Source organism: Musca vetustissima, unplaced genomic scaffold (assembly GCF_032173495.1).
Source record: "Musca vetustissima isolate MV318-11 ecotype Yass unplaced genomic scaffold, APGP_CSIRO_Mvet_v1 utg1843, whole genome shotgun sequence".
Lineage (NCBI taxonomy): Eukaryota > Metazoa > Arthropoda > Insecta > Diptera > Muscidae > Musca > Musca vetustissima.
The window spans coordinates 198,166-342,344 of NW_026882325.1; the positions used below are offsets into that span (position 1 = coordinate 198,166).

General features: G+C 33.9%; 14 protein-coding genes across 14 annotated transcripts in view; 6 read left to right on the forward strand and 8 right to left on the reverse strand.

The window, feature by feature from the left end:
• Positions 1–1,405, reverse strand: part of LOC133328650 (leucine-rich repeat flightless-interacting protein 2) — a 10,577-nt gene extending 9,172 nt beyond the window's left edge. Inside the window, exon 1 of the mRNA XM_061537193.1 lies at positions 1,287–1,405. Within this exon, the coding sequence (XP_061393177.1) occupies positions 1,287–1,373 (87 nt within the window). The 5' untranslated portion in view covers positions 1,374–1,405. The remainder of the gene's footprint in view (positions 1–1,286) is intronic.
• A 3,874-nt stretch (positions 1,406–5,279) lies between these two features.
• Positions 5,280–9,354, forward strand: LOC133328667 (ras-related protein Rab-10). The gene is made up of 4 exons (XM_061537209.1): positions 5,280–5,447; positions 6,486–6,685; positions 6,770–6,859; positions 9,144–9,354. The coding sequence occupies exons 1-4, from the start codon at positions 5,321–5,323 to the stop codon at positions 9,339–9,341; spliced, it is 615 nt and encodes a 204-aa protein (XP_061393193.1). The 5' UTR covers positions 5,280–5,320; the 3' UTR covers positions 9,342–9,354.
• Positions 9,355–10,210: 856 nt separating this feature from the next.
• LOC133328658 (dolichyl-diphosphooligosaccharide--protein glycosyltransferase 48 kDa subunit) lies at positions 10,211–11,676 on the reverse strand. The gene is made up of 2 exons (XM_061537201.1): positions 11,538–11,676; positions 10,211–11,436 (listed from the first exon to the last, which is right to left on the reverse strand). The coding sequence occupies exons 1-2, from the start codon at positions 11,674–11,676 to the stop codon at positions 10,211–10,213; spliced, it is 1,365 nt and encodes a 454-aa protein (XP_061393185.1).
• Positions 11,677–14,547: 2,871 nt separating this feature from the next.
• On the reverse strand, positions 14,548–23,318 carry LOC133328670 (intraflagellar transport protein 140 homolog). Its single transcript, XM_061537213.1, has 9 exons — positions 23,172–23,318; positions 22,511–23,106; positions 22,280–22,440; positions 20,531–21,006; positions 19,491–20,474; positions 18,818–19,423; positions 18,633–18,755; positions 16,969–18,085; positions 14,548–14,831 (listed from the first exon to the last, which is right to left on the reverse strand). Exons 1-9 carry the CDS (start codon positions 23,316–23,318, stop codon positions 14,548–14,550), a joined length of 4,494 nt encoding a protein of 1,497 aa, XP_061393197.1.
• A 536-nt stretch (positions 23,319–23,854) lies between these two features.
• Positions 23,855–24,451, forward strand: LOC133328671 (translocator protein). The gene is made up of 2 exons (XM_061537214.1): positions 23,855–24,178; positions 24,248–24,451. The coding sequence occupies exons 1-2, from the start codon at positions 23,855–23,857 to the stop codon at positions 24,449–24,451; spliced, it is 528 nt and encodes a 175-aa protein (XP_061393198.1).
• An 804-nt stretch (positions 24,452–25,255) lies between these two features.
• On the reverse strand, positions 25,256–29,770 carry LOC133328659 (proteoglycan 4). The gene is made up of 2 exons (XM_061537202.1): positions 26,669–29,770; positions 25,256–25,468 (listed from the first exon to the last, which is right to left on the reverse strand). Exons 1-2 carry the CDS (start codon positions 29,768–29,770, stop codon positions 25,256–25,258), a joined length of 3,315 nt encoding a protein of 1,104 aa, XP_061393186.1.
• Positions 29,771–32,150: 2,380 nt separating this feature from the next.
• On the forward strand, positions 32,151–33,346 carry LOC133328660 (cathepsin B). The gene is made up of 2 exons (XM_061537203.1): positions 32,151–32,534; positions 32,699–33,346. The coding sequence occupies exons 1-2, from the start codon at positions 32,151–32,153 to the stop codon at positions 33,341–33,343; spliced, it is 1,029 nt and encodes a 342-aa protein (XP_061393187.1). The 3' UTR covers positions 33,344–33,346.
• A 722-nt stretch (positions 33,347–34,068) lies between these two features.
• On the reverse strand, positions 34,069–34,689 carry LOC133328661 (TM2 domain-containing protein CG11103). The gene has a single exon (XM_061537204.1). It carries the CDS (start codon positions 34,687–34,689, stop codon positions 34,081–34,083), a length of 609 nt encoding a protein of 202 aa, XP_061393188.1. The 3' UTR covers positions 34,069–34,080.
• A 1,440-nt stretch (positions 34,690–36,129) lies between these two features.
• On the reverse strand, positions 36,130–37,548 carry LOC133328662 (protein-serine O-palmitoleoyltransferase porcupine). Its single transcript, XM_061537205.1, has one exon. It carries the CDS (start codon positions 37,546–37,548, stop codon positions 36,130–36,132), a length of 1,419 nt encoding a protein of 472 aa, XP_061393189.1.
• Positions 37,549–38,539: 991 nt separating this feature from the next.
• Positions 38,540–47,764, forward strand: LOC133328663 (ran-binding protein 16). The gene is made up of 19 exons (XM_061537206.1): positions 38,540–38,560; positions 40,779–41,008; positions 41,080–41,245; positions 41,316–41,554; positions 41,626–41,842; positions 42,897–42,995; positions 43,054–43,200; positions 43,261–43,940; positions 44,016–44,160; positions 44,258–44,405; positions 45,380–45,533; positions 45,606–46,011; positions 46,102–46,240; positions 46,367–46,444; positions 46,600–46,661; positions 46,732–46,871; positions 46,956–47,075; positions 47,152–47,222; positions 47,707–47,764. The coding sequence occupies exons 1-19, from the start codon at positions 38,540–38,542 to the stop codon at positions 47,754–47,756; spliced, it is 3,312 nt and encodes a 1,103-aa protein (XP_061393190.1). The 3' UTR covers positions 47,757–47,764.
• On the forward strand, positions 41,103–53,261 carry LOC133328674 (guanine nucleotide-binding protein subunit beta-1). Its single transcript, XM_061537217.1, has 2 exons — positions 41,103–41,116; positions 52,170–53,261. The coding sequence occupies exon 2, from the start codon at positions 52,215–52,217 to the stop codon at positions 53,235–53,237; it is 1,023 nt and encodes a 340-aa protein (XP_061393201.1). The 5' UTR covers positions 41,103–41,116; positions 52,170–52,214; the 3' UTR covers positions 53,238–53,261.
• Positions 53,262–69,116: 15,855 nt separating this feature from the next.
• LOC133328665 (chromatin assembly factor 1 subunit A) lies at positions 69,117–73,288 on the forward strand. The gene is made up of 4 exons (XM_061537207.1): positions 69,117–69,964; positions 70,432–71,593; positions 71,654–71,829; positions 71,894–73,288. Exons 1-4 carry the CDS (start codon positions 69,134–69,136, stop codon positions 73,286–73,288), a joined length of 3,564 nt encoding a protein of 1,187 aa, XP_061393191.1. The 5' UTR covers positions 69,117–69,133.
• A 481-nt stretch (positions 73,289–73,769) lies between these two features.
• On the reverse strand, positions 73,770–74,381 carry LOC133328666 (uncharacterized). The gene has a single exon (XM_061537208.1). It carries the CDS (start codon positions 74,379–74,381, stop codon positions 73,770–73,772), a length of 612 nt encoding a protein of 203 aa, XP_061393192.1.
• A 3,218-nt stretch (positions 74,382–77,599) lies between these two features.
• Positions 77,600–88,546, reverse strand: LOC133328672 (DENN domain-containing protein Crag). The gene is made up of 16 exons (XM_061537215.1): positions 88,234–88,546; positions 87,608–88,154; positions 87,370–87,520; positions 86,861–86,962; positions 86,618–86,787; positions 86,344–86,557; positions 86,125–86,280; positions 85,898–86,062; positions 85,594–85,831; positions 84,340–85,525; positions 83,970–84,269; positions 82,403–82,489; positions 81,580–81,961; positions 81,093–81,512; positions 80,777–80,955; positions 77,600–77,971 (listed from the first exon to the last, which is right to left on the reverse strand). The coding sequence occupies exons 1-16, from the start codon at positions 88,532–88,534 to the stop codon at positions 77,653–77,655; spliced, it is 4,917 nt and encodes a 1,638-aa protein (XP_061393199.1). The 5' UTR covers positions 88,535–88,546; the 3' UTR covers positions 77,600–77,652.
• Between the last annotated feature and the right edge of the window lie 55,633 nt (positions 88,547–144,179).

Sequence of the window (144,179 nt, forward strand, 5' to 3'; positions counted from 1 at the left end):
TTTGCAAAGCTTAAATATTTTGCAAAGCACACAAAATGGTCAAAATTGTGCAAATTTATTTTATAATATCATGCGAACGGTCGGTCTATCCGCTTTGAACCAAATTTTTTATAACCTATTATCATTACCAAGCCTTGATAAAGTCCGAAAATGGGACCCATCGGTCCACTCTTTCTGATACCTCCTGTGACAGATTATTATATATTTTTTACAAGCATACAAAAGCCTTTTGGTGAGAATTCTCCAGAAAAAAATTATTCGTGATGGCTGGAAAACCACGTACCATCGCTCGTTACCATGATACAGGTAGCGTAGACGTCAAGGAATTGGACGGAAGAAAACAGCAACATCTGCAGAAATGGTTCGAAAATAATAAATAAATAAATAAAAGTAAATAAACTACTTGATCGAAATCCGCGTTGCAGTGGCCGAAAAATGGCCCGTGAGCTGAACAATGAGGTAAGCCATTGAAATTCCAAAAAGAGCAAGAGAAAGAAAATAGACTCAAAATTGGCAAAGAGTTGCTTCGCTTGGCCGAAAGAGCTCAACTGCCGAATTTGGATTTCTCTGATGAGGAAAAATCGTTGTCCAGCAGTTTGTAAAGAAACAAAATGATCGTGTTTACTTGCCAAAGAGATCAGCTGCAGATGTGGACATCCGGTTGGCCACCAGAATTCAAGCGCCGACCATGGTGTAGGCCGCCATAACAACCGATGGTCGCTCTCCGTTCGTATTAATTAACCGTGGCATCAGAATAAAGGCCGAATATTATCGTGAACAAATTTCGGGGGGTGTATTAAAGCCTTGGGCATGCAAATATTTTGGCTGCAGACCTTGGACATTCCAACAGGACTCAGCACCTTTGCACTCAGCACGCGCCACCCAAGAATGGTTACAAAATGAGGTTCCTCACTTCATTTCCAGCGCACAATGGCCACCAAAATCTCTGGATACCAATCCGTTGGACTATTGTGTCTGGAGTATTTTGGAAAGCAAGGTTGGCACTAAAAATAGCAAAGTGTCGATCACCTTAAGCAAGCGCTTCGCCGGGAATAGGTCAAAATAGGGCAGAGCAACATTCGTGCAGCGTGTGACGGTTTCATTGGCCATAATTCGTGCCAAAGGTGACCAATTCGAACAAATCTAAACTTATTCTAAAGTTTGATGCTATTTCCGACATTTTTGATTTCATTCAATAAAATTTAAAATAAAATTTAAAAATTTTGGCGTTTGACTTTGTTGCGCGGTTTTTTTATCTCACCCTGTATGTAAACAAATTTACTTACCTCTTTAGCAATTTGATCCAATGCCTGATCCTCTGCATTTACACGAGAATTAACACGGCGCCGTCCAACGGCACTCGAGCTATCCATTGTATTGGAAATTTTGATTGTTTATTGTTCAATATAAATGAGCTATGCGGCGCTCTTCGTTACACTGGTTGTTTGGCTGTAATTTTTTTCGTAAGCTGCAGTCAAAATTTAAAATTCTACTATTTTGGAATCGCTGTTCAAATACCCGGTTGAAGGATCAATCACACAACATACATACATAGAAACAAATGAATGAATGAACACACAAAAATATACACAGCAGTTTGAGTTTTGCTTTGTTGTTGTTGTTGGAGAAATCGACAATAGCGTTTTTGTTCTATTGGCTCTGTTTTTTTATTTATTTGTAAATATGTATGTTTGTATGATAAAAATTATTTATTGGCTGATTGGAGACTTTTGCACAATTTTACACTTGCACATATTATTGGTTTTGTTGTTGTATTATTAGTTATAGACAAATACTGGGGAAAACCTTATTTGGATGTTTTTTTTCAACTGGCTGCAATGTGCAATTGTGTGTTGACCGACCGACCAGTAGCGACAGCAGCCAATATGATATCAGTTTCTATGGAACATACAAATTATAAAATATGGAATATATCATAGAGAGTTCTAATGATGACGATGATGACTTATTTCATGTCCATACATGCGACGACGACAATGACAACAACAAATGCCGTATAGTATATTTATGCGCAGCAAAGTAGGAAGACCTTTTGGAAGTTACTGCTGCGGCTTATTTTGTCATTTGCATACTTTTTTCCACACTCTTGTGTCAATCGATTCCCACAAAGAAGGCACACATGTTCATGTTCATTAGTGTTTTGTTGTTATTCGTTCGTTTCTTATTTTCTTTTCTTCTAAATTTGAGAATTAAGTTACTACTACTAACTACTTGTTCTTGGCAAGCTTTTTCTTGTTTTGTTTTCGTTGTTTGTTTGTCTGTCGGCCGTCGTACATTTATACATTTGCTGCACTATATATTTTTTCGTTCTTGCATTCTCTTCTTCTTTTTTGCTTTGCAAGGGTGGGTTCAATAGATTTAAGATTTTGTGACAGCCAGTCGAATCGAAATCAACACCTTCGCTTTTTTCTTTCTATGCTTGCTTCTCCCGTCGTCGTCCTCCTCCCTCAGATGGTTGGTTGGCTGGTTGTCAGTCAACCAGGTTTCTTTTCGATATATTTTTGTTTTTTTTTTTCTTTTACATTACGGACCACGTCCTGTTAATTTGTTATTGTTTTTGCTATTAACAATTTTAATACACACTCATCAGTAGTTATAGCACACACATCGCATTCTTAAATTTCATTCGTAAAAAAATCATGTCAATTCTTTTTTTTTTTCTTTTCTTCTTTCGTTTTGGTTTTTTTTTTGCACTCTCTCTCACATATAATAGATGATGATGATTTTTCTTCTCTGTATGTAAAAAAAGTTATCAACGGGAGGAATGTGGGATTTTATTCAAGATATTTAATGTCGCAAGCATTGAAAATGACGTTATGCATTAATAAAATAGCGTATTACAAAATTTATATGCCAAATGTTTTACAGAATTTAATTTATTTATTGCATTAATTATTCTTTTCTCCTTTCTCTGTTCACTAAATAAAAAATTCACGCTCTTGTTAGAGATTATAATAAAAACGATAGCACACACAATGGCTGTGAAATCGATAGCCTGTAAAGCGATATGTTTAGTTGGGTATTATCGATATTTTGTTGTATGTTTATACACTGTAAGAATATGAAAGGGAATATTAGAAAACAATGAAGAAAGATATGGATACTTCGTTAAGCGGTGTACACACTAGCACACTCTTGCACAATTTTGTTACTGTTTATCAGGCAAACACAAAAATATGCAAAAATATATAAGTTGCCACTGAAAAGTGGTAGTGAAATCTAGTAGATTCTTGCAGTACGGGAACAACTAGTTTTATCTTAATATTTGGATAGTACACGTACAGCAACAATCTACTATTTGTATACCGATCACCACACTGCGGTACAGGGTATTATTTCATCGTGCATATGTTTGTAAAAGGCAAAAGGAATGGTTCCATTTGAGTCGATTTATGCATGTCTGTCTGTACCATATATAGTTTCGTCCGATTTTATGTAAATGGAGCACCAACGAGTCAAATTTAAGCCGATTGGCACAAACAACAACAACATAGCGTACTGAATTAGGTTCAAATTTATGTATGCGAAGTTTAGTTGAAATCGGTTCAGATTTAGATTTAGCTCCCATATATATTTTCGTCTGATTTTATGTAAAAGGGGAACCATTCTGCCAAAGTTGGTCCGATTGAGACAGCATTTTGCACAGTGTACTGAATTAGGTTTTGATTGAAGTATGCGAAGTTTTGTAGGAATAGGTTCAGATTTTGATATAGCTCCCATATATCGTTTCCTCCCATATATATTTTGATTTTGTGTATATGAAGCACCATACTGTCAATATTTGTCCGATTAAGATAACATTTTGCACATCTTACTGAATTAGAATTGATGTATGTATTGGTCTGTTCCCGTACAGCAAGAATCTACTAGATTTTACTATTTTCTTCGATATCATAAAGGAAAAATTGTTATCGTAGTAAAAAAAAAAATTTACATTCTTGCAGTTTCTGGAACAGACCATATGTAAGTTTTTGGTATGTTCAGATTTAGATATAGCTCCCATATATATTTTCGGCCGACTTTATGTAAATGGATCATCGTATTGGATTGAAGGCGTTTCCATATATATTTTCATCCGATTTCATCAAAATGATGTACCAAACAACTAAAGTTTGTACGCTTAGGACGAATTAGTGCACAACGTACCAAATCGAACGTAGAATAACGTGTATTGGATTTTGTGTCGATATAAGTTTTGGATAGCGCACTGTGTTGCAACTTACCAACTGGTGGATGCCTTGGTAGCTCAAATACGTCCATTTATAAATAGATCTTACACATAAAGTAGTGTTGGCGGGTTATTTGGGATACCATTTGTATTTTGTTTTAGCAAAATAGTCAGGCTTAATCCCAGTTTGTTGTTTTTATAAAAAACAAATATTTATTAGTGGGGAATGCATGGCATTGTCCGCCGAGGGGTAAGGCAGGGAAGACTATAGTTTCGTATCTCGCCAGTGATCCTCATCAGTTCCCTTAGTTTTTTGTTGGGATATTCTTCCCAGAAGCTATTAATAGCTTCTTTACAAAATACTTTGCTCGATGATCGACATTCAATTTTTCATGACTTGCAGATTGGTATGTATATGGGTTGTTTTAACATAGTTCAAATATCTATTAACTTCACGCAGTTAATTTCGTCCGATTCCATTTCAATGATCCTCCGAAGATGCTATGTCTATTCTATCTATAGGATATGGTACATATGAGCATCTCTTGTATGTACCCAAAGTAGTGAAGGGTATCATATAGTCAGGCCCGTCCGACTTTTGAACTTTCCTTACTGGTTTACACTTTTTTCCCTTATGACATCGAAAAAATTGTAGATCTTTGCAGTATGGGAACAGACCAATTGTTTCATGGTTTCAACTTTAAAAAAGCTAATGGAAAGGGTAATATTACAAAAAATACATTATCCTTTCCATTAGGGTTGGTGGTTTAATTGACATACCATTTGTACCAAAAAGCATTTTTCTTTTCTTTTTAAATTTCAAAATGTTGACACAAAAAATATTAATGTGTAGCCATGATACCTAATACAATGACAAACATCCGATTTTGATATGTAACCTGCTAAATAATCGATATACTGCTATTATCGCACGAAAACGGCATGACAGAACCCTATTGAGAGAAAAGAAAAAAACAAACCTATAGAAAATCAACTCCAAAAAATAACGTAGCATAATAAAGAAACATCGCAAAATAAGAATTTAACCTCTTCCCCCAAAAAAATAAATAAATAAAGAGAATCGATACTATTTAGGAAAATAGCACATCTATTGCAAAAAACTACTTAACAATGGCCAAGAAAACCTACGATCTTTTGTTTAAACTGTTGCTAATCGGCGACTCAGGTGTTGGAAAAACTTGTATACTGTTCCGATTCTCTGACGATGCGTTCACCTCCACATTTATATCGACCATTGGTAAGTGTTGTTGTTGTGATGCAGTCATGATTTAACCGGCTTAAGTCCAAGTTCCAATGTTGATGAGGTTCATTAATTGTAGAGGTTCAACCGGTGTTCTTTAAAAAAAGGCATCTATCTGTGCCTACTCAAAAGGGCGTGGTGTTGTTGGTATTGGCAAAAGGAAGCATAGATTTTATTGTGTATTGTGGAAGAAAAATTGCTAAGTTATTAATGTCTATATGGGTGTCACATTCTTCGTTCTTTGCTTTTTTCCACTCTTCTCTACTCCCTTTGTCCTGTTACATTTTTTGACATTTATTTGTCATCCTATATATAAATACACACAAAATATATATATGACATTGTATATACCTACATGCATATGATGACGACGGTGTTGATGATGATGATTGAGTTGGTGGAAAACACCACACATACCCCACTTGTTTTCCTTCCGTCCGTCCGTCTTTTTTTCCTTTTGCACGCATTGTTGTTCTATTTTTGTTCATTGTCTCATGGGATGTGCAGAGGCAGGAGGAGAAGTAAATGGTCGAGTGGACATTGCTCTTCAAGTCGAATGGTGGATCAACATCGTAGTTAATTAATTACATAAAATAAAAAAAAGAAATGACGCATTCGATGTTTTAATAAACCCCTATCTAGAAAATGGGGTTGCCAGGTTGCTGTGCAATATCTTTCCTTATTTATTTTAATAGTGTAAATATTTTAATTAAACAATATCGTGCAGCTGATTGTTAATGTTGTTGTATAAACATTGGCGTTGATCTACATACATACCCACACAAACATACAGGGTACCTAACGAAAATAATGTGAGGTATAACAAGTGTATATTGCACAGAATACACGAACAAGAAGAAGAATAGTTTTTAATGAAAACCATGAGTTTTAAATTAACTAGAAAATGGATAAATTAAATATTGGAAAATAACAAATTGGGAATCAGATTCTGTGCACCACTGAATATGCTATAATTATTATTATATATATTGCATATAAATAAATTTGTCTTATCATCAATTTTTCTTTTTGCAGGAATTGATTTTAAAATAAAAACCGTTGAACTCAGGGGCAAAAAAATCAAATTGCAAATATGGGATACTGCGGGACAGGAGCGTTTCCATACAATCACCACATCATATTATCGTGGCGCAATGGGTATAATGCTTGTCTATGATATAACAAATGAAAAGAGTTTCGAGAACATAGTCAAATGGCTAAGAAATATAGACGAGGTAAGCAAAACACACGGTTTCGTATTTCAATATTAAAAAGCAAAAACGCATTTCATTCCTTTTTCTTTTCTATATTTTTAATAGCATGCAAATGAGGACGTGGAAAAAATGATATTGGGCAATAAATGCGATATGACAGATAAGCGTGTTGTTAGTAAAGAACGTGGTGAGGCGGTAAGTTGTTATGATTAGTAAACGTTGATATAAAAAATGTATCATATTTTTTTAGTCATCAATTTAAAAAATGGCAAACACACGAATGCGAGGCAAGCAATATTCCTTATCAATATTTCTTTTTTTGGTAAATTCTATTATTTGCCGACATTACGTCTAAGCATGGTATAATCTTGAACAAAAATGTTGGAGGAGAACTTTGTAGAAATTGTGTTTATGTATTGTTCTTGTAAGCATTAAGGGTTCCATACACTATAAATCCAATCCCCCGGATACCGGATTGATCCGATTCATTTCGTCCAGCGGCTGCCACTCCAGTTATATATGTTTGTATTGCTTTTCTGTTTTGTGAAGCAACATATCCCAGAATGCTTGCTACGGGTTCTCTTGGTCCGTGCCGGGATCGTTCGAAAACCCGGACCGTGGTTTGCCAGAACATTATTCACCACAGGTCAGTGTTGGGTTGGCCCGGTTGCGAGACTACAACGAAAGGGATTACGTTGCAATCTCCAGTGTGTCTTCGTCTACGACGTCATTTTCTTTGTCGGAGTACGGAACTCTAACGCCGCCTCCTCAATAGCAACCAAATATGCAGCATTTAACACCGTACGTTGCTGTTCCCAGCCCTCATAGGGCATCGTTTCTGCAATTTAATTGCAACGGCCTTCGAGCGAAAATAGACGAGATAGTGGACTTCATGAATCGGAAGAATATTTTGTGTCGCAAGCCAAATGAAAATTTTAGCATACGGCGTTGTGATAGTTACAACGTTCTGAGGAACGATCGCACCAGAAGTAAAGGTGGGGGCCTAGCATTCCTTATGCACCACTCTGTTCAATACAGGCCTAACTCGCTTGAGCTTGACTCTAGTGTCCCACATATGGAATGTATGTGGGGATAGCAGTTATGTGTGGTATTGCCGAGGTAGAGGTGCTTAACGGGTACATTTCGCCGATTAATAGGTGTGAACCGCGTTATTTGCCCAACATTGATTTTATATTGGAGGGCAATAATCGTCTGGTGCTAGGGGATTTCAATGCCCACCATGAGTTGTGGCGTTCTGTCCTTGGTAATGACCAGAGCAAATTGATAGCTCCACGTTTTGCACGGTAAATGAGGATGCCCCCACCAAAATATGGGGAGAGTGCCACAGTTCGCAAGACATAACCATTGGGTCACCATTAGGCCTATTCTGTAACTTTTTAAAAACTTCCGACATTGTTTCTTTTACAGCAATTTAATTATTTATTGTGTTTACAAACACAAAAGAAAATAAAACAATATCGAATGTTTTTAAAAGTTACAGAATAGGCCTACAGGTCTGATAAATGACGTCAACTGGCAGCCCGTCTCCATTAGCCGCACTTTTCTTAACCAATAGGAAAGTCATCTGGCAAGGATTCAGAGAGTTCGCTAACTAGCGCTTAATAGATTTATACCTTCTGGTCGAATACCCGAAATGAGACCTAATTTCCCAACAGAAGCAGTTGGTCGTTATGAGCTCCATCGATCTAACCCAGCCGATCCCATGGTCAGGGAACTTACGTTGGAGGTCAGCAGATTAGTCGCGGAGCATAAGAGGAATAAATGGTTGGTGCACTTGAAGAGTTGCAACATTGGTACCGGAGTAAGTAAACTGTGGGCAACGGTTAAGTTGCTCTCGAACTCTGATAAGAAGGATGATAGGACCTCAGTCACATTTAACGACGAAATTGACTGATCCGAAGATATGTGCAAGTTATTTGAACCGACATATGATATTTTCCAGCCAAGGCGGTACCACCACAGTTCACGATGAGTGAAAGCCGAAAGCGTTGGTCCCTAACGGAATATCCATGTATATGCTGAAGCAGCTCGACGAGCCAGGAGTCGAGTACTTGACCAACGTGCTCAACTGGTCGATAGCCTCCCAGGGCAGGGTGGTCTCGCTAATGAAAAAATCTTTTATTTTAGAATTTTTACAAATTGGATTTTTTAAAAATTATTTTTTTTTTAGAGTAAGTGGAAAGCGTGAATTTTTTAAAAATTATTTTTTTCTAGAATAAGTGGAAGGGGTGGATTTTTTAAAAATTAGTTTTTAAACAATTTTTTGCTAGAATATTGGTGAATGTGTAAGCGGTAATGTTAGATTTTTTAAATACATGCTGCATTTTTTAGCGTGGATTTGTTGGAATATTGTTTGTAATACGCTATCCTTCTACTTTTGGTAACCTCAACCAAAATTTTTTTATTTCATGTTTTTTCTTGCTGTATATACTTTATACCTTTTTCTCTTCTTTTTAAGATTGCCCGCGAACATGGCATCCGCTTCAAGGAAACCTCAGCCAAATCAAATATCAACATTGAAAATGCATTCTGCGAATTAGCTGAAGCAATTTTGGATAAAACCGCCGGACGAGAATCTGCCGAAAATCCTGAAAGAGTGGTCATCGATCGCAGGAATAACGAAAAAGCCCCAGCCTATAAAAGCTGTTGTTCTTAAAAACCCAACAAACTTTACTTTCGTTTGTACGTTCGTTTGCTCTACAACTGTGACTGTCGAAACTTAAAAAAAACTAACTTAGCCAATGCTGCACTGCTGTGACATTGTTAATCCTCCGTGTGTATGTGCGCGTCTATATGTATTTAAGTGTGTGCGTGCGTGTCCAATGGCTGGCAATTGGCGCACAGTTGTAACAAACCAAATAAAGACACTGTTCTTGCTAACCAATAACAACAACTTTTTACTAACAACCAATCAACCAACCAACAAACCAAGTATTTGATAAGCGACGATGATGAAAATGATCTGCAAACAACAACAAATCACTGCTACGATATGGCACATTCAACATTAATAACAAAAAATGAACCACAAGAAATCAACCAACAAATCATACGTCATACATACTTAACACTATCCCTACGAACATTAAAAACAAAACAAAAAACCAATTAATTAAGAGAAATATGCATAATTTATATACACCAATTTTTAGTTAAAATACAAAATTGCTTTTATAAGATGAACAAAAAACAGAATGTATTTTTTATATGTGGTAATGTTTTATATATATATATATATATGGGGCCAATTCGATCAAATCCAGCCCGTATGGACAATTCTAAGCAACGCTGGTGAAGAAACCATAGGTCTATCTCGATTTTCGATTCTCCCACTTTTTGCTTTTTTCCCTATATCATTTTGAATCAAAATTCGATTTTGACTATTTACATTTAAAAATGAATCCCAACAAACATGTTATCTTCTACAAAAACTTTATTTGAAATGCATATTCATTACTTCAACTTCACAAATAAAAGTGATTTATGCTTTAAATTACTTGAAATTAGTATTCTTCGTATGCATACTTATTGACTCTTCTTGCTTTCACCCTTTTTGGTTGCAGCACCGCCACCTGCTACGGGTGTGCTCTCATCTTTAAAGTGTAAAAATACAAAGGAGAACAGAAATACTCCCACCATCATTGAGAATGCACTGCAGTAATAGGGGAAAGCGCTCGGAATAAACCGCTCGTATTGGGTATGTTCCAATGGACGCACTGACACCTGAGTTGTATCATACAACTGGGTGTAGCCAATGCGATCATAGTTCACCTTGAACTGATACACACCATAGACATCGGGTATTTTGAATTTAGCTTGATATGTACCGCCGCCAATATGCTTCAATGTGGTGCGTACAAATGGATCGATGCGCACAAATTCCAATTGTACATCGTTGGCATTGAATGGCTGCCATTTGTCTTCAATCAATTCTTCGATTGTTATGGAATAAACAACGGGATCGGTAATGGTATATGCTTCTGCTGGTGGCTGGGTCTCACCTTCACGATGATGTTTAACGGCGGCCACGCGTAGAGCACCAGTTTCTCCAAACACCCACTTGCTAATAGCATTGGCCACATCGCGGTTGCCAGATTGTTTAAAGCTCTCACCCGATTGGGCATAGGTTACAGAATTGGTAAAGGCATCGTCGGAGAAGAAGTACAAAGAACCGGAGAAAACCACTCGGGCATTATTTCTAGCCTGCAATGCGGCAATCAACAAAGTATTGCGACCAACAGCATGTGGATAATCTTTAATGGCTTGTTCGGGGTTGTAACTGTATGCCGTACTTTCGGCAGTCAACAATTGTAAAACCAAGGAGTTTTCCTTGTCCGCCAATAGACCGGTACCCTTGTACACCAATGGTCGCTTGACATCATCACGACTGTTACCAACAATGGTACGCGAATTTATTAAATTCTTTGAAGCTGTGAGGATGGTCGTATGGTCACCCTTATCCGAGATGTCGTAATGCAAATGATCCATAACCGAAGCACCTTCTTCGTCTATTTCAAAACCACATTCCGAGGCAAATTCTCTCAAAGCATCTCCAGATTGTTCACTACCGGCCACAAGAACATTGCCGCCATCATCAACAAATTGAGCCAATTTTTCAACGCTAATTTCGCCACCAAACTCTTCAACGCTAGGTGCAAAAATGATCAAGTTTTTGTACAAATATTCGCCATAACGTGACAACAGCAATCCGGAATCATCAGCCAATTTGTATGTCAATTTAAATCCTCGATCTAAATTGGTGATAAGAAGAAGAAGAAGAGGAGATATGTATATTTCAAAATATTACCACGTCACTGTTGCAGTAAACCATTTTCGACACCACCACACCTACCTTGAAGGGATTTAAAGAACATGGAATGTGTTTCGCGTATTGCCAAATTGTCTAGTAAAACTAGTGTATCAGCATTTGATTGTAGAACTGAATTGCCATTATGAACTAATAGGCAAATTAATATTAAAAACTTCCACATATCGGAGCAATTTCTGTATGACTTCGAGTGAAAACGAGATGTCAGTCGTGTGCCGGTATCACAATGAAGATTAAAAGTAGGGATCAGTAAATCGTCTTTCGACTAATCGACTTTTTGTATAAATTTAAACAATAATCGATTATTGTTTATATTACGGAGATGGGAGTGTTGAACCAAACACACCATAAGATGGCGATATATTTTATGGTCTGTTCCCGTACTGCAAGAATCTACTATTTTTTACTACCATAACGAATTTTCCTTTATGATATCGAAGAAAATCGAGTAGATTATTGCAGTACGGGAATATACCATAAATATACCCCGCAGACCATATAACCATTCTGTTGAAATTACGATAAATACTCAGAAACCGAATTATTTAAAATTAAAATTCGACCACTTCGCTAAGCCTAACCTTCACAAAAATAAAAATGTTAACATAATTTTTTATTTAAACGTACAATAATTGGTTTGTCCCCGTACTGCAAGAATCTACTACTTTTTACTACGATAACGAATTTTCCCTTATGCTATCGAAGAAAATAGTTAAATCTAGTAGATTCTTCCAGTACGGGAACAGACCAAATATATGTTTAAATTTTATCGATATTGGTCGGTAACAGCAAAAACTGTTACAGAATCGCACTACTGTTTTAAATATTTTCAAAATTATAAAGGAGAGATAGCGTGGTTTTATATTTGTCGGGATCGGGATCGGTGTTGAGAGTTTCTCTCTCTTGAGAGTGTAATTAGAGTTGCGCTATTTTTAATTTTGTAACAAGCGTACTTTTTGTTCACAAAAGGTACGAATTGACATAAACGTACCAAAACAAAAATTAGATTTTTTATTATTCGTGAATACATTTACGCTTAAATTATAACATATATTATTTATGCAAATAAATGGTATAAATATTGGCCAATATTTCTCGATAATTATGATTTATTATCATTTGAAGTAGAATTTTAGGTACCTTTTCGTACTTTTTTGTTCCTACCTGTGGTAATGTTTTCCAACACAATTCACAATTTACCACTAATGCCATGTCCAGACGAGCGTTGTTCGCTCTCTCATTCGTTGTTCGACCCTTAATTATTAAGGAATTACTTAGTTCCCCATACAAAATTGTCTGAGCGAACACCGACTTTTGTACGTTGTTCAATTCGAATCACTCTCTGAATAACCAATAAATTTGTCCCATCCCTAACAATTGAGAGTATTTATCGAAAATAAATTAATTTTGACAGTTTGAAAATATTTATGAAATTTTCAAACTTTTTCAGTAAAATTGAAAATCATGAATGAAAAGTAAAAAATTGTATAGTTTTTATATATGCAGCAGGATGTAAATTTTGTTTTCTACGTAATGCAATATGCATTTCTTTTCCCTTGGTTCTAATTAGCGTACAAAAAAAGAAACAAATGTGGGGCAACTCAAACAAAAAATTCTCCAAAATTTTATTTGTGACAGTATGTGACATTTGAATTGAGAAAATATAAAAATGTATTAAAAACAACAACATTTTCAGAAAAAATGGAAAACATGAATGAAAAGTAAATAGATATGGGTTCATACTATAGTCAGGAGAAAGAGAATTATTTTTTCTATTTAGATCCCTATGTAATTCACTAAAATATGTTACATATTGGTGTAAAACAAGAAACAAAAAGTTTGAAATAAAAAACTCTGATGATATGAATTATGAATAGTGTTGTATGAACGGGTTAATTCATGTACGTAATTCTGAGAGCGAACTACGTTGTTCGGATGCCCGTCAGAACATGGCATAAGAGAGAGAAACTCTCAACACCGATCCCGATCCCGACAAATATAAAACCACGCATAGAAAGAATTTTCAGTTTCTGGATCCGAAAATGTGTGTTTACGGGAATATCGATTACTTGTATTAATCGTTTAGTATTGGCAAAAACCAAACATTCGGTTAATAGACCATTTCAATACTTCGACGAATATTTCATTACGATTCATGAACGGTTTTGTTTGCTAACAAATTTGGTCAGTTCATCTGAGTTTTTTTTAGCGGAATGTTAAATTTTATTAAATGAGGCGTAAAATCAAGTTGCAATACAAGTTCTGCCGCACATTCTTATAAACGGGATACATGTTTTACTTCGTTATTATTTATTTATTTCGTTATTGCCATTGACGAGTTGAATATTGGGTAAGTAATTTTTATTTAATATTAAATTTTTCCTGCAAGAACTACAAGGATACCTTGGAGTTCTGATTTCAATGTTATGATATTTAAATAAAATGAGATTACGTCGCATCACTCAATGGCTTAAGTTGAATTTAGGGGCTCATCTCGGATTTGCCTGAAAATTTAACACGACCAAGCAGACGAGCAGATGAATCTCGGAATTTCAGAGGTCTATATATCGGAACTTACCCCATGAAAGTCATATATTATCGACCTCAGGTTGCCGAAACTTATATGTGTTAAAATTTTCAGAAAAATTCGTCAAAATCCACCCCAAATTTTGACGTCAAAGGTTGAGGAAGAAGTTAAAATATCACAAATTTTGAAATACCACACATGAAGTCCCAAGGGCCTTATTTGTAATGGGACAGAGCATTTTTTTGAGAAAGTAGATATTTTACACTCTTAAAATATGTATGACTGGAAAAGTTCACAGACAGGACACACATACACCTGAATACAGGAACACTTTACCCATTTCCCTCATTTTATTAAAAACGCGAACAATGAATCCTAACTGAATCTCGTTTTCTTCATAATAATCGGTTTGAGAATATGTTTAATGACCTGTAAGTTTGTTTTATATTAAGAAGCCATACTATTTACATTAAACGAGAAATTTATATATACTATACATTTAATGGTCTATCGTAAAACTTCCTGTATCTCATCTTGATCACTATCGGAATCATTGTCCATTGCGCGCGATTGATTTGGTTTCCATATCAAATCAAAATCCAAATTACATTCCTTTGCAATTCTCTGTACGAGCGATTTTTCTAGAATTCCCGACGAACACCAACCAGGATCTCGTATGGATAGCTCTTTTAAAGCCTTGGCAGCTTCATTATATTGTTTGGTATTTGTTAAAGCGCGCACCAACAAAGCAATTATGTCCGCTTGGCGTATTGGTGGCATTTCTGGTTTAACTAAAATAAAAGGAATGAAATTAGTAATACTCAAATATATGGGAAATTACAAAAATCTTTTAAATTCCTTGAAGCTGAGGTTTGCAAGGTTATAACTCGCGAAATATGAACATATTCCATATAATTTAAATTTATTTCTATAAAATGAAGTGTTCTCAAAATCTTAAAATATTGGTAATAAATAATATCGTGATCACGTTTCCAACTATGTTACGGAGTTCCTTGGAGTGCCTTTTCAATCTTTTGTAAATGCACGAGTTATGGTATGTTTTTATAAAATAGTAAAAACTGGGATTCCAGAGATGGTTCACACAAAGTTCACATTTTCTCGATCTACACGAAATCCGCAAGTTCTCCTTCCTCGATTTGGGCCATTAATCTATGATAGATCGTTTGTCGTTCGAGTAGCTAGGTTGTGGAATAACCTACCAAATAGTTTGCGCAATTTTGCCAGTTCGTCTTATACATTTAAGCAACATTATTTATTGTACCTTCGTCAATAAAGTTAATTTGATTCATTAGTATGGGTGTAATTATCAACAAATTATGGGTATTTCCTCAAATTTTCCTATTTTCTTTGGCTGGGGAGCCAAGTTTAATTTATATCATATATATCTTTGTTAAATTGTAATAAAATTTTTTTCTTGCTTGGTCATGTATATATGCTAAAAACTTGTACTTAAAATGATGTCGACTTTGGTCTAAAAGACTTATTGGCATTAGAATGTATGAAAAATAAAAATAAAATAAATAATAAGTTGCGTCGAAGCTGTGATGGTGGTAATGTAAAAAAATGGGTGAAAATGTGTTGAAGCCAAAGAGTTTTTTTGTGTTCCTTCCTGATTTGTGGCTAAACTACACAACGCACGCACATGTGATCAGTGACTAAGTTGCAGAATACCCCATGGTCAATATGGTTGTAATGTATGATTTTTCGATATAATCACTGCATCCACCCAAAAAGGATGCTGACATTTTGAAGCCGGATTTTCGGAGTTTTTTGAATTTGTCTTATAATTAGGATGCCTGGATGCGCATCCTAATATAATGGACTAAACTAATTATAGGATTGTAGAACTCGTGATTTTGCTTCGTTTAGTGTATATCTCATGAATGTGCTCACCGTAGCTTCTTTGCAATTGGGTTCCAAAGACGAAAATTTGGTGCGTAAATTTTTATAAAAAACATATTTTTTGAGTCTAAAATTAAGAAAGTCCTTTCAAATTCCGTGGAACCCCTCGTGATTTTAGTTTTTTTTTTAAGTGCCGGATCTAATGAGCCCATCAATTCCGCCCAATAAAACGGCGGATATAGGTACCTTGAATGTGGGAAAAACTGCAAAAACTTATTTTGACAAATTCGCCTATGAAATCGCGTTATTCTTTGAATTGATTTCACATACATTCATTCTTGTGTTATCATATTCTGTGTGAAAATAGGTCAAAAATATATCGATACGCGAATAATATGCGTATTTTAAGCAAAACCGATTGTGGAGGCACATCCGCGGTTCTTAGGTGTCCTTTTGTGTATTTTCATAGGGGATTACTGAAATCGGATGCGCATAAAAATCGTATATTTAGTCATTTTTACAGTCGAAACTGTCATAAGATGCATATACAGATATTTAACAATCATCTAAAAGAATTTGAAGAAAAAAGCGTCGCATATTTTAGAAGATTAAAGCAAAACCGTATTCCCTTAACCATACTAAAAAAATCGAAAATTCAAAAAAAAAACATTTCGATTTAATTAAAAATTAATTTATTTTATTTGCAGATATCTTCATGCTTTTATTTGTTTTTCGCGACAATTTAACCGTAATTCAATATGATTTGACAAGTATACAAAGAAAACAAATGTGTTTAACCATTTGTGAAGAAATTCGCGAATTACAACAAATATGAATTAATTTAATTTATATTTGAAATACAAGATTTAAAACCGCTATAACTTTTGTGCGCAGCATCCGAATTTGTGAACGCGTACATATTTCGAATCAGCATATTTTTCTTAACCTATGTACCAAAAATCATAAATGTGCTCGCAAAAAATGTTTTCAAATTTTTTTTATGGAATTTTAAAAGAATTTTGTAATTTCCCATATGTACATATAGAAAAATAATCGTGGACTTACTCAACATATTACGACAACCGGATATGGCCACTTGATTATCACCATTTTTGAGAGCATTTTGTATATCCAATATCGATTTGACATCGGCCATTGTCCTTTGTAAGTTGTTAATTGCCGCTTGACTATGCCCACCACATAATTTACCCAAACAGGTGTGGGCCTCCTGCATTGCTTTCAGGGCCTTTTCGTAGTTGTGATATTCGTCGATTTCAATTTGTGCACAAATTGCATAAAAATTCGCCAATGAATCATAGGCCTGACCCTTGGTATAAAATGTAACAATATGCTTCAATATATTATTATCGTCCTGCCAGTTAAGAGCTTGCAAATAATTTGCGGCCATTATATAGACTTCATGTTGCCGCGACATATTTGCAAAGAATATGATTTTCTCGGTATTCCCCGACTTCAGAAGACTTTTCATTGCCCGCACCTTATCTCCAGCTTGGGTGAATTTCTTTGTGGCGGTATGATAATCACCCTGTTGTTGTAATAACTCTCCCAACTGTGAAAGTATATATATGCGTGTATCTTCTTCCACCTCACCCTTGGCAGGTGTCAACATTTCTGCCAAGTCTTCGGTTATGGGAACGCCCTTTTCAACACATATTTGTATGGCCTTTTTCAATTGTTTTGTCTTGGCCAGAAGGTGTGCAGCTTTTTGATGTTGTTCCACACCCATAAAGAATTCAGCACAACGATGTATTAATTCGGGATCCGAATCAATTGTTAACTCCGAAGCAATAACTTCCAATATATCCGGTTGTTCCGATTCAAATGCCATATCGACGGCTTTGTGCAGCATTCCAGCTCTATGATATAGCTCGACGGCACGTTTGAAAGATCCAACTTCTTCGAAATAGGCTGCAGCAACAGCTTTGTCGCGATTACGTGATGAACTCGCCACCGTCCATAGTTCATCCTGAAAATCGTTTTCTTTGCAAATGCGTATGGCATTGCTGAAGGTTTGAGCACGTGTATAGAACATAATGGCATCTTGAAATTTGCCCACATTTTCATAATGACGGGCCAGGTGGTAGCATGCAGCACGATCTCCAGATTGCCGGGCAATGGCATCGGCTTTGGATATTTTACCCAAATAGCATAAGATTTTTACCTAAAATGTGAGGGGAAGTGGGAATATGTGGTAAGTCATATAGAGTATTAGAGTGTCCGGCAGTCTGTTGACATCGCCATCGATTTCGTAATTTCTGAAAATTTTCAAATAAATTATTATTACTCCTAGGATATATCGCTCCACATATTGCTATATGAGGATAAAAAAATATCACAAACCATATTCAATACATGTCCGCTATATAAATCTCCCGCTTCTGAAATCGCCATCGATCTCTTAAATTCTGACAATTTTCAAATAAATTATTATTATTCCTAGAATAAGTCGCTCCACATTTTGGTATATGAGGGTAAAAAATATCGCAAACAATGTTGAATACATGCCCTCTATATAAACTCCTTCACAGAAATCTTATAAAATTTCCATGATTCAGCATATTCCCACACTCCGCCCATTTTCATTTTTTTCATGGCTGCTATGTTGCATTTCGAAATTGTTTTAAATTAGTTCCATATTTCGATATGTAGAACTTAACAGAAATTGCACTTGTACTGGTAGTCCAACAAATACATAAATATATACTAACCTGAGAATACCAATCATCGGCTTTTTGATAAATCGCCAAAGCACCATCCATATCACCAGAACTTTCTACATATTGACCCCACCATTTCAGCATGTTTGGATCTGTGGTGTTCTGCATGTAACGCTGAAATATTGCAAACATAAGGATACAAATTTAAAATCAGAATAACAGATCCCCACACCCACCTTCAACGCTATGGGATTATCCAAAAGTAATCTTGTTATATTCTGTACCGGATTTTGAGTCTTTTCAAAATACTCCAACGCCCCCGAAATATCACCCTTATCCGCCAATTCCTTAGCCTTGTGATAGTAGGTATTTTTCAGATGTATACGATCATGTGTTTCAGCTATTTTCAAAGCTTCGTCAATTTTCCCAGTGGCCTGCAGGTGTTTATTCAATAGATCATATCTGCCGCATTTCTCCAATAGCTCTTCGGCTTTTTCGAGCATATTTAATTCGGTAGCAAGTACAGCAGTTTTTGCTTCTATTTCCAAATCATCATCTTCTAAGGCTTCGCGAATGGAGCGTACCGAGCGGGCTTGACCCAAATGACCCAGGCAAACTTTAGCCACATCCAGCCGTTGACTTTCTATACACATTTTCGCCAAATTGGACCAAACTGCTTTTGATTGTATCGATCGGATGCTGCGATAGGCTAAATCCATATTACCTTCCGCAACGTGCATGCTGAAATTCAAAACCATACGTCGGGTTGAGGTGTCACAATCCTTTAAATCACTAAAATCCCGCAATGGGGATTCTCTTATCACACTGATGTCCAATGTTATCTGTGGGAGAAGAAAATAAAGTTTTTGTTAGGTGTTTTTAAGTTCATAAAATATCGGATGATCCTACCACACAAGGAATACACATGTCCACAAGTTGTTCACCGGCAGCCAAATCCTTAGTTTCCAAGACATTTAATTTGTTATTATCCGAATAAAAGAAGAGCCAAACGGCGGCCTCGACATACCCATGTCGACTGGTGGCCGTGGTGTCATTCGGTTTTGTTCGATTTTTCTCATTATGTTGTTGTTTCATAGATTTGATTTCCATTGCCAACAGCCGAGGTTCTTCCGAATCCCACCACAATGATACTGGTATACATGAATTCAATTCTCCCGAATCCATCTCTCCTCCGCTACGCATATCAAATTCCATTAAAGTATTTCTTTCGAAATCCCAACAATATAGAATGGGTTGAGGAGCGAAACTACGATTGGCAATGATCATCGATAAGTGGGTGCCATCCGAATTGCATTTGAGTAAAATAACTTCGCCAAAATCTTCGAATAAATCATAGGCAGATTTGGCGGGAAATAACATTCTTGGATCGTGGCGTGACACATCATAACATTTGATATAGCCATTCATTGTAAAGATTGACAAATAGGTTGCCGTCAAATCCATGCCGATTATTTTCCCCTCCGTGGTGCTGGATATTATTTTATGCAATACTACTCCGCCTATGGAATAGATTGTTACATCATTGGTAGTCAGGCAAAATACATTTTGTTGGCGTAAGCCCAAAGCCAAACAATCTGCATTGAAGGTTTGCAACAATGTCACAACCAGTTGATTCGAATTTTTATCCGTCTTAAGGCTATCGCTAGATGATGATGTCTCCGTAGCATCCGTGACATCTTTGTCTATGAGATAAGTGGTAATACTTCGGCCATTACTCAAGGCCATATTGGCCACATCCAAGGCCAGTGATGTAACACAAAATTCTGCTTGCACAGTACAATTTCGTTTGTCATGATATGCAAGGAAAATAGTTCGGGCACTTTGTTGAATTGCCCACAATTCACGGCTATGAAAGGACAACAGTGGTTGTTCCTAAAAGTGGAAATTTATGAGTTAGTATTCAAGCCATCACTTCACATACATCATACCTTCAGGACATACACATTGGACACACAATTAACCAATAAACATGGCTTCGACAGCTCATTAAAACCCCACAGACATTGTTTTATAGAACCGCGTAAATATGAAATGTTCGTTAATTTCCACATATCTTCAGGTGCAGCAGATTTATAGCCCACATTACGTTTCCATGTATATAGATTACCCAAATTGGTGCCAGCATTTAAAGTTTGATTGTCGTTGATGTAAGTGATACAGGTGAAATATTCATTAGAATTATTGTGTGTGTTGCTGCTGCTCTTAAGATGTCGAATAGCACCGCTGGCATGATTCATCATGATGCCGTTTTCAATACCATTATCCTGATTGAAGAAATTTGATGCTGCTGCTGCCGTTGTTGATTGATACTCGCCAACGGTTGATGTCTTTGCACTGGGTAAGTCCATTTTTAGTACATAATTATCACTTTTCTCAATATCCCAAATGCGTACAGATAAATCGCCTGTAGGTAAAGGTTGGTTAGAAGGGTGGAGAAAATATACAAAAATACTAGTGATTATTTATTCAATTCATTCCTGTAATGGAAACCACCAAGGTCAAAACATTACACAGCTTATAACTCATCCGAGTAAAATCAACATGAATTAAAAATAATAATACAGAGATTGTGAATATAAACAAATATATCAATTTAAAAGGGTAACAATATACATATATATATATATATAACGTCATTCAAGTCTCAATTTGATACCTTGTGCAAAATTTCATGTTAATCGGACAAATATTAGTAGTTATATATGAATATATATGTGTATGTGGGAGCTATATCGAAATCTGAACCGATTTTTCCGAAACTTACCACACATCATTCTATACTCAATTCAGTACGCTATGCAAAATTTCGTGCAAATCGAAGGATATAAAGGGACTTTGGTGCACTATTTACCTTAAATCTGGCGAAATTATATAAGGGAGCTATATCTAAATCTGAACCGATTTTCACGAAATTTACACTCATCGTTCTACACTTAATTTAATACGCTATGGAAAATTATGTGATAATTCAAGGATATATAGGGACTTTGGTGCACCATTTACATTAAATCGGACGAATATATATATGGGAGCTATATCGAAATCTGAATCGATTTTCCACAATTTTAATAGGGTTCGTCCTTGAGCCAAATATATGAGCTGTGCCAAATTTCATCCAATTCGAATAAAAAATGCGACCTGTTCTTTGTTTACAATTTAACATGGACGGACGGACGGACATGCCTAAATCGACTCAGAAAGTGATTATTTGCATATTCTAAAAGGAACCATGTGTCTATCTCGTTTCTTTTTGACTGTTACAAACATATGCACAAAGACATAATAACCTGTACCACAGTGTGCTGAAGGGTATAAAACGCCCAAAAATAACACCCGGGTGTGGTTTAGTTTATAGAAATTGATAAGAAACCATGTTATATCTTACATTCAAAATTCCTTTGTTCAATTTAATACTTTTATCACATGTGTTAACTTATCTGTACTACAAATAAATGTATGAAGTGCATTGCCACGATAGATATGTATGTATGTATGACTATACATCTAAAGTATTGATGGAATTTCGATTGGACTGCTTGAAGGTAATCAATTAACAAATAATTATTTTTCTATGTTTGATGTTGTTTCGGTGAAGTTGTATATGTACGGATGATCCAAGCCAAGCTACAGATATGATACCCAACTTTATACTACCATTCTACCCAATACCAACCAACCTGTTATTATAGCCAATGTAGAACCAACCCATGTTATAGCTCCTTTCTTTCCCGTCAATTTACAGCTCAATTTAACACGATCCAATTCAGTTAAAATACCCGTTGATTCGACTAAGAACAATATAACGGACATATCCTCCGTTAGGCATATAACGGCATCTCTAAAAAAAAACAAAATAGTATTAATAAATTATTCCAAAATAACATTTATTCAAATATTTATGTACTTACTTTTTTTGGTGCCATAACATTTGTGTTATTGATACGGAATTATTATTAACCACCTCTGTGCACGTTCCCCCCTGATTAATATAATACATCTGCCCCACTTGAGTGCAAACGAAAAAACAATAATTATCCTTGATATCGGTGTGAGTAGCGGTTCGCACAGCTGTTCGTGGTCTCCAATTTGTCAGGGTATCCAAAGCATTTTCATCACCGGCCACAGCAGCTTTAGCCAAGTTAACCATTTCTTCACGCAGTTCACTGCATATGGTGCGACGAAATGTTATCAACGAAAGGACATCACGTAAATCATGTGAAAACATGGTAAGAAATTGATATTGACCGTCACAACGCCAACCAGTTAATAGACCCATTGTATCAGCAGTAACCATACGTCCACCTTGTTCACTGAATTCGACAAGGATTATAGCGGCTTTGTGTGGACCACTGACACTGGCGAATTCACGATGGCCATTGAACCATACATGTATGTCACCATTTTCCCAACAGCTTACTAAAAGTATACGCTCCGGGTGCCAGGCCATGGCGGTACATTGTGATGTTGGATGTACTGGATAAGTGACATCTCGTTGAGGTTCTCCCTAAAGTAAAAAACCGAGATTTTTTTTAGCAAAAATATAATTTTTGTGTAATCCTCTCTACATACCGTATCAGTGAAAACAGTTACCGAACCACCTCTTTCTTGACTGTATGATGCCACCGCAAATATTGGTTCGCGTGAATGCCATGATCCAATTGTGCCCACTGCATCTGCATCCAAAAATTCAACTTTAGTATCAAATAAAAGTGTCATTTTACGGCTAAATACAAAATTATTATGTATTATTATAATATCCTTTCAATGTCCTGAATATTGTATTTGATCCTTGGAAAATTGTTGCCATGGCTACATTTGTAACTACCCCTTCAAAGGGTCAATTCGTTTGACCTGTATTTGTATTCGAATAATAAAAGACACTAACAACGGACACACGGTGACTTTTTGTTTGTTTATGCTTGTTTGAATGTGCATGAACGTGCAAAGAGTTACTGAGCGAGAGAATTAGTAAACAATGAGTAATTATTGAATGGAAATGCATGGAAAGAGGCAAGAGACCCAACCATCTACGTTATGCATTCATCTCTGACGGGCTCTGGAAGTATTCACACAATCATTTTCAAGTAAAAAACGGCACGTACACTCAATTGTATTGCCAGTGCGAATTAGAACTTCAAAGCAACAATCTCTTCCAGTCAGTCAGCTGTTGTGTAAATTTCTTAATTTATATTTACTAAGAGTGATCCATTGTTTTGGTATATTCTGGAATATTAAAAAAAATACACACAAAAATGAGCAGTGAATATTGGAAAGTAGCCGGTGCCGTCATCCTACCCAATGTGGGAGGTATTATGGGTGGTTTTATTACCCGCAAAAATCTCGATCCATGGTATAAGAAATTAAATTTCCCCTCCTATCGTCCACCAAATTGGTTATTTGCTCCAATGTGGACTTCGATCTATTCATCGATGGGCTATGCCTCGTATTTGGTGTGGAGAGATTGTGGCGGTACGTTTACAGGTGATGCCAAATGGCCATTGATCACATATGGTACACAATTGGCATTAAATTGGGCATGGACTCCAATCTTCTTTGGCAATCACAATATTAAAGGGGTATGTCAGTCAGTCAAACCAGTCAGTTACTACGTCTTAATGCCTATTTCATTTATTTCGTCATTTCAGGGTCTAATAGACATTGCAGCTCTAACAACAACAGCCACTCTATGTGGTGTGCTTTTTTATCGTGTCAACAAAATTGCCGGTTTATTGTTTATACCCTACATTGCTTGGCTTAGCTTTGCCACAATGCTTAACTATTCCGTATATAAATTAAATCCCGAAGATAAACAAGCAACAAAAGCTGTAGAAGACACCAAAAAAGAATAAGCCAACAAGTTTTATATATTTCTTTTAAAATGCACATACATATGTATGTATATATATTTATGCCAGAATTTTATATTGTTTATTTTGTTGTATACCTTTATTCACCTTCGATGTTTGAAATATCGTATAATACATAAGAGAATATGCAATCACTTTGAGTAAATATTTGATAAAATATTAGAATAAATAAAAAAATAAAACAAATATACGAATAAATTTAATATTTGCAAAAAGATTTGTTTAAATTTATGTAAGCAATATATATTCACGATAACTCTCCATTAAAAAAAAATTCTCAGTAACTGATTTTGAGAGAGATTGTCATTTGAAAATATTCAAAAAAGTTCTCGAACCAATTGTGATCGCCAAAATCTGAAAGCTTATGATGGTAAAACCCTAGCTGGGTTTTGAATTATTAGATAAGGGTTTTGTTTGTAATTTGTCGATGATGAGTGGGTTTAGCAGGGCAGTTAAAGAGATGCAGCGTATCGTGAGGTCCAAATCCACATGCAGGGCATGTGTTTGGAACCGCGCTGTCAATTCGGGCCCAATACGAATTGAGGCGGCTGCACCATCCTGATCTTAGTTGGGCTAAAACCACTCTCGTTTGTCTAGGCAGCTCACGTTCTTCTGCTGCTATAGGTGGTGGGTGGACTCCAAGTACAGCGTTCACACGGTATTGGTCCATTGCCTGGGTCACTGCTTCCGTATGAATGTTAGTAATTCCTGCTCGATAAGCCTCACGATCTAGGGGTTCTCTTTTATACCGTTGGACCTCTCTCTCTAGATCATGTAGGTCTCTCCTTACGTGCCTGGGTGGGGAATTCTATCCATAAGATTATGGCATGGATGATTCCTGCGATAACACCCAAGCAGGTACTGCATCGACAACATCCTGTTGTGCCGATGTACGGGTAAGACCATTGCCTCCTCATGTAAATGGTCCACTGGCGTCATAAGGAGGCACCCTGTCGCAGTTCTCAGGGCGGCATTCTGGCAGGCTTGTATGTTCTTCCACTGCGTATCGCTTACATTCGCATACCACACTGGCGCCGCATAGCTTACCACCGACCGACCTATTGCTTTGTAAGAGGTCAACAAGGACTCTTTATCAGCACCCCAAGAGCTGCCGGCAAGCGACTTGAGGACCTTGTTCCTACTTCTCATCTTATCGCAAATAGCGGTGGCTTGCGCGGACGACTTAAATAAATCGAACGTTACTCCCAAAATTTTTGGGTAATTAGTGGTCGGAATTATTACACCATCGACCATGACGTTCAGAACATTTCAGCCGTCCATGTGGTGAACAGAGTGGCTGTGGATTTGGCGGCGGATATCTTCATATTCCTCAGATGGAAGAACTGTACTAAATCAGCTATGTAGACATTTAACCGTTCACAAATAAATGTAGAGATAAATGAGAGATAAATGTAGGGGGCTTTGGTGCTCCAATAACTTAAAATCGGACGAAAATAATATGGGAGCTACATCTAAATCTGAACCGATTTTCAGGAAACTTAAAACAAATCATTCTAGACTTAATTCAATACGCTATACCAAATTTCATACAAATCGAAAGATATATATGGGCTTTGGTGCACCATTTACATTAAATCGTACGAAAATATATATGGGAGCTATTCTAAATCTGAACCGATTTTCACCAATTTCAATAGGGTTCGTCCTTGGGCCAAGTAAATGAGCCGTGCCAAATTTCATCCAATTCGGATAAAAATAAACACCTCTTCTCAAAAGTCCGTTTGGAGTTATATTCCGTTCACATGGTTATATTCTCACGAAGTTAAAGTTTCGAAAATGAACCAATTGTTTATATGTATAAAGTAGTGGCCATATGTATGTCGTATATGAAATAAAACAAAATTAAATTTTTTGTTTCCGCCACAACCATTTATTGTAAAATCAATATTTTGATCTACAAAGTTCGGCATGGAGGTTGTTTTTTTTTTTTAAATAAATAACAAATAAAAAATATGTGTGTATTTATGTTGATGGGTTAGTATAGGTTTAAAAAAGAAAGATAAACGTGTGCAATTAAACAGTAATTAGTAATGAATAAAATGCGTGATAGAAAAAAATGCTTGCTTAGAAATATAATATTTAAGGATTGGATTTTGGAGCAGATGGTTGTTGTTGTTGTGGTGGTGGTGAAGAAGGAGTTGTTGTTGTTGGATTATTGGTCGGTTTTGGTGCTGTTACTGTTTTCGGATCAGTTTTTGGTGGCGATTTTGATTTTGCTTTCATCCCTCCAGTATTGGGAGCAGCTGGCATTGGTTTGGTTGATTTATTATCTTGTTGTCCAGGAGACTGTACTTTCTTGGCTGCTGTTGCGGGTGCGTTTGTTGTTGATGGTTGTTTACTTCCAGCCGTGACAGGCTTTGTCTGGCCGGGTTTAGCTGCCTGTCCGGGCTTTGGTCCGGCTTGGCTTTGGGGTTTCTTTTGGGCATCTGTGGTTTTAATCTCACTTGGTTTTACGGGAGATTCAATTGGTGTGGTTGGTGGTGATGTTACAGGCGATGAAGTTGCACTGGTCTTTTTTACTGGAGGAGATGTTGCCAATTTTTGTGGAGAGGCAGTAGTTTTGGTCACATTAGGTTTTTCTATGGCCTTTGGTGAACTTTGTTTGGTTGCTTGTTGTGCGGGTTTAGTTGGAGTTGCCTGTTTGGCATTTTTACCTTGTTGTGTTTGATTGGGCGACTTTTGGGCAGTGCCAGTATTGGATGTTTTTGCCTGTGATTCGTCTTTCTTGGCTGTTTCTTGTGGAACATTAGATCGTTTTGTGTCAGTTTTTTGTTGGACTGTATCTATTTTTTTCTCTGGATCTTTTGAGACTTGTGCCTTCGTTCCTCCCACATCTTTGTTGGCTTCAGCAGTAGTTACTTGAGCAATTTCAGATTTATTGTCCGGTAATGTTGGGCTCTTGATTTCTTCTTTAATAATATTAGCATTACTCGCAATAGTTTCGCTCTTTTTATCCTCCTTAATTTCCTTTACTTCTTCTTCTGTTTTTTTAGTGGAATCATTTGGGGTCTCTGGTTTTATTGGAGCTGCTTCTTCTTTTGCTACTTCGGTTTTGGGTTTTGCAGCTGCATCCTGCTTCTTCACATCTTTTGGTTGCGGAGATTTTGCTTTAGGCTGTGGGGAGGGACTTTTCGTTGTAGCACCCTGTGCATTTAGATTTTTTGCAGCCGCTTCCTGCATTGACTTTTCTCTGGGTTGTGGTGACTTTGATTTGGATTTACCTTGGGCCATGGGCTGAGGTGATGGACTCTTCGGAACCAAATGAGATTTATCATTTTTCGGTAATTCCATTTGCTTTACTTCCTTTGTTTCCGGTGTAATGGGCTGTGTTGAAGGGCTCTTGGGGACCTGTTGAGCTTTATCTTCTTTAGGTGAATCAATTTTCTTTGGTTCCTGCACTGCGGGCTGAGGCTGTGGCGATGGACTCTTTGGCACGTTATCATTAATTTTAATTGACTGTTGCACAGAGGGTTGTGGTGATAGAGATTTTGGAGTCTGATGCGCTCTATCATCCTTTGGCAATTCCATTTTCTTTGGTTGCTGCACAGTGGGCTGTGGTGAAGGACTCTTTGGGACAGCTTGATTATTTTGTGATAATTGTTGTTGCTGCTGCATTTGTTTCTCTTTGGGTTGTGGAGATTTTGATTTCGATTTACCTTGGGGTTGTGGTGAGGGGCTTTTTGGAGCTAATTGGACTTTTTCATCTTTTGACAATTCCATTTGTTTGCCCAAGTCTTTTGGCTCTTGCACCGTAGGCATTGGAGATGGACTTGGCCTTGCTGTAGTGCTTTCTTTTGGCAATTCTACTTTCTTCAGGTCTTTGGTTTCTTGTACAACAGGTTGTGGTTGTGGTGATGGACTCTTTGGCGGTTGGTTGCTTGCAGCCAATTGTTGTTTCTGAACACCGGGGGGTTGGGGTGATTTTGATTTAGATTTACCCTTTGCCATAGGCTGGGGTGATGGACTCTTTGGTGTTAGGTTTAGGTTTTCATCAATTTTCTGTACATTTGTGGGTTCTTGTACAGTTGGCTGAGGTGCTGCTGCAAGTTTTTGCTCACCAGCTTTTAGAGTTTCTGACAACTTTGAATCTTTATTTTCTTGGGTCGCCTTTGCAGCTTCTTGGGGTTTTACATCTTTTGCTTCCATTGGCGGCTTGGCAGTTGCTAGCTGAGTTTGCGCAACTTTTGTGTCAACAATTGCAGCCTCTTTAACTTCCTTCGTTTTGTCATTTTTCAATTTGTTGTCTAGATTGTGTTTTAAAGTGTCCTCTGCTGTTTTCGGAGTTTTTTCCTCTTTCATTTCAGATATTTTATTTTTATTATCTGCAGCATTTTTGCCTTTATCTTTCGATTCAACATCATTCTTCGATTGCACCTTGTCTCCCGCTTCTAGTTTCATAGATTTTCCACCTTGATTGGTATTGGTTGCTACATCTTTGGAGTCATTCGGTTGCTCGGCACTCTTCTCGTTTGGCACTGCAATTTTTACTTGTTTTTGGTTTGGTTTCTGTTGTTGTTTGTTGGTATCGGTCTTAGATGTTTCATTTTTATTTTTAGCTGCCCCATTGGCCGACTGTTTGTTTTGTTGTTTCTTTGATTTTTTGTCCGTTTTTTCCTCGTTCTTTGCAGCGGTGGACTCAAGTTTTGCCACATCGACTTTTTGTTCTACATCAGTTTGTTTTTGTTGTTGCTTGATTTCGCCATTTTCTTTATTCGCCGGCGGTGCAGAGTTTTGGGATGTCTTTTTTTCAATTTTTGGCTTTTCTTTGGCAGTTTTGTTCAACTTAGCCTCATCCATTTTGGCAATCTCCTCAAAATCATTTACCAACATTGGAACTTCATCATCCTCTTCAGCGACATTTTCTAATGTGCTGCCAATCTTACCTTTGGCTGCGGTCTTTGATGCGGCCTGATTGCCCGTCATGGTATTGGCAAACATACGCAACTGCATAACAGTGTCTTGACCCAACTGTGGTAAAATTTCGGGTAACATTTCGACAATCTTTTTGGTTTCTCCATGTCCTGTAACGGCAAAGGTATTTGCCGACAACGATGCCTGAGCTTTAGGGTTATTGAAGTGTATAACCGTTAGATCATCTTTGATGATGTTAACCTCTTCAATGCCGGGTATAGTACTAACGGACAACTTCTTTAGAGAGCTTTGCAATTTTTTGTCATCTGTAGCTGCGGACTGATGCATAACCTTCTTCTTGCGACGTGGGGTACCCTTACCACCTATCCGCACCTGGGACTGCAAACGGCGTAGTTTTTCAGCATTCATGGTTTAGCTAAAAAATAACAATAAAGTAAAATTAATCTGCAATTTTAAATTATGAAAAATACTGACTACAAAATCGCAATAAGTTATATAAAAGTTCACTACTAGGCAGGCACTCACTCACCTCTATGTATGTGTCTTTCGTCTGTGCAACTAAAAGCAATGCAAGCACATGCATGAAACTCCTCGTTTCAAAAAGAATGGTTCTTTTGCGAACCAAACCGACGAACGATCTGCTGCAATATGTATATATAGATCTGCAAAAAAGATCCCTTCTACAAACGAAAACAAAAAATCCAATTCAAATGTGGATGTACAAATATTAAACCGAACAACGGCAGAAATATGTGTAAAGTCGCCTCACACATGCATTTTTTGCCGTTTTTGTTTTTGGCTTTTAGGGGGGCATATAAATAAACCAGCAACAGCAGCAGCAGCGCCAGCAATGGCTATAGTCTTTTGTATTTTTTTGCACAAGACAAAAAATTCTAGACACAAAATAATAATTAAAAGTGTCGCCAATTGGACTGTTTGTTGGATATATTTTCCTTTCGCACACACCACCGAGTGAACACTGAGATTGATGGCTAAATCACAACTAACCGATGCCATACAATTAAGAGGCCCAAAGATGCCAAATAGCAATGTTCGCAATGTTTATGCTTTCCTTCGGATCACAAACACACTCGAATTATATGCAAATCAAAAAAAAAAAAAAAGTTATCTGAATTAGAGATAAAATTTGTCGTGCATATAGGAGGTGTGTTACAATTGAAAAAAAAACAACATATTTTTGTACAATTGCATTCTTTGTAAAAATGTATTATACTCTAGTGCTAAGAATTATGTAGATGAAATAAAAGACACACCTAATGATAATACAACCAACGTAGGGAACCTAAATCAATAGCATCACTTATTATAAAAATATTCTCACTTTGCATTTTAAAATAACGGCTAGAATTATTTGAAAAACACATATATAATTGATAAATTATTTCAATGCAACTCAAACTGTAACATATTTAAATAGCTTTTCAAACCACTATAATATTTCCTCTTTCATATTAAAGACAATGTAACGATTATTGTAGCTTGAGATAAAAAATTCATTAAACGTAAATAAAGGCAAATCAGTCGATACAGCATGTCACAAGGTGGTTGGATTCCTCGATATATAGATTGATCCTTTTATAACCTCAAACTGAAATCGATTCATCTGGCTGTCGTAAACGCAGAAATGTCATTGAAAAGACTTTCATACTAAAAATTGTCAGCAACAACGGTACACATAGTAATTTTGTAAAAATTGAACCAACATCGAACAAAGATAGTGGCTTAACCAGATGATATATAGTCGTACAAATAAATTATAACTTCTTACCAACAATATGAGACATTATACAGTGTGTACCCAACATAATGTCTTTGGGTTATATCGCCCAAAGACAGACCACTCAATGCTTGTAGCATTTTTTAAACTGAATTTCATTGGAACTAGTCAAGGACTATTGAACGTGATATACATTTTGGTATATTGGTGTTTCCATCAATGGTCTTTGGACAATGGTCATTAAAATGTAATCCCCTGAAGACAACAGCTATGAAGTTTGGTACTTTAACTCATGATAACCTAATTAATTTTGAAAGCTCTCATCAAATACTGGGTATTTTATGAGAGCTTACAAGGAGTAGAGGTCATATTTCCGGTTTTGTTAAAAACTTCTTGGAAGTTGACTTTCATGAGATTGTTTCCGGATTTTATAATTTTTATAAAAAAAGTGGTTTACCTTTTTTTTAAGAATATGTTCAGTTTTGTATTTCATCGAGTAACACTCAGTTTTGTATACCCAGAATTTATAATACCACGTTTGAACAAGGTCTTCACAATTTTTTATTATTAAACATTATTATGTTTAAGTGATAACTTTTTATAGATTAATTTTAAATCCTACTTAGGAATATATTTTGTTAACACTATTTATTGGCCTTGAAGGCTTTTGTGTTAAAGTATGAATTTAAATAATAAAAATATAAAAATATGCCAAAGAATTGTTTTATAAATGTTTTAAAATATGAAATAAGAAATACGTTATAATATTTTGCCGTACAAAAATCATAGGTACTCAATATCCGAATAATCGATTATGCGAAAGACTATCTACGCAACCCTAAATCATTATTGGCGGCAGCAGCAGCTTGCTTTGTTACTGCAAACTGGTGACTTATTAATTTAATACTACCATTTTACAAGTGCAACCAACTACGTAGAAGCTCGTCTCTCTAATCGTTCGTCGGATAGTTTCGTCTACTTTTGTGTTAAGTCATTGTTGTCTTTGTTTTATTAAAAAAAGGACAAATAATTGGAATTATTTTGGGAAAAATGCGTCTCCAGTTAATGATATTTGCCTTAGTTCTGACCCTATGTCAGGGTCTAGACAAAGTGGATAATATTTTGTCGGATCAATTTATTGAAATTGTTCGCAGTAAGGCCAAAACATGGACCGTTGGAAGGAACTTTCACGAATCCGTGTCAATGGCCCACATTCGCCGTTTAATGGGCGTTCATCCCGATGCCCACAAATTTGCTTTGCCTGATAAGAAGTTGGTATTGGGCGAGGAACAACATCTACAAGATGTCCAAATACCGGAAGAATTTGATGCCCGTACGCAATGGCCTCAGTGTCCAACTATTAAGGAGATCAGAGATCAAGGATCGTGTGGTTCATGTTGGGCATTCGGTGCTGTGGAAGCAATGTCTGATCGTGTAAGTAAACATTTTGAAAATTCAATACGCAAAATTCAATTTGCTGCTGTCTTATCAGTAGAATTGTGTTAAGCTTCTTTGTTTGATTGTCGATGTTTCAACTCAAATGAATCGCCGCCGCCGCCCCTTATCAATGTTGTTTTGTTTATTCGATTTGATTGTAGGTCTGTATTCATTCGAATGGTACGGTTCATTTCCATTTTTCTGCCGATGACTTGGTTTCCTGTTGCCATACTTGTGGATTCGGATGCAATGGCGGATTTCCCGGTGCTGCTTGGAGCTATTGGACACGCAAAGGTATTGTAAGTGGTGGTCCCTATGGTTCCAAACAAGGATGTCGTCCCTATGAAATCGCCCCCTGTGAACATCATGTCAATGGCACACGTCCCCCCTGTGATGGTGAACATGGCAAAACTCCCCGTTGCCAGCATCAATGCCAAGCTTCCTACAACATTGACTACAAGACGGATAAACACTACGGGTCAAAGGCTTACTCGGTTAGCAGAAATATTCAGGATATCCAAAAGGAAATAATGACAAATGGACCAGTGGAGGGTGCCTTCACCGTCTATGAAGATTTAATTCTCTACAAGGACGGAGTTTATCAACATGTTCATGGCAAAGAATTGGGCGGTCATGCTATTCGCATTTTGGGCTGGGGTGTTCAAAAACCGGAGAATACACCATACTGGTTGATTGCCAACTCCTGGAATACTGATTGGGGTAATAATGGATTCTTTAAAATTCTACGTGGTGAAGATCATTGCGGCATTGAGAGTTCCATTTCTGCTGGCTTGCCAAAGCTATAAATGTCTGGACATTTGAAAATAAATTCGAACATTTTCCAAAACATGTGTGTGTTAGTAGATATTTTATGAATGTATGATATTGATATTAATTAAATGTGAAAATTGTTTTTAAAATATGATATGTAGAAGAGATATAATAAACATTAATGCGATCTCTCTTTTCAAATAATAGTTGCAGTAAAAATTTTAAACCCTCGTATTTTTATTGTATGCATTTTTATATAAGTAGCATAAAATAAACCGTGTAACGTAGTGTAACAGTACAGACCAAATTATAAATAACATAGAATTTGGGGGGTTTTAGTACAGTACTTTGTGATTCATACAGAAAAATTCAATGAAGTTTATATAAACGTTCAACTGTTGTTGTGTGAATCAGCTACACCTATATAAAAATGGAGTGATTCAATAGGCAATGAGGCTACAGTCAGTTTTTACTACCGATATCTATGATTAAAACCGAAATATGACAGCAGCACCCGCAATTTTATATCCTGCCGCCATGAAATGTGAATTAAAAATATGTGATATTTGATAAATCCATGTTGAGTCCAAAAACTCAGCTACTACTCAAGTTAAAAAAAAAACATCGAATTGTATTTATTTAATATTAATTGAAAATATATTTATATATTAAATTTAAAAGTTACGGTACATGTATTTAAATTTATGAATATCACAATTTTTTAGCTCATCCACTAATTTCCATCTCGTTCCCGTTTCCAGAAGAACCTTTGCTAGACATATGGATTCCAATTGCTATCATCTTCAGGTGTTAAACGATTTGTAATCAATAATATAATATCGACAATCCACCAAACACCCACTCCACCCAGAGTCAGTAGTTTCCCCACGGCTGTTCCGGTTTGTCCCAAACAAAAACGATCCATACCCAAGAAGCCCAATAGCAAACTGTACAGTAGTGTCGTTAGAAAGTAATGTTCCGAATACCGTATACATGGTACACCATCTCGATGGAATGTTCGTGGGCCATGACAATCGATATCAATGAAGACGGTACATTGAACTTTGGTGTGTTCGACATCTTCATAATTTAGGCCACCAAACTTCAAACAACCATATCCTTTTTCTTCTTTGGCGGTTTTATTTTCCTTGTGATCAATGGGCTTATTGCATTCGAGGAAATCGTCGGGCAGCATGGAACACAACACTTTTGGGCCCCAAACACGGTAGTTGGTATTGTCGGCAGCAGCAGCAACACGGGCATTGTTTCCAATATCACTTGTAACTTGTTGTTCACGGTCGCTACGTGCCTGCACACAGATGGATAAATGGACACAGGACAGTAATGTTAACAGCATTAATGGTTTATAGTAGGGGTCCATTGTTATTGTATTTATTTTTAATTGCAATTACAAACAAATCAAAACAATTTGTTACACGACGAAAATAGGGATAAGTAAATCGACTTTCGACCCACCGATTAATCGACTTCTTGTATTAGGTCGTCCCAAGATCTATTAATAAGGTCAACAAGATAGCAATCGAAATCGGAAAACAGCTGTTTTTTCTCAAGTCCAATGTCAAAAATTTCGACTTTGTTTACGTTTTCATAATGGAAGTCAATTTAAATAATGCATTTTGACAGCAAACTTGAGAGGTATCGATTATCAGCTGGTCTCCCTGGGTGACCTTATTTATAGGCCATGGGTCGTTCAGGGAGACCAGCTGGCCTCTCAAGTTTGCTGTGAAAATTGTTGTGAATTGTCTTCCATAATGAAAACGTAAACAAAGGCCTAATTTTTGACAGTAGACTTGAGAAAAAACAGCTGACTTTCGCTAGCTGGGTTTCCATATGTTCGAATTAAAATATCTATGAATACGATTTACTTGACTTTTATCAATAATTTGTTACAACACAGTAGACGACATATCGATTATAGGGACGGCATCCAAAAGATTCGCAAAATGCCCCAGCCATGGCACAATAAATAGGTAGTCCATTTAGCTCAGCTGATGTCTTGATTAACTGTCAAAGTGCGTAATTTCTACTTGAATTCGATGTGCAATGTTGCCAACCGTGTAAAATATTATATGTAAATATATATGCCAATTATATTAATATATTATATGCCAATCAGAAGTAAACAGGAATGCCTACATCTGATTGGCTGTTATGTTGATTTTGAAGTATTGCCATCTAATTTTGACTTTTTTACTAGATTTGAGTTCTCGAACTTTTCAAATTATTTTGTACACTGAGAGCAATATTGAAAAAATTCCCTTTTACTAGCTTTACTATTAAAAAAGTACTGGAACAGACCATTTATTTACGGAAGCTAAAGACAGCAGTTCCGCTTATAATTTGAATCTTACCGTAGCAGAAAATAGGGATATCGCTTATAACGACCAATTACGCCGATCCCTTGATTGTCGCAAATGGAAAATCAAGGTCTATTATTAAGGTCACCCAGGAAGCGAAAAACAACAGTTCCACTTATATTTTGATATTGTACTAAAAGGAAACTGTGTTCATTAAAAAAAATTTGACGTGTTGGATTTTCAAATAATTAGCCCCTGAAATCCAAAGAACTTTAAATTAAATAACTCAAATTAGTTATTTATTTATTTATTTGGCAAGTACAAATTTAATTTCTTAACAATATTCCCTTATATATATTAATATAAAAAAGTGTTTATTATACAACAATTAATCGTTATGCTATTACTTATTTTCAAATAACCTATTAAGTCCACAGCGCCGTGTAATAATGCACATACATACATACACATTAACACAAATATAAATTCGGAAAGAGTAAAACTCAAATGGCGAAGTAAAATAAAGCCATTGTCGAAGCTAGCCAATGGCCAAAGAAATTCATATTAGACCATACTAACAAATTATCTAAGGGCGATGCTGATGAATTATTCGAATTCAACATAACTCCCAAATAGGCCAATTGTAACAGGGTAATAAAACTAAAGACAGCATTTACCAAACGTACTAACAGACTCTGTGTTGTATACCATGGAAGACGACTATTTCGCGTACAATGTTTGTACTTACAACTATTTCGGCATGGTGTGGACTCTATACAGGCATTAAATACTTGAGCCAGTGTTCGACGCAATTTATTTTCAAAATAACTAAAGAGACCCAATGAAATTAGTATACAGTAAACTAAATAATTAAATCCATGAACCAGACATGATACTAAATAGGTGATGAGAATGGCAAATACGTACGATGAACGCATACGTTGAAAGATTGTCGATTTTAACCACATATGCATGGGTATATTCCAGTTGCGTATGGCCATTGCTAGTGAACGCGGAAATTCAATTTCCAATGGTTTGACAATTCGAAATGGTGCCGATGGCATTAGCAGGGAGGACGAAGGGCTCCAAATGTTTGACAATAATGTAGCATGCGATAGATAACTAATAAAATAATGACTACATCGAACCGACAGGGCATCCATATAAGTACGATACCAAAGACCTCCATTCCACAGTTGTTTCAACCATGGCAATAGGCAATTCGAAAGATTCAGATAGAAAATGGAAAGGATAATGTAAAGTATTATATTAAAAATTTGTTTTAATTTTTTGCCACTTATCTTATTGTGATCCTTATACATTTTGTATGGAACCCAGGGTCCAAGTATCAATGAGGATGGACTACACAAATAACCTATGATCGGAATCCATTGAAATGTCTCACGGCCATCCTGCAGTTCAAAGGCCACCGATATCATTTTCATACTAACCACCATCTGAGGACCACGTATCGACTCAAATTTATCATGTTTCAACAATGACTCTGCCAGGAGTTGACTGAAAATAATGTATGTACATGACCACAAACCTTTATGCCCGATTCGGTCGAAAGCGTTAAACACACGCACAAAGGAGCAAATGTTAACAATGTTAATAATCACGTACAACGTTGATGGTCCCACGTAGAGCCACAGACTTAATAATCCGCAAGCTATTGATAGTATATGATATGCCGTTTTAATTTCACGTATTTGTTTCAAAATCTGCCACAGAATACGATGGACCAGACCGCATCCTAGTAGAATAATTATGTACTGTTGAATTTGATGAGTTGTCTGCAGCATACATCCTTTACAGACGTCCGTAAACGTTTCATCTCCCAATGCCGCATCGTCATATTCATAATCTTCATCGTCAGCTCCATTTTCTTGTATCTGTTCGTCATAGTAATAATAATCCATTGTAAAACAACAAAAACAAAATAAATTTTACTTTGAATTTCTATGCCGGCAATTTGTTAAATGGGTTTTGGTGTTTTGCAGTGGCAGTTTGCTGTAGGACGGAATATAAACAAAAACAAAAAGAAAGATGTGAAGTCGTCGGTTTTTATGCACGAACACAATGAAAATGGCAAGAGCAAAAAACGGATGACATGTTTATAAGATGCTGTTATGAGAACCAGCAAATATAAAATTTTTTCTCTCAGTTTACGGGTATCGACAGGTCGCAGTTATATAGGTTCTGATCAAATACGACACCTACAGTTTTCGGTAATGACCTCATATTTAGTGGATGAAGTGGTCCAGGGAACTTCGCTTTTATATATTTTTATATTTATCGCTTATAACGACGGTCAAAGGACCGGTGAAATTGGTCGCTATAAGCGATATGTCGTTATAAATGTTTTGAAATACAGGGAAGAACTATTCTCGTGTTTTGTGTCCATAGTGAACATAGGGTGTGTGGGTTTGAAAAAGTTATCACGCATCACACACATGCCGGATAGATGTTATCAGTCATGTCATCAAATCGCGCAAGGTACGAACTGATGCTGATTTTAGCTGTGCCAAAACAGTTACCTTCTGTTCCGGTGTTTTTTTTTTTTCTTCTTCTTACCAATGATAGTAGGCACTCTGTATTATTGAATTGCTTCCTCAACTGCATCAAAGTGGCTTTGTTTTGAGGACCTCCTTTGTAACTGTGTAGCTATCTTTCAAGATCATAACATGTATGGGCGGTAAATGCATATCAAGGAATAACGTGACGTATACGCAATGGAATTGACATTTCAGATCGAGTGGATTTAGTAGTCTAAATGTAGCCTAGCATGGTCAAACGGCTAAAATTGTGAATGGTGTTTATGGTTCCGATACTGTAACAGCCAATTATGTGCAAACTTGGTTTCGTAGATTCCGTTCAGGAATTTTTGATGTTAAAAATACACCTCGCACAATGATCGAAGTTGACCGGCATGTTAGCATTCGTAACATCGCCCTGAAGCTAAAAATCGACCATAAAACTTTTTAAACCATTTACAAAAAAATGGATTTCTTTTCCCCAACCAAATATTTTTTGGAGCTATAAGGAATATTTATAGACATGTCATATAGTGCGTTCGTATACTTTCCCAGTAATACAAATTTTTCTTTCTCAAGAGATAAAATTGCCAAACATAAAAGAACAGCATCCAGTAAATAGGTTGTATCGACACAACTGATTAAAACAACAAACAATTTGGCGCAGACAAAAAAAGCAGCATTTTTATTAGAAAAATGGATAAAAAGCGGAAAATTGATGATGTTTATAAAAATACAAAATCAATATAAAAATCACAAAACAATAAATTTTCTTCAGAACAATTTTGTTGTTTGTTTACAAAACATAACAAAACAGCTAATGGTACAAGAAAAATTTTCCTTGCAAGAATTTGCAAATACTCAGTAACACAACTGTCAAATCTTCTCTTTCAATTAATCCTCTTTTACTGGACTTTTGGGTAAACGACCAACATTTTGTAATAATATGTACAAAATTTTATTGCTGGGTGGTTCTACATAAATCTAAAATGCCGTATCCAACTTGACACGAGTATTACGATACAATCAAATCAACTGAGTATAGGTGTGTCTGGTTACCCTAAAGTTTGTAACAATTGTTACAAATTGTTACTGGAAGTCGTCTGTTAACCCAAAAGTTCTGCAAAAGAGAGCGGTTGGAGAGAGAAATTTTGACAGTTCTTTCAGTGAGAGTTTGCAAATTCTTGCTGGAAAAATTTCTTCTTGCAATCTCTTGCAACTCTTCTTCTTCTCATACATCGACATTCAATCAGATGTTTTCTATTGTTTGTTTATTTATTTTTGTGCTTTCAATTTGAAAATAATTTTTTTTGGAATTAGCAAGACTAATTGTTTTTGTTTTTGTTAAACTGGTTGTGTTTTCTTTCTTTTAATTCTTTATAATGGCGGACAAATTGGTTTGTTTTGACAAATCAGCTGATTAGTTGCAAGCTTCTGCAGGGATGCCGTCTGTTTACTTTTCGCATTTTTCTTGCAAAAGAGAATAAAACTACCTTACTCTCTCAGAAAGAAGTTACTGGACAATTCCTGCAGGGAAAGTAACCAGACACACCTTATTCCAGATACCTTCTATAATTGTACCTTGGATTTCTTTTTCCCCAATCTAATATTTTTTGGAACTGTAAGGAATATTTATAGACATGTCATATATGTCTAAATAGAATTCCTTCCGCTCGTCTACATTGATATATTTGACCATTTGAAGGGATTCTTTATAGACGAGACGTGTGTATATTTTTAGACGAATAGTAAATACTTCACCCTACGCTTTGTACTATTATACATATTTCCACATTTACACGATTTAATGCCAATATTTATATTGTCCTTATATTTTTTTTTGGCATTCGCGAAATATGTCAAATAAAACATGTCATGTTCTCCATGTCTCATTCGTAACAAAACATTCAATACTGTTATGTCATCCATCACATTCGTAAACAAAGATTATTGGTCGATTTTCTTTTCCCCCCATTTTTCGCCAAGAAAATAAAAATGGCGAGCGAGCGAAATACGAACGAACGGTTGTCTCACTGTTTATAGAGTAGTAGTGTGTAATGTGTGGTGTGGGGGCAAAGAGTTTTTGAAGTTTTTTTTTGATAAATTAAATTTAATACAAAAATAAACAATTTCAAAACAAAAAATAATTAACAGAGTTACAATTTGGATACATACACTTTATAGTCCGCCTTGTGTATCAAGATACGCGAAAACCTATACCCATTGAATCGAGTCGAGCCTCAATAATTGTAGCAAATATTTTTGCAACGATACAAAAACAGAAGAAGAAACAACAGAAATACAAATCGAAATGGTAGGCTATAATAAAAATAATAATTGCACACACAAAAAATAAAATATTGAAATCTGTTGTTATTTTGAAATTAAAATGAATGCGTTGTGTGTGCAAACATAAATAAATTGAAATGTAAACATACATCGTCGATTACATTTACATAAATATCGAATGGACGGCGGATAATATATATGCAACACCGGTTCTCTGTTTTGCTTTAGAGGTTATGATGCATTTGGGAGATGGTGCAAAATATACACTTTCGTTGTGCTGTAATTTGGGCTTATGATTCTCTTTTTTTGGTCTTGTGTCTTCCTAGGAAATCCAACAGTTAGAAATTCTGTGCAAACAGTTGTATGAAGCCACGGATTCTGTGCTGCGTTCCAATGCAGAAAAGACCCTTGTACAGTTTGTGAGCAGTCAAGATGCATTGCCCAAATGCCAAATGTTGTTGGATCGTGCAGATTCCAGCTATGCCCAGCTGTTGGCGGCAACAACACTAACAAAGCTTATACAGGGTCTCAATTTGGAACAGCGCATTGACATAAGGTATGAATGAGTGTCTGACAATGAAATAGGCAGTCTTTCCTTTACGACACTTCTTTCTGTTTCATTTGTAGGAGTTATGTTTTGAATTATTTGGCAAATAGACCGAACCTGCAACATTTTGTGGTACAGTCGTTGGTCACGCTATTGGCAAAAATAACAAAATATGGCTGGTTTGATACCTATAAGAACGAGTTGGTGTTCCAAAACTTGTTGGAAGATGTGAAAACATTTTTACAGGTAATTGTTGTTATAGTACATATATAAATAAAATATATTTTGGTTTTACTTGTTACATATTATTTTCTAGGGATCTGTCGATCATTGTACATTTGGTGTGCAAATTTTATCACAACTTGTTTTGGAAATGAACTCCATTGTGGAAGTGGATGCCCACATAACATTTTCAACCAGTCGTAAAATTGCCACATCGTTCCGTGATCAACAATTGTATGATATATTTTTGTTATCATGCAATCTATTGGTCACTGCCCGTGATAATAGCAAAACAATCAATTTTATGGATGAATCCCAACAGGCTTATGTTAAGTAGGTTGTTGTTATATTTTCGAGAGGAAATCTGAATCTATTTCTCTGTATTTTCTTTTTTGTTGTTTCAGCCTTATATCTCATGTCTTGCGTTTAACGAAGAACTGCTTGAGTTTTGATTTTATTGGTAGTTCGATGGACGAATCTTCAGATGATATGAATAGTGTACAAATCCCATCATCATGGCGTCCAGCATTTTTGGATCCAAATACATTGAAATTGTTTTTTGATTTGTATCAAATATTACCAAATGGTTTGGCAAGTTATTCGCTGTCATGTTTAGTACAGGTGAGTTAAATGAAATGAAAATTAATAAATTATGATCATTGGAGGCGAATATCGTGCCTCTATACGTGTCGATACAACCAAACGTTGTCGATGTATAAATTCCTGTCATAGCCATATGGAGAGGCTTCGTAATGACATGGCACGTAAGGAAAGATCTCAAGAGAGATACAAGCTTGAAGGAAACATTGTTGACCTCTTACAAGGCGATAGGTCGGTCTGTGGCAAGCTATGCAGTTTCAGTGTGGTCTGCGAACTCTAGTGATACGCAATGGAGAATTATTCAGACCTGTCAGAATGCCTTCCTGAGGACTGCGACAGCGTGCCTCCTCATGACACCAGTGGATCAGCATAGCAATATGCTTTCGTTGCAGTACCTGATGAGTGCTTCAGAGACAATCATCCCAACCATTATATGGTGGATAGGATACCCCCACCCAGGCGTGTCAAGAAGGATCTGCATGATCTAGAGAGAGAGGTTCAAGTTGCCTATCTGAATAGCAGTAGCCGCAACGGTTACCCACCCATAGCAGCTGAAGAACGTCAGCTGCCCAAAGCAGAGTAGTTTTGGTCCAGTTACGTTCTGGATGGTGCAGTCGTCTCAATTGGTATTGGGCACAGATTGACTAGGTGCAGGATGTCTGCCCAGCATGTGTTACGGTCACTCATACCACACTGTACTTATTCAATTGCCCAGCCAAATCTACTCATCTTACTCCTGAAGATCTGTGGTTGCAGCAAGTCGAAGTAGCTGCATTTTTTAATTTGGAGACAGAACCAGATGGAATTTAAACAGGAATATATATTCATATACAACAACAACACCATCCATACAAGGACACATTTATGAGTTTTTATTTATTCAAATATGCTCATTTCACGAGCTTCGCCATTAATTTCGAATCTAATTTACATTTTTCCCTTACCATTGAAAACAAATGAAAAATGCCTAACCGATTGAAATATAAAAACAAAATCCATTATATAATAGATATTCAATACAGCTATTTTGCGATACATTGTTTATTTATTTGCCTTAAATGTTTTATTTTTTTAGATGACATCTGTAAGACGTTCTCTTTTCAATAATTCAGAACGTACTAAATTTCTTACACATCTGGTTGAAGGTGTTAAAAATATTTTGGTTAATTTACATGTAAGTAGTAACATCATTTTCGCTAGTTAGGAAATTCTCACGTTCTTATTTGCAATAGGGACTACGTGATCCAGATAACTATCATGAATTTTGTCGTCTATTGGCTCGCCTGAAATCGAATTATCAGTTGGGTGAACTGATTGCTGTGCCTTGTTATCCTGAAGCTTTGGCTTTAATAGCAAAATTTACAGTTGAATCATTACAGGTAAGTGTTCGCATTCGGTAATTATGTAGTAAAACTGAATTCTAAGAATCGATCATTTAGATGTGGCAATTTGCCCCGAATAGTGTACATTATTTACTTACACTATGGCAAAGAATGGTTGCATCCGTGCCATATGTTAAATCACCCGAACCACATTTGCTGGGCACTTATACACCCGAAGTTACCAAAGCCTATGTTGAATCACGTTTAAATGCCGTTCCTGCCATTGTCAACGATCACATGGATGATCCATTGGATGATTTGTGTATGGTGTTGCAACAGCTGGAACAATTATCGGTTATTGAACGCTGTGAATATGACAAAACATGTTCGTTGTTGGTGCGACATTTCGATCAAAAAGCCAGTGAATATGAAAGTCTACTGCAGACACCAAATGCCGATCCCGTCAATGTTACCATACACGAATTGCAGCTAACGTGGTTAGTGTATATTATCGGTTCGGCCATTGTCGGCCGATTGACAGTGAACTCAAATGATGATCACGATACAATGGATGCCGAATTGGTTATACGGGTATTTCAATTGATGAGATTAACCGATGCCCGACTACCGCAAGCAGGCTGTGAAAAATTAGAATTGGCCATATTGAGCTTTTTGGAACAAGTACGAAAAATGCATATCAGTGAACAGACACAAAAGCCGAACGTGTATAAACGTTTGAATGATGTGTTCGGTATAAGCGATGAACAAATGTTGCTGAGTTTTATTAATCGTAAAATGTAAGCACACATATATATATATATATATATGTATTTTAGTGTTGCTAACAAATTTTAATTTACCTTGTTTTTTAGTATAACAAATCTAAAGTTTTGGGGCCATTCAGAGCAAATTATAACAAAAACCCTAATGTTGTTATCAGATTTATCGGTGCATTTTAATTCAGTGCGGAAATTGGCTAAATTGGAAGAAGTTCAATTTATGCTGACACACCATACGGTAAGCAGCACGGGAAGCGATATGTTTTTTTTTTTCTGATTATATGTTTATATGTTTACATGCTATCAAAAATATTAATTTGTTTGTGTTTTTCCAGAGTGAGCATTTTCCATTTTTGGGTACAAATTCATCATTAACCGAAATGCGCTGCCGTACCATGTTCTATACATCACTGGGGCGTCTTTTAATGTTTGACTTGGGTGAAGATGAAGAACGTTTCTATAGTTTTTTAAATCCTTTAACTAGTAAGTATTGGTTTCCATTTTATACATAGTAAATACGAAAAAAGTGCGAAAAAGATAGCGCCCACACATTGCATAAACCAATCAAATCAATTTGGAGAAAATGCGTTTTCAATTTACTCACATCTTATATGCGATAGAGGAGCTTCTACAGCCTCCCATTCTGAGTGTGTTTGAGATGATTTTTACACAATATGAAGTCTGATATAGCAAATAAGCGATTGTAAAATCCTACGTATACATTCCCTGTAGGAAATGTCTACAGTAAATCACTATTGACATTGTCACCAATACTATTGTCCGACTATACCCAACACAATGCATTTTTCTATTGACATTTAACATGTCATTGAGAATGAACTAGTGACGTAGTCAGTAGTTTGTCGATATAGACATAGCGTCGCATATGTGGACACGGTTAGTAGTAAGTCAATAGTTTGCAAATATAGACACAAGGTCACATATTCACTTTTATAATTTCTTGTGTTTATATTTTTTCTTTACCAAAATAATTAATTCAATGTAGACAAGTTGTTGAAAATATGGATACATGTCGCCACAATAGTAGACAAAAGCGATAAAGCTCCCCACATTTCCTTTAGGGTTATATTCTCAGTGTCATCCGTTAGTTTTGAATTTTTGAAAAAGGAGATATCTTGTCTCGGATATATCTTATCTTGTCACGGGAAATTCGTTACGGATCTTTTATGAAATTTTTGACAATTTAACACAACCCGTTCAGAACACAAAATCATTTTGCGTATTTTCTGCATTTCCATCCTCTTGTAACCATTACCAGAGGTTGATCTTGTTATGATTTACGACATTGCGATGCATTCGGCTTCTTACCTTTTTGTGCTAAATATCGGATAAAAATTCACACGCTCAAAATTGATACTGGTTAAGGAATATACATGCCTATTTTTGCTGTCGATATTTTTTATTGGTCCCAAATAATATTTGTTTCCCATTTTCAGACCAATTTGAATCCCTTGGTCCCGTTTTAATGGATGCCAATAGTTTTCCCAATGAAGAAGCCAAAAAGGCTATAATAGGCTTGGCTCGTGATCTACGTGGTCTGGCCCAGCCATTAACTTCTCGAGTTCCTTACACAATGCTATTCGAATGGCTGTAAGTAAATTCTAAATTCCAATTATTATTCGAAATATGTACAAATTTTAATTATGTTTTTTCTATCATCAGATATTATTCCGATTATTTGCCCATGTTAATACGTGCCGTTGAACTATGGGCACACGATCCAGCTGTTACAACACCTGTCCTTAAATTATTTGCCGAATTGGTTCACTGTCGCACGCAGCGTTTGCAGGGCAATGTCTCCAGTCCGATTGGCATTTTATTATTCCGTGAGGCTTCAAAACTCATCTGTATATACGGTAATCGTATACTGCATTTAGATGTGCCACGCGATCAACAATATCCAATGCGTTTGAAAGGCATTTCCGTATGCTTTACAATATTGAAAAATGCCTTGGGTGGCAATTATGTTAACTTTGGTGTATTCAAGCTCTATGGTGATGATACATTGGATAATGTTTTAAATATCGTAGCAAAAATGATAATGTCTATACAACAAAATGATTTGTTGGTAAGTTTTACAACAACAAAATAAGCTAAGATAAGATAATTGTGTGATAATTGATTTTTGACATTTTTGATGTTTTTTTATTTATTTCAGGAATACCCAAAATTGGCATCATCCTATTTCAATTTATTGAATTGTTTATCTCCAGAACAGATTAGTTTTTTGGCAGGTTTGGAACCTGGTGCATTTGTTTACATTCTAGAAAGCTTATCTAAAGGTTTTACGGCTTTGGGTGAGTTTTTAGCAAGAAAAAAATATCAATTGTAAATAGATATTAAATATTAATCTATATTGAATATTAATAATTTTTTAATATATATATATATTTTTTTTTGATTTTTGTATATATTCCACATAGATTCAACTATCTATATAACCTGTTGTTCCATTTTGGATAGCATTATATCGTATATATTTAAACAATTACAATTGAAAAGTAAGTACAGTGACGATATATGATGTGAGTAATGTGATCAAAATATTTGCTATATATATTTATATTTGTATTTAATGATATTCAACATTTAATATTATTTTATTATTAAACATTTAAAAAATCGTATCAATATTTGTTTTTGTAATATTTTTTAGTGTCTACATTCCCAAATAAAAAATTACGGAATCTAACACCTGAGAATGCACGATTTTTAGAGGTAAGCTGTTAAAAATATTAAGACCACTAACATCGTTTTTTTTTATAAAATTGTTCCTTTTTCTTTCTAGGTTGTTAAAATGAATTCTGAGATATTGCAAAATATGATGTCAACTCTAATGAATAATGTCATGGCTGAAGATTGTAAAAATCAATGGTCCATGTCCAGACCATTGTTGGTACTAATATTATTGTATGAAGATTATTTCCGGTTAGTTGAACATTTTCAAAAGCATAAATGTTTATATATACATATATTTGTTTTTATATATCTATTGTTGTTGTTTTTTTCTAGAACTCTAAAAGAGAATATTTTACGCGCACAACCAATAGAAAAACAACAAATTATGGCTCAATGTTTTGAGGATTTAATGAATGGAATTGAACGCAATGTTTCCAGTAAAAATAAGGAAAAGTAAGACACACATTTCTACACATGAATTATGGATTATGAATAATACAAAATATTTTTTTTTTCGATTTTTTTACAGATTCATTCATAATTTATCTTCATTTCGACGTGATGTTGTTAATTTGCCGAAAATGTCCAACTATAATACTGGTTCGTCATATAATGATGATTTTTCATAAAAAAAAAACAAAAACAAAACTATATTTACACACAAATAAAATAAATAAAACATAGCTCTCACTTATTTATAAACACAAACTTATAATTTACAATCATACTAAAGCAAATTGGCGGTAAATATATATATATATTTTTTTTGTATTCATTTTCAAATTTCAATATTAAAGATTTTTCAACAGCAATGCACACAATCTCAAATATTGGAATATATCATATTGCAAATACATAATACACAATAATTAATCGTGTTCTAACAATGGAAAGATTTACACTTCCTTCACGAATTTCTTCTTCCAACAATTGGTCAAAATTTTTTATGTTTTGTACGTTATTTCGTTAATCTTTCTTCCCATATAAGAGAGATCTATGTATATTATACCCACTACTTTTTTATTAAATATGTATTTCTTGGTCTGTTAATAATCTTCCTCTTTCTTGTACATCTCTATTTCAGAAAATCCGTATCAAATTTATTCCGAGAATAATTATTCCGTTTCTGTGTGATTTCTTATTGTGAAGCGTTTGCGACAACCGACTGTTTTTGATACATTGAAACATACACTTATACAGATATATATAGGTATATATTATTTTTGGATATTACGTTTTAAACTATTGACCGGCTCTCATGAATGATTGTTTAAGCAAAACAAAGAATACAAATAAAACGAAACGATTTTTTACTTTAAATAAAGTTAAAAATGTAAATACATATATACATACGTAAAATCATGGCATTTTATTTACAATTCTGTGGTATTTTCGATTTTGGACAAAAATGATTAGGCTAGGACAAAGAAAAAACTAAAACATGTTATGTTTGAAAAAAAAATATTAAGAATGTTCAAAAAATGCATTAATTGTCGCCGCTAAACATGTCTGGCATGATTAGTTTTGCAAAATAGCACACTCAAATAATTTAACGGTCATCATTTTGCTAAAGTTCAACCAGGGCACAATAAATAGGTAATTAGAGCAGCTCATGATGCAATAATAAGGTGATGTATCAAAACAAATACCTTTGTTTTTGTCTCGATTATCTGTCAAATTTTTCCATATAATGTTTCAAATGGTTGGCAACACTGCACATCGAATTCAAGTAGAAATTACCCACTTTGACAGTTAATCAAGACATCAGCTGCGCTAAATGGACTACCTATTCATTATGCCAAGGAGCAGCTGATGGACTTGTTTAACTGTCGAAGTGCGTAACATGGCCTATAAATAAGGTCACCAAGGGAGACCAGCTGATTATCGATACCTCTCAAGTTTGCTGTCAAAATGCATTATTGTGAATTGACTTCCATTATGAAAACGTAAACAAAGTCGAAATTTTTGACATTAGACTTGAGAAAAAACAGCTGTTTTCCGATTTCGATTGCTATCTTGGTGACCTTATTAATAGATCTTGGCGTTGAGCCATCCGTCGCGTTATGTGTTATCGAAAATACAACAACCACAAGGAAACGATAACACTAACACTTCAAGTTGATGTGCGCTACGCTTTGGAGTTAAATATATTTTAACAAAAAAACGCTCAACGCTAACATTCTGCTTAGCCCTACAACAGTTAATGTAAAAAAAATATTACTATAAAAATATAAGTACTAAAAATATAAATTAATATCGTCTAATTGGATTGTGTCTGCTAATTGTGGACTTCAGGTATGTCATGTTATGTTTACATTTGGTCTATTCCCGTACTTCAAGAATCTACTTTTTACTACGATAACAAATTTTCCTTTATGATATCGAAAAAATAGTAAAAAATTAGTAGATCCTTGCCGTACGGGAACGGGAAAATCAAAATCATGTTTGGCTCTGCCATTTCTTTATAAACTGACGTTCACATGTTCTAGTACTCAAAAAGTGGTAAAACTTTTCATATGTATATAAGGAAAATAATACTATTTCAAATAATGGCATATTCTTTTAGGTTTTGGAAAAATGTAATAGTAAAATTTTTTATTCACATTGATGCGATATGAAAAAAAAAACGCAAAAGACGATGGATGGGTTTTTTTAATGTTTTATATGCACTGATGCGACATGGAAAAACGCGTAAAGCGCTTTTTTTATCGACTACTGAATGCCCAATAATTATGAATATTTTTGTGGTTGCCTGATGAAAGACAAACATAACGCGGTGTACACACTAGCATTTTTGAATGGCACTCTTACCCAAATTTTGTTTGTTTGATAGTGTGGCCTCATGCGGTGTACACACTAGCATTTTTGAATGGCACTCTTGCCCAAATTTTGCTTGTTTGATAGTGTGGCCTTACATGTTTGTCATTCATCAGGCAACCACAAAAATATTTATGGTTGTTGGACAGTCAGTAATCGATAAAAAAGCGCTTTACGCGTTTTTCCATGTAGCATCAGTACACTATAGAATTGACATATTGATCGAGTGTTTTTTTCTCGAATCTCGGTATTAATTTACAATTTACAGAGAATTTGGTTAGATTGGATCGTGTGACAGTTCATGTTTATCATCCATAATAAAACTTGCTGAATGATCAAAAACACCGAGCTCATAGTTTCTTATATCCGATAATTCCATATAAGAAAAAAAACGCATATAAGAAAGAAATCTCCGTCTTTTTTGAGTTTCTTATATCCGATATCTTCTGTACATTTGTACGTTGAGCGCTATTTAAGATTATCGTTAACATGTCATACGCTGTCGCTTTCCAATTTAGGTATGTATTATGTTTCGTTAAGTTTCGTTAAATGAAAATATTCATTAGGGCTACATGGTTGGGGTGAATAATCGCATTTTAGTTGTTTATCGATTTTTAGGCGATAACAGTCCTGCCAAAATGTTTGTTTTGATTGACATTTTTTTTAACCTTAAATATTAAAAAATATACAATATCTTTCACAAACTAGTATTTAATGTATATTGGTCGCCAAATGTATCCTATATTTTCATATTGCATTCATCATGATGGCAATTTCACTCTGACATTGATAATCGATTACCGATGGTCGAATGTTATTGAAGTCGATTCAATCGATTAGTCCAAAGTCGACTTACATATTCCTGATATAGGTGTTGGCCTGTAGAACTGTCAAAAGTGTCGCTTATTATTGTGGTGGAGGATAATTTGTTAGCAGAGAAAAAAATAATTTTTTTAGCTTGTAATGAATATTTTACATGAAAATAAACTGAAATAAATAAGTAAAAATAACAAATAGCACAAATTTTGTGATGTATTAAGCACAAAACGTAAGTGTATGTGTGTGTGAAATACTGTGTAAAGTTGTAAGGTGTGAATTATGAATACGCGATGTCGGAAAAATTCTTCATACATATAGATGTGAAAAAATTAACTACATTAATAAGAAAACCCCCCTCCACCCCCACCTACTTCTGGTTCTTCTCTTTACTAGTGCCTGCCTTCTCTTGGTGTCGTCGTCGTAGTTAGTGAGAATAATAGAAACAACAAAAATGAGAGCGAGTGTAATTCAGAGTGTCTCTCCAGCAGTCGATGATTTTCCATTTCATTTTCCAAGAGTGAGTCAAAACTGAATGTGATTTGGTTCTGTGCTTGGTGTGAAAACAACCACTGTATGTATGCATAAAGGCAGGCTGGCAGACAGACAGACATTTCATCGTCGTACTCGTCGTCAAGTTGTATTGTGTCGATACACTCTCTCCGTCTCGCTCAGTTTTTTCGTTGTATTATTAATCAAGTTTTCCCCCTGTGTCGTTTGTTCGCTCGTTCGTTCCTTCCTTCGTTCGTTCGCGGTGGTGCAAATTGCAATTTTGGTGTACCAAAAAACCCAAAGTGAAGAAAATCGAAGTTAGTGAGAGAATATCATATCGCGTATGTGACCAAAATTAATAAGAAATACTAAAAAGAACAGCACCCATATTTTGTTTGTTGGGCATTTGCGAAAATCCTACCGAAATTATTACGGAATTTGCATACCATTGTAGTTTGGTTTTATTCAGTTTTTTTGTGTTTGAAGAGTAGAACGAAAAAAAGAAACAAATGAAACAGAAATGAATAGATTTCACCCCTTGTACTATTGAAACAGAAAAAGGCAGTGTACGTACGATCGAACTCGAACGGCGGAGGAAGACATTAGAAAAAAATATACATATACATACAAAACGGCAAAAGTAAAGAGAAGAAAAAAAATTGTGTGTGGAGAAGTGGTGGAGCGGACGTCAACTTTGAACGAAGCACAAGAAAAAAAGGAGAATCATTTATACAGCAGTTTTTTTTCAACAGGAGAAAAACGATACGAGAGTACTCCCAGGCAATTTAATATAAAAAAATAAATTCGGGAAATTATCAAGAAGTTGCGAATTTGTCGGCTGGATTTGGATTGTTTGTCATCGCCGAGACGGAAATCATCAGCAGCAGTGTAGTGAAATCCAAAAACATAGGTGAGTTGGTTGGTTGTAACACATATGTACAAGGAATTGAGCTTTCGTCGTTCCTAGTAACGAAATTGTCAAGATAATTTATTGGAACTAACACCGCACCTTTTCGTATTTTTTTAATTTTCTCATTTGCCACCCCTGCCGTCGCCGCCTGCCCGTTTGTGTTCTTCATCATCGTTGTCGTCGCCGTCATCATCATCACCATATTCAACTCAATCTCACAATGTTGCGGCGGCCTTATTCGAACCTACACCTTTAAAGATATAGAGATTTTCACCATTATCATCAACACAAGAAAGAGAAGCAGCAGCAGAACCTCCTCCAGTAGTAGTGCAAGATAGTAATTATTTTGCATTCGGACATTAGGACTTGGAAAAATAAAAGTTGCAACTTACCACAAGTACCACCAGCAGCAGCTGCCGAACCCCAACAGCAGCAGCAGTCGGCCGTATTTTTTTATACAACACCCCCATTGCACAGGGAAACTTGCAAATAGTCTACGCACACACAAGCACACTTACGCACACACACACACATCATATATATAGAAAGCTACGAAAATGAATGAGTTGGATAGTTTGAGACAAGAAGCTGAATCCCTTAAGAATGCCATACGCGATGCCCGGAAAGCTGCCTGCGACACCAGCTTAGTGCAGGCAGCTGCGTCCTTGGAGCCCATAGGTCGCATACAGATGCGAACAAGGCGCACGTTGCGAGGACATTTGGCAAAAATCTACGCCATGCACTGGGGCAATGACTCACGCAACTTGGTATCTGCCTCCCAGGATGGTAAACTGATTGTCTGGGACTCTCACACTACAAATAAGGTCCATGCTATACCACTACGATCGTCATGGGTAATGACGTGCGCCTACGCGCCTTCCGGCAGTTATGTAGCCTGTGGCGGTCTAGACAATATGTGTTCAATTTACAACTTAAAAACCCGTGAGGGAAATGTACGTGTGTCCCGTGAATTGCCCGGCCACGGTGGCTACTTGTCCTGCTGCCGTTTCCTAGACGATAATCAAATTGTAACCAGCTCGGGCGATATGACATGTGGTTTGTGGGACATTGAAACCGGCCAGCAAGTAACATCATTCTTGGGCCATACAGGTGATGTAATGGCTCTGTCATTAGCACCCGGCTGTCAAACATTCGTCTCGGGTGCCTGTGATGCCTCCGCTAAACTGTGGGACATTAGAGAGGGCGTGTGCAAGCAGACATTCCCTGGCCATGAATCCGATATAAATGCCGTGACATTCTTCCCCAATGGCCAGGCATTTGCAACAGGTTCAGACGATGCCACCTGTCGCCTGTTCGATATACGTGCCGATCAAGAATTGGCCATGTACTCGCACGACAATATCATCTGCGGTATTACATCGGTGGCATTCTCAAAAAGTGGTCGTTTACTGTTAGCTGGCTATGATGACTTCAATTGCAATGTTTGGGACACAATGAAAGCCGAACGTTCCGGTATATTGGCTGGTCACGATAATCGGGTCTCATGTCTGGGTGTGACCGAAAATGGTATGGCGGTAGCAACGGGCTCATGGGATTCATTCTTGCGTGTGTGGAACTAAACAACAACAGTAATAGCAACAAAACATAAACCATAACGACAACAAACAGCAAAACAACACATTATGTTTTAAGTCAAAACAACAACAACAAATCACAACAAAATGAAATCAACAACAAACAACTACAACAGCCTACAACAAAGATAATGTTTAGTACTATATATTAATTATAGTTTAATAAAATAAATTGCAAAAGAAGAAGAAAACAAACAACAACATCAGCAGCAAGAAGCAGAAGAAGTCAGCAAAAAACAAATACTACACAAAACCAACCAGCAAATGCCGTGGTGGTTCGCATCTATGGGTAAAGTTAGTTCTGAGGATACAACAAAAACCAAAACCAAACTAAAAGGTCATATAATCCAAAATTAGATTTTCTATTGGAAAGGAAGGAGGAGAAGGAACAATGAAAAGAAGAAGCTACTAGTCTTGTGTCTTGAGTATGTCTTGCAAATCATATTTAGGTTATAACGGGTATTAAATTATAATCTCCACATATATTTAAATAGGGGTAAATAAAAATGCTAAGGATTAATTATTTGCTTAATAATAATACTATCCATAGTCTGTCACCCGATAATTTCATTATCGTTATAACCGTCAATAAATGTTTGCTTTTGTGTATTTGTAAGATATATTCAATACAAATTACAATAACAAAATCTACAATTTAGCGCAAACTTTGTAATTTCATTCAGTCCACCGTAAGCTTTTCTTTTTTCTATACTATTACTACTACTATTAAGTAAGAACCATGTTTTTCGTCTCTATTCGTTTTTTGTTTTGTTTTTAGAATACCAATTTGCCAAGAAAAAATAATAATTTGGCAAAAAACAAATCTCAATATCCTCAAACAATTTATTCTTGCATATAAAATGTTTTTTTTTCGTATTTTTTATTAAACAAAGCAAAACAAAACATGAGAATAACACGCGCGCAATTTACACGCACATTAATTTATATACACAACAAACAAACAAACTCTTTACCTTAAACCAAAAGTAAAACTACAACATTACAACATATGCGACACGAAAACATACACACAAACAAAATATATCCTATTATTAAAATTCTTTAAATTACAAAACCAAACAACATTTAACCAGATTAAACCGATCGAAAAAAGAAAAATCATTGTCATCGTATATAATTTATATTTATGATAATGATAAGAAGGAAAAGAGAAAAAGAAGAGGGAATAAATGATAGTTTTTTTTTAAAATCGAGGATGAAAGAAATAATGCACCACACATAAACGAACAACATAAGCATAAAAAGCATAAAAAAAGGAAATTGACTGAATTAAAGAATTAGTCGTCCTTCTGTAAATTATGTTTGCTTTTAACAAACGGCTATTGATTGATAAAGCAATTGGTCCACACTTTTCTTTTAGTGCTGAAATTAAGAGGTAATACCGCCTTTTGTCGTTGTTAAACTGCTATGGAATCACAATAACCAACGTCTTCTTCTTCGTGACAAATATTATTCTTCATTTTCCAATGTTTTCTGGTGGATTGTAAGTGAAATGGAGAGCTGAATTGGAATAACAAATTGTACCATTTGTTTTGTTCATAAAGGCTTCCAGATGGCTTCAATGAAAACGATTTTTATGACAAATTTAGAATTCCATTTGTAGGAGATTAAATACAGAGCAACTCCATCCTTCATTTTCACACCAAAAATATTTTTTTGTTTTGATCTATTTAATTGCTCTCAGGGCAGCAGCCAGCCAACCTGTAGCAATAATAACAGCACCAATGTTGTGCATTTGCATCTGTTTCGAACTCAAAAAGTTTACCACCTTTCCAAACTATAAAGTGAAGATCAAAAATAAATTCTGTTGATAGAAAATTCTTATAGGTTTTGGAACAGAACATTCATCAAATGTCAGGATTTCGTACAAAAATCGGTTTGGACTTGCGAAAGAAATTTTATGTTCGATTCTTTGATAGCTTATGAAGGCAGGGTTCTTTAAATTATTTTTTCTTTGGATTTGCATTGTTTTTAAAGTCTTTGTAAGGTTCAAACGACAACTGTAAGTCGGCTCGGTAGACATTTAAGAATCTAAAAGGTCTCTTTGTAAGCACACTCTTTTTCATCTGTATGTAGTTTAATGTGTGGCGTATAATTTGTTTTGATGTAACAGAAAAAACTTATATTTATATATTATTTAAAAGTTTCTACTTTAGGGAGTTTCATTTACACATACACACACACCACAGAACCAAAATTCTAAGGAAGAAAGAAGTTTGAAATAAAAATAATAAAGCATTTACAAAACCACAGCAAGTTTATTTAAAATAAAAAAATAAAAAATATTAATGATAACAACAAATGAGTAAAAACATCCTAGAATATAACAAAGGCAAAAACACACAAAAATAACCAGAACATCCACGTCAAACAACAACATGAAACCACAATGAATAATTAATTTAATAAGTCTTACAAAAAAAGAAAGAAAAACCAAAATCATTTATTAATAATATTTAATTATAATAATGAATCATACACTACAACTTTATAAAAAAAAAAACCAAAACAAAAATAACAAAAGTTTCGTATTTAAGGACTTTAATTTCTAAAAAAATGGAAAAAAACAAAAATAATTTAAATAAAAAACCAAAACAAATATAAACAAATTTTATATATGCATAAAAATTCTTATAAAACAAAATACAACAAATTAAGAAACAAAAACAACTAAACTAAAACAAAACAAAAAAGAAATTTATATAAAAACAAGATAATATAAAAATAACTAAGTTAAGAATGTAATAGGTACCGGTACGAGTTGAAAAAAACCAAAACAATTGTCATAACACACAAAATTATACAAATTCTGTCTCGTAAAACAAAAAAAAAAAATCTTTTTTGTATTTTTCCAAAAAGCAGCGACGTCGAATGTACTTTTTTATATACAACTCCACCACCAAAACACCCAGCAGCACATTGTATTTCACATTATAAAACAAAATGCGAAAAATATCATTTTTTTTTTTTTTGGTTTTGGTTCCAAAACAGCTGAGACTGACTGTAACAATTTCCGAACGACCGCCCGACAAAAATGATGATAACAACAACAGCAACAGAGTTTAGTGTAGGGACAAAAAGTAGAACACCGAGCGCACAAATTAATCAATTAGATTGCTGCGAGCGGAGGAAGAGGTTGAATTTTGTTGAATGGTTGTTGTATAGACAACAGACCTGCAAACATGAATACTTTTAGTTAACTATGTTTCAAATGTTGTTCATTATAAATCATAATAATGATTACATTTCGCTTTTTTACTTATTGTTCAAACATATTTTGGGGCTCAATTTTGTTTACTTTTTTCTTTTGCATGAGATTTGTGGCACAAATACAACCATCAACATGTTTTATTGAAATCATGCATAATTCTTCATACAAGTATTCACACGACACAGTAGTCAATGTTGTCTCGTTGTTTGTCGGTGCTCTGAAAGACAGTCCATGTTTTTTTTTGTATTGGAACAAAACAAATTAAACAGTTTAGGTAGGATGTCATCTTTCCTTAAAAAAAATTTATCTTCATGGACGGACAACACATGTAAATCATACAAATAATTAAAGTTTTTTTAATTGTATTTGTTGGAATCTATCTATATCTTAAACTATATATTTCTTTCCTATATTTACATATGGTGGCTTGCTGTGATTTGTAAATGACAATACAGCTGGGTTCTGCTACAACAAATCCTGGCAAACAAACAAAAAAAGTATTAAACAATGTTTTCAGTTTGTTGTTGTAAATGTATTCAGCTGTAATGGTAACAGAAAAAGAAAATCAAAAATGTTTTCTATAACATTTGCATTTACGAATCTATTTGAGGAATTTAAAAAAAATTGTTATAATTGGCATTCTTTTTAGAACTCCAGACAAAGTTGTCAAACTTTTTTTCTCTTAATTCAAGACAAATGTAAAGCGTAATTCCTTCAAATTACAAACTTTCTTCTTCATATTAACAATATCATTATAGTATCAATAAATAAATATTCGAAATATTTCTAAATAAAAACTAGTTTTTGTTGTTATTCCTTTTATTCAATACTACTGTAAAAAAATACCAGCCAGCCATACCCGTTATAAATCTGAGTTCCTTTTTTATATAATTTTTTATTTTTGGATTTCAAAAATAATACATTTGACCTAAAGCCAGCCATACTAATTTTAAATAAAGCAGCAAGCGCACACACACACACCCACAGAGTTTCTTATGTTTTATTTTTTACAACTAAACTAATTGTCTAATTGTTCAAAACTAATTGTTTAGTTTTAATTCTCTTAATTAATTTTGCATTTAGAATCTGTATTTGGTTTGTTTGTTCCATATACAAATGAATATGAATCTATGCGTTTTTTTTTATTATTATTTAATTTAAACGCAAAAAACTACATTTTTATACAATAATAAAAATACAACAAAATTTATTATATCATTCTTATGTAAATGTATTATTTTTTTCTAGTTAATATATATATTTTTATTATTATTTTTTAGAGTATATTTCTCCAGCCTATATACATCATATACATTGATGAATACTACTACCACAACTACTATATATAATAATGCTATATACATGATACTTCATTATTTGTTTATTGTTGTTGTGTTTTATGTTGATTCTCGTGTTTGAAAAAACATTTCACTCACATGGTAAAAAAAGAAAAAGCAAAAAAAAAAATCAAAACAAATCATCCTTACAGTAATGTCTATGTTTATGCTTATTTTATTTATTTCTTTATTTAATTAATAAAAATATATAATTGTCGTCTCCTTTTTTAGAATGTATGCCATAATATAGTAGTACTACCCCACGCCCCCAAACAAACAAAATTGTGCAAAAACTGGTCATGCATACAAAAAATACAGAATGTGACTTTAATTATTTGAGTTTAGTACAAAAAGGCCATACAATGTAGCATACATATTTCTCAATAACAGAGCTTCGTTTTATTCATTACAATAAAATCGGTAGAAAACAACTTAAGTTCTGCCTTTAATTTTTTGTCAACAATTCGGCAGTAATTGTGAAATATGAAACAAGCTTAAGAGCATTCAAAGTTTTTCTTTTTTTCTTTTTGTCTATTAAGAAATGTTATTGTTACTCTTTGATTTTGTTTTATTTTTCCCTTGCTTAAGTTCAAACATACATCACATACACACATTGATAATGATAATAAGCACCATCACATCATTCGGCCGTTTAATCGTTCATATTTAATATATACATGTATACATATATATCTATATATACAAACATATAGAATGGAACCATACCCACAAACAGGCCGGCCGATAGATTTGACCTGCCAACAACAGACAGCCCAGCACTTAACAAACAAAACAACATCATCTCCACAACCACCTCATACCAACATACATTTCCATTGCCAATTTTCACACTTTTTTCACATACACACACAGGCAGCAGTGCAAACAGCAACAGAAACAAAAACACACCCATATATAGTAATAATAAATTTTCAAAGGGTCATATAAAATTAAACATAAAAAGTAATAATAAATACATATACTTAATAACAACAACCAAACAAACATCATGCATACACGACACACAACTGACTTTCTTTCAAAAAAATAAAATTTAAGAATTAAAAACCAGCAACAACAAAAAATCTAAGGAAAAAGCCCAATAAAATGATTCTAATACGAAACAACAACAACAAAACAAACGTTACACCCCTCAGAAAATTATAAAAAATATAATAAAAATTGAACTATTCAATGAACATAACATAAATAAAATAAAAGTAACAAAATTGAGATAAACAACAAAATCGACATCTAAAAAATGAAAAAAAAGAAACTCATATTTAAAAATCTGTAATTATAAAAATTAAAAATAAAAATTTAAATAAAAATACATTTGCTTAGTTAGTGTAAATGGTTCAATTTTCTTTAATTCACTACGGTAGTATTGTGTTGAATGTTGCTATTCAATAATTTAACAATTTGTACTAATTGTTCTGCGAATTTTTAATATCAGCCTTAAACCGCATTTACATCAGAATTTTTACCGGATTAACCTACTTTTTGAGGATTTATTTGATATATATTGAAACCCACTGAGTTAACGAAATCCGGTTAAATGTAAACGTACTATTATTCTGGATATTCGCTAGGGAGATTTCTCGCATGTAAAAAATGTTTCGCTTTCACATTCTCGCCTTATTCTGAATGAATAGTAAAGGGCAAAGCAGATAACACAAACGCATATCGCTTCCTTGTGGTTGTTGTATTTTCGATAACATATAACGCGACGAATGGCTCAACGCGAGCATTCTGCTTAGCCCTTAAGAAGCAAAAAATGCGAGATGAGGATGCGAATTTTCGAATGGCTCTCGTTGAGCCATCCGTCGCGTTATATGTTAACGAAAATACAACAACCACAAGGAAACGATATGTGTTTCTGTTATCGTCTCCTTGCATTTGTTGTATTTTCGATAACATATAACACGACGGATGGCTCAACGCGATTGATTTAGAATCAATTTTGGCTTTGGTATAATAGTCCGTTCGTTTACTTTTCTAGTAACATTTACTCAGTAAGAATTTGCAGAGAGTAAAATAAGAATTTTTGGTTTGAAGAGAGAAACATGAAAAGGTTGTATCGACACAGCTGATTAAAACGACAAACAATTTGGCGCATTCCAAAAAAAAAAAAAAAAAAAATGGAAAATGGAAAAACAAGCGGAAAATTGATGTGGATTATAAATACTTGCTTTTTCTTCTCCCATTTTAAGGTTTAATGATACAAAATCAATAAAAAATTCACAATAAATTAGTTTGAGAACAATTTTGTTGTTTGTTTACAAAACAACTGATTTAATATCTGATGATGGTGCAAGAAAATTCATACTGAGTAAATTTTTCCTTGTAAGAATTTATTCTCGTTTCTTTTTTAAAAAGGAACTAGTTCCTTAATGTAGTTCCTTTGAACTATGTAATTACTTCATAATTAAGAGTCGAACCACGAATGAGAGAGGGAACAACGCTCGTCTGTACATGGCATTAGACTTTTCAATACAAAAAGTCGATTAATCGAAAGTCGATTTACTTATCCCTAATCATAATTTGCCTAAACCTCATTCGTAAACAACACGGTTTCCATTTAGTCTCTATCCCACCTCATTCGTAAACTTTCGGTTATACCATTTTGAGTTCATCTTTATCGGCCATTTTGTCTTCTCCTCCCATTCGTTAGCAGGTGGAACGTTTTTCAATTTTTTCAGTCGTCGTTTTTATTTTAGCTCCGTTCCAAAACCTAAAAGAATCTACTAATTTTACAATTTTACAAGTTTTGCAACTTTTTACTCGAAAACCGTTCCTGAACCCATAAAACTGGTAAAGCATTGAATCAAATTTAAGAGAGCACAAAACAAAATGGCTTTCTCTTTGTAAACTTTTTGTTATGTTGATTTTGAAGTATTGCCATCTAATTTTGGCATATTTACTAGATTTGCGTTCCCGAACTTTTCAAATTATTTTGTACTCTGAGACTTGAAATGTTTCCCTTTTACTAGCTTTACTATTAAACAAGTTTATCATAGGAAGTCCTTCTGATGCTGATTACAGCAACATACGTTTTTTCGGGGGGAAATCAGTACTTCCCGAGATATGGGGTTCCAAAGTTCAAAAAATACCCCCACTTTTTATTAAACATATTTAAGAATACCACTCCGATACGTTTATTTTTTTTTACAGCACATAGTCCTTTTGGAGCTGATTACAACCTCATAATTTTTTTGGGGGAAACTTCGTACTTCCGGATATATAGGAGAATGTCTTAAATCCCCGGCCGGCTATTTAGAAAAAATTGAAATTAAAAGAGAATTCTGCTCGCGTAGCCCAATTTTCCACCTGTCCATAGGAGAAAGCCTTAAATCCCCGGCCGAAGGCCGGCTATTTAAAAAAAAATAATTAAAAGAGAATTCCGCTCGCGTAGCCCAAGTTTCCATCTGTCCATAGGAGAAAGTCTTAAATCCCCGGCCGAAGGCCGGCTATTTAGAAAAAATTGAAATTAAAAGAGAATTCTGCTCGCGTAGCCAAATTTTCCACCTGTCCATAGGAGAAAGTCTCAAATACCCAGCCGAAGGCCGGCTATTTAAACAAATTTAAATTAAAAGAGAATTCTGCTCGCGTAGCCCAATTTTCCACCTGTCCATAGGAGGAAGTCTTAAATACCCGGCCGAAGGCCGGCTATTCCGAAAAAATTGAAATTTAAAGACAATTTTGTTCTCATAACTCAATTTGTTGTCGGATAATAAGTAACCCAGTTGTTCAATGAATAGCAATTGTCTGCTATTGTATAGTTATATACAGTGGTGGTCACAGAATTAAAACATTTACTGTGGTAAACATTTTTTAATCAACCCTCGATTCGTTTGAAGTATTTTTGAAATTTTTTTAATTCAGAACACTTCGATATACTGCACTTAAAAGATTTAGTGTGAAAATGGAAGATTACTGCATGCAATTTTTCCATAAATAACGGTTTTTATGAAAATACATCGACTACAAAGTGGCCATATAATTAAAACATTGTGTGATTTTTTACTTTAATGCATTTTTTGAAAATATTTTTAAAAAAGCTCTTTAATTTAGTTAAATTATGTAAACTAAGAACCGAAAAAATCATTTACTGAAAAAATTTTTTTGAAAAAATTTGTAAAATATATCAAAATTGCCAACAATTTGTACAGTACACCTTACAGTCAGAAAATAACCGTTATTATAGAAAATAAAAGTCAGAATGCACCCGAAATTGCTAGAATTAGTAGAAAACAATAAATAATTCTCAAAATAAATAAATATTTAAATTAAAAACTGAAAAAATGGGAATTAACCTAAAAGAACGATTCGATTTCGATAGCCTTTATTGAAGAAGGTCGGAATATTTTTGCAGTATGTGAAGAAATATCGATCGATATTGGCATTTATTATATCAAATCGATTGTTCGAGTAGTACAGAATATATTTTATCAAAAAATATATCAGTCACAATAGAATGAACAGAGATCAACGCCTATGTTGACGAGTAAAAGTTTCTGCCACACAACAGCATTTTTGATGCTCAACACAAGACTTTAAATATTTGTCAAATTGTAAAATTTTTATTTCTTTTAGGCTAAAATAGATTAAATGGACATCATTCTATTCAAAAAATATTATTTTGGAAAAATATTGCCATGTTCAATAGATTTTAAGGGTCAAGAGTTAACCATCAAACGTGCTGCTGTGTGCCAGAAACTTTTACTCGTCAACATAGGCGTTGATCTCTGTTCATTCTGTGGTGACTGATATATTTTTTGATAAAATATATTCTGTACTACTCGAACAATCGATTTGATATAAAAAATGCCAATATCAATCGATATTTCCTCACATACTGCAAAAATATTCCGGCCTTCTTCAATAAAGGCTATCGAAATCGAATCGTTCTTTTAGGTTAATTCCCATTTTTTTCAGTTTTTAATTTAAATATTTATTTATTTTGAGAATTATTCATTGTTTTTAACTAATTCTAGCAATTTCTGGTGCATTCGGACCTTTATTTTCTATAATAACGGTTATTTTCTGAATGTAAGGTGTACTGTACAAATTTTTGGCAATTTTGATATATTTTACAGATTTTTTTAAAAAAAATTTTCAGTAAATGATTTTTTCGGTTCTTAGTTTACATAATTTAACTAAATTAAAGAGCTTTTTTAAAAATATTTTCAAAAAATGCATTAAAGTAAAAAATCACACAATGTTTTAATTATATGGCCACTTTGTAGTCGATGTATTTTCATAAAAACCGTTATTTATGGAAAAATTGCAAGCAGTAATCTTCTATTTTCACACTAAATCTCTTAAGTGCAGTATATCGAAGTGTTCTGAATTAAAAAAATTTCAAAAATACTTCAAACGAATCGAGGGCTGTTTAAAAAATGTTTACCAATGTTCAATGTCCGTCTGTATCTGACCATGCCCTTATATTTGCTTCTCTCTACTTTAATATTCATTGTCCGTCTGAGTTTATAGAATATCGAGATTATAATACAATTAATTGGGAACATTTATTTTCTATCCTAGATAACTTTGATGCTAATGCATATTCTTGTACAGCTGATGTGAACATAAAATGTAAGCTCATTATGAATCTGTTTGGTGATCTTTTTTCATGTGTACCTATTGTTCGAAAGAAAATACACCATAGATCTGACCGTTGGATTGAAGCTAGAAATGTTGTTTTTGCCAGATCGATTAGAGACCTCGCCTTTTCCGCTTTTCAATCTAATCGATCCCAAGAAAATTGGTCTTTGTACTGCAAATATCGGAATAAGGCGAGAACGGTAACACGCAGGGCAAAAAGGAAATACTATTCAAGACTTTTCGGAAATGCTGATTCCAGTAGGATGTGGAAAATATTAAAAAATTCCGGATGTTTTGATTATGATAAGCCTGAAATTAATATGAATGTCAATGATATTAATAATTTTTTTGCGCATAATAATTCCTTGTCCGCGGGTGAAATTAATTTTAATGAGTTCCCTGACACTATGCCTTCATTCTCTTTTCGGTGTGTTTCAGACGTTGAGATTTTCGAGGCTCTTGCCAATATCAAGTCTAAATCGGTTGGTGTTGACGAAATACCGATACATTTCATCAAGTTGGTCTATCCGTATATATCGAACTATATTTCACAGTTAGTGAATAATATACTGACGAGTTCAGTTTTTCCTCAGGCATGGAAAATAGCTCGGGTGGTGCCCATTCCGAAATTGAAGAATATTAATAGCCCAGATGATCTTCGTCCCATCTCAATACTACCAGCATTGTCCAAAGTAGTGGAAATCGTTATAAAAAATCAAATTTTAGAGCAAACATCAGGATTAATAACAGATAATCAATATGCTTTCAGAAAGGGTCACAGTGCTACACATTTGCTTTTGAAGGCCACGGATTTTATTCGGCAAAATATTAATGAGGGCAAAGTAAATGTATTGGTATCTCTTGACATTTCAAAAGCTTTTAACTCAGTAAATGTTGAACATATGATTACTAAACTAAGGGAAAAATTCGACTTTTCAGTAACCGCATGTCGACTAATCCACTCATATCTTACAGGGAGATTTCAATTTGTTGATGTTAAAGGTTTTCGGTCTGAAACGGTTCCACTTTACAATGGTATTCCACAAGGTTCCGTATTAGGTCCTCTACTGTTTATACTGTATGTAAATGATTTACACGAGTATGTGGAGTCGGAAACTTGCAAAACATACCAGTTTGCCGATGATATATTTCTGATATTTACTGGGTACAATGATAATATATTATTTTTTGAGAGTACAATAAATGCATGTCTTCAGCAATTTTTGTGTTGGGCATCTATAAATTGTCTCACAGTAAACTCGTCTAAAACGAAAGCAATGATGTTTGGTATGTTTAAAAACGTCTTTCCTGATCCAAATATTAAAATTTGTAATAATAAAATTGACTTTGTAACCCACCATAGACTATTGGGCGTAGTTCTTGATAATGAACTATCGTTTCGGCACAATGTAGATACTTTATCTGGTAGAATTTGGGGATCACTAAGACAAATTTATGCATCAAATATATATATGCCTATCAATATTAAGAAGAAAGTAGCTCATGCTATACTGTTGTCAAATATCCTGTATGGTATTGAAATTGTATCAGGTTGTATTGGTATAAATCTTGCTCGGTTACGTAGGACTTTGAATGCTGTTGTGCGTTTTATATATAATGTTCCAGTCAGAAGACCTATATCTGAATATGTAAAACGCTTTTTAGGTTGTTCTTTTTTTAATTTCATTTCTTATCGAAATATACTGACATTTTATAATATAATAAAAACTGGCGAGCCTAAACCATTAACCAGCACGTTTTCTTTTTCACATTCTTCGAGAAACCCTCAAGTGGTGATACCAAGAATTTATAAATCCATTTATGCAAGATCATTTGTAGTTAGGGTAGCACGATGTTGGAATTTATTGCCATATGATCTAAGAATATTCTCCCATTCTAATAATGTGTTTAAAAGAAAACTTCATCTATATTTTGGTTTACTGTAATGATTGGTGGTTTTGAAATTTATTATTCTTCTTTTTACTACTGGTTTACTGGACATAATCTCATCTCTTTTCTTATTATTGTTTGTATTTTATGGCTGGGGAGCCAAGAATAATTAGAATAATTAAAAATTTAAATTTTAGTATTTTATAATGAATATTAGTTTTTATAAGCTCGGGTTTGTTGTTAACTACGTAATATTAAATATGGTCTTATAGGCCTTGTATTACATAAATGAATAAATAAAAATAAATAAAATAAATAAATAAATGTTTTAATTCTGTGACCACCACTGTAGCTAGTTACTATGTTCACTAGTTACTTTATATCCAAAAGTGACACACAAAATAGATAATTGACTTCATTTGTTGATTGAAAAAGCTGTCTAATTCTGTAGTTACTGGTAATGCAAAAAATAGTGAATCGAAAAACAAAACAAAAAAAATTGTCATTTCCTTCAGACTTTTTACAATTTTCAGAATTGTGAAAGCAATTTATTTAAAAAATATTCTTTTAATCATATATAAGTCATATATATCCACGATATACAAGATGAAGTGCTATTGAATTAAAAATCTCGGAATCTTAAAAATACATATGATGAATCTTGGGTAAGTTTTGATATTGCAACACAATAAATACATACATATGTATGTAATATTTCAACATTATTATCTTACAGATTTTCAATAGATGTCACTCCAGAAGCATCCAACAGATTGAGAAAACAATTAAAAGTTTTTAATAGGTAAATATTCTCCAAAAAGATCCATATCTTTATTTATGTACATATATTTTGTAATTTCTATTTCAGATGCTTCAATATTTCAATCACTTCGTAGAAAACGGATGTTAAAAGCGGCCAAGAAACAAAAGAAATGCACATGTCAATATGGCGGCGTAAAAATTCTGATAAAATTAAATGAAACATAAACTATGTACAATATAAATTATGAAATAAATAAAAAATACAATTTCCGTATAACATTTATATTTTCAATTTTACAAACTGTTATAATAGCCAATTTGCTATATATTTGTAACTAGTGACAATACTTAAAAATGGTATCCACCCAAATGACTGGTTACTGGTAATGCAGGCAGGGGACAATTGACTTCCCCAATGACATACCCATGTTAAATTCAACAGTCTAGGGCATGATGTGGTAACTAGTGGTAGTTACAGGTAATTAGTTAAATAACTAGTTCATAACCAGTTACTCGAACTACTGGGAAGGGTATGAAATGTAGGTTTTTATTACATTTTGATACTCCATATTTCCGGAAGTACGAAGTTCTCACCAAAAAAAAAAATTATGTGGTTGTAATCAGCTTCAAAAGGACTATGTGCTGTAAAAAATTTAAACGTTTCGGAGTGGTATTCTTAAATATATTTAATAAAAAGTGGGGGTATTTTTTGAACTTTGGAACCCCATATCTCGGGAAGTACTGATTTCCCCCCGAAAAAATGTATGTTGCTATAATCGGCATCAGAAGGGTTACCTATGGTAAAAATTTCAAAATTATCTGAGAGGTGTCCGTAAAGTGCATTTGTTCCAAAGCGTTAAGTTCGGCCGGGCCGAACTTTGGATACCCTCCACCACAGGTATACTGACAGGTATTTGAAATGAAAAAGTGGACCGATATTTATAATTTTAAATAGAGATATTTGGTACCCAATATGAACCCACTGTACCAAATTTCAGCGAATTCGGTTGAAAATCGCGCTTAAGAACCTCAAAATACCGAAAATTTGGGGTGCCCTTATATGGGGGCTACCAGAAAAAGTGGGCCGATATTTATAATTTTTAGTAGAGATATTTGGTACGCAATATGAACCCAATGTACAAAATTGCAGCGAATTCGGTTGAAAAGCGCGCTCAAGAACCCCAAAATACCGAAATTGGGGGGTACCCTTATATGGGGGATATCCGAAAAAATTGACCTATATTTAAATTTTTTTGTGGAGAGATTTGGTACCTGCTAAGAACTCAAAATACTAAATTACAGCCAATTCGGTGAAAAATACGATAAAAACCCAAAAAATACTGAAAATTAGGAGGTACCGTTATATGGGGGCTACAAGAAAAAGTGGACCTATATTTATAATTTTTTGTGGATACATTTACTACAAATTCGCTTGAAAAAAGCGCTCAAGAACCCCAAAATACCGAAAATTGGGGGGGTACCCTTATATGGGAGCTATGCCTAAACGTGGACCGATATATCCCATCTTCGAACTTGACCTGCCTACAGACAAAAGACAACCCTATGCAAAATTTCAGCACCCTATCTCAGAATTTTACCCTGATCAAGAATATATATACTTTATAGGGTCGGAAATGAATATTTCGATGAGTTACAAACGGAATGACAAAATTAATATACCCTCCATACTATGGTGGAAGGTATAAAAACTACAGGAACAGACCATTTGTGGCGAAGGTTTGCGTACGACGTCGCTTGAGTCTTGGCAGAACGACGATTAACAAGCGAATTTTATGAAGGCTGGAGTCTTGGAGGCTTCCCACTGTTCTTTTGAATCTCTCTCTCTTATTATTTTTTTTTTCGTTTTTCCATATATAGTGCCTTTGCTCCATATAGTTCCTTTGCTCTTTATAGTTCCTTTGCTCCATACAGTTCCTTTGCTTCAAATAGTTCAAAAAAGGAACTGGATCAGAGAAAGGAATTATATTAATTAAAGAACTGGAACTAGTTCCGTTCGTTCCTTTCTCGGAATAGTTCCAATGAACTAGTTCGTTCCGTAACTACCCATCTCTACTTATCCCCAGGGATGGAAAATGAAAAATGTGAAAAGGTACCAAAAAAGTACTTTTTATACTAAAAGAGTACTTTTTTAAGAAAATACAAAAAAAAATTTTATTCAGTTTCATAAAGATCTATTTTCAAGATATCATCACTTAGTCTATGTTTCTGATGGTAATAATATGAGAATTTTTGCTTCTTTCGATTGCATTTGAATATGTATGCTATTGACTAATTTTAATTTCACAAACTCTTTCCAATATACCCCAAACTAACATGAATTTCAGTTCTAAAGTGCTCTTGAAATTATTGAAGTAATCACGACGACTATAAATGTCATCAATTTGCCTACCTCAGGAGATAGCACAGAGTACGCCAAATTGAGTATCTGACAAACATATCCGGTTAAAAAAGATTGGAACTGATAAATTAATTTAATGTTTGTAATTTTAATCATAACTGAACAGTTATCAATCGTAAACCCATTCATTTTTAAGAAGAATATTGCAATCACATCAAAATCTTTATCTGTAAATACTTTTAAATCCATAACAAATTCTAATCCAAAAACAAATTATATATCATGGTTTAATGGAGGACTGGAATGGTACTGAAATGGCCACGCGGTACTGCGGTACTTTTTTGGGTAAAAAGGTACTGAAAAAATACTATTGTACTGAATTTTCCATCCCTGCTTATCCCTATTTCGATCAGAGAAAGGAATTATATTAATTAAAGAACTGGAACTAGTTCCGTTCGTTCCTTTCTCGGAATAGTTCCAATGAACTAGTTCGTTTCGGAACTACCCAACTCTACTTATCCCTATCTATTTCGCGCGTTTTTGTGATTATTTTTGCAGTGCAGTTGTAGAGCTTGAGCATATTTTTGATTTGGTGACATTTTTGTTTTGTTAATTAAAGTTAGGCCTTTTTATTGTTTACCACACCGGTTCCGCCAAACATAACTCTACGTTTTGCAATTAAGATTTGCGAACGATGCGCAATTCTACAGGTGGAACTTCGTCGGCTAAAAAGAGTCATAATAACACAGCTTCAAACAATGATGAAAAGAACAGTGCCAAGAAATTAGTGCAAGCACGATTGCCGTTCAAAGTTATTGCTCCCGGCTCATCGCCTACCATTGCTGCCGACTCAGCTGCTACACCCAAAAAACGAGAGGCGCTAAAAGAGGGCAAGACACCGAAACAAGGTACACAAAAGGAAACAAAAGATGCCCGAAAACGCAAACTTTCATACGAATCTGAAGATGAAGCGCAAGAAGTTGAAGAAGTCGATAATGTGAGTAAGGAAAATGTCGAAGTTAAGAGTGGAGCTACGGTTAAAAAAAAGAAAATTACTTCGACGGCAACGAATAATGATGATGATATTGAATGCATCTCCCTCTTGGATGATGAACAAGATGAAACAAAGGATACAGCGCGAACAGATGCATCATCCTCGAAGGCAGCATCAGCATTGAAAACGCCCAAAGCAGGAACCAAGGGTAAAACCAAAGGTGCTGGAACACCACAACCAACAGCAACGCCCGGAAGTGAACACAAAGGTAAAGGTGGCAGTAATCACAATTCAAAATTGCAAATTAAATTGCCTCTCAGTGCTGGCAAACGGAATAAACGTCGAAAATCAAAAGCCAATAATTCATTGGCGAACACCTCGGCACTGGACACATCGCTACAGAATAATTCATGTGCCGATTCCTGTGATGACATTGAAGAAATATCTGGGGAATTGAATCCACAAAAACGGACTAAGTTAGACTACGAAGAAGAAGAAGCACCACAGCAAGCGAAAGGATCAACAGAAGAAGTAAGTGTAGTTTATTGTGAATATACCTATTATTATGTAGAGTTCGTTCTGGTGTCAATTTATTTAAAATTCGTATAAAATGAAAATTTGTCTTTACTCGTCTTCCTTGATCTCTGATATTCCTCAAATCCTTAAGAAAGTACAGTCAAACATCGACTCTATATCTGATTAATATCTGATATTTGTCAGATATTTTTTAAAGTACAGTCTCACATAGACTATATCCGATTAATTAATAGATAATAAGGGCGGATAAGACGATAATTGTATATTATCATAGTTCAAATACGAAATGAAATGTTATTAATATTCTTCTTATCCTATCCACCTTCGGTGAATTACTAATTCCTCAAACAATAATAAAAATACACCAAAATTCTCCTTCGACACGCATTAAATATTTATAAATAAATTTGTCCAATACTATTTATTTGATATTGTAATTATTTATGTTTTTTTAATTGTAGAGTAAAGAATCTGTTCGTTTGGAAACCGAATCCAGCTCTGACGAATGTAAAAAATCAGAAAAGGCAAACGAATCTCGTAAGACATCAACGAAATCTGAGTCAAGTAAAGATACTAAGAAGTCCGAAACAAAAACATCTAAAAGCATTAAGGAGATATCTGTTATAAAAAAAGATGGGATTACAGAAAAAAGTATTGTTATAGATAGCGATGATGATGATGATAAAAAGAGTGATGCTGAGGCAACAGAAGATGATGATAAGAATGGTGATGATGATGAAGAAGAAGAGAATGATGACGACGATGATAATGATGAAGATGCCGATGATGAAAGAGAAAACAATGCCACCAACCGGAATTCTTCAAACGTATCTACGGAAGAAGAATCGAAGACATCGAAACACAATACCACAATTGAGTCCATTAAGGCCGACAATGAATTACTGAAAAATAAGAATTTAACACCCAAACAAAAAAAGCTTTTGGAGCAACGTCAAAAAGCGCGAGAAGAGAAAGAGCGTAAAATACAAGAAGAAAAGCGAAAGAAGCAACAGGAGAAAGAAGAAAAGGAGTTGGCAAAAAAACGTGAGCGTGAGGAGAAAGAGGAGCAAAAACGCAAAGAACGCGAAGAGAAAGAAGAACAGAAGCGTAAAGAACGCGAGGAAAAGGAACGAAAGCGTCTGGCCGAAATAGAAGCAAAGAACGAGGAGAAACGGAAACGAAATGAAGCTAAAGAAGAAGAGTTGCGGAAGAAAGATGAAGAACGCAAGCGTAAAGAGCAGGAGAAGGAAGAAGCCGAAATGAAGAAGAAGAAAGCAGCCGAGGCTTTTACCAAATTCTTTGTAGCCAAAGCTCCTTCCAGTAATCAACAAAACCTTGACGATGATGAGAATACAGGAGATGGAACAAAAAGCTTGGCTTTTCGTCCATTTCAAATCAAGGGTGATATGAAATTAGCACCAATATGTCGTAAAATCCTCTCGGAGGATGCCAAAAATCGTATTGATCATCTGTTAGGATTGCGCGAGGATGATGAGGATATTGTTCGGACAAAGCCACTGCCGAAATCCAAGTTATACTTGTCTGAGCTACGTTCTGGTCAAATATTACCTGGTAAATGGAGACGACCCTCAACAGACTCAAAGGATGATGTAGTTATAGTTGGTATGTGAAAACATTGAACCATTTTAAATATATTGTTATATAAACTATTCTAAATTGTAGAAGATGAACTGGAACGTGTTGGCGAAGCCATTGTGGAAGACACCCCGGCATATATTCGTGAAGAAATGCGAGTTAAATTCTATAAATTTCATGACAATCGTCGTCCTCCTTATTATGGCACATGGCGTAAAAAATCCAAAGTTATTACAGGAAGGAGACCATTTGCTCAAGATACGGTGAGAAATTTTTTACGATTTTTCCATATGGTGTTTTATAATAGTTGTCTTTTCAATATTCTAGAAATTCTGTGATTATGAGGTGGATTCTGATGATGAATGGGAAGAAGAGGAACCCGGCGAATCACTTGAGGATGCCAGTGATGATGACAAAGAAAAAGAATCAGAAGATGACGATTATGAGGTTGACAATGAATGGTTCGTGCCACATGGACATCTGAGTGAGGAAGAAATGCAGAATGAAGATGAACTCGGTGATGATTGCAATGACCGTGAAGCACAAAAGGCAAAACTTAAAATAATACAACAAGAATTTGCCCAAGAAATGAAAAAGAAAACCGAAAAAATAAAGCCACGTCTAATTGGTTGCATATGGATCAATCGGGATGGCAAACAACCCGAATCATGTCCAAGTATTATCTGGGAAAAATTAAATACAAAGGCGATGTTATGTACAGATCCCCCCTTATTGGAAGAACCAGAACTTGAGGAACCTCTCTCGCCAACTGCATCCAATACAGGAAATGAGAAGTCCTCTGCCGTTGAGAAAATTAAGCCTGTCACAATAACTGATGCCATGATTAAAGACCTAGTGAAGCTGCTGCATGGCAACAATAACTCCAAGGCATTCCTAATTAAGGAGTTCATTGCATATATAGCCAAAACTGAAGAGTCAGTAATAAATGGTGAATTCGCCCACCCGCTGAAAAGTGTAATACGCGAAAAAATAGATTCCGTGGCCGAATGGCAAATTGTAGATGCCCAACCACAAACCAATGAAGATCTTAATGAAAGTCTGAAGAAAAAGAAGAAGACCAAGAAGCGTCTTTGTTGGGTTGTTAGCCAAGAAACACTTGATAAATTGAATATGTCCTCATTAAGTCTGCAAAATGATTGGGAATACACTTTGAAACCAAGATTAAAGGTTGACAAAGGTGAAAGTGCAAAATCAGAGGAGCGAAGTGAAACAGTGGAAACAAACGATGAGAACAAATGCAACAGTGCACCGATCAACAATACTGTCGACAGCAAAGACTCAAAATCGAAGTGTATAAATTCTCCCATAACTAAATTTACAAAAGTCTTAACGAAGGCCGATGAAAAGGCCAGCAAAGTCGATTCAAATTCCACATCCTCTACCACTCGCAATAAAGCTGACAGTTCCCCTAAAGATGTCACAACAAGTAAAAAGTCATCAGAGACTAAAGCCAAAACTTCACCACCGAACACATCAAATAAGGAAAAGAAACGACTATCGTTGCCATCGTCCGTGGGTCGGGGTCAACAAAGTTCGACACCGGCTAAAAATAAGTTAATCAGCCAATTTTTACAAAAGGGAAGCAACAGCAACAAAACGTCGTCTCCAACCACAAATAAAAGAAATCCAAACAAATCAGTTGTTATAAATGGTGACGATGACCACGACGATGATGATGACGATGTTATAATCTTGGACTAACATTGCAAATTCTACACTATAATTGTATTGCCACTGGTTTCATCTCATTAGTGCCCATGAAAAATGTTTGAAATTTGATTATTTATAAATTTGGATTGTCCCCTATTGAGTTTTGTCTTTTTCACATACACATTAGGCATTATGTTAGGTGCTCCGATATATTGTATTCATATATGTTAGTGTTTTAAGTAATCTATCTAACGTTTATTACATTTTAGTTAACAACACGTAGATGTATTTTTACAAAATAATTTTTATCATTTATAACATGCAAAAGAAAGAAAAAAACACGCAGTCCCGCACTTTAATACATGTAGGAAACGTAAGGAAAAAAAACCCATTAAAGTTTGTAATTTTTGAAAGTGTTGCAAGTTTTACACTGTGCTCAAACAACAAATAAAAAATGAGTGTTAATAATAAAAAGGATAATTTTTTAACAAAAATTTAATTCCAATTGTTTCGAATCAAACCTTAACGTCTTTTAGTCCAATTTCTTAAACCAGTCGTATTTCTCCAGCCACTTGTGTACAACTTTTCCGCAGACATACAATTCAAGCTGACTACTATCCTCCGGGTCATCGAAATTTGCATCATCCATTGAGTCGTCCTCGTCATTACCACGTTGTTGCTGTTGATGAAGTGCAAAATCAAATGCTATTATTGAGTGTAATAAAAATAAACTGCCACAATAAAGAGCTGCAATACTCTGAACTTTTGAGTATTTAAAAAATGAATGTGGTTCATCCACGTTTTCATCGTCGTCATCCTCATAGTCTTGTTGTTGCGATATTAAGTATGTTAAATAGAAATCCTTTTCCGCATGGTACATACTATCCAATGAAACTCCGAAGAAACACACAGCAGCCAACACATTTAATACAACTTCCCACCAAGGATTTGTGTTGTTAGTTTCCTTCAGACAAATGGACAAACAGCCACACATGGCCATTAATGTGAAGCCACCGAAAACAAGGCAATAAATGTAATGACTTTGCACAAAATTGACACTGAGAAATCCTCGGCTATGATATGTCAGACAAATGAGACATAGTATGCTCTCCATAAATTTAAAGAGGAAACTGACTCTTTGCATGTTTTTATTTGTGGAAAAAATATTTTTTTTTTTAATTTATTTTATCTTTAGCGTATACAAATCGTTATAATTGCAAAAGGTTGGCAATGCCGTTAATATATTTATATATATAGCGACATCTATTACTTTGGAACATTCCAACTAATTGTAAGTGTTACCACATTTACCCTGATTTTCTGACGATGGGGCAATAGTAAACTTGTGTGTAAATACACATACAAACTACACAATCTCCCCTAACCAACGGCATTCATTACTGAGTTATAGCCATTTCAAGTTGATCTTGTGTTAAAATATAGCGGCTACACGATTCTGTTGGCCTGGTACATCAAATTGGAAAAATGAAGAAATCGCACATAGTCAAAAACATAAAATACTGACTGCAATGTTACCAGATCGCTGCTACCATAGTGTTTTAATGTCAGTTTATGAATTCTGAGCATACTTTTAGGCGTTACATTAAAATAACGAGCCATATAACTTTCAGATGGATATCATTTTAAATGATGCGCCTGAAAGTATGCTCAGGATTTGTAAACCAACCATCAAATCAAAGAAGAATCGAACAATGTGGCAATGATGCTGCTGTTTTGTTTGTACTTTTTCGCATTTGTGAAAATGTCAATTTCAACCATTTTTCCAATTTGAGGTATCAGGCCAACAGAATCGTGTAGCCGCTATATTTTGACACAATGTTAACTTTAAATTGCTATAACTCTGTAATGAAGGAACGTATTGACATCAAACTTGTACTATTGTTTAGGGGAGATTGTGTAGTTTCTATGTGTATCGATAAACAAGTATTTTCATAACGGAGAACTATGAAAATCATGATCGTTTGCAAAAACGTTAAATTATCTTTGAATGGCTGGAAATTGGTGTATTTGAGCAAATTTTCATATTAGATTGTTGCTGAATGCTTGTTGTCATTGGGAAATTAATTAATTTTGAGAAAAATAGGGCTATTAAGGAAATTTGTAGGAAATAAAGAAAACATGTTGTGGTGCAAGTTTATCAATTTGACATCATTTCAATTGGTAAAATGTTGTTCCCATTCACCGATTTTCCAATCAAAGTGGTTTTAATTTAATATTACAGATTTCGAAGGATAAAATACCACCTTTTGGCAGATATTTATTAATATATGTATGTGTGTAGTCCATAAATATCGTTAGCTAAAATGCAAAAAGGCGTAACTAACAAAAAAATTTAAATTTGACTTTTTGAATGAATATTGTGAATGTCAATAAACTACATGTGTTGACAAAGTCAATTTCAATTTTTTGTTAGTTACGCCTTTTTGCATTTTAGCTAACGAGATATAAATGTCCCGAATGATTATAGATATTTTGTTGGTCCTAGCCGTATATTCCAACCAAAGTGACTGAGTTTTCACCCCATTTTATGTATCTTGGCAGAATATTTCACATATTTGGGCATGGTTTTACGCATGGTTCAATAGAAACTCTGAAAAAATCTAGGTATTTTAAAACACACATGAGCATATACTTTTTTTACATTTATTTTTATAAATACACATAAAATCTGTTGAGTGGTCGCTGAGTTATTTGCATTCAACGATGTTCCAAAATATACTTACTGATCTGTGCTGGGCCCCTGTTACCTGAAACTAAAAAAACCCACACAAAAATTTTTAAAAAACGGCATTTTTTGGTCTGTTGCCGTACTACAAGAATCTACTAGATTTTACTATTTTCTTCGATAACATAGAGGAACATTCGTTATTGTGGTAAAAAGTAGTAGATTCTTGCAGTACGGGAACAGATCAATTATTTATTTATTCATTCAGTAATAAGGAAGCCTTCACGGCCAATATTATTTCATAATTGCTGCTGGTTTGTAAAAAAAATTGTAGCAAAGATTTCGATCAAACACAGTTTGTATTTGGCCGGATTTTTAAATTAATAGGTGATTGTTTTTATTTTATTAACCATTGCTGTGCACATTTTTGCATTTCGTATGACCTTTTCCAGCAGGATGTTCAAAAGATCACACGACAAACTGTCACCTTGTTTGAATCCTCATTCGATATGAAACGGTCCTTTCCGGCTTTAACTGCTGAGCTTGTGACAGTTTATGTTATCCTGCATAGCCGTATTTATTTGGGATGGTATCTTAACGGTGACAAATATATTAAGTTTTCTTATTGGAGTGCACTTAAAATCGGCGGCCAGTTTAGAAAAATTATTAAAAATAAATAATCGCTCCATTAAAAAAAATCAGACATTTATATTATTATTTTTTTTTTGCTATATTTATTTCCAGTTTTTCTTAATACGAGAATACATTTGTCATTATCATCATCTTTGTCCATTACTAAAAATGTAGATTTTTTTGTTCTTTTTTTAAATAAATCATCTTTGAAATAATATATAAAGTAAATATAGAGGTTTTTGTATGTGTATGTGTGTATATATATGCGCGTTATATCTTTGTCCCTAAAAATGTAGATTTTGTTGTTCTTTTTTTAAATAAATCATCTTTGAAATAATATATAAAGTAAATATAGAGGTTTTTGTATGTGGTGCTAATAGTATATATGTATGTGTGGTATGTAATGTTTATTATGTACATGTATTTTATTATTGTTGTTGTTGTTTTCTTTGAATTTTGAATTTTCGCATCTATTACAAAACTCTAAAAAATAAAGAAGAAGATTTATGTCATCTTTATTGACAGTTATTTTTTGTTGTTTTAATTAATATTAATAAGGCATATGATATAATAATAATCATAATAAAAATAGTGTTTATTTTTTGTTAAATACATAATATTCATCAACTTGTTGTGGTTTCTTGTGTGCCTGTGTATATGTGTGGTGTCAGGATGTATGTGTCATTTGAATGAATCGTAAAAGACTGTACAAGTATTCTACATATCAACAAAATATATGAAAGTGTCGCGTTTTTTGTCTTTTTTGTTTAACTACTCACTATCCTTTTGACATAAAAAATAAACAACGAAAAAACCTATACCTAAATATACATACATATCTTCAAGTATATGCGTGTGTGTGTCAGTGTATATTCATATCCATTTATTAAAGACTAAACCTAAAATATTAGTTAGTACTACTTCATTGATTTTCAAAAGTGTCCATATTGATGATTGCCACATTATTGTTTGTTGTAGTAATACGAAGAATACCTTCACATTTCATTTTGTTTCCTTTTGTTCTTGCCCTCAGGCATTACGTCTTCCGATCTAAACGTATATCCTCTTTGAAGAAATATTTTTTATTTTCTTCTCGTCAAGGAATACTCAATGGCTTAAAATAAGCACGACAGAAAATTGTCGCAGCGGATGGAGGTAAATCCTGATTACGATAATACATGTTACATTCCTTTTCGGTTAGTTTGTCAAATACCGCAGCATATTCACGATGAAATGTGGCCAAATCCACATTGGAGCGACCAATAGCCGTTAGAGCCAAAAACAATATGTCACGATATATTGAATGAGAACGATCCACACCACTGTGCTTTAGTTTGTGTCGTTCATTTGCCAATTTTTTAACGGGCATCAATAGATCATTGCATCGAATGGCTGTGACAATTTGTTGGATGACACTGTAAGAAAAATAAGTTGTTTTGGAAAATTATTAAACGGATACGAGTACTTGGATTTAATGAACTCCATTTTTGAAAACGACCTGAAAAGAGTTCTAAAAGGACAAATTTCCGAAGATATACTTTTAAAAATTATAAAAAAGATATTGATATTGCGGCTACTGAAAATGAAAAGAAAATAGTTTTTGTTTTTCATTGTCTACTTCCGGCTATATGCTCGGAACGCAACGTGTGGCCCTAGTCCACACGCTGGACATTTGTTAGATATCATGCCAACAATTCGTGCCCAATACGAATTGAGGCAGTCATTACTCGAATTTGTCTGGGCTGCTGTTTCCCCTCTGCGACTATATAGATGGAGATTGGCCTGCAATTTTAGCACTCCTATGGTATTTTTCTACTGCTTGGACGACTATATCTGTATGAATGCTGTTGATCTCTATGATCATGAAGATAGCTCTTTGTGTACCAGGGTGCGGGCAGTCTGCACATAAGTTTATGGCAGGCGATAAACTGCAAGCTGGTACTACACCCTCCTCGTGAAGTTCTGTTGCAGCTCTCAGTGTGACTTTTTTTTTAATTTTCTTTCACTTCGTATTATAAACATTCGTAAAACACATGGTATCAGAACTTGTTAGCCTGCTTGCACAACTTTCACATGCTTGTTTTTGTTGTAGCAGTTTATATAAATATAGTTTTCTTGTTTAAATTCAATCCGGTTCTGTCTCCAAGTTAAGAAATGCAGCTACTTCCACTGGCTGCAACCACAGATCTTCAGGAATAAGACTAGAAGATTTGGCTGGACAATTGAATAAATGCAGAGTGGTATGTGGGCCCGTACCACATACTGGGCAGACATTATGCACCTGGTCATCAATCCTGAACGTAATTGGGCCAAAAGTACTCTGGTTTGTCAGGGCAGCTGACGTTCCTTAGCGGCTATGAGGTGAGCTCCCAGGACGGCATTCATTCTGTGTCCGTTCAGCGCTGCGGTAACTGCATAAGTATGAATGCTATTCAGATGATTGTTCCTGAAGCACCCGAGCAGGTACTGCAACGAAAGCATATTCCTATGCTGACGTAAGAGAAGGATCTTCGTCTCTTCCTGAAGTTTGTCCACTTGTGTTGCAGTCCTCAGGGCGGCGTTTTGACAGGTCTTAATACTTTTCCTCGACCTATCGCTTTTTAAGATGTCAACAAGGTTTCCTTATCTACGCCCCAAATGCTGCCGCAAGCGCAAGCGCAAGCCTTGTTCCTACTTTTCAACTTATCGCAGATAGCGGTGGTTTGCGCGGACGATTTAAACATACTGTCGAGTGTGACCCCGAGTATTTTGGGGTAGTTGGTGGTCGGAATTGTATGCCCCTCGATCTGCACATTAAAAGGCGTTCTCACCTCCGCAGTCCATGTGGTAAATAATGTGGCTGACGACTTCGTGGCGGATATTTTCATATTCTCGCTTTAAAGAAGGCCGCTAATTCGACGAGAAAGGCGTTCAACCTCACACACATTTCCTCAACAATGGGACCCGACGCCATGATACAATCATCCGCATATGATTCGTGGAATACCGGAAAGGTAGACAGTTCCGGAGAAATCACTCCACCCTGGAGAACTCCCTGTTTAACTCTAGGGGTTTGGACTTCTTGTTTCGGAACTCCACGTAAGACTGGCGTCCACACATGTAGTTGATTATCCAACGTTTCAAACTTCGGACGGAGGGAAGTGCTCTCGATGTCCTCAAATAACGTGGCATGATTGTCAGTATCAAAGGCTTTTCATAGGTCAAGCGCTACCAACACTGTTCTATCGTACGGCCGGTTCTGGTTAAGTCCTCGACTTATATGTGGAGATGGCGTGCAACGCTGTTGTTGTACTGTGTTTCTTACGGAATCCATGTGGATGATTATGTGGATGGCAAAAGAGAAGTGGGGAGTTCATTTTAAATACTCGCCTCACTATTGATCCACTTCTTTGAATATTGTCATAGATATTCCGTTTGGGTATTCCATAAACGGCCGACTAAAAAATCGCTCATGCAGGTCAGATGGTCTAGTCACTATATTTCCGAGTTGTGTCGATTTTACGGAAATTCTTCTTATCTCTGTGGATCTCAGGAGATGAGCAGATGTTTCTTAAACCATGCCAGTCACATAGCCCATGACATATGATGGGGATTCGGTAAATAACGCAGTGTTCAAGTTTTCATTGGCGGTATGTATTCACAGCAGTAACACAGCATTCATTATTCATGCCGCATCCGTTGCAAAATAAATATATTTATTGAGTTGGTAGCATCTGATCGATATGTTCCTTAGAGCCAATCTAACTTCAACTTCCTTCTCTGTTAGGAAACATGTTTGTTTCGATATGGCAAGTCCGTCCTTCATATAGAAACAGGTTTTCAAAAAAGATGCATCCGCAATTTTTTTTACAGTGAAATCACTCATTTCTATTTTTTCAATTGTAAAAAATTGCGGATGTGTCTTTTTCGAACACCTATTTGTATATGAAGGAGATGCCAGATCGAAACAAATGTAACATGTCTTCAAAACAGAGATGTAAGTGTCCAAAACACTTAACTTTTTCTGTTTATACCGCGTGTTTTTTTTTGTGTTAGGCTAAGAACTTTCCGAACTACCCTCGTTTAGCGGAATATTTGGCTTTTTTTTATCATTTTATCACAGATATATATTGATATATTGACAAAAGACCGAATTGGTCATATTAGGCGCTTTCAAACTATATTTTTGGTGTAGTGATTAACTTTTTTACATACACAAATAAGCATTCTGATATACTTACTTCTTGTTCAGTTGAGCCTGATCGGTGAGCAATGCTTTTATAAGTGGACTTGTAGTTGGTGTTTGCCTATGCAAAATGTACATGGGTAAACCGGCTTCGCTGTGCAACTGCAAATTATCCCATAGACATTGAATTTTCACATGCTTCACTTTGCTAAGGGGATCAATATTGCCATCATCCTAAGAAAACGAAAAGTTTAAATATTTAGTTTGTATTGTTTAGTTTTTAGTCCTACTTAGAAAATATAAGCTATGTTGTTAAGATCGGATTTCAATAAATAAATAAATATAATAACAAAAACACATTGAAAACCTACCAACGGTGGACAACACAAATCGGGCAAATGTGTTTTACTTTCAATGCGCTCCATAATCCACAACAAATTCCAATATATTATAGGATGTTCTTCGACAAAATTCGCCTTAAGCAATGCCAAGTCACCCTCCTGTGTCAAAATGTTTTCCAATTCTTTGCGTAGAACTAGCGGATTCAAATATGGTATAGGTTTTTTATTTGTTTCATCGTTTTGTTTGCTGGCATCCTGTGCAATAATGCGTACACTTAAAAAGGGGACGGTTAGTTTATTACATGCATGACATGTTGTATTCAAATTGGAGTCTTCGGCTGACCAGCCGGACATGATTTCTTCGTCATAGAGTAAGACGGAACAATTGTGGCATTGAGAACATGATGTCATTTGTATAACAACATCGCAATCGCTGGTATCTTCTAGGCCCTAGTACAACAAACAATTTTCATGGAATATTACCAAAAAAGATACGATTTTTTTTTCAAATACTTACATCTTCCGGAGGTGTATAAAGATTATCGGGTAACGAAAGTAGAGCTGTATTTAAATTCATTGTCGATGTATTTTCGCCCAGAGGCACCAAGTTATTGTAACTTGATTTGCGCGATTCACTTAAACGGCTCCATGGATGTTCCAAGTCGCTTGATACTCTACGAATTTTCAATGTACCATCTTCGTGGGCAATCATATCCTCTTCACTGACCCCACTGTCTATATAATTTTGCCCTGAACTACTGGACTTGACAGGTGTTGTATTGGCCGATATGGCACCCTTAATTTCATCGAATTTCCTTGTTATGGAAGTGGCGGCATGTTTGATGCTGCTTAAACTTCCTTGGATAATTTCATTGGATTTTTTGCCAGTAAAACTTGGACTGGAAAATATACAATTCACAGAACATGATGTTATAACAAATTAAAAACAACAGTATAGTGTGTATTATTATTTAAACATGTTAAAATAGTTTATAATTACTAAAATGAGGTGACACACAGAAAACAAAACAAAAATGAAAAGTGTACGAATTAGTGACATTAAGATTTTGAAAAGCACCCACCACCACAACAAAAATCTATTCGATAATTTCATTAAAGACACAAACACACATAGAAACCAAAAATAAATCAAGAACCAAAAAAGGACTAGTCCTATTTTTGCATTAGGGAACTTTAATAGCACATAGTCTCAGTTTGTTGATCGAGAGGCTGGCTCTACCACACAAACTACAAATTATGCAGCAATTGAAATTACCTAATGCAAATACCAATCTTATTTTTTTGTAGCCACGTCCCCTTGCTTTTTCGCCAATACTCACCTCATGTTTTGAGCAATATTTTCAATAATATTGGTGGGCAATTTCAAGTCTTTCTTAAAGGTGGACATGCGTGCAGGTGAATAACGTCTACGATAACATTTTACAATTGGATAGGTGTGTATAGAAAAACAAAAAAATAATGAACATCAATGAAATAGAATGATCAAATTAAAGGAAAAATTAAAAAAAAAAAAAACTTAATAAATCCAATTATTGGTAAAATTAAAAATTATTCTAAAAATATTTATGTATATTTTAGCTTTTTAATAGAAAAATATGTAATAGAACTTTTTCTAGCATTTCAAATAAGGGCTAAAAACTGAGGTTGACTGCTTGATATGAATATATGTATATACATATATAAATTTGAAATGATGAACTAAAATCGTTATAAGCTTTATTTTCGTATAAAAATGTGCTTACAAAAATACTCATAATAAGCAGATAAGATCATATAAAATAGGATTAATCATTTATAAAAATACGGCAATGAAAAAAAAAACACAAATAAAAAGGTTTCCGACGGTGTTGCCGACAGATAAATAGCCTCAGCCAATCCAATTAACCTGTCTTCGCCAGAACTACTGCATCGTCTTATTATTTCGACTTCGCTCAATGTTTTGTGTCCGGTTCCATTTCCATAGAAACTTAAAAACTAATAGATATGTACGGACGGAATCACTAAAATGGAATATACGACTCAAAACGACATGATTTGTTTCAACTACAATGAAGTTGACTCAATATCACGGCAACTTTTTTTATATGGGTCGGGTTGACTAGAAGCAAGATTTCAGACTCTGTCACCCTCTCGTAGACCCGAGTCTTACTCGACCAACGTCTGTCACCTCAGCCTATTGTGTAAAATCAATAGGGCTGCTACAACAACTACCTAAACAATACTCATGGAAGTGATAGTATATCACTGAATGCCTAATCCGATACAAAGAAGTACCGTGATACAAAGAAAGACTCAGAAGCAGTCTTCCGCCACATGCCAATTGCGATGAGATGCAACGGATGTTGAGAATGATTGCAGTTTAGTGCAGGAGTTATATTGTCCCAGGCATCGTCGAAGTTATTGTTTAAGTACATGTATGAATCCGGAGTTGAATTTTTAGTATCAATATCAAAATGTCCTTAGGCATTTCTTCTGTAAGCTGAATGATCCCTACCAACAAGAGTTTTACAGTATGGATTACCGACTGAACCCAAACATTTATAGTTCCATTTTGACTGCCATACAACCTTTCGGTTATATTTGAAAAGTTATGTATGGACATCATTCGAAGACTCTAGAATGAAATATGGATTATCCCAAGGTGTGGCAACTTCTCCTTAACTATTCAACTAGCTAGCTTTCCGACTTTTCTTAACCAGAACGCGCAATAGATATTGTAATACAATTGATTGCACGAGCAAGGATGGATTTTAAATTGTATTTTGATCATCTTCGTTGATCAAAATATGCGTCACCGCAAAACATTCACTCCACACCCATTTATCTATTTAAACCGTCCAACTGTAAGTCTATGTTATTTGGAAATGCATTTTTTTTTTAACTTACCCAAAATTTATTTTAAACGATGATCCCAAATTTGCCAAACTTGAAGCAACACTCGATCCAGGCATTGTTTCGGAACGATGCATTTTATTCAATTGTGTCGATTCGTCAAATGTGGCACTGCGTTGACCCTTAAATAGTATTGGTTTATCGCTGTATAAAGTATTATTGTTATACGATGAATTCATGTCGGACGTATGATCTTGTGTGGACGTTGCGGTATTACTAGGAATGGACGGTTGTTCATCTTCATTTAAGGCTCCCAAGGGATCATTTTGTGTGACCGGGGTTCTTGGAGATATCCTGAGGATAAGGATAATGAGAAATAGAGAAGTGCAACGAAATTATAAATGGGTATTTTGTATGTACACACTTTGTTGGACTTTGTAAAATTTGATCTCTGGCCATTGGTAAAGGTTCTTCGTCGTGATCATGATCTAAATCCTCCTGAGAGCTGGTCACATCTTTGCATACATGCTCATCGTCTTCTTCATCACCATCACCAATATTCATTATTTTCTTTGTATTTGCTTCGGTAAGTGTGTGTTGTCTTTGAAGTTTATTGACAATTTCAGCATCGCCAGCAAAACTTTCTGGCGTTGGCAAATTTGCTATATCGCCAACAGGCGTGTGAACATTAGAAGCGGCATGGACATTACCAGATGGATATTTAGCATCACCTGGAATTAGTAACCCAGCACTTGATATAACATCATCTGTGGCATCCTGCGAACCAATTGATTGCCTTACAATACTGCCCAATTTTGATCGTAACTTATCGAAAGCTGAAAAGTCTAAAATATTAACGGCATAACCATCACCCATTCCTGCAATATGTTGTGATGAATTCGATGACACAAGACTGGTGCGTGATGTTCCATCCACTGTTTCCAATGTGCTTAAATTATTGTCGCATGAAGCTGAGAGTGGTTTTTTCGAGGCTCTTAATTTTCCGGCCCGCTTGAAATGGGCTGCTCCCAAGACAACATTTTTAATGCGATTCCAGCGCAATTGACTTTGAGTCGTACTATCGCTGGGCCATTCGGATTCCAAAACACACCGATTGTAGAAACCATAGGTTAAAGCATTCGGTTGTACACCTGATCTCTTCATAAGATAATGCAGGCGTACGGCCAAAACTGGCATATTATAAGTGCCGCACAATTGCATCATAATGCGATAACAAAATTCATCACAATTAATTTTAATTTTGCTGGCTTTGAGCAACATGTTATAGGCTGCTCTCAACGTTTCGTGTTCTTTGCCTGCACGACGGGCATCCAATACCATGGCAGGTAATATTAGGAAATACAATGAATAACATGTGGCCAATAAATATTTTGACCATAACTCAGGATGACTTTGACAGCGTCGTGCTAATTTTTGGGATAATTTTATTTCATGTTTTGTTCGACGAGCAATGGGTGAGCCGGGTGCTAAACATCCATTGATTTGTTGTTGTATTAAATTATTTAGAGCCGTTTTGGCTGGCGATTTTAGTAGGCTGGGGTTTAAAGTAAAGCTATCGTAATTATAAACAGGATCAGGAACATTTGGATCTATTATATGAAAGGGATTAACAGAATTACAAATGTTTTGTTTTTAATTTTGTGACCCGAAGGAATACCTTTAGAGGGACCAACACTATCAGGAGGAAAGATGTATTTTGTGCGTTCACTGCTTTGACCTGTTTCCCATTCGACCAAACGCACATCCGATGGCGTCTCATCATATGAGCCAACCTTCTCAGCACATTCATCGAAAAATGTTAGGCCATGATCACCATCCGAGACAAAAGATCGCTCCTCAATGAAACGTATAAACATTTGGGTTTTCATTAATAACTCGAAAAATTTATGATAAGCCTGTAAAAATGTCAAACAAACCGCTGCTTTAAATTGAGGTTATGTTGAAATGTCAGGGCAACAAACCTTATCTCGGGAACGTAGAAAAGCTTTCAATTGAAATAAGGCACTAGGGTCAGTGGCACCAACTGAGGGGGCTTTAGAAATCGGTACTAAATAATCGCGATAACCACGTAATATTGATGCCATAAACAAAAGAAATGCTTCTTGTATGCGTTGTTCCAAATGTTGCTGAAATAGATTATGGAATTATAAGAAAACATGATGGACATAAAATATTTTTGGGAGTTTACCTCACGTCTGCGTCTTCTTAAGTCGCGATCCAAACTATTGTTACTGTCTACATTTGATGGTTTCATGGCCTCCAGGCTATCCAGGGTCTGACTTAAAATACGTGCAGCTCGTTTCGGCAATAGTTTTGTAGTCAGATGTTTTTGCGATTCACACAACTTAAGAACAAATAAAATAGAATGAAATAAATTACAATTACATTTCGAATATGTCGTACTTACGCTTATGGTATTTGTATCCAAATCAATGCAAGTGACATCTGTGGGCGGTTCATAAAGATCAAAGAATCGTGAATCAACACCAATTAAATAGGGTACTGGTGCATGCAAAACCTCTGCTAAACCAAGGGGACACAAGGGAATATATGGACATTGCCATTTGAAGGGGAACAACAACGAAACAATGGCCTCAGCAACGGCCGTCAATGTAGCTGGTCTAAAAAATAAATTTTGTTTTTTAGTGTTTTTTTTTCTTGTTATTCGAAATTAAAATTACCTCAATGAGTGAATGAGTATTTTTTGTTCAGTCAAAGCCAATAGCAGGACATGCAAACAATTGTCTGTACCCAAATTTTGTAATAACATATGAAAACCGGCACCACTTCTAGGCAATGGAGAGTCTTCAGGTTGTGTAAGCAGGATACGATCATTTGATTCACTTGATAACTAAGCAAGAACATTTTCAAAGAATATTAATAATGCAAATGATTAAAATATTAATCGTTATATCTTATAATACCTGTAGATGAATACTGGGAGCTGGAAATGGTACCTCATCCAAGAGCTGTGTTATATAACGTTCAATTGGTATTGGCAAATTTTGTCCATAAACTACCATGCGCTAAAATTGTAGAGGAAATAATAATATGTTTTAATTTTTAAAAATGTTTCTGTAGAAGAGAGGTTGAAAATTTTTTGGTTTAGGTTGCAAAATAAATTTTGGGCTAAAATCTGTATTCAGTTAGTCTAAATTAAGGGGTTTTCATAAAAAGATACGGCGAATAAAAGGTTTTCTATAGAAAATCAATGGAAAAAATATTTTATAAAATCTCGACTCAAACAAATAATATAAATTTAAATCTAAGTTCCATAAAAATAGCGTACCCAAACGATTTCTGGTGTGAGAAACATAATTCTGTATGACAATGAGATCTCATATCGACACCGTATATTCCTGTCTCAAACTTTTTAAATACATTTTTAGGATGAACTCGATTTTATTTTGCAACAGACGGATGCATTACTTACATGTAAGTATTTTAGCCATTTGTCGAAAGTATCTCCAAAGGGATAATGAGATAGCAAGCATATAGCCTTTATGATATGCAAAGAATGATTTTGAGCAAATTCTTCATTCCAACCAAGTAATTCGCGTTGTTGATCCGATAGCTTTGATTCACTGAAATAAAAGTTTTTATTTTAAATTAAAATGTATTTCAATTAAAAACAAAAAATAGTTGGTAACTCAAAATTTTTGTTTACTCACTCGAAATCTTCGTAGAAAGTCAATGCTGAACCGTACACCTTATAGGTGCCATCGTTAACGGTCAATACGAATGTACTAAATACTGGCGCTGTGGGTCTACGCTTCTTCATCTTGTCAACATGTGGCCATGCCTCCAGCGAGGCACCCATTGGTAAACAGAATAACGGTACGCTTGGACATAAATTCAATGGAAAATCATTGTGATCCACTGTTGGGTAACGTAATAAAATTTCTGGCTGATAACTGATGTGTTTTGGACGGTACATTGATTTCTTATAGCAGAGATAAACATCACTGCCGGTAAAGGCTTTATTCAACGATTTGTATATCAGACAAAAAGCATGCGGAGGCTTTTCACCCTTACTGCGGACAATGACACACAAATCGGTAACAACCAATTCGTTACATGGCATATCGGCGGGTGCACGACGATACGTTAAAAACGTTTTTGCCGATGAATTGTTGACATTGGCAATACGACCGCCAGGAGTTTCGGCAACAATTTCAGCATCAGACATAATACGTTCTTGACCCTCGTACAAAACACCTGATGATTATGAAATAAATAAAGAAATGTGAAAAGGTATTATCAGTTTTAGAGTTTTAGTATACATTCCAATACATACCGATATCCACTAAAGGTGGGCGATCTTTGCCTCGTCTAAAGTATATGAAACATTCTGTCGATCTTAGTGAACCAAAATTTAAATTGGCCGGCAAACCGGTGGGAGTTGATTCCAAAACTTCATAGCCCTCAGGCACTTCTTCGCCCAGTAGTGGAAAGAATACACCAATATCGGTAATTGGTTCTATTGAATTGGCTGCTCGCAAATGACCCGATTCTTTGAAATTACTTTCTTGCAACAATTGTGGATTTTCGGGCATACCGGCCACCACAAAGTAATCCGCTATCCGACGTTCCTCCATGGTAACTTAAAAAACAAAACAAAGTGCACACACCGTTTCACATATGTATCTAAAATAAAACAACAACAACAACACTGACGACCGACTGCTGCCGTTCTTTACTACACGATGCGTCGTTTTTTCTGCTAGTGGGGCTATTTACAACAAACATTGATGAGACATGTAGATTTGTATGATGAATTGTATAATGTCCTTGACAATCGACAAAAACACATGAATGACTATTGAGAACAGTGGTCGTCGTCGCTGTGGTCACCGTCGAAGGCTGTTGGTGGCTGCAAGGAAATGTTGGAGTTCGAAAACAAGTTCTTCTTGTTTCGTTCGTTCTTTTTTCACAAAGGGATACAACAAAGCCAGCCAGCCAAAGCCAGCAGCAGCAGACAACTTTATCGATGATGATTCAATATTGTGAATAGCAGCTACTCCTCCCTTCTTTTTTAACTTTTTCAGCAAAATTATTCAATTCTTTGATGATTTGTGCAATAAAAGCAGCTGGTGCTGCACCACCTTAAGATTGACTCGAACTCTGTGCTATTTTAGTTTCGTTAATTTTACTATTTTTTATATATTTTTTTAATTTTTATGTATTTACTACGTCAAGCAACGTCAACGAGGGCGACCCAGTCTACCTAATCTAAAGTCGTCCGACGATACGAACAGGGGAGACAGCAGAGAATGTCTGATAAAAACCAAGATCGAAATGAAAAATGGAAGGCACCCATCATATGTTTACGAATGAGTGTAAGACAAAATGCCGTGGAATCTGTCAATGTTTAGAATGTGACATGGAAGAATGTCAATCAGCTGTTTGAGAAGGGAACCAATTAAGAGGTATACACACCATCAGTTTGGTATGTCAGCGTTATTTTTGGATACCTGAAGACTCACAGCCCCCGGATTTTTTATTCAACTTCCCCACTATGGCAAAATGTTTTGTACGGCCGTATTGCCCAAATACGTCGAATCCATTTCTCTTAGCGTACTAAACAAAATTGCGAAATAAAATTAAAAAATTATAAAATGTGTTTAAATATTTCATATTCTTATTTAAAAAATTATATTTCTTTATGTTTTGTCTCTTTTTTCAACAAAAGAAAAAAAAAAAACAAAACTACGTTCTGTCATAGCTGAATTTTTTCAACTTTGAAAATTTGTACGTCAACGTATTTCGGTAACATTCATATAAATACATATGTTCTACTTTTGTGGTGAAAAACGTCGAACAAGCTAGTTGAATTTTAGGTAAGGCTGTTAATAGTGAATATTAGGATATGAATTTTTATTGTTTCCCATCGTCTTTACATTACAATGAATTGGGTTAATTTAATTTTTAATTTATTTATTCACAATAATTTCAAAGTCCGCAGACCACATTTAAGAAATTACCAGTTTACAAATCTCATAATTACACTTATAATAAACAATAACGCGAAAATCCTCGACTAAAAAATAAAACAAGAAAATCTTAACAATCACGATAACAATTGCGGGCCAAGAATAATACATGTACATTTCACTAACTTGACAAGCAATACTAGTAAAAGTAGTAATTATTCACAGAAACCCAAACAAAAATTTTGACTGCAACTAAGATTCTACTCGAAGATCGAGCGGAAATAGCTTAATATATAAAAAATAATAAAAAAGTTACTCTATAATGTTATCGTGGTTATTAAAACAGTATTAAAAAAAAAAATACAAAAATTGAGGCACTTATCATTACAATAAAATTAATTAACAATAATTTATACAACTGTTATCACAAGAAGGATGGGATCAACTCAAGTATCTGTAATAATAAAATTCATTTTACAATATTAATTAAAAGATAGAAAAAAATATAAACATAAATATAATTAAACAGGATTGGGTCTACTCAAATAAATGATACAGGGAGTATTATTAATTATGGTATAATAAATAGAGGGTATCTTACAAAATGTAATTATATAGGATGGGGTCTACTCAATAAAATGAAATAATAATTATAATTATAGGAAAAAGTCTAGTTTAGGGCCTCCTCGCTAATCGTTTTGAAATTTGTACCACATATAGTTCTTGGGGCGCTGATTACAATGGTATACTTTTTTTCTTGCGGGAATCGATATTTCCGTACCTCCAAATTTCCGTTGGGAGCCTTGTATTTTCTCATGATTTTTAAAATTACTAAGGCAATATGGGTATCAATTTAAAGCGACTGTTGTAATCATGTTGGGGTCCTGATTGTTACATGTGGTAAAAATTTCAAAACGATTCGCAAGCGGGGGGCTTAAACTACCAAAAAAGCAAAATTTGTGCCAAATCCAATGGGTTTAAAGAAACGAAAGATCCCTCTACAAAATGTTATCTATGACAACAACGGCGGGGCACGGTGAAACATTTGATCCCTTAAACCAACGCTTTTAACTATATATCCTACTCAATAATTTTGAAGAAACAGTTCATTTTTTCAATGTCTGCATGTCGCTAGGTACTTTCATACTTCACAGATAGGTCTCAATTTGTTAAAATCAATAGTGTAAGATCTAGTATTGCGTTTGGTTTCCCACAGGGATCTGTCCTTGGACATTTTTTTCTTCTTTTCAATGCACAACAGGACAGTCCTGATTTCTTAGAAGAAAAAATAAATTTTTCTTTCGTAAGAACATTTGATTGGGCAAATAGAAATTGCTTTTTGGTAAACCCGTCAATATCTAAGACCATTTTGTTCGGAGTTCTGAGGTTAATCTTAAAATTTTTTGTGTAAGTGTAAAGAATTCACTTCAAACGGGTGTTATGATCTACGCTAAACTAAGATGTATTGTGTCCGATTTGTGTCCTGATAGTTGTCTTTTAGGCTGCGATTTTTATTTTTTATGTTAAATTCATTCGTTAACACTCAAGCTTAGGGGTCAATACATTTTTCACCTAATACTTAGCAAAAGGTCTGCCCCATCCTATGAGTGTGCCTAGGGTAAAGTTAAAATGCTTCTGAGGATTGAATAAGTGTTTCGGTACTGACATTTTTAAAAGCTTCCTTGATAATAATGCAAACATCATACTATTTGCCATATTCGCAAAAAAAAAAAAAAAAAAAAAAAAACGTAACATTTTACAGGAGAAGGTATTTTTTTAATAAATTCAGATTTTTGAATCGGTATCGTTTGCCTAGTTTTGTTTATCTTTGTTGTATTAGTTCGGCTGTAGGCTTTTTTAAAAGTAAAAATCGTTTTTAATTTTGATGTTTAATATTTATTGTTTCCAATATTTCGATTGGATTCTCCAATCATCCACAGGGAACTACAATTACATATATTTTAACAGATTTTAAAACAACAATAACAATATGTAAATAAACTTACTTGAAGAAAGTTATGTTGTCTTTAAGTCAACGTTCTTGCTTCAACTAAAGTCTAACAGATTTGTATTTGTTTACTGTGTGTCTATAGATTTGAGCGCAGTTGTTGTCAGATTTAATAAAGCTATTATTTTGAAATTTAGAATTATAGCTTTAGTTTTGCTTTAAACTATATCTAAATTTCAAAATAATGAATTTATTACAAAAAACCTTCTACTGTAAAATTTCAAATTTGTGGGTTACGTTTTTGGCGAATATGTCTCGATATATTCTAAATAACAACATCAGCAATTAAAAAGAAAAACAGATAACAAAAGATTTTTTTTTCATAACAATAAAAACAAATTTATTATTCACACATTAAAAAAAATTCATATAATTTATATAAAAAGTAATCTAAAACAAAATAAATAACATTTTAACATAAAACTAATTCAATTATATTATTCAGTTAAATTATTTAAAAAAGTATTTTTTTTTATAAATTTCAAGTTAAAAATAATATTATTGGACTGTTTCCGTACTCAAAAAGTGGTAACACTTTTCAATTTTATAAATGGTAATCAAAAATAATTTCGATCCATAGAAGATTTTTGCAGATTCTGGAACAGATCTATAGATATTTTTGTAGTATTTTGTTAAAAAAATAGATACTTTATATGGGCAAGCGTAAAACCATTCATTACATAAATTAGTTATTATACTACCAAAAATATGGTGGAAGACAATTAGAACTCGTGTGTGATGGATTTGGCGCATATGTTACGGTGCAACAAATATTTGGATTTTGAGAGGATATAATTGGTGTTTGATTTTGTATTAATATAGTATTGTTATCTAGATTTGACACTGTCATCATAGCTGTAGGTTGTGCAACTACTTGTTGCGATATATTGTAATTTAATAATCTTGGTAACTGATTTGAAGCACGCGAAGCGGTTGTTGTCATTGTGGGATGTGACGATTTAAATATTGGTGGTTCTGCAATCGATAAAGTATTGTGGCATGAAATTGTTTCCATTGCTTTATTAGCATTGACTTGCAATTGTGTTGTTGGCTTTTCAATTGCAGTGTATGCTTCACACGACTGTTGTTGTGGATTTTGTTGTGTGGTGTGACATGATGTCTGGAGTAAACTTTCCATAGCAATACATTTCAGTTTTGGTTTTTCTTTAATATTTTCAATTTGTTTCAATTCTCGTTCATAGTTTTCTATGATAACATCATTTTCGTCTAATAGCATGACATCTTTATGATTATCTCCGCCGCCATCATCATCATCGACCGGTTCCTCTTTCACAATATACTCAACTGCTGTATTCTGTTGAGGATTTTTAATTTGTACTTTAAAATTCCTTATAGAAATCAAGTGAATGTCATAAATTGAAGTCAATTCACAGCGAATTTTAATTTCGTCATTACGATGATTGTGTTGAAAATGATCAGCGGCAAATTTCATTGACTCAATTGGCTTGTGACAACATTCACAATAATAATTTAAAATGAGTTTGTGATAATTCTTCAGATGTAAAACAAAAAGTCCTGCATCCATATTCTGCTCCTCACAACAGAAACAAGTAGTCATGCTAGAGAAGGATATATGGCCATTGGCAAAGACCAGGGCCAAGTTGAAATATAAATTCTTATTTTCTTTGTGAGTAAAATTTATCACGTGGACATCACGGTTAGCATGAGTAGTTTTTATATGTGTCGTTAAGTCTCCATTTGTATAGAAGGGCATACAACACACCCCACACAAACTGAATTCGGGCGCGGAGTGGAAATTGATTGGACATTCATATTCCCACCAAGAGGATGATATCATTTGTTGGTAATCAATTAACCAATTTGATTTAAACTGCATTGTTTCATTCTTTTCCATTTCCTTTAAGCCCTCATCCAAACGACTTAAACAGTTTGCATACAGCTCAGAACGTTCCAGCACCATCATGTCCGATTGTATAGCAATGTGATAAGAATAATTGAAATTAAAGCGCACTTGTTCATAATGAATGTGATGCAAATCACCATGTTGTTGTTCAACATGTTCGTATAGCTCTTGACAGGTCGAGAAGGTTAAAATACAATGATAACATATGTATGTATGACGACGATGTTCTTCAAAATGGGTTTCGAAATCCGACAGAGGTCTAAAATGTGTTGTGTTGTTGTTTTCATTCTGGCAGTGTGGACAAATACACTCCAAACACATATGACGTAAACGCATATGCCTTAACCAGAGACTATAATTGGAAAAGAAACGTCCACAAGATGCTGTTGGACAGCGATAAAGACAATCAGGAGCAACACCGGTATTTCGTGTTAATTTTAATAATCGTATTTTCAGTGTTTCTTCTTGTTTTTTAAGCAGATCATCTAGATTGGGTTTAACATCGACGACTCCTTGTTCACGCTGTTCTCCATTGCCGATATTTATATCAACAAATGGTATGTCTGCAGACATATTTATTGCTTTTAAATTATATACATGATCCTGAAGAAAAACAATTTTAAAATGCATTAAACATTAATTTAAACACTGTTATTATATAGCGATTTGATTAAAGCAACTATCAGTAGTGTTGGCGTATTTATTTGAGATATCATTTCTATTTTGCAATAACAAAACAAAGCATCTATGGTAATAATGTATTTGGTTTGTTGTATTAGATTTGTGTATTGGAATGTATACATGTGGAGCTACACCTATACACCTACCCCTTTTACATGATTGCTGTGTAGTTCAAGATCTTAGTAGATATTAGTTAGGGCTAATTCCATCAAGAAAACATCCTGGTAAACAATTTGAAGGAAGATAATATTTTCTACAACGATTTACTTATTTGTTGTATATATTTAAAAGTATAAAATTATATAAAGTAAAAGTATATACATTATCCTGAAGAAAAACTAATTTAAAATATCTTAAATTTAAGATAAGATAGGTACCAGGGATTATGAAATTGTCAACATTTAAAAAAGAGAAAATATAATTTTCAAATATAAACGCATATTCGTTTTTACGTAATCCGATATAATTTTTATAAAAATAACCCTTATTCCCGTATCAAATTAAAATCAATTCAATTACCTCATTGTGATTAACCACAATCTCATTATGATCACAAATAAATGGAAATTCTTCCGGATGTTGCAGGGCCAAATGTTTTCGTAGTATCTGTTTATCTTCATTTATATATGACTGGCAATAGATGCATGAATAGTATTCCAATGGGTTTGTAATATTGATATTATGTGTCATAAGCAAATGGCGTTCCAATAGGTTAGCATGATAGAAAGATTCCTGATTACAATCTAAAATAAACGATAAACATACGTGTGTTTAATATATTAATATCTATAGTAAATGGGAAGTATAGAATAGTAGGAATACATTTGAAGTGAATATAATACATAGCGATTTCTTTAAGGTACCAAATACATTTACTATATATAATTTTTAAATTAAACAACACTTACATGAACACGACAATTTTCCAACATTTTCAGCAATTTTTCTTTTTATATATTCCGGATCATGTGCAATTGCAATGTCCGAACATTTATATACCAAACATGTCGTATGATCGCTGGCGACATTATGCATTTCAGTTTCATGTATTAATACATTAGAGGCATCACAACTGCGATAAAAACATGCCGAACATTGAAATATTAAATTTGAATGATCTCGACCAATATGTTCGGCTATTTGCTGCGACGTCCTTAATTTTGATCTTTGAATATTGCAATATGCACAGGGCAATGTTAGGTGATCCGCATCATCATCATTATCTTCACAATAATGAGATTCTAAATGTTCAATATATTCACTCGATGTGTTAGTGGAGAAATAACAATCATCTGTTAGACATTTATAGAGACCAAAAGAATTTATATTTCGCGGATACGAACGATACAGATGATGTATGTCGTCATATGATAATGATTGGGCTGTGAGTTGTTCATCTGGTTCCGATTTACAAATATTCATAATAAAATCACATGTTCCGCTACCATGTTCTTCAGTAGTGATCGGATCTTTTGTGGCCCCTGTGGAAGTTTGATTTTCATGGTCTCTATATGTTGTTGGAGGGAAATCATGTATGGTAGTCATGGGGATTTGAGTTGTTAGATTTGTTGATTCTGGCTCGTGCATTTCTTTTAAAAGTTCTTCCAAATTATTGAATGTGGAATTACAGGGTTCTTCAGGAAATGGTTCATTTTGTACAAGAACGTTATCGTCGGATATAGAGTGGTGGTCTGCGGTATTATAATTTGCCTCCTTCTTTGCATGGTTTTCGTTTTCAACATTTCTTTCCTCCTTCTTCTGGACATCCTCTATAATATTGTTATTTGAAGTTGTTGCTATCGACGACTTGTCATCATCATCCGATTTTTCATATATTGCAGCCACTATAAATTTCCCCACATTATCTGCAATTGCTTGCCGCGCATCATGATGTTCCCTTTGATGCTTAAATATATTGGCCTCATTCAATTGCACAAAATTACATATTTTACAATAATGTAAGTATATAACTGTTGCAGTCTCCAGATAACGGTACATTACTTGTACATACTCCGAACGGCAAATTTTCGAATGTGCAAGATGTGATTGAATGTCGGCTTTAAAGGGTTTAAGAAATTTACATCCCGAACACTGATAAGCATATTCTCCCGTATGTGTGGAATAGTGATTATAGAAATTAATGAAACTGTCAATTAATTCTTCGTCACAGAAGGGACACACAACCGAATAGCGAGGAGCTAAACGTTTCTGTCTACCACTTGCCGGTTGTTCTTCGACAAAGCGGGTATTGGAGGAAAGCTCTTCAATTTGGGAATGACTTAGTCTTGAGGTGTACGATTCAGTTTTATGTTTTTGTATATAGTGATTGGTTAGATCCGAGGGCCTAGTAGTACATAAGGCACATTTGCGTGTACTACGCTCGGTCATTTGCAAATTGTTGTTGGGTTTTTTGGGTTTAGCTGATTTTTGTAAAGATTCTTTAGTTGTTCTCGACGATTTTCTTGTGCCGCATTCTACTAACTCAACATTCAAAAATGTGCTACTGGTTTTATTCGTATCTTGAGATGAAGTACGTCCCTGCTTTTTACTGGTATTCCTACCACGAATCTCAGTGTCTGTTAGACGTTTAAGCACTAATGTGGGCTGGTTTTCTAAAATAGATTTATACTTGGTATTATTGCATTCGATTGTGGCTGGTGCACTTATAGCCAGTGACGAAGGAGAATCATCAATAGTTTTTCGTCTTTTTAAGTTTTTAGTTTTAGATAGTTTCGGGTTTTCACTTTCTTCGCTAATGTCAGATCGTTTATTTGTATTGGGCTTAACATTTTTAGATGGCTTATTTTTTGATGGTGTTTTGGGGCGCCTGCTGTCTTTGTTTGTATTATTTTTTGGAGATTTTTCATTTTTATCCGATAAAGAAGATTGCTGTTCTGTTTCCAATTGCTCAGTTATTGCCGTGCGTGCATGAACGCTGGATGAACGTTTTCCAACTGTAAAGAAATATAATTATAATGAAATTTTGGATTTTGTCACTGTTACTTAAAATCTGTGTGTATATATATTAACATTTTAATAATTTCGCCATGAAGAACCAAGAATATTGACTTTATATTCTAGGGATAGGGTCTTATGTTGCAATCACACTATTTTTCCAAGAAATTGAGATAGGGCATAGAGTTAAGACTACAGCCTACATCCAAATATGAGGAATTTGAAGTCTTGTCTCATATGTATTGATTGCAATTTGATAATAGGACAAAACTTATCCTCGGAAGAATTATTGTTGGTATTTAAATTCGAATTGGCTAAATTTGATTGAAAATTCCCTCAAATGTTCCATTTATTTCACCCGAGTCTTTTTTGGATTTTTAAAGAATATTTTCCGAAGGAGTGTCACAGCAATAGGCGTGGATTTTAAAAGAATATTTTCTGATGGACTATCACACCAATAGGCGTGGATTTTTAAAGAATATTTTCTGAAGGACAATCACAGCAATAGTCGGGGATTTTTAAAGAATATTTTCTGAAGGACTATCACAGCAATAGAATATTTTCTGAAGGACTATCACAGCAATAGGCGTGGATATTTAAAGAATATTTTCTGAAGGACTATCACAGCAATAGTCGGGGATTTTTAAAGAATATTTTCTGAAAGACTATCACCGCAATTGGCGTGGATTTTTAAAGAATATTTTCTGAAGGACTATCACAGCAATAGTCGGGATTTTTAAGAATATTTTCTGAAAGATTATCACCGCAATTGACTTGGATTTTTAAAGAATATTTTCTGAAGGACTATCACAGCAATTGGCGTGGATTTTTCAAGAATATTTTTTGAAGGACTATCACAGCAATAGTGGGGGATTTTTCAAGAATATTTTCTGAAGGACTATCACACCAATAGGCATTGATTTTTAAAGAATATTTTCTGAAGGACTATCACAGCAATAGACATTGATTTTTAAAGAATATTTTCTGAAGGACTATCACAGCAATAGTCGGGGATATTTAAAAAAATATTTTCTGAAGGACTATCACAGCAATAGCCGGGGATTTTTAAAGAATATTTTCTGAAAGACTACCACCGTAATTGGCGTGGATTTTTAATGAATATTTTCTGAAGGACTATCCCAGCAATATGCGGGGATTTTTAAAGAATATTTTCTAAAGGAATATCACAGCAATATGCGTGGATTTTTAAAGAACATTTTCTGAAGGTCTATCACAGCAATAGGTGTGGATTTTTAAAGAATATTTTCTGAAGGACTATTACAGCAATAGTATGCAATATGCTTTTATATGTTTTTTTTTTGAAATTTGAACATTTTGTATACATATTAGAAAACTATATACTCCTCATTGTTACAAGATTGAACTGTAATTTTGGTAGTTTTCTAATGAGTATTGTTTTCGCATCAACGTCACTTTTGAGATTTTTTTATTGCTGAGCTCCCCCGTCGCCACTCGTAAACAATGAATCTGTTCTTCTTATGTTTCCCCATTTTATATTATTTTTTACTTTACTCAATAAATTATTAAAACGAAAACTAAAACGTTCGTGTTTGATTTTTTTATTTTTCGAAATGCAATTTCGGCGCTTTTTCTCATAATATCAAATGTTATATTTACCTGATATAATTTGATCCAGTTCCTTTAGAATGCGATCGAATTCTGAAGATTTTTTAGATTTGATTATATCTTTTAATTTTGAAATGTCTAGATTATCGTTAGGCGACATTGACAATATATTGTCACCTTCCAATTCTTTAGAAATACTATCGACTTCTGTAGATTTGCTAGCTTTACTTGAATCCTGCATTATATTTGATTTATCTATAGCATCATTAGACAACGTCGATGGTGTATTATCGTTTTTTGACGCTATACTTTTGGAACTCTCTTCACTAGCAATCTTCATAATATCACGATTTTTTGCTTGGATTTCTGGGACTTTATTCGTTGTCGAATTTATTATTGCGGCATCTTTCTTCGCTAATGAACTGATATTACAATTCTGAATTGACCCTTGATTTATATCAATCAAATGTGGTTTAGAGGATATTGTTTCCTGGTTGAAATAATCAGCTTTCAGACGTTGTTGCTGTTTTTCAATTTTCTGTTGTTCCATCTCAGCTTTTCTACGTTTGTATTCTGCATATGTTATACTACTTTTAGTCATGTTGGGACCCAATTGTCTATATCGGGTTTTATTAGTAGTATAACCTGCCGTATTTCCATATGGACGATCCTGTGAGTTGTGCATTGGAATTTGTGATCTAGGCGAATGATTAAAATCATTATTAGTGGGATAGTAGTTGAAATTAGCAGGATGACCAGAGAAAGTGGATTGGGGAATTGCAGCATTATTTGTCCAAGATGTCAAATCTATACCACCAGCAATTAATAATGGAGAATTTTTATATTTATTTAATTCGTTGCGTATGCGTGGATCGTTCAAATTCAGTTTGCGTTGTTGGGCTATTCTTTGGAATTGTGAGTAATACGAAGTGTCATCAGTATAAGGTTGTTGAGGTGTAATTGGCATTTGAGGAGCATTTGAGTAGGGATTATGTTGATGTATTTGCGGCATTACATTTTGATTCATTGACATTGATGGAGCTTCGGGGCAGGAGTCTACATCTGTTTCTGTAGTCTTTTTTTGTAATAGTGTAATCAATTGATTAAGCAATTTTTCAATTTTGCCTTCTTTATTTTCATCATTTGTGGTATTGCTGCGTAACAAATCATCGAGGCTAGTTTCTTTCACTGGTTTGCTAATTTCTTCATTGGATTTTTCCGCCTGTGGTGATTTAGTTTTGTTCGTTATGTTAGACTGTAGATTTTCTGATGTATACTGTATATTATCAGTTGAAAGGACATCATTGTCTTCTTCGGCAATTAGACAAGTGCCTATAGTGGAAGATCTCCTCTTATACATACTAACATGATTGTAATTTGTAACAATCGTTTCCATTTTATTAGAAGATTCTTCATCACTAGAATCCAAAGATATGGTGTCCTCTATAGAAACATCTATTATAGTTTTTTTCTTTTTCCATCGTTCAGGTATTTGTTCACGCCTTTGAAATAATTTTTCTGTTTTTACTACACTATTGTTGTCGTGATAACAATTTGGAGTAGCGTATTTTTTGTCTTCGGTTGATAAACAATCGATTTGCTTTAATAGCTGCGATGAATCGTCATCTAAAGCTTCAAATACAGCAGTAGGGCTTTGAGGCAGTGATTCTTTCTTGAATTTTTTACAATGTTTTGTATTTTCTTTAATCGGATCCTCATCTAAAGCATGTACGAGAGTCGTGTTCTTTGTAAGCGATACCTCTTGGGATTTTTTGCGATGCGTTGTTTTGGGTTTCGTTGGGTAAGATACATATACAATTTCCAAATCGTCATCGCTGTTGTTGCCATCCATTTCTTTTGATGAATTCTTTTCATCATCGGAACATAGATCAACATAATGGTGATTGATTTCATTTTTAAAAATTTCTAGTATTTTTAGTGGGATTTTCTAGAACAAGATGGAAAGAAAGAAATAATCGGTGAGTTAATATAATTATGTATTTCTTAATAAATTATAGATGGCTGATCGAGCTTGAGGTCAATATTTGTATTTATTTATTATTTTCCGATATTTCGAAATTCATTGAATTTCATCTTCATGGAAGTTTTCAGATTTTTAAATAACACACATAAAATAATTAGCTTAAAACTAGCGCAGTGTGACTACCACGGTCAAAAGTTATTATTTCTTTAAAAAAAATCAATTTGAAGCCTGAAAGTCAGATTTTAATTAAGTTGCAAACCATACTACTTCCTATAATAATTAAATCTTAATGAATATATCTTATAAAGGTATGATAATCCTAACATATAATAGTATGAAGTTTTTATGGTTAGAAAGTTATACATTTATTTTTTTATGTTATGCGTATATTTATGTGGAATCGAAGTGGTTTATGATTTTTGTTTGATATGTGCAGAGACAAACTATAGTGAGCATAACTGGGAAAACCCAAATCCTGTGTTTTTGTAGGATTAACAATTAGCCGGTTGGAGTTCATCCATGCATATAGCAGGCTCATAACCCATTTAAATTTTGCTAGAAGGACATCGGGATTGTCTGTAGATGCTTTAAATAACAGTTGTATATCATCTGCATATGAATATGGAGAACAACACGGACGAATATTTTTGAATAAATCGTTTAAAAACATAATGAAAAGCATTGGGACCAAGATCGAACCCTGAGAAACACCGCTTTTAACAGGCAATAAACCAGAGAAAATGCCATTCATAGAAATACATTGATATCTTTCAGTTAAATATGAGAATGAGAGAGAGAATGCCATTCATAGAAATACATTGATATCTTTCAGTTAAATATGAATATATTAATTCACAGGCGTTTGTGCTGAAGCCATAGAAATTTATAGTCAATCCTATCGAAGGCTTTTTCAAAGTCTAAAGATGATAATATTGAAACGTTATGCTTAAAAGATTTCTCCTTATAGTCTGTTAAGCTCACTAGTAACATAGGCGTGCTTCGATGGCTTCGAAAGCCGCAATGGCAATCGTCAAACATATTGTTCTTCTCCAAATGATAATAAGTTGTATTTTTAAAACATATTCCACAACTTACGATGAAACAGGAAGCAGTAATTATCTACATTCGAGCCCTTCTTTCTGATTGGGTTAATTTTTGCTTTTTTATATCATTTTTATATTTAACTTATATTAATTCTGAATTAGGCTTAAATTGTATTTTGAAGGTAAGAGGATGCATTTTTGCTTTATCCTTGAAAAATGATCTTTATCTATTAACTATTACATTTATTTTGTATTTTAAGATTCATATCTCATGACAAAAAGGATTAAGTTATAATATGCAAATAAAAAATCTATGTAACTATATTAATTTTAAAACTATTATTTTATAATAGCAGTTCAATATTCTCGGCTCCCAAACCATAAAAAATAACGAAGGGAAAGAGGAAAAAATAGGAATAGTTACAAGTTATTCTTTTAAATATCTTAACATTTTCAGACAAAAGGCATCGTTGCTATGAGAAAAATGCGTAGTTCTAATGGAAAATTTTCGAAAAACGTTGATTTGAAATTGAACTTATGTATGGCAAACCAATTGTTAAGTTCTGACTTAAGAATTATATTTGTATCCAACTCTTACCTTATCTGTAACGGCTATGATATTTCGATATTGTGTCTTTATCGATTTTTCAATTTTATTGAGATCATTTAGGGGATATCTGAAATTAAAAATAAAAAAAAACCCTCTATTAAAACTAGCCTTTGATACAAAATAAATTTTTTTATCTTACCTTTTCTTAGTTAATATCCAATTTCTTATATCAATAAATTTTTCATATTTCACTTTATCTATATCGATAATGAAATCGATAAATGGTATATATTTTAATAAATCGTGTAATTTTTCGTCTATTTGCTTTTCCATTTTTTGTTGAAATCTAAAAGAAAAACGGAGGAAACGATTTTAATATGAATGGTTTGACAAATACCGATATAAGTATGAAACGTGTAGGAGCCAGGGGCGAAGAAATAAATTATTGATGCTTTTTGTTGGGCTTTTTTGGTCAGGCATTTTTGATGAAAATAAAACTGGTTTTTATTTCATATTTTGCTCGACGTTTCGTATACATAAGGAAATCAATTTTAATTGTGTGACATTAGTCATAATAACATTTTATTGAGATCAAAAATTGATTAATTTTCTGTTGTTTTTTCTTTTTATTTCACATTACCTTTAAGTATTAGAATTAAAACATTAAATATTTAATTTTGCTTTCTCTTAGTATTGTAATTAATGTTCACATTGGCAAGGACATATGACACATTTGGTTTACATTTTCGGTGGATATCTGTAAAAAAAGTATTTATTGGGTAATTAAACATTTATATTTATCTTTTAAAAATATCGGTTTCCTGAGATATAAGATATTTTTCATAAATTAGAGATGGTTGATCAAGCTCGATCAACCATCTCTAATTTATTAAACATTCGAAAGGTCGAAAAATCATAAACATAATTATAAGATATTTTTCTGCAAAACAATTACAATTAGTTTTTTAGGTTGTGTTGCTTTTCCACTGTGCCACCCAAAGAATAATTTCTAAGTTAAAGAACACCAAAATGTTCAATGTGATTAATGTATATGGCGTACAATAAAAAATCCAACAAGTCGTGTCAAAAACACTACCTGCGGACAACAATACAAAAATAACATTGCTTTGAAAAATCCTACAGAAAAAATGTTCACATGGTATTTTTAGCATTCAATCAGAAAACCCAGGAGGTCGTAGAAAATACTACCTGATACTACACATTTTTAGTAAATGGTCTACGATTAAGGTACGCAGAGCGTTTATCACATATTTTATCTCAAAATTTCCAAAAAAGGCATATTTCCCAAAACAAGGGTTTGTGCGACAAGAAAATATTAACACCAAAAATATAAATACCACAGAATATTAAAAATGCTTACCAAGAGACAAAAACATACGCACTCGAAAAATTATGCTGTTTATCGATCTGGATTGTTTGACAAAAAATCTGTTGAAGATCACTCGTGCAGTAATCTTTCATTTTCCCGATATAGTAATTTGTCGCTTTTCGAATTATGTTTGAAGAGATTTTTGATATTTTTATGTCAGCATTCCACGATTGACCTTGTGATACATATCTTATTATTTTTAATGTTGGCGAGTACAGTGGCTTGAATATAATTTTTTGAAGTAATTAAATTTTCAATTAACCGGTTTTGCTTTAAAGAATTATTAGTTTTCCACATTTTACTTCAATTAGCCGGAGTTTTTAATCAAACGGCAATAATAAAAGTAAACATAATTATAACAATAAAAATGAGAATAGTTTTGAATTCATATATAAACAATAATTAAAAAATATTTTGAAGATCTTGGCACATGTATTGGTTATTCAAGGATCGAAGTTGTTAAGAAACACAAGTATTTGTGTAAAAATTATTTATTGTTACGTAAATTGTACTCTACCATTCACTAATGATATTGACCTTCGGAATATAATTTTCGTAAACTACAGCAAATTGTAAATATGAAATGAAATCCATTATTTTTATATGAATGTCTAAAATATGCACCGTTTTATTAGGTAACTTCATAATGCCTCTCTCATGGAAGTCCTGCTCTGAATTTGCAAAAAACTCTAGTAGTCGATTTTCACAATCCTCCATACGTACCAATTTTTTATCATTAAAGAATAATTTGCAATGCAAATATAAACAAAGAACCCCAAAATACCCAAAATTGGGGATACCAGAAGAAAAGTGGACCCAGATTTATAATTTTTTGTGGAAAAATTTAGTACCCAATATGAACCCAATGTACCAAATATCAGCGAAAACGGTTGAAAAACGGGGTCAAGAACCCCGAAATTCCAAAAATTGGGGGGTAACCTTATATGGGAGCCAGGGACGTACGCAGGGGGCGGCCCTGGGGGCCCGGGTCCCCCCCGATATGAATTTTTTTCACAGTAAATTTATGTTTGCAACAGCGAATTTTTTCATTTTGTACTACCGGGCCCCCATCACCCCCATGAGTTACAAACGGAATGACAAAAATAATATACCCTCCATACTATGATGGATGGTATAAAAAATATACATTATTATAGTTATAATTATTTAAATGTTGAAATCAGTTATGCAATAAAAACACAACATTTAAAGAAAACAAATGTTGAAATTCATGAACAAATTAAGGTTAAATAATAGTATAAATGATTCTTAAGGAAAAGCTAAATGTTTTAAGGCGGTAAGTTGTTAACATTCTAGACACAGCAGATATCGGATATAAGCACAATTCAAAAACACCGACTCCTTTTTCCATCTCCTCAGTGTAAAAATTGTTTCATATAAGAAAGACAGTGACTGATAAGAAAGGTTTGTCAAACACTAAATCTGACAAAGATATTTGAAAACGTTTCATATAAGAAAATATGTAAAATTGTTGGCCATTTATTAACATTGAAAATGTATTAAAAAATAAAACACTTTTTTAATTCTATTTGAAAAAATATTATTTATATGAATGGAAACATATGCTCCTATTTTTAGTTAAACTGTAATCTGATTTTAATATCATAATTTTTTATTTTTATATGTTGAATTCTTTTGTTTAATAAAAGGTTTTTCATTAAAACATGTTTTTCATTTAAACATTTTACGTCAGGAGAATAAATTCATATAAGATTTCTTATATGCGTATGTACGCTTATAAGAAACAACTTTCTTATATCCGATAATTCCATATAAGAAAAAACGCATATAAGAAAGAAATCTCCGGTTTTTTTTTTTGAGTTTCTTATATCCGATATCTACTGTATTCGTACAAAACAGGATTTTCCAATAAAGGACACAAACGCGGCACAAGCATTTCTATGCTTCTCACAGATAATAAACAAATCAACTACAGAAAAAGGAGTCTGCAAATTAAATACCTTATACAGTAGACCATAGATATAAGAACATACGAAAAATCGACAAATTTGTTATTATAAGCGGTTTTTTTCTTATATGAATGTATTTTATATAATAAACTTGTTTTTATTATATGGGTGAAATATATGGTACAATTATACAAGATAGAGTAGGTTTTGTCAAAAAGGAGAAAACACACCTCTACCTTATGAGCAATAATGTCAGAATAAATGGAAACAAATACAACAAGTCGCTTTGTTCATTTTTAACATTTTATCAAAAACGCGAAAAATTAATGGAATGCCATTTTTTCTTTTCAAAATCGAATTGGGGATATGATTTACCTGTTGTTTCATTCACAAATCACACATTTCTTCTTACAAACATTGTAAAATTCACTCTCCATGGTACAATTATAAAAGGTAACAGCAAATCCCAGCTGATTTGATTCCAACGTTATACTAGTGTCAATATGAATTTGACAAATTATGTTTTTAAAAATTACCCAACAGAAAATTGGGTAGCATAAAATTCGAAATTGTTCTTTATTAATGCCCTCCCGTATTCAATTTACTCAATCTGCTTGCTGGGAAAGTTTGAGGAAGCAAATCTTTCTTCATGGAATAACTCGCAATTCCCAGCATTTTCATATGTGAAACTCATATAAGTTGCAATGGTTTAATTAGAAGAAAGATGTAGAAGCGACAGAAATATAAATTTGATTGATTTTCATTCATGTTTTTCAATTTTATTTGAAAAATTCGAAAATATTACATTTTTCAAATAAATATTTTTTTTGATAATTTGTATGTTTGTTTACATTTTTCAGTCAAATGACGTTGACACTAGTATTACTTACAAAAACAAATTTTCATGTGGTTGTTGTATCGTTTGTTGTACAACAACACTTGCTGTTACCTTCTATTCTTATACCATGTTCACTCTCAAACAAATCGATTTTCGAATATATTTCGTTATATTTTTCAAAACATTACACACACTGTCGCACATTTTGTATATGACATTGGCATAACAAGCCACAGTATGAAAAATATTGTAATTTATAAGTTGCTATGGCCTACCTTGAATAATTGTACCATCGGTGAAATATTTTCTTAAGTCCAGGTTTTATACAAGATGTTCTTATATACAAGGTCTACTGTAGAACAACATTGACCTTAAACTCACAAAACTTTAAAACGTACAAACGAGGTACTCTTTAACATAAGGAGGAATGTGATCACGACGCTTAACACAATATTAATCTCGCATAACCCTATGGAAAATCAGCGGTTAATTAAAAAAGTTACCAATTTTCAAAAAAAAAAAAGGTTTTAAACATTTTATTCCTTTCTAAGTCCAAATATACATTTTAAGCATTTTTGCAAAATATTACTAGATATTGTCTGTTTATTTTTCAAAGTATTATTTGCAAAAGAAACTGCTTACTCTGTAAAACAGAACTTACTGAGTAAATGTTATGGGAAAAGTAATCAGACACAACAAATGTCCATCTACAAAACAGCAATAACAACACACACACACATTTCCAATCAAAGATCTACATGATCCATAACGCAACAAACAAAAAAATGCAACAGTAATTTACAAAACAAAGATGTTGCTTACCAAAAATAAATGGGAAAAAAGCTTATTGAACTTTTTTAATATTCTTTTCCTCCAGGATAATTTCCATTTAGAACCGTTGTGTTCTTTTTTCTTTATTTCAAAATACTTCACAAAGCCTACTTGGCAAACCGAAACCAACCGAACTGTTCAACGAATACTTGAAGAATAAGTCAAAAAACAATCACAACAACTTTGGAAGGAGAATTTTATGATTGTGCGAGAGAACCGATAACTCTACAAAAAGTGTATTGCTTATCGATAGCATGTGTGCGAACAAAAAAGCATGTTCACACAGATGCAATTTGATGTACCTTTCACTCATACTCGAATTACCCTGTTGTTGTTCAGAGTTTTACTCAACCTACATGTGTATATGTTGCACTATGGGTTAAAAAAGAAAGATTAGCGTTTGCTTTACATATGTCGTATGTGAACTATGGCTTGGAAGTAGTTTTTGGTACTATTGACTGGTTTCTTTTTTTGGGAAATTTTGAATCGTTGTAAATTTTTTTGCGCCTTTTTTATTGACGAAGAGAACACCTGGTTATGTTAAAAATATTTGGATGTTGATTTCGAACGTTTTGTTTACAGAAATATGCTATTCTCTTTCAATAAAATAATAGCGCGTTGAAGTTAAATAATCTGAAAGGAACAGTAAAATATGGTGATTCAGTGATGGTATGGGGTGCAATGACAGCTAGAGTTGTTGGAAATATTGTGTTTGTGAAAACCATTATGGACTAACCACTATTTTGGGCATGCAATACGAAGCACATTTCTTATGGTTGTGTCAGAATGGCTGTTCTAAAACTTTAGGGAAGCGGTGTCTCATACATCCCAGAGGCCAGATTTAAATCCCATAGAGCATACATTGCGTATTTTAGAAAAAATCGCCTGCGTACAATCACTAATAAGTTAATATTGAAAAATGCCATCGTTTAAGAAAGACGTAATATTGGTGTTAAAACCAAAGAAACAATAGATTTATAAATAAATAAATCGCTTAACCCTACGGTCAATAACCGGGTACATTTGTACATTTTTTTAAATGCTGTAAAATTGTCAATAATGGAGATATTTGGATCAAATTATTAAAATTAAAATTTTCCTTATATAATTTTTACAATTTTTTAAAGCTATTACCTACGTATATCAATAATCGATAAGTTAAGAGGTAAATAATTACGAATTCTACGGGCGGAATAGTAAATTGTATTTCACCGGTTAAGGGGTTAGAGTCAATAAAACCACGTAACAATTTTATTATAAATTTTGCTGTAAAAAAATTCTTTAATTTTTTATATGTGACATTTGAATTGAGAAAATATAAATATGTATTAAAAACTACAATTGGTCTGTTCCCGTACTGCAAGAATCTACTAGTTTTTACTACGATAACGAATTTTCCTTTATGATATCGAAGAAAATAGTCAAATCTAGTAGATTCTTCCAGTACGGGAACAGACCAAATATTTTCAGCAAAAATGGAAAACTTGAATGAAAAGTAAAAAGCTATAGGTTCTTACAATATTCAGGAGAAAGATAATATTTTTTTCTATTTAAATTACTTGGTGATACACACAAAAAAGTTGAGATTTCGGTGTAAAAGGATAAACAACAAATTTGAAAAAGAAAATTCTGATGGCATGAATTAAGAATAGTGTTGTATGGACGGGTTTATTCATGTATGTAATTCTGAGAGCGAACTACGTTATTCGAATGCTCGTCAGAACATGGTATAACGTACGATGGAAGTGCTTCAAATGGATTCCAAAGTACTCCCCTAAGAGCTAATAAAAGAAACTGGGTTTGAACCGATTCTATTTCATTACAATAATTTCTATAACATGTGCTACTGAATAGACGTTTAGTTATATACGGATCATCAAGTTCCTTTGACCATCACTTTATAAAACCTAGCAACGATTTTGATTTAATAACACATGATTCAATATGTAAATGAAGACGCAATTTGTTATCTAAAATGATACCAAGATCTGTAAACAAGTCTACAGAGTCAAGTTTATGAGAATCTATAAAGTAATCAATAGATATGGGTCTGGTCCTAGAAAGAGTTAATTTTTGCCACTTTTTAAGGTTTAGCGACATACCATTAGCACTACGCCAGTTTACGAATGAGTATAGGTCATGTTGCAGATTTAATGAGGAGTTAAGTGTATTTAGACTACAAATAAGTTTTACATCATCTGCAAACATTAAAATATTAGAAAACCGGATTACAGATGGAAGATCATTTAAATAAATGACAAAAAGTAATGGGCTCAAATGGCTACCCTGAGGAACACCAGAGTAATCAATAGATATGGTTCTGGTCCTAGAAAGAGTTAATTTTTTGCACTTTTTAAGGTTTAGCGTCATACCATTAGCACTAGGAAATCGATACTAAAGGATACCCCTCTAAATATTAAGGATAGCATGCATAATTCCAAATATTTTTTTATAAATATGTATGTAGTTGTTTTTATGGAGCAATGGCACTTTTTTGAGTAAAAAATTTGAGCTATTTTTGTTTTTTGATCAAATATAAAAATTAATAAGGTTCTTAATACTCTTAGAAATATAAACACCGAATTAAAGACAATAAAGTTGGAAATCTGGGCTAGGAACTTTCTACAAAAATTAACCTCTATAGCAACGTCCAAGCAGTATAGCTTTCTTACAATACAGTTTACCTTGGGCACTAATGAATTAACATGCAAACTAAATCAAGCAACATACCAATACACTTCATACAGCTTACAACATTTATAGGTTTGCAAGAATGTGCAGCAAACAAGTACGACATAGCTACCAACATCTATAGAGGTACTACAGATGGAAATATTTATATAGACTTAGCTTTAGTTTTCTCAGATATTTGAATAGGGGTAGGATTTTTTATATACACCAGATTATGGTACTTTTAGAAATTGAAAAAAATATATAATATTCATAAATTGGATCTAGTAAAAAAAAACAAGTGTAAAATTATAATCTTAACTGATTGTAAAGATAACAATATATCATACCTGATTTTTAAAATATAAACCGTGCACAATACAAAACATGCCGACACAAAATAAAATCGAATTACTCTATTAACAATAAACGAAATTTACTCAAAACGTACCACGACTACCATAATAAGAAGTGGCAGTATTTGTTTTTTTCTGTGTTATTGAAAATATCAATTAAAAAAGAATTATTTATTGTAAAAATTATAAACAAAATTAGTATGCAAGCCATCACTGATATAGACACATAACCAATAAGGCTTTATTTACTTCTGCATATTTATAATTTTGTACAAAAACTACTGAATGAATTCTCTTATGCTGTTGGACAAATGCTATTTGATATACATTTTTGTTGGCACATTCCCGTCAATTAATGCAACCTAAGCTTGATTGTTGAATGTATGGTGTTGACAAAAATTACATATCGGTCAACGTTTTGTCATTTCTCTCATATGTATATCATAGCAATTTGAAACTCCACATATTACAGTCACAGTTGTACAAAAAAGTGACATATTCATTTATAAAAATACTTGAAATTGTATATATATATATAATAATAATAATTCCTAGAAGTTTTTTACTCATCAGTAGGTCGATTCAGTAAGTTTTGTCGATTTGTTATTTTTGTCGACATGTTTTGTTGTTTGCAGTAACGACTGTTTTATTCAGTAACCCATTTTTAAAGACTATTGATAAACCTTATTTTGGAATGGTATCTCTAGAAAAATAAATTGGCAAACAAATTGTAAACAGATGCATATGTATATTAAATCCAAACAAATACATTCTACGAAAAGGCGACATTTATTAAGGTAAGTTGAATAAATTGGATTATTAAATTAAAAATTTAACGGTTATATAAATTTTCTTGTATAATGGCAACTAAACGAAGACACGTCTCTCAGAAACAATTCCGACACATGGTGGATTTTATGACCCTTAATCCGGAGATGGCTTCTTATTGAAAACAATAAGAAGTGTAATGAATTATATTACTTTTTTCTCTTTGGTATGGCGGGACTTGAAAAGTAGAGCGTATCAAAAACATCGGGACAGAAAAAGACAACAAGCCATTACTGGGAACAGGCCAATTTCTTTAGAACCGATGAAGATCTGGAAATTAAAATTATTGACATAATTGGTAAACAATACGTTGAAGGAGATAATTCCGTCAAGGAACATGTGCCACTGGAAGAGGTAATATTAGGACTTCGGCATTATTAAGTAATAAATACAAATTATTAATTTTAAACAGGATCTACAGATACTTTTGAAAGACGGCAAACAAATTTCTCAAGATAATTCTCCAATATACTGTATTCGAAGTAGAAAATTAATCAAGAAAAAGAAAGACACTACGTGGGTCAAAAAGAAAATATGAAGAAAGGGAAGAATTACAGGGTAATTTTTTTTAGATATTGCCAATAAGCAGGCTGTACCACTCAAGGTAAGATGTATTAAACAGGAAACTTAACGTTTACCTAATTATTTTTCTTCTCTATATTTAGATGTTGGCAGAATCTAATGCTGCTAGCAGCGAAGGCACAAAAATAATGGCGAAAGCTATCAAAACATTGGGGGAAGGTCTTAATGCATGTGCTGCGTCTTTTAATAATTTATCTAATGGTTTAAAATAAATTTAATAAAACGCGTATTGCACTCGTTTTAATTTGGAATGTAAAAAGCTACATTATAAAGACTACGTAAAATGATTGTTTATTATTATTCATTCTTGAATGCGTTTTGCTGCAGATGACGGTGTATCATTTGATGCGAATTTATGGCGCTCTTTGACATCGACAATTCGTTAAAGACATCATATGTTTCTTCAGTTAAACGAGCTTTGCATAATGCCTCATTGTAATGGAATTTTGGTGATTCTGGCATCCGTTGTCCACCTTAACTTGTTTCACTACATTTTCCTGTTCCTTGTCAGTGTTTGGATCGATTTCATGCAGTTCCTCCACATCCAATGTATCTGATATAACCCCAAAAAGGGCACATTCTGGATTTAATGTCAAATCCATTTGTAACAGGTCCGCTGCCGCCTGCTCCATTGCTGATAACGACACTTCTTGCCACGGCCCACCTCCGGTGATGTTATGGTTTCTTTTATTTTGCGCCATCTTCTTTTTCTGTTGCCATTCATTTGGATTGCGTGTTGGTGGGCCACAGCAGTTAAGGTCCTCTGAAATGGCCTTCCACACATCATCGGTAGTGGCTTTGGTTTGACCAAAAGTCCGCACGCCGCGTGCTACATTTGGGTGAGTTTCCATCCGCGCAATTAAGACCTCAAATTGTTCTTTAGTAGTAATTTTAACCATTATTAGAAGCCTACAAATTTCAGTTATTATTGCTAAACACTAAACAGCAACCAAAAATAAATGGTTGCCGAAAAATTATATTTAAAGCAACTGACGTTGACAACAGTTCAAATTTGGCAACTGGCAACGCCACTAAACTATAGTTACCATCCGTAATCGACCCATTAAAGGAGCATCCACAAAAAATCAATAACATAGGCACTAAAATGTATTAAATTATTCTTCCTTAAAATTATTATAAGTGCTTAAACATACAATATAAAATGAGTTGCGATCCCCCGCTGTCGATACCAAAATTCAGTATTCCCAATCAAATTAATAAATTCAGTAAAGATATTAATTATTATTTCTGTAACAGTTCTGTGAGATAGAGGATTTCTCAAAGTTTCAGGATTATGTCGGTACAATAATTCATGTTGTTTTTAAATACTTAACAACTCGATGGCTTTCACGTCAACCAGTTAATGTTTTTTACACTCAATGATTTGATTTCGAAGCAGATTTCCCAAGTTACGGCTCAATTCTATTATTTCAGCATTTTCAAACACTTTTTACAAACTGTTATTTTTGTCCTTACAATATGTACTAAAAATTATAAATAATACCCATTTAGAAATGCAGTCTGATGATGCCAGAATGCATGTAGAAATTATTAGGTATTTCAAAAACGACAATATATGAACGTGTTGGTCAAATGTAGCTGAAATCAAAAATGAACTAAACGAAGATATTAAAAATTTGTAGAGTAATATTATCTATTCCAATTTCATGGGCAAATGTGGAAAGGGTATTTTCATATCAAAATAAAATAAAAACCAAAGAAAGGAACAGACTACATGCATGTTTCGACTGCAAATCATATCTAAACGAAGGATTTTTCAAGACGTGCTGCTAACGATACTTAAGAATATGTTGCCAAAAAGTTTTACTTAATTGATCATTTTACATATAAGATTTAGAAGTACGCAGAACAAATTAATTTGTAGGTACCTTTTTGTTAATTTTTAAGTGCTCATCTTATCTATGTGTATATAAAAAATGAATTCTTTATGTGTTATTATTAATTGTTGATAACAATAAGAAATCGACTTTTGAATCGAAATGATATTATAGGGAAAAATCATTTAAGTTCCTTCACCAAAGTTGCTTAGAATTGTCAACAGAATCATCCTAGGGGCTGGATTTAATAGACAAAAAATTGGCCCGCCCTAATATATATATATATAGTTTATTATATCAGGATTCAGTTATAGACTACAAAAATTGTGCAACTATAATTGTGGCCTATAAACGAAAACTTCTGCATGATCCTTTTTAAAAGAAATCACATTTTCGTGAATTTTTATCACGATTTTTTAAAGTGAATCCAGAAATAAGAATTTCCGCAAAGAAAGAAGTATGAACATGGCTCGTATGACTGCATATGGTAAACATTTCAAAATGATCAGCCTTAAACTAGATTTAAGACAACTTTTTACTTCAGAAATTTGGTCAAGTAAAAATTATAACCAGGAATTCCTAATTTTTTTTAAGAATTGCACTAAATTTTTGCTTGTTTTTTTTTAGAATTGTTCTAGGTATTTTATACTTTGAGAGCGATTTTGAAAAATTTCCCTTTTTACTAGATTTACTATTAAAAAAGTACGGGAACAGAACCAATAAATTTACAAATCCACATAGAATTCCATGGTACAATTATAAAAGGTAACAGCAAGGTAGATATACAAGGTAGCCGCATCGGCGAATTGGAAATATGATATGTCAAAATTGTGAACAAGGCGAATAATAATAATTTTGAAGCAAATTAAATTCAACCAATCAGAATTAAGAATTTTGAAAAACGAAAAATATTTGTTGGATATTTGTTTACATTTACATTTTGAAAATTAAAATTTTTTAATGTTTGTGTAAGTATCTGAAATTTTTGTAGGAAGGTTCATCAAAAGCGCTCTCTAAATGCGATAATGTTGGTGGCTTCGGATGTATGGAGATATAACAAGATTTAGGCTATTATTTTCGTAGTTTTGCCATGCCCTCACATGAAATTTTTGAAAACAATATAATGAAGACAAAAAGGTCCCATCGGACCAAATCTTCCTTTCGATCCCAAAGTCTTGTTTTTGATTCCATGGTCTTCTTATAGAAATATCATCCCCCCTATGCCTTTTTATCCTTTTTTATTCTTCTTTTTCAAATATGTTTTTATTTTCTATTTTTATTTGGAAATGGGTTTGAAAAAAAAAACAACAATTTGTTATGACATATAATATTACCATCAGCTGCCTTGATACGTTTACCTTATTAATATACCTTGGGTAACAGCAAATCCCAGCTGATTTGATTCCAACGTAATACTAGTGTCAATATGAATTTGACAAATTATGTTTTTAAAAATCGCCCAACAGGAAAATAGGGAACGCATACAATTTGAAATTTTTCTTTATTAAATGTGCTCCCGTATTCAATTTACTAAATCTGCCTGCTGGGAAAGTTTCAGGAGCAAATCTTTATTCAAGGAATAACTCGCTATTCCCAGCATTTTCATATGTGTTACACATATATGTGGCAATGGCTCAATTATAGGAAAGATGTGGAAGCGAAAGAAATATAAATTTGAAAGATTTTCATTCATGTTTTTCAATTTTTATTTTGAGGATTCGAAAATATTTCATTTTCAAAATAAAAATAATTTGATCGAATTATCATCGAAAATATTTCATTTTCAAAATAAAAATAATTTGATCAAATTATCATCAAATTATTTTTATTTTGAAAATGAAATATTTTCGAATCCTCAAAATAAAAATTGAAAAACATGAATGAAAATCTTTCAAATTTATATTTGTTTACATTTTTCTGTCAAATGAGTTGACACTAGTAGAACTTAAACAACAGATTTCCATGTGGTTGTTGTATCGTTTTTTATACAACAACACTTGCTATTACCTTCTATTATTATACCATGATAGAATTCGGAGATGTTTTATTTCTATGTTGTTGTTTCAAATTACTACAACATTTGAAACATCAACAAGTGAAAAAGCGTTAAGTTCGGCCGGGCCGAACTTTGAATACCCTCCACCATTGACCGGTATATGTCAATATTGAACCCAATATTTTAATTTTGTATCTCAATTCTTTCCTTCAGGATGTATCACTATATTGAGGAGATGCCTAAATGTCTGCCGATATATTTCATTATAGTCATGTTTGAGTTTTTTATCACAATATCTTTAGAAGGCGGAATGTTTACAACAGATGGCTAAATAGTCTTTGTAGGGTAAAAATTGACAATTCCCCGTAACGACTACCCAACCGCAACACACGGAACAAATCACGTAACTATTTTAATATAAAAAATGGGGTTATATGGGGACTACCCTTAAAAAGGGGGTGAATATCAATAATTTTTGTTGAGGAGATTTGTTACCATATACGACTACAAAATACCAAATTTCAGCGAATTCGTTTGAAAAACGCGCTCAAGAACCTCAAATTCGGGTACTCTTATATGGGGGCTACCCGAAAAAATTGACCTATATTTATAATTTTTTGTGGAGATTTGCTACCCAATAAGAATTCAAATTACTAAATTACAACCAATTCGGCGAAAAAATCCGTTCAAAACCCTGGTAATTGGGAGGTACCCTTATATGGGGACTACCAGAAAAAGTGGACTTATTCATAATTTTTAGTGGGGAAATTTGGTACCCAATAAGAACCTCCTGTACCAAATTTCAGCGAAATCGGTTGAAAACCGCACTCAAGAACCCTAAAATACCGAAAATTGGAGGGTACCCTTATATGGGGGCTATCCGAAAATATGTACCTATATTTATAATTTTTAGTGGAGAGATTTGCTACCCAATAAAAACTCAATGTACCAAATTTCAGCGAATTCAGTTGAAAAACACGCTCAAGAACCTCAAAATACCGAAAATTGGGAGGTACCCTTATATGGGAGCTATGCCTAAACGTGGACCGATAAAGCCCATCTTCGAACTTGACCTGTCTGCAGACAAAAGACGTATCGATGCAAAATTTTGGCGATCTATCTCTATTCGTTTAGACGCTAGAGTGATTACAACAGACCGACATGGCTACATCGTCATAGAATTTTACGCTGATCAAGAATAAATATACTTTATAGGGTCGGAAATGATTATTTCGATGAGTTACAAACGGAAAAACAAAATTAATATACCCTCCATACTATGGTGGGGGGTATAAAAAACTGTACTGGGTATAGTTTATTAAAAAAAAAAAAAAAACAAAAACAGAATACCGCTACATCAGGATTTTTTTTTTTGCATATAAAGCAAAAGACGGTATCCATCTACAAAACAGCAATAACAACATACACACATACTTAAACAAAAATCTACATGATCACTAACACAACCAAAAAATTAACGGTACATTACCAAAACCAACTGAGATTTTACTTACCAAACACAAATGGGAAAATGTATAAACTTTTAGTATTTATTATGTCGAGAATAATTTCCGACAAGAAATTTGACAACCGGTGTCTTCTAAACTTTTTTTAATTCAAAATAAAAAAAAAACTATTTCGCAAAGCCTACTGGGCAAACGACCACCGACCGCACTGTTCAACGAGCACTTGAATAATAAATAATAAAAACAATCACAACAACCTCGCAAGAGAATTTCATGATTCTGCGATAGAATCGATAACTCTACAAAAAGTGTATTGCTTATCGATAGCATGTGTGGGAACAAACTTTTTTTGTTTTACCCTGTTGTGCTTGTACTCCAACAGCATATATTTTGCACCATGGGTTAAAAAGAGAAATATTAGCGTTTGCTTTACTTATGCCGCATGTGAATTATGGTCTGGAAGTTGTTTCTGGTACTATTGACTGCATTTTTTTGTGAAATTTAGAAGTCAATTATATTGCCCGTTTTGTTTAGGTTATAAGGCGCCGAGAACATATATCCGATTAAGTTCGAAATCTTCAGTGTTGCTTTCTAAATGTTTTTAGCAGGGAAATTATAAATTTTCAAAAAATTATTTATAGTTTTTTTTCTCTTTATGCCAAGCTTTCATGTATATCAAAGAAGCTGTAATTTACATCTTAGATACTGGGGGCTCTTACCCACACAGCCTCTATATAGCTCCTCATTTTTGGGGAGTGTTGCATTTGTAAGAAAAAAGGTGTAACTGGAAAAGTAACCTTGTTTAGTGTTCCTAAAGATTTCGTAAGGAAAAACTCCAATATTAAAGATATGTTTGACCATTTCAACCTTAAATATATTACGGGAAGTAGTGCCAAAATCGGCTGTTACCACTTGTAGTTCCAGAATTCCAAATATTGCCATGATAAGTAATCTTTTTTAGTTTTAAATATTGCTGCATCAGTACTTCAAAACCTATGGTTTCAAGTACATTGTGACCCGTCGGTTAAATCAAGATGTTTTAGAACATTTTTTTTTGGAGCTAAATGATCATCCTTCCCCACAAGAATTTTAATATAGAATACGCAATTATTTATTAGGTAAGCGATTTACTCACCTAATATTTTATATCCATGGTTTCATTACAGCTAGAAACACGGAAATTCTTTCTAGTAATGGAAATGGGATTCGACCGAATGGCTCGAATACAACACTTCTTCATCAGAAGTTTAATAATATGGTTAACTCTGGCCATCTACAAGAAGACGCATTGGGATATATTTGTTGAAAAATTAGAGGTACTTTTCAATTATGTCAACGGAGTGGAAATATCATTTGCCCCGAAACTCCGTAGGTCGTTGGTTCAAAAAAGCAAAAATTTTGATCTTCCTGAGAAAGTCAAGGCAGTTGAATATGCTTCTATAAGTTCAAAAGGCTAAACAGCGGATAGTTGGTTCCAAAATAAAATATATAAAAATTAAATTATAAAAAACTACTAGCAATAGCACCGCAATGTATTTTTTACAGCCCGGTTATAGAGAGGATCACATGGTCCATGAATTACAACTAATATTATTTAGATATGTGTATATAATGTGCATTATATTATTTGTTGTTTTAGTTATAATGTATTTTGTAATCATTTTATTTATCATTGTTCGATTTTTATTAAGAATGAAAAAATTTTTATATTGTGCATCTTAACACTTGCTCTATATATATTTATTATAAGACTAAAATGGTTTTAGAAGTGACACTTGACCCGGGTCGTGATAATCGGATCATACGTTTGGCTGTATAACTAGTTAAAATGAAAGAAATTGATTCCCTAAATATTAAAAAATATCGCAGTCGTTCTTTAATTAAAATTTTTGTAGAAGATGGAAATTGCTGGTTGAGCTCTGGTAACCAATATACGAGCCACACAAACTTATAACCTTGTTATGTAGGGTATATTAATAGTTTGTTCTTTGGTTGATTGAATCAAATTTGCCTAAGTTTTGAAATGCTAAGACCATGACCCAAATATCAGCTCATCCAGAAGGCGAATTTCAGGAAATATACAACTCTGTATCTACATTTTCTTTAATATATATGTTTATTATATAAAATTATATTTCTAAAGCATTTTGAATCCATAATAATATTCACCGTCCGCTTCATCTTCTTCATCATCATTGCTAAGATCAACTTCAATTATTTTACGCAATTTTTCCCCTTTAGCCACACTTTTTGACTTAACATATCATCCACATCATTTATTGTTCTCAATCTGATTTGCTTGATCTAAACAAGAATATATTTACTATATACACCCAGATTTATAATGGGAAATATCTATAGAATTTGGAAAATAAAACTAATTAATTTTTTTTATATAAAAAATATTTATTAAAAAACTTATGATTACATACAAATACATGAACTCAATGAGACATCGTATTAAAAATATAGTCTATATTTAATATGTTAGTATAATTTCTTTGTTAAAAATATTTTTGATCTTTTGTTTTAATAAAAGTAAAATGTTTTTTTTTATTATTGAAAAAACTTATAACATTTATTTAATTTATTTATATATAACATTTTTAAATACAATTAACATGTTTCAAATAACATAACATGTTTATCATAAAAAATAATTTATTGTATTTCAAAACGAATAAATTTGAAGTCATAAAATAATAATAATAAAAACTAATTAAATGAAGTAGTTAAATTTCATTTCATATAAATTGTGATTTTGAAAATAATCTCTTTGTTAGAATATAAAAAAAAACATATTTATTTATCATATAAAACTAAATCTTAAAATACTTTAAGACTTAGTTTAAAAAAATGTAAATTTAATTATCAGTTTAAAAAAATGTAAATTTAATTATCAGTTCAAATTAAGATTTTGGGCTTGTAAAGAATTTCTTCAGTGAAAATAAAGAAACAACTGAAACCATGGGTTTCTATAAGTAACTTCCAGCGATATCTTATATCGAAATATAATGTTAAAAATTAAGTAAATAAAACCTGTATGCTTTTTTTCCAGTTTAACATAGTACTAATCCAGAAATAAATTTTAACATATCCCTTGGATATTATCTCAAAATGTTTTTAAGTCAAGAAAGTGTACAACAATTTTATAAAAAGTGAATTGAAATTGCCACAATGATAAAAGTGGGATATATGATTCGAACCGACCCGAGAATAATAAGTAGGGCCCCAACAACACCATATCCTTGGTCATCAAGATATTCGTGTTAGACCAACTCTCCAATTTATCATTCCCCTAATGCGGAAGTGCTAGTTGATTAGAGAATTCAGAGAAGTTAAGTTTGTCTAACAAAATCCAAATAACTTTTTTTATGGGCGATAAAAAAACTTTGGCGACAGGAAACAAATATTTACTGTGTTCAAATGTATGAAATATACCAATATTTTAGAGGGAGTTAGGTTCTACTTTAAAATAATCTCAATTCTTCTAAACCGATTCACAAATACGAAACGGACCTCGTCGCAGACGCAGTCTAGATTATACAATCCGCATGCTAAAATGGTGTAGCTGGCCATTCTATAAGAAAACTTAACCAGCAGTTTTGGGCCACGATTATCACACAATTTATGACCACACCGATACAAAGGGGTCTTTGAAGAATCAGGTTTCTATGTGAGGATCAAAAAGCGACGGTAAAACGCCACGCCTATGATCACTCTAAAATAGACTAATCTATTTCACGAATATAAGTGAACTATGGTTGTGGCGCTGTTACATTCCAATGCATATTATTTTGTTGTTGTTGGTGTATCGCTGCAGTTGGTGTGGCGTACTGATGATGTCCCGTCACTGGCACTGTCCTTGTATAGTTATGATAATATTGATAATCATGCGAACTTGTACCACCTGTCGATGTAGTGGGTATTGTGGGCACATGCCGCGAATGAGAATGTGTTACAGCAGGATGATATTGTGGCCTTGTTGTTATACCCTGAGAAACATTGTAATTTGTTTGTGTGTGTGCCACTGTATTTGCAGTCTGATTATTTATATAACGATGTGCGTTTGTCATCGCCGTTGAAGGCGGCTGATTACTACAAAATTGTTTGAGATTTGAAAGCGAATTATTCGTACATTGATTTGAATTTGCTGTGGCCGGATAGGTAAAGTGATTATTTGAATTTGTTGTTACTATGGAAGAAGACGCTGGATTATTATTTTGAAATTGTATTGAATTGGAAATGTGATTATTTAAAAACTGATTTCCATTTGCTGGTACATGATGCTGCTGCATGTTATTTCCTAATTGTGGTGCACCATTATTATTAGCAGTATTATTGACCGCTACAAAACTATTTCTGCCCACACCATTGCTCGCTGGTGGCATGTTTGCAATATTATGCATCGACTTTGGAGGTATTCCAAGTAATATAGACCGGGAACCAATTTGAGCCGTACGCAATGGTGCTTTAGCATAAACATATCCAGCAGGTTTTGGTGGCCCCGCATTTTGTGTAATCACTGAATTACTTGTGGGTGTAATTAAACGCGCATTTGTGTTGGTGGTGTTGGCATGTAACGAAGTTACAGGATTATTGGTGCTATATTGTGCTATCACAGAGTTGGTTGTTGTAGATGCTGTTGTCTTCTTTGGCATCGAATATAATGACTGTGCATTGGGCATGCTATAAGGCTGGCCGATTTGAGGCATATTAACATTGGATGTTTGCATGTTTGATTTAATATATCGTGATGGTTGGCTGGACACCGCCGAATTATTTGCTTTATAATTTGTTGGAACTTTGTTGGAATCCCTCAAACTGTCCATAGCAATACACTTCAATTTTGGTTTATTCGAATTTTCAAGTTCCATTTTTTGTTGCTCCTTAATATGACTCTCAATAATGACGTCATCGTCATCTAAAATCACCACACTATCATCATCATCAGCTTCGAAAGTATCCACAGGTTCGGGTTTTATTGACATGGCCAATGGTTGCAGAATTGGTGATTCAACACCTTGGCTATCAATTTGCACCTCAAAATCACTCAACGACTTGATGTGTAAATCATATTTTGAAGCTAATTCACAGCGAATTTTCAAATGATTTGTGGTGTGGATTTTCTTGAAATGTTCCGTGGCCATTTGCAGTGATGCAACGGGCAAATTGCACCATTCACAAAAATAGTTCAGGGCGAATTTGTGATAACGTTTCAAATGTAAAATATAGGCATCGCCCTTCATGCCACGCTCGCCACAACAAAAACAGTTGCGCATTGTACTAAACGACAGACAATTAGTGGCGAATGCAATGGCCAAACGAAAATGCATTTTCTTGTGGATTTTTATTATGTTTACAATCGGTACATCACGGCAATCGTGCTTTTCACGAACATGAAAGGCCAGTTTTGAGCGGTTGTAGAATTGCTCTGAACACGCCCCACACACAAAGAATGTATTATCCGAATGTTGTTGAATATGCGCCAATATATCGTCCCAGTGTTGACAATTAGCGATTTGGAAATCGCATTGTCGACAGCTGAATGTTGAACCGGATATTTTGTGATTTTCACGAACATGCTGGAATAGGTCAGCTGTTTCCGTGGCACGAAAATCACAGCGTCCATTGAAGCATTTCTTCTTCAATTTGCGACAAATATCATTGGGAATGTCTTCCAGCCATCTTGGGCTATTATCCATAGATATGGGCCAGCATGACTTGAAATTTTGTGATTCTCGTGTTTCCTGTTCTCGCAAACGTTCATCTAAGAAATTCAACATATTTGGTATAAATTCTGCACGTTCTCTAAACATGTCTTGGCCGATCAAAATAAAATAAGAATAAGCTAAATTATAACGTATTTTCTCCAGACGCATTTTACCAAATGTTTGTAAATGCTTTTCTGCTGTGGCATGGATCACAGCATCTGCATTAGTGGCGAATGTTTCTGGGCAGTGATAACACAGATATGTATGACGGCGATGTTCTTCAAAATGTGCCTTAAATTGTTGCAAAGGCAGGACTTTTTCCCCGGCACAATGTGGACACTTGCACTCCAAGCAGCAATGTTTCGTCTTCATGTGCCTTAACCACAAATCATATATGGAAAAGAAGCCACCACAAGATTGATCGGGACAGCGATATAGGCAATCTGGAGCTACACCCGATTTTTCGGTTAATTTTCGTAAACGTATTTTAAGCGTTTCCCCCTGACATTTCAATAGTTCTTCAGCATTTGGTTTCACGTCGGCAATTGGGTCGCTGCTCACAACAGCATTGTTGTTGGTGTAATCAATAAGGGTTGTAATTGGCTCCGATAGATGGACTAATTGCAAATGATCCACAGAATCCTGGTAACGATGAGGAAAGAAAAATAAAACAAACATGTTTATAAAATGTTCCATTATAAACTAATGGAAATACAGGGTAGAAACTTACCTCTTGTGTTGTGTCAATATCATTGTGATTGCAAATGTAGGCAAATTCATTTGGATGATTGAGGGCCAAGTGTTTCCGCAATACAGCTTCTTCATTGACAACAATCGAACAATAAATACATGAATAATATTTGAAGTTATGTTGTGAATTGTGTTCATTTTGTATATGTTGGCGCAAAAGATTTGCATTGTAGTAGGATTGATGATGACAATCTGAAAATAAATTAAAAATACATAAATAAGATAAATACAACCAGTAAGTAAAGTAGTAAAATCGGACTGAGCCGACTATATCTGAACACACATCATTCTCGACTTAATTCAGTGTGCTGTGCCAAATTTCATGCAAATCAAAAGATATATAGGGACTTTGGTGCACAATTTACTTTAAATCGAACGAAAATATACATATATCTAAATTTGACCCGATTTTCACGAAACTTAACACACATTGTGTTAGACTTAATTCAGTACGCTATGCCAAATTTCGTGCAAATTGAAATATATTTAGGGACTTTGGTACACCATTTACTTTAATCGGACGAAATTATATATGGGAGCTATATCTAAATCTGAACCGATTTCCACGAAACTTAATACACATCATTCTAGACTTAATTGGGTACGCTATGCTAAATTCCGTGCAAATCGAAAGATATATAGGGACTTTGGTGCACGATTTACATTAAATCGGACGAAAATATATATGTGAGCTATAACTAAATCTGAACCGATTTTTCTCAATTTCAATAGGGTTCGTCCTTGGGCCAAATAAAAGAGCTGTGTCAAATTTCATCCAATTCGGATCATAAATGCGACCTCCACTTTGTTTAGAATTTAACACCAACAGATGGACAGACGGACAGACATGCATAGTGATTCTATGCATACTGTCAAAAGGAATCATGTGTCTAACTCGTTTCCTTTCGCACGTTACAAGCATATGCACAAAGACATAATACCCTGTACCACAGTGTGGTGAAGGGTATAAAAACGGGTCGAAAATCTCTATAAATCAAATGGAGCTTACCCTCAAACTTGGGGTCAATATTGTTAATGTTTGGTAAGAAGATTTTATACTTAAATAAGAACCAAGCACTATCATGCTCATGCCGAGCTCTATCATGATTTTTACAGACAAACATAAGCAAATCATCTTAGAGTTTTATGAAATTTTTTTTATATTTCGTCGACGGTGAATATTTCAATTTAATATGAAACGTAAAATATAATGATGAAGCGTATAAAAATAAATCGATGCGGGTTAGGGTTTTTTGACATTACATACATAAAAGCTCTTATCCTAAGTATTTAATTTATAATGACTTCTGTTTTCCTCATAGCGAAATGTAACTTTTAATTTTCAATAACACTTACATGGGCATTCAATTTTTCGAACATTTAATTTCAATTTCTCCCTGGCACATTGCTCATTGGCCATCGGCGGTTCGCCGTCTACAGGACATTTGAAAATATTATACGTTTTCGTACAATCTGGAGGACAATGTTTTTCCCGCTGATGTACACTGACATTACAGGCATCGATACTGCGATAACAACATTCCGAACACTGATATAACATTTGACTGTGAGCTTGCTGGATATGGCTAATAAGACTTTCCATTGAAGATAAAGTTTGCCCCGTCGAACAATAAGCACATTGCAAACAAAGATTTTCATCTGTGTGATTTTGTAAATGTTGTTGAAAATCGATGGAACAATCTGTCGAATAGTAACAATCATCGCTGAGACATTTATAGAGGCCCATATATTTAACATGCACCGGGTAGGTACGATAAGACATTCTGTATGGAGTAGCTGTCCAGGTAGTACTGTTATTTGTTGGTGGTTGTGGCGGAGGTGTCAATCGATTATCTTCATCATCCATTGCTTCAGGTGGTGGTGTTGGTGGCTGAGGTGTCAATCGATTATCTTCATCATCCATTGGTTCAGGTTCTGGTTTAATTGTCAAAGGTTTTAATCGATTGGACATTGGTGGTATTTGATTCGCACCCATGTGTATTGTGGTCATGATGAGTGGACCGGTTGGACCGGACGGTTGTGGTGTATCCTCATGCATTTGCTTCAATTGTCGATCCAGCGCACATGTGGAGGCATCATAATTCGTTGCCCCTCCACCACCCTCATCCTCATCCATACATGGTTCATTGCACACAGGGATGTTATCATCCATTAATTCAAGTTTAGTTTCAATTTTCGGAATTGGGTTTTCTGAAGTTGGCGTTTGAGGGGCGGGTATTGGTGAATCACTTCTATCACTGGTGGAGTTGATGTTGTCGGGTCCATCGCTTATGGCAGCTAAAATACATTTTTTTACATTTTCATTTGTGGCTTTGCTTCGATCGTGATGCTCCCTCAAATGTTTCAATATATTCGCCTCATTCAATTGCACAAAATTACAAATATTACAGTAGTGCAGATAAATAACGCGAACATCGGGTTTGTAGCGGTACATAATTTGTATTTTGGCATTGCGACAAAGTTTCGTGTGGAGTCGATGTGAAGCTATATCCGGTCGATAGGGTCGACTCAATTTACATTGGGCACACTGGTAGGCATACTCCCCGGTATGACTCGAATAGTGATCATGGAATGCGGAAAATGTTTTCTCCTTCAGTTGGAGATCACAAAATTGGCATTGAATCGTGAACATCCGCCTACCTCCTGTCGTTTCGTCAGCTACTTGTGTGGCAAATGGTGTATTTAATAGCAAATCGTCAAGTTGGGACCACGATAAGCGGGACACATATGATTCAGTTCTATGCTTGCGTACAAAATGATTTGTTAAATCGCTGGGTTTACAATTGCAGAGGACACACATTGTGGTATTACTTGGTAACATCTGACAATCATTGTTGGGTAATTTGGGAAGAGGTTTTTTATTTGCCGATGCTGGTGCGGATGATGTTGTTGATTTAATTTCACGTTCGGTGGGTATTAATTGAACCTGCAGAATACTTGTATCCAATGTAGAATTTGTTTTTAGAATTTCCTTTGGCTTTCTTACAATGGTGTATTTTTCTATTTCTTCGCGGGATAATCGTTTTAAAATAATTTTGGGAATCTTGGCAGTTTTGAATTTTATATCTGCGACATTGGGTCTCTTTTCAGCAACCTCCACCGAATTACAAAAATCGCCTTCTGTAGTTTTTCTACGCTCTGGAAAGACGCCCTTATCATCTTCGCTATCTTGCTGGACGCTTAGTTGCTTGGTGATGGTAGTACGGGCCTGTATACTTGATTGGCGTTTTGGTTGATTTTCAAAATATGTATCGATGGTTTTGCGACGTTTGCGTAATTGTCTAGATTCATCAGAATCATTGGAGGATTGCGATGAGCTAATCTCCGTTGATGTGTCTTCATTTTTATTTAACTGTTCGGCAATTGCGTTACGAGCATATACACTGGAACGCCTTTTACCACCAATAGCTTTGGGTACATAGTCGCTTATTTGATCGAAACCGATAAACGTGCACTCCAACTCTCTATAGATGCGATTCATTTCGTGTCTTTTCCTACTTTCATGTGATGATGGAGTACGGGAAGAACTAGTTCTCTTAGATTTGGTGGAGGATTTCTTGGGTGGAGACTTTTCCTGTTCAGAGTTGGATAACTTCGTTTCAGTATCTGTAGTTTTTAAGCTTTCAGATGTTATTGATGATTTTTCTGAAGCCTCAGAGTCAGAAGCGTTCGCATGCATTGAAGCACTTGATTTTCGTACACTATCTTTGGAGCATTCAGAAGTTGTAGATGATTTCTTATTTTCCATATCGTAGGCTGATTTTTCTGATGCCTCAGAGTCAGAACCTTTGTTCATGTCATTATTTTCTTTTTCACGCTTTGAAGTCTTGTCGCTGTGCTTCAATACATTTTGTTTACTCCGACTGCTTTCATTTTCGGATTCAGAATTCCTTTTTTGGGCATTTTTGAACGAATTCCTTAAGGCATCGATTTCACTTGGATGTAGAGTATTCAAGAGGATCGAACGTATATCTTGTGTAGATTTTTGGCTATTGCGTTTTTCGATGTCTTGCAGTGTTCGCCTGTTCTCTTCCTCACGCCTCTTTTCATCTTCTTCGCGCTTACGCTCTACTTCGTGTTTTTTTAGGTCATCTTCTCTTTGTTTTTGTAATTTTTCCATTTCTTTGCGATGTTTATATTCCTCCATAGAAATTGAGGTTTGAACGCCTCCGGCTTTGGCCAATGGTTTCTTAGTGGGCATTTGATTAGATGGTTGAATATTGGGTCCTGGCGATTTAACACCATTTGGTCGGGATAAACATTGATTCTGTGGTTGTTGTTGGTTTGGAGGTATTGGTGGTGTTTGGTTATGGGACGCAACATTATTTTGAGGCATACAACTCGTCTGTTGTGCCTGCAAATTACCAAGAATTTGAGGCATTGTGACCTGTCCAAATCTTCGTGCTAGCTCTCTTTCCTGCGGTGTCAGTAGTGGAGAAGCACTGAATTTATTTATAAAACTTCTTATCCTTGGATCATTGCGATTTAATCGGCGTTGACAAGGAAGTACAGTTGGGGGGACGACTGAAGTATATTGTGGCATACACACTGTTGGATTCGAATAACCATAAGCTGTAGCTGCGGATTGGGCATACATTTGAGGATGTACGGCTTGATAAGACATTTGTTGTGGCTGCATTGGCATTGCTGTTTGATTATAATGTGGAAATTGTGTTGATGGTCCTACTGTGGGTGGTTGCTGGGGTGGATGAAATTGTGGACCGGTGTTAGGTGGAAAATTGTTAATAACAGGCACCATCGGAGGTGTAGAATTCTGACCAATTTGAGGCGTATTATCGCCATTTGAAGAAGACGGAAACGAAGTTATTGATGTTGAAACATTTTCATTGTTTTTCGGCTTTTCTGTTTCATTCGATTTTAAGCGTTTTATAATCGTTTTTAGAAGTAAATTTTCCAAAATAGGGTCTTTACTTTCACTAACTTTGATGATACAACTCAAAAGCTCTTCGCAATTAAAATTGTCCAGGCTGCTCAGGTTAATGCCATTAATGGATGAAATTAAACTTTCGTCATTATTGGTTTTTGTTCCTTTTTCTTCGTTTATTTTTTCTGAGGCCGGTGGTGGTGGTGGGCTGGAGGATTTTTGCTCTTTAGCATTTTTCATATTTTTTCGAACATCTGATAGTCGGGTAAATAATGGTTTTTCGTCTAATACCGTTTCATCGATCTTTTTCGTTACTGGAGCTAATTGTTTTTCAGCTTCTGGAATTATTTTATTGGATTCCATCATTTCCGGGGTTAATTGCTTTTTAGGTTCTGGAATTGTATTGGATTCTACTTCAGAAGCTGTTTGTTTCCTATTCATTTCTGGGGCTGTTTCCTTCACAGCTTCTCGATCTGTGTTTGTTTCCTTTTCATTGGCTACTTGCTTCTTTGGTTCTGGAATTGTCTTGGTCTCTTCATCACTAGAGTCATCCAAAGTTATGGTAGCGAATATTTTATGTTGACTATTTTTGTCTTTATCATTTGTATTTACTAAATCATGACGTCTCTTAAATAGACTCTGTTCGGGAGATTTTTTATCATCCTTGGTATTTATTTTATTTTCATCATTAGATGGTGATTTCTTAACATTTGTAGCGATATTGTTATCATCATTGCATATGTTATCTATTTGATCCAAAAGATTCTGGGTAATATCATCCATATTTTCCTTAATCGATTTTGATTCCACAATAGTCTTTTCTTTGTCACCGTTTTCCGGTGATTTGTCTTTGTTAGCAGCAGCAGCATCTGTTTTAGATGGATATGAAACAGATACTATTTCTAAATCATCATCACTGTCGTCACTGACTTTTTTGGAATCTTCTCTTTTGGAATTTGGTGATTTCTCTTTCTTTTCTTTTGATGATTTTTTATGTTTTTTATCTTTGTGCTTTTTCTTTTTCGATTTTGTAGATTTTTCTTTGCCATCGTCTTCATCATCATCATCGGAACAAAGATTTACAAATTCGGCTTTAAATTCGTTAGCAAAGATATTCATTATCTCCGGTGGTATTTTCTAAAATAAAACAAAAGAAAACAAATAAATATATTTATTGAATTTTTATTTCTAAAGGCTGTACATACCCTATCATCCACCACTAGCAGATTTTTATATTGTGTTATAATGGATTGCTCGATTTTATTTAAATCATTAAGCGGATATCTGAGAAAGTATTGAACAAATAGTTAATAAATATTTCGAGGCGGTAGGAATTAATGATTGCAAGTCTTAAATGAAAAAAATAATAACTACCTCTTTTTGTTAACAATCCATCGTTTGATATCTACAAATTTTATATATTTTCCTTCATCAATTTCTAATATATAATCTATGAACGGTATATATTTCATTAAAGCTTCTAGCTTTTCCGTTATTTGTTTGTCCATATTAGCTTGATCGGTATTCATGCTGAAAAGAGAATAAAATTAAAATTATATTTAATAATAATTCAATTTTGAAATCGTATAAAAAAAGTTCAAATCTCAAGTTAAAAACAATGTCACAAATGCATTTCATTATAGAGGATTAGATAAAAAAACTGCAAAAAAGGTCAAACGCCATATTTTTTTAATTTTATTGAATTAAAGCAACAAATATCGGAAATAGCTTTAAATTTTAGAATATGTTTAGATTTGTTCGAATTGGTCACATTTGGCACGAATTATAGCCTTCAAACGGCTAATGAAACCATCACACGCGGCCCGAATATTGCTCCGCGTGGTATTTTGGCACATTTCCGGCGAAGCGCTTGCTTGAGGAGATCGACAATTTGGTAATTTTTAGTGCCAACCTTGCTTTCCAAAATACTCCAGACACTTCTTTGGAAAGTAAACACGATCATTTTGTTTGTTTATAAACTGTTGGACAACTAATGTTTTCTCATCGGAGGAAACCAAATTCGGCAGTTCACCACTTTCGGCCAAGCGAACCAACTCTTTAGCCCTTTTGAGTCTGTTGTCTTTCTGTAGCGGTGTAAGTTCTTGCACTTTTTGGAATTTCAATGGCTTTATCTCGAGCTTATTTCTCAATGTTTGCCGAACAGAATATTGCGATATGTTCAGCTCACGAGCCATTTTTCAGCGGTGCAACGCGGGTTTTGATCAAGTCGCTTCTTTACTTTTCGAACCATTTCTGCTGATGTTGTTTTCTTCCGTCTAAATCCTTGACGCGGGCTACGCTACCAGTATCACGGTAACGAGCGATGGTACGAGACACAAAAGATGTATTCACACTTAAATGATGGTGTGCTCTAACGATATCCACTTGTGGGTTTCCAGCCAAATATAAAGAAATCACACTATGACGCTTGAATTCCATCACGAATAACATTTTTTTTTGGAAAACAACTTTAACAGCTGTAGGACGAGTGGCTTAGAAATGACAGCAGTCTGAAGTCGGTTGCAGTTTTTTCATCTCACCCTGTATATACTTTATCCCAGCCAAAAAAAAAAAGGTGGAAGAAGTAAAGAACTGAAGAGTTAAAAAAAAATAAACGGACACTCTTGATGTTGTTTGTTCCGTGGTTCAAAGGGAAGTCATTTTATTTATAATTGACCTTAAGTTAACATATGGTCGCATACACTCTCTGTGTGCGGAAACACAACGTACTTCTTAAATGAAAACACCGCGTGAGACTACTAAAAAATATTATATTTTATTATTCACATAAGGATAGGCCTTTACAACACAAATATCTTACCTTGCACTATCTGACTTCAACTGATCATCAAGTACATTTTTGCTACATAGGAACGTAAACAGTTGCGGATGATAGTTGTAAAGATACTACTTTTGTTATTGTCAATCTACAAACCGACGTATTTTAAACAACAACAATATTCCGAGCACATAAATTCTACCTGGTTCAAAAACAAACAAAAAATGTGAAAACTGCGCATATACCTTTAACTAGCTTAAGATTTGTCTTAAAACTACTCCACGTAATATATAATAAGCTACTAACAGATTCTACCTGGATAAACGAAATACTGAAATATGTTTAACAAGGATTTTCCAATTGTCCAAGACTATTTAATGATTCAAAATTCCAAATAATGTTTTGTGAATAATCTCAGACAATAGTAGTTAAAATAACTTATCATATTTATATTTTTCTAAATTTGACTTTGATGAGGTGAGGGAAAAACTAGCAGATGTTGTTTGTTCCATGGTTCGAAGAGAACTTATTTTACTTATAATATTTTCTTAACTTTAGACCTTAATATCAAAACATTACACTATCTATGACTTTTCAAATACATTGATTTGAATGTCATTAGGAGACATTTATGACCCTAATTTATCACACAGCACATACGTACTGTGTGATATTTTATTTAAAGCACTAATGCGCAAATCAATCTTTTCGTCAGTTGTTTTCATGATGAACTCTCACTTACTCTCTCTCAATTTAGTTGTGCATAATACCGATTTTAAGTACCCTGCAGGAAATATTTTTAATTTTGTAACAAGCGTACTTTTTGTGTCACAAAAGGTACTATTGACATAAACGTACCAAAACAAAAAGTAGCTGTTTTTATTATTCGTGAATACATTTACGCTTAAATTATAACATATATTATTTATGGAAATAACTGGTATAAATATTTGCCAATATTTCTCGATAATTATGATTTATTATCATTTGATGTAGAATTTTAGGTACCTTTTCGTACTTTTTTGTTCATATCTGCGGTAATGTTTTCTAACACAATTCACCACTGAGAGAGAGAGAGAAACTCTCAACACCGATCCCGATAAATGTAAAACCACGCAAAGCCAGTGAGTGAAAACTGAATTTTGTACTCTCTGCACAGGTACGGGCAGAGAGTACAAAATAAAAGATAAATGTATCATCTAAGACAGACATGCTCATATTACTTGCATACTCTCCCGACTGTGGAAAACAATCTAGATCAGGCACGGGAAGAGCGTAAAAAATTCGCTCTGTCTTTGTGTATGTGTCAATGGTGAGAGAATAGTGATATTTAATCTCGCAAGAGCGCGCGTGCGTGGGTTCGCCCGATACGGATCTAGATCACATATGCACAAAATAGTACGATAGCGTATTTTCTTTTTTTTTCTCTTTTAGTCAGCCAATTTGATGGTGATCTCTCAGTTATGATTTCACGAACTTACTCTCAAATTTGTTATGCCCAACACTGATATAGATTGAGAAAGAATACACGTAGTTTGTTTTTATGAAAACTTAAAGGGCTGATCAACACTGATCTAAGGTTTTCTGCGGGAAATGTCGATGGTGAAACTCTATAGAATTAATGTTCTCGATTTATTTAGAGAGAAAAAAACTCTCATGACAAATAGTGTAAAGTGGGCCTTACATTACTTTCATTGGTACGTTACCCATACTTCCCGCCTATACTAAACAACGGCAATAGAATAGATGTGGTTTGTTTTCGTACTACGATAGACATACATACCCTGCAAGCAAAAACTATTGCGATAGTGCAAAAAAGTGACGCCTAGGCGATAGAAACAGTTGTGGAGATAGTCTTATTCTTATCACGGAAGTCACTTCATTCGGGAAGAAAAGAACCACGTCCGCGTCACTTCCAATAAGTAATGTCGGGGTAACTCTTAGAAGACACGCAGGAGTGACTTCCTAGATGTGATGCGGGAGTGGTTCATTTTTTCCCGAATAAAGTGACTCCCGAGATAAAAAAGCGATTGTATTCCGGAACTATTTCTATCCAAGGTGATATAAAGTAGACAACAATGTACAAACTGTCGCCTTTTCTCAGACAAGAAGTGACACGGAAATGACGTATTGGGCGAGGGGATGAGAAACTCACTTCCAAATACTTGCAGGGAAGTATTTAGTTTTTATTTTCCTTTTCGTAAGTCGTTATTTATTATGGAAATGTGTGCGCGAAACTGAGAATTCAGGTACTATCCTACACTTTCGGCATTTGACTACACCCGTGCTCTGCGCAGGAGTAAATATCCCCATACTCTCTCACACACATTCAATGGAATCAACTGTGTCAAATAATGACAAATTTGTTTCGATTTTTTGTATTCGGAAAGGAACTCTGAACAAGTTTCCAATTCTGATCCGAAATCGGAATACATTTGTGTAAAAGTACCATGAATTCGTAGAATTTTGTCAAGAAAAAATCAGAAGAAACATTCGTGTTGTGTATAATTTCGGAAAAAATTCAAGGTAACGTTCGGAAATGAGCAGAAAACAGTTTAATACGAAATTAGCAAAATTAGAAACGAAAACTTTGAATACTTTCAAAAATTTTACGATAACCGTAAAGAAATGTTTCCTTCAGAATACGTGTAGATTACTCGAAAAGACATCGGGAAAATTGTAGCGAATATCGAGAATAAAGAGATCACTCCCTTTAATAATGTATATTTTGTCTTTGCAATTTTCAGATGTAAATAAATGTTTTTTTTTTTTTTTTTTTTTTTTGTAGAAAAATGAAAACGACAAGGCAAAATGTTTAAGCACTTTAATAATAGAGATCAACTTTAAAACAATCAATTGAATGTAGAAGAATGCGCACATTATATGTAGAATTAGGACTTGACAAACGATTTCTAGGGTTAGAAATCCAGGTATGGTTTCAGAATTAATTCTGACATTTTTGAAGCTTATTCCGCTGAAAATGTGTAAAAACAAATGAGATAATCGAAGTGCCTGTCAAAAAAAAAAAAATCGAAAAAGACATTGATAAATAATATATTTTCATATTTTCTGAAACATAAAAAAATTGGTTCACACTTCTTTCCGAGTTCTGACAGGATTCTCTAAAATCTGATTTAGACACCCAATCCATATTTTAATACATAAATATATAGGTCTCTCATTATAAATACATGTATTTGCTAATATATTTTTAATCATAAGGGTTAAAGTTCCAATATCCAATTAAAATCAATGATGTCAAAAATCACTATATTATAAAACATTTCGTAACATTACAAATTACAAAAAGTATAAAATTAATAAATACGATATTTGTTAGTTTTATTTTCATATTCAAAATCAATAATACTAAGCGAATAAATTCAGTTCCAAAATTATTTTTCTACAATAATGTGGACAGAAAACACACAAATAAATTTTCTTGCGAATATCGATTGACATCAGATTTATATTGTAATCTTCATGCTTACCGAAAAATCGCATATGTTCACCTTCATCTGTGGTTAACGAATATTTGGTAGGCAAACGATGGTTAGTGTTTGAAATTTCAGCATGTAGTTCGAGTATCCTTCCTTCGTCATGTAATGCTTTATTGAGAACAAAAATTGATATTTTTTGCGATGTACTGAAAACAGCATTCGTTTAGAATTTATTGAGAACAAAAATTGATTTTTTTTCGACGTAATTCCATATTTTTTCTTTTTATTTCATTTTACTCCTTTTGTTGATTTCACACTAAATTTGCACATATTTGATGAGGTCATATTTATTCAATTTTATTTTAACTCACAGTGCTAAAGGAAAAAAATAGAAAACACAATTTTTGTTTAAAAAGCCATAATGCATAACAACATTTAGAATGAATGAAATAAATTTTGAGGTTTGCATTAATGAACTTAATGACGGTTAAATAAAATGAGTGGTTTAAATGGAAAATAAAATCCAAACACCAATTGAAAACTCGATACATACTAGAAAAAATAACTATTATTATTTAAAGACACAATATATGGAACATTAATGAACACCTTTTCTTTAAAAAAAACATGAAAATGTAAAAATAACACAAATGGACAAAGTGAAAAAAATACGCATAACTATCACATGTTTACTTCAAATATGTTCCAGACATGTTTAATTGTAAAACAAAATAGCATGCTAAATTATCTACAGATATATACACAACTAAACATTTCTTCACAACTACATCTCTTAAATTTATAAAAATGAACAGTAGAATGCTATTGTAATGCGAATTGTTTCGTATATTAATTAGTGCCGCAATAGTTCATTAATTTCTTTCGTATTTTCAAATACAATATTATCAGATGATATCTATAAATATCAGAGGATACTATAAATAAATAGTTTTGTGTTCACAATCAAGAAATTCTTCATTTAAATGATCATGGGCAAGAAGATTTAATACATCCATGTGAATATCAGGCTGAGACCTTGATTACTGACATGACATAATTTTGGAAGGTAAGGTAATTTGTGAAATTGATATTGGCAACATTTTAGTGCGTACATTTTGAAATATGGTTTTTTCATTAACATTTTGAAAGCAAAATGTTGTCAAAAGCAATTTTTGAAAAATTTGGAATCATATGCCATGACTATCTTATATAATTATGCCATCATTACTGATGAACATCGCCAAGTTTTGTGACATAGCTCATACATTTCATATTTTCAATTTCCAGCAATAATTCTCATTCGGAAAATCAATATCAATCTCTAAGTATATAAAGCCCCAACGAAATGTAAAGTATAATTCTTCAAATTTAATAATAGATTTCGACTTGGTCTATAATAAAAGTTGCGTCATCAAATTTATTGTGTTATTGCCGTTCATAAAATTGAAATTTTCCACTGATCTTGGAACTTGATATATTCGACATTTGTAACTTCATCTTACTATCGAAATATTTTCTTGCTATTGTGATTAAAAAATAAAAAAAATGTTTTAGTAACACTTGATAAATTGATTTACTTGTTTCCGTATTGCTGAAAATTCAGTGTGATTCTGTTTAATTTTTTATTGTTTTCTATTAAAAACGGAACAAAGCAAAAGCGTGCCAACAAATCATTTAATCAATGAAAGCGTATATGTATGTATATTAAAGACGCTTACGTCATTTCTACACACAGAAGACAGCGATGTAATGTTTTTTTAATACACAATGCAATATATATAAAATTAAAAAAAAAAAACAAGACATACTTTATTGTTTAAAATTCGTCAAGTTATATTTTTATTTCAATTGTTTCAGTGTTTAACTTTTGTTTTTTAATATCGTTGAATAACACAAAATATTCCGCGAGACAAACGACACCAAGCAAACCCTGCTACACACTGAAATTGGCCACTGCATGAGCAATTCAAAATGAATGAGTGTGGGTAAGTATCAGATACATACTAAAATTTCGATAAATAAAAATAATCGATAACTGTACAAGGAAAGCTATGTATCTCATCGACAGTAGCATCTACGATCCGAATACCAAGAGTACTCTTGTTTGAGACGCTGATAACAGGGTTGGGAAATCAAAAAATACAGAAAATTCTAAATGATAAAACTTTCAATGTAAATATATTTTGTTAAGAATTAAAATTGACTTTAATTTTTTGTGATTCCTCGGATTTTATTAACGCTTTTTTATCACAATGTAAACAGCGCGTACTGATGTATTATGCAGTGAATGCCTTATTCTTGAACGTCTTTATTTAGTAATTTTCCAACATAACGTCATAGCGTCAGCTCCATTTGTAAATACGGAAACAAACAATAAAATCAAAGCATAAATCTTTGGCCTATGCCATATCAACAATAAATGATGCATCGTTCTGCGGAGTAAGATTTGATAATATAGATAATATTTGTTTCTGATTTTAAAGTAATTTGTTTTCTTTTATCGCCACATAGATTATCAATATTGAGCCAACATTGTGTACTGAGATACCGATATTTTTTAACGTCCGAAAAAATAATAATTAATACTTATAATTAAGTAATAAATACAATAAAAAATCGACTTTGTACCCATCTAATGCAGATATGTTTATTTTGAGTGTATGGCAATATGTGTACATATAGAGTTTCTAAGTATTTAAATTTCGATCAGTAAATTTTCATTTAATATTTCCCTCAAACAGCAGTTACTTGCCAATACGTCAGTAATTCTAAGTTAAGGCATAGAGTTAAAAAAATAAAACTAATAAGACTTAAATTTTAAATAAATATGTTGTATTAAAAAAAGTTATTTAAGTTTTAAGGTGATTTAAAAAAATGATATATATAGGGGAGAGGGGGGCACCTTTGAACACTTTTTGCTTTCAAGTCTTATAAAATTTTTTATTTTATAATTTTTAGTTTCTTATAAATTTAAACTAATAGGTACATATGTAACCTTCAAAATGAATATACATATGACATACTATAAGCTTGATAAATATATTTTATTACTGTTTTAATCAAAGTGTTGTGTGTTGACATTTTTGAACGACATGGTTTTTTACAGTGTTTATGTTTAAATATGTATTTATTTTATTAATACATATCAGAAATGCATTACTTCATTAAAAAATATATAAAAAATGTTCAAAATTTAAAAAATTTAGATCAAAAGTTATTAAAACATAAAATGGTATAAAAACAAAAATTAATATGGTGAAAAATACAGTTAATTTCGTAGTCTTATTATCCCATTTGAAATTTTGAGAAATCGAAGCCAAAAGTTAAAAACTCCGCTTTTTACTCGAATTTAATGGGCATGTTCAAAGGTGCCCCACCCATGGCATTTTACGGAAATTTAAAATAACTTTTTTTGTAATAAATATATATGAAAGAAATTACATTAGTTATGTTTGAAATGATTGTTGGAATGCAAAAAATTTGTTTGATGAAAGAAAACTATCACAGAATTCTTCCTGCGCCCTTACAACCAAATGAATAAAAGTTTACAATGACACTGAGAAAATATGGTCACCCATGCACAATTTTTCGACAACTGAAAAAGCAAGCCAAATTGGTTTATGCATATAGAGAACAAGATTGCCATATACAAAAATGTGGTTGCGGGTCGGAAAAATATTTAACCAAGATTTTATGAGCGCTGTTCAAAGGTGCCCCACGTTCAAAGGTGCCCCCCTCTCCCCTATATATATATATATATATATATATAAATTTAATTTTCATTTAATATTTCCCTCAAACAGCAGTTACTTGCCAATACGTCAGTAATTCTAAGTTAAGGCATAGAGTTAAAAAAATAAGACTTAAATTTTAAATAAATATGTTGTATTAAAAAAAAAGTTATTTAAGTTTTAAGGTGATTAAAAAAAAGATATATATATATATAAATTTAATTTCTGCGTGTTAATGCTTAAATGATTTTGAAATGGTCGCAAGGGTACTTCGGTACACTTTTGTGTAAAAAATGAATTTTGCGTGCCTGGTGTGGATTGCCCTTTGTGTGCTACGGGTTCATTGGTGGCTGACTAAGTCAAGGTAGATTAGTGGTGCGATTCTATAACTAACTGAGTTAACGACGATTACCGATAACAGCAAATTTTAAAATCCTTATAATTTTTCATTTTAACATGAAAAATATGTGTTTTAATTTTATTCATATTTGTTGGTAACGGCAAGAAATATTACAGAATTGCACTACAGAGATGCTCATATTACTCTCATTGGTAACATACTCCCCACCTATGCTAATCATGCCTTGATTTAAATTGAGAGAGAAAATTGTGGCACAGCTTTAATTTAAAATTATCGACAAAATCCATAAAAAATATAGGGTATTTTTATACATAATTATGTTTTTAAGTTTTGTTGAAAATATGCTTAGTTTACGCATGGCTACCAGAGTTTAAGGGTATTGGGAAAGCACTGAATTATAAGAAAACAAGAAACAGCACCGCCTAGTTCAATGACTGCACTAACGAAACTGAAGTTGAAATTAAAGTACATTCCTTTGAAATGTACGCACTGCAAACATTTCTAGATTATACTTAATAATATGTTCAAGCTCCCTGCATCTAGAACCTATAAATATAAATATAGTTAAATCTTCAGAACAATTTTAATTTTTGATGATTATCTCCCATTTACGCTTTCACACACTATCAATTTAGTTCTGTTCAACACTGCTTTAGTCGCACAGCTAACCCTCTCATTTCGGTGGTGAAGTTTGCAGTGGTTAGCTTAGGATTATTCACAAAACTGTGTATGCAGGGCTGCCAGATAAATTTGATGAATAAATTTTTCAGAAAAAATCGGCATTTGCATTTTGAAAAATCGGCAGCTTATAATTTACAAATAAGGCATATGTTTCGGTTTATAACAGAACAAAATTATTTATATTTCAATAAAAAAGGATAACAAATTCAATTCTGTATAAAAAATAACATTAAAATGTATATTTTTTAAATTAAGTAATTATTATGTACATTGGTGAGATTTTTAAAAATTACATGAACATAGCACAAGTTTTTATTACACATTTTTAGTAATTCATGATCAATTTTGATATTCAAATAATTGGATTTAGTTTGAGGTAATATTTAGAATAAAGAATCACTTCCCATTAATCATTGTCAAGTGAGGTTCTATTTTTTGTTTTGTTATGGTTTATCTGACTAAGAATTCGTTCCACATTTGCTGAGGAGCGTGAAAGAACCATAATTCTTTGTACAAATTTAGACACAACTGGAAAAGCTGAAGTAGAATCCCCACGCTTAATTTTGGAATTTTTTTCCAAAAACTTTTCAAATTAACTTCAGCGTTTTCAAACATTTCTTCAAAATTCAGAAAGCTTAAATACCGAAACACGGATTCTAAAGATTGCCATCCAGTTTCTAAAATAAAATTCTATAAAAATATCTAGAAAATAACTTTTTCCTCTTTTTATAATGATAAAGCCGTAATTTGTGTCGATTGTTGAAAAATCGCTAAAATCGGCGTTTTCCATTTTTAGAGTGAAAAAATGGCAACCCTGCTTGTATGTCACTAATCCAGGGTTAACCAACCACCACATATGCATTGGCTTTGATTGTGTTTGTCTCACAGACAAGGCCCGTTGTGATCATTTTTCGTGCTTATTTAAGAAACAAGCGACAACACAACCTCCTTCACCAATTGCTCATACGAGACTAATATGTTGGCTCGTTGTTTGTAAACAAGCAACCACTTGGTGGTGGAATTAGAGTGGTGAACTGTCGTTTATTCAACAAAACTATGATTGTATGAGTGCACACAGAAAGCGACCGCGGGCGGTATAGTGGTGATCAGGGATGGAAAATTCAGTACAATAGTACTTTTTTCAGTACTTTTTTACCCATAAAAGTATCGTAGTACCCCCGTGACCATTTCAGTACCATTCCAATCCTTCATTACACCATGACGTATATTTTTTTGGATTAGAATTTTTTATGGATTTGACCGGCAAAAGTATTGCAGATAAAGATATTGATGTGATTGCAATATTTCTCTTGAAAAAAATGGATAGATTTACGACTGATAATTGTTCAGTTATGATTGAAACTACAAACATTAAATATTTTTTAACCGGATATGTTTGTCAGATACTCAATTTGGCATACTCTGTGCTTTCTCCTGATTACATTCATAGTCGTCGTAATTACTTCAATAATTTCAAGAGCACTTTGGAACTGAAATTCATGTTAGTTTGGGGTATATTGGCTTTCGAGAAAGAGGTAGTGGAATTAAAATTAGTTAATATTCAAATGCAATCGAAAGACGCAAGAATTCTCATATTATTACCATCAGATATCCTGAAAATCGATCTTTATGAAACTGAATAAAATTTTTATTTTTTTATTTTCTTGAAAAAAGTACTCTTTTATTAAAAAAATACTCTTTTGGTACCTTTTCACATTTTTAATTTTCCATCCTTGGTGGTGATAGGTGCACTAATACACACTTTTTGTCAGTCATTTTTGATGTTGCTCTCAGCTAAACTCTCAATATAGTTGTGTTCAACACAGTTGGATGTGTTCACCAGCGTGACCGCTGAAAATTTTCAAAAAGTATCACAAAAAGTATCATTTTTTAAAAAAAGTAGCACATAACTTCTGAAAAAGTGTCACAAAAAGTGGCACACATTTGTTACTTTTTATTTAATAAAAAACTATATAAAACATTACAAATAATTAATTCACGTGTATTTTAAAATACAGTGAACTGAAACAAAAACTAAATAAAATCACATATTCTTACAATATATAAGCGGTATATACTATTGGTCTGTTCTTGTACTGCAAGAATCTACTAGATTTTACTATTTTTTTCGATATCATAAAGGAAAATTCGTTCTCGTAGTAAAAAGTAGTAGATTCTTGCAGTAAGGGTACAGAAAATTCTACAAACCGAAAACCACATGGTCTGCTCCCGTACTGCAACAATCTACTACTTTTTACTACGATAACGAATTTTCCTTTATGTTATCGAAGAAAATAGTAAAATCTAGTAGATTCTTGCAGTACGGGAACAGACCAACACACAAATGCGAATGCGACCTAATAATAATAATAAAAATCGCTCCGTCTGTTACAAACTGAACCCTAGTTAAAAATTGCTCCGTTTGTTAAAAAACACAACATAGTTAAAAATCGCTCCGTCTGATACAATATTACAAAACAAATCATTATGTTTTATGAAAAATCGCTTTAATTTATGTACTTTTTTAAAAAAGTGGCACAAAGTAACAAAAAGTTTCACAAAAATTCAAAAAGTGGCACATTTTGTATCAAAATGAAAAAGTATCACAAAAGTAGCAAAGGCGAAAAAAAGTGGCAAAATTGCCACTTTAGTGGCACAACGGTCACGCTGGTGTTCACACAACAAGCGACCAATGGCGGTGTTGTGGCGAACAGTTGAAGGTTGTGTACAAACTCACTTTTTCACCATTGAATAATTTCAACTCTTTATTTCCGTTCGTCGTACGCTAAAGTGCGCAACACACATTAGACATGTGTGTTCGGCCGGTGTGAAGCTGCTTGCCCACACACAACAAACGGATCGACAAAACTTCATTCCGTATTTATTTTTGAAGCGTGAAAATGGGCAGCGATAGTGACGACAGAAAAAATACCACTTATTTTTATTTAATTTAAATTTATTAAATACTTTTATATTATTCCGGGAAAATATTTTTATTTCCCACACTGTAGGATATGTGTAAAAACATCAACAAATTCTTCCAAAACATTTTTTGCATATGTCTGACATTGTCCGCTAATCCGCACTCTACGAAATTTCACAACAAATGAGAAAACATCCACACACTAGGCCACAGACGTCAAACATGTATGTGCTCGTCGCACAACGAAAAATTAAACATTTTTAATTTCTTTCGATCGGTGTGCGCACCGTCACATCGGTTTGAACACCGTACCACACACGTCAAACAATGCTTCGATTCACACCGTCGAATGGACATGCTTGACGTGTGTGGCCCACTTAAGCGAAAACATGATATACACACTGTAAGCAACAAGCTATACCCCTCCCTTTTAAGCCATTGGAAATCGAAACGCTTGTTCTGGAATCTACAAGAATCTTCTATCAATCGAAATTGCTTCCAATTTTTCCTTTATTAATTTAAAAAATTTTGTCACATTTTGAGTAAGAAAACAGTCCAAAAATTGTTTGGATTTTCAATCTGATGAAAAAAAAATTGCCGGTAAAACAAAATGAAATTTAATACAAAATTAAAAAAATCAATTTGTACGGTCTGGAACACACAAACTGTAAAATATATTTAGAATCTACATATACGAAGCCGCTTACATGTACACACATGATACAATTATAAAAGGTAACAGCAAATCCCAGCTGATTTGATTCCAACGTTATACTAGTGTCAATATGAATTTGACAAATTATGTTTTTAAAAATCACCCAACAGGAAAATTGGGAACGCATACAATTTAAAATTGTTCTTCATTAAATGTGCTCCTGTATTCAATTTACTCAATCTGCCTGCTGGGAAAGTTTGAGGAAGCTAATCTTTCTTCAAGGAATAACTCGCTATTCCCAGCATTTTCATATGTGTTACACATATATATGGCAATGGCTCAATTATAGGAAAGATGTGGAATAGATAGAAATATAAATTTGATAGATTTTCAATCATGTTTTTCAATTTTTATTTTGAGGATTCGAAAATATTTCATTTTCAAAATAAAAATAATTTGATGATAATTTGTTTGTTTATTTACAGTTTTCTGTCAAATGAGTTGACACTAGTAGAACTTACAACAACAAATTTCCATGTGGTTGTTGTATCGTTTTTTGTACAAAAACACTTGCTGTTACCTTCTATTATTATACCATGATGTACACACAGCTCTACAAAATTTTTTTTATTAAGGGAAGGATCAATGCATTTATGAAATTGCCACAAACCCATAATCACTCAAATACATACGCACACACACCTTAATACCATAATAAAAACAACAAAATGAAAGAAGAAAAAAAATGAACCTACTTTTTGCCTGTTTCTTTATTAACACAAACACTCCGCGATACGTACGACTCACAGCACTGAATATCTGATACTGAATAGTCGAAAATGATTTTACAAAACGATAATACTTTTATTTTATTTCGATAACTTTTTGTAATTTTTTGTACTAATCGATAACGTTGTATATGTACTGTACACAAATAGAACAATGAACATT

What these genes read in the sequence shown, in the direction of transcription:
- LOC133328667 (XM_061537209.1), top strand. Translation starts at nt 5,321, where the DNA reads ATGGCCAAGAAAACCTACGATCTTTTGTTTAAACTGTTGCTAATCGGC. An exon ending in CACATTTATATCGACCATTG is followed by an intron (nt 5,448 to 6,485) that starts GTAAGTGTTGTT and finishes TTCTTTTTGCAG; the next exon opens with GAATTGATTTTAAAATAAAA. An exon ending in GGCTAAGAAATATAGACGAG is followed by an intron (nt 6,686 to 6,769) that starts GTAAGCAAAACA and finishes TATTTTTAATAG; the next exon opens with CATGCAAATGAGGACGTGGA.
- LOC133328658 (XM_061537201.1), bottom strand. Translation starts at nt 11,676, where the DNA reads ATGTGGAAGTTTTTAATATTAATTTGCCTATTAGTTCATAATGGCAAT. An exon ending in GTTCTTTAAATCCCTTCAAG is followed by an intron (nt 11,437 to 11,537) that starts GTAGGTGTGGTG and finishes TCACCAATTTAG; the next exon opens with ATCGAGGATTTAAATTGACA.
- LOC133328670 (XM_061537213.1), bottom strand. Translation starts at nt 23,318, where the DNA reads ATGACACTTTTATTTGATACTAAAGTTGAATTTTTGGATGCAGATGCA. An exon ending in CCAATGTGTATGTCCTGAAG is followed by an intron (nt 20,475 to 20,530) that starts GTATGATGTATG and finishes TTCCACTTTTAG; the next exon opens with GAACAACCACTGTTGTCCTT. An exon ending in ATAATCCCATAGCGTTGAAG is followed by an intron (nt 18,756 to 18,817) that starts GTGGGTGTGGGG and finishes GCAATATTTCAG; the next exon opens with CGTTACATGCAGAACACCAC.
- LOC133328671 (XM_061537214.1), top strand. Translation starts at nt 23,855, where the DNA reads ATGAGCAGTGAATATTGGAAAGTAGCCGGTGCCGTCATCCTACCCAAT. An exon ending in GCAATCACAATATTAAAGGG is followed by an intron (nt 24,179 to 24,247) that starts GTATGTCAGTCA and finishes TCGTCATTTCAG; the next exon opens with GGTCTAATAGACATTGCAGC.
- LOC133328659 (XM_061537202.1), bottom strand. Translation starts at nt 29,770, where the DNA reads ATGAATGCTGAAAAACTACGCCGTTTGCAGTCCCAGGTGCGGATAGGT. An exon ending in CAAAAACTGATCCGAAAACA is followed by an intron (nt 25,469 to 26,668) that starts GTAACAGCACCA and finishes AGCGATACGCAG; the next exon opens with TGGAAGAACATACAAGCCTG.
- LOC133328660 (XM_061537203.1), top strand. Translation starts at nt 32,151, where the DNA reads ATGCGTCTCCAGTTAATGATATTTGCCTTAGTTCTGACCCTATGTCAG. An exon ending in TGGAAGCAATGTCTGATCGT is followed by an intron (nt 32,535 to 32,698) that starts GTAAGTAAACAT and finishes ATTTGATTGTAG; the next exon opens with GTCTGTATTCATTCGAATGG.
- LOC133328661 (XM_061537204.1), bottom strand. Translation starts at nt 34,689, where the DNA reads ATGGACCCCTACTATAAACCATTAATGCTGTTAACATTACTGTCCTGT.
- LOC133328662 (XM_061537205.1), bottom strand. Translation starts at nt 37,548, where the DNA reads ATGGATTATTATTACTATGACGAACAGATACAAGAAAATGGAGCTGAC.
- LOC133328663 (XM_061537206.1), top strand. Translation starts at nt 38,540, where the DNA reads ATGATCGAAGTTGACCGGCAT. An exon ending in TGATCGAAGTTGACCGGCAT is followed by an intron (nt 38,561 to 40,778) that starts GTTAGCATTCGT and finishes GTGTCTTCCTAG; the next exon opens with GAAATCCAACAGTTAGAAAT. An exon ending in TCCCAACAGGCTTATGTTAA is followed by an intron (nt 41,555 to 41,625) that starts GTAGGTTGTTGT and finishes TTGTTGTTTCAG; the next exon opens with CCTTATATCTCATGTCTTGC.
- LOC133328674 (XM_061537217.1), top strand. Translation starts at nt 52,215, where the DNA reads ATGAATGAGTTGGATAGTTTGAGACAAGAAGCTGAATCCCTTAAGAAT.
- LOC133328665 (XM_061537207.1), top strand. Translation starts at nt 69,134, where the DNA reads ATGCGCAATTCTACAGGTGGAACTTCGTCGGCTAAAAAGAGTCATAAT. An exon ending in CGAAAGGATCAACAGAAGAA is followed by an intron (nt 69,965 to 70,431) that starts GTAAGTGTAGTT and finishes TTTTAATTGTAG; the next exon opens with AGTAAAGAATCTGTTCGTTT. An exon ending in GGATGATGTAGTTATAGTTG is followed by an intron (nt 71,594 to 71,653) that starts GTATGTGAAAAC and finishes TCTAAATTGTAG; the next exon opens with AAGATGAACTGGAACGTGTT.
- LOC133328666 (XM_061537208.1), bottom strand. Translation starts at nt 74,381, where the DNA reads ATGCAAAGAGTCAGTTTCCTCTTTAAATTTATGGAGAGCATACTATGT.
- LOC133328672 (XM_061537215.1), bottom strand. Translation starts at nt 88,534, where the DNA reads ATGGAGGAACGTCGGATAGCGGATTACTTTGTGGTGGCCGGTATGCCC. An exon ending in ATTTTACAAAGTCCAACAAA is followed by an intron (nt 84,270 to 84,339) that starts GTGTGTACATAC and finishes CCTTATCCTCAG; the next exon opens with GATATCTCCAAGAACCCCGG. An exon ending in TTTATACACCTCCGGAAGAT is followed by an intron (nt 81,513 to 81,579) that starts GTAAGTATTTGA and finishes TTGTTGTACTAG; the next exon opens with GGCCTAGAAGATACCAGCGA.